Here is a 144,179-nt window from a genome sequence, read left to right as displayed (position 1 = left end):
CATGATCAGTGTAACTTAATTTCTGATACAGTAAATAAAATGTTTTTCTAATAAAATCTCCAGTCTCATGTGGTCCTTCCCAGAAACTATTACCTGTACTTACATTTTGTGCTTATTTTCCCAAACACTTCTGAGAGAAGTAGCATGTACCCCCTATTTTTTTTTTGTTGTTACACCCTTTGTGTCCATACACTTCTTAATGTTTGAAGTCAGCTAATATCAGTTCCACTGTGTATAAAATCAAGCACATAGCCATGCCGTCTGTCTTTACAAACCTTTGTGAATAATGTGTAGTTTTAAAGAGATGGCTGAGTGTTGTGCTGTAATAGGAACCACAACAAAAGCTGATTGAGGTGTAGTGAGAAAAAAAATCACCAACACTCTGCTGACTTTAGAACTGCACAGCTCCAGACCTGCTCTGGCACTGAGGATTGTACAAAAACCTCCCAACAGTATCATGATCAAGAGTTTTAGCTGAAACAAAAGAGAAACTCTTTACTAAAACTCCTCAGAATAGTGACAGAGTTAAGTGTCATTACTCCATAATGTTGTTCATGGATCTCTTCTCATGTAGAGAATAAGTCTGAGAACAAAAGGGGTGCCTCTGGGGAAAACACAGAGAACAACCAGTGAAATATAGGATTTTATTTCAAAATGTATGTATTTGAAATTAGCCCAGTGTTAAAAGTACAAGTGAAAATATAATTTCTATGTATTTATTATAATGTAATAAAAAATCACCCTCAACACTGAAGATGTGCATCCCCTGAGTCTGCAACCCTCAACCTCTGATATCATATTTATTTATATTTATTATTGGTAGGAGACATTAATATTGTTTGGGACTGTTTTTCTGATTTTTTTTTTTCAAATTTGGAAATATTCCAGGAAAACATTTAAAACAATTTCTAGTGAAAGACCCATTGTGTTGCTTTCCACCTGTGTCGTAGTCATATAGGCTTTCTAAAATAATCTTCACCATTGTGGAGGATAAAACGTCTAATGTGTACTTCCACCACTTCAACACCAGGGGGAGGCTTTTTTGCGCATTTGCCCTCTCACATACACATCTACAAACTCAGGCGCGCGCTTGCAGAAACACACGCGCTCACACGCGCGCGGAGCTGCCGCAAAGCCCCGTCCTTCAGGGCTTTTAAAGCACCGTGTTTGCTTCACGCTCCAACAATACCATCCAATTGAAGAGCCACAACGCTGAACCGGCGGTCACTGTGGGAAGACCGCCGACGAGCACGAACCGTGAGCAGGGGAGGACAGCAACTGTATTATTATTAAAAAAAATAGATAGTGGTTTGCTGGTCAGATAATTTAACCCCTAATCTGCCGTGACGCTTTTGCGGAGGGTGAAGGCAGTCGAAACGGGAGGACGTCTCGGTGAAATGTGAGCGGACCGGGTCGGTGACCGTTATTCCGTTCTTTTCAATGTGGATGGGACTACAAGCGACTCGCTCGTTGCAGCTAGCTCGGTCCGGCCGCGTTGATGCAGCAACAGCGCACGGCTGTCGTGCTCAAATCTACCGCCGGATTCGGGAAGACAATAGGTGAAGTATACGCCGGTCTGGACCTCCAAGACTATACCAAACGAGGGTCTGCATCCGCTTGGGCTTCACTAGGTAGGTCATAACACGGTTCCTACCCACCCCAGCACACGGACTTGGATGTCCACAGGCACGCAGACCTCAAAATGAATTCTTCCTTTTCTCCCTTCTCGTTGCCTTGACGACTCTGTGGTACTGCGGTAGATTTAATGGACAAAGCGGGATAGAGCTAGCTAATCTGGGTTTGCTAACATTTTATTGAGCGCTGCGATAGATAAATAAGGCTTGAATGCTGAATGTGTAAGGGTACCCGCGAAGGGGCTGACCTACATGTACCCATACAGTAAATTCAGTACAACGGCCATCCCCCCCTCCCGTTCAAGACACATTTATTTCACGAAGCCTGTGTTTTTGCAGTATGGGCGTAAATTGGGTGACGCTGTCATGGATGCTCTTGTCATGCCATAATTCATGTACAGGTTTAACGTTTGGGCGAAATGTACACTTACTGAATGTCTTGTCGGGCTTTAATTACATTTAATAGGTTATCGGTGATAATTGTTGTGCGGTTGTTATATAGTATAATATAGTTATTATAATGCATTGTGATACTGGCAATAAGCCAAACATACATCACTGTAAAGGAAGGCAACCTCCCAAATAGTAAAGTCATATGTCATATTGCAGTCTTTTTGCCTTTGTAACAAAACACACAGAAACCTGTAACCCCTGTGTTTTACAGCAGGGGTGTTTTATATTGGTCCAATGGGAAATTATCACGAAAGATTCAGCAGCTATACTCTTATTGAAATTAATAAATTGTGAAAATATATGCATAACTAATGAATAAAGAGGGTATCCATTATATTGGCATTTTTGACCCGCCCTGTTAGTGGGTATTGATTACTGTTAGGTCATCACATTAGCCTTATGATAACATGCGAATGCTGCGTCTTACTCTTCATCTAATGCGTTTGGTGACATTAAAAGTTGTTTCGTGTCCTCCTCAGATGCAGTGATTGGCTGTTTCTTTTACAGTGTCCCTGTGAGGAATCGGGCTAAAGAGTGAAGTGAGAGCCGGCAGGCAGCTGCATCAGGATGGCGGCCGTGGTGAATTATTCTCCGCCTTGGTGGGTGAATCTGCTCCACCGGTTGCCTCATTTCAACATCGAGTTTCAGACAGTGAGCAGCGACTTCAGGCCAGAGGACTCTGAGTACCAGAAGGTAAGACAAGTGCGGGAGAATAATTACCTCCCACTCAGAAATTCATCATCTCCTTCATCGTGCAGCATTGCCTCATCATCGTACCTCCTGCCACATGCCCACACTGTAATTTCACAGCAGAGTGGCCAAGTGGTGACTGAAGCCGTCCTGCAGCCAGAGTTGTGGGGTCTCTCCCTGCATCGATCAGTGCGCTGTGTGAATGTGTGTGTGTGTGTGAGAGAGAAAAAAAGAGAGAATAAAATCTGTGAGCCTATTCTTGTTCCACAGTCATAGACAGATGAATCTATATAAATAGATACTGCATATGAATAGCCTGACTCTGTAGAAAAGCGAGAAGGTAAAGGAATCTTTCTGTCTTCCATTTATTTTCTGCCAAATACGTTTGTAGTCCACGTAGAGAGTAAATAAGGGAATAGAAATGCAATCTCAAACCCACTCGTGCTTGTCTGACAGTGGTTTAGCCTCTATTAGCCTTTTTAAAGACGTATTTACATTTGTAAACAGTGACTGGTTCATTGAACTGAAGTCTTGCAACAGATATCCGGATATTTGAATTGCACTGTAAGTCCCAGACTGTGGAGAACCTGTAAATCAATGAATTTAGTAATCAGTTAAGACTTATTTTTTTGCAAATTAAATTTAGTTTGCTGTAGAACTCCTATTCTGACACATAAAATATCCAACATAACACAGCGTAGTACTAAGCACCGAAGGTACTTATAATTTCAAAAAATAAAATCAAACGAAGTAAGTAAACACTGTTTTACACTCTGAAACTATAAACCTTTGTTAACAGTGCTCCTGGTGTTTTTTTCACCTTGTAAAGCGCGTGGCATGATGCAGTGTTGGTAGGCTGGAGCAGCTACACAGAGCTGTGCAGGACCCCGTCTACGTGCTGAAACTGTACTGTCACCTGATGGCAGTGCCAAAAACACATGGAGCAGTCAGTAATGTGGGCTGTTTGTCCCATTGTTTGTGCTTTGACCCCTGTCATGATCAAACAGGAAAAAACAATGAAAAAAGCCATTGTCTGAGGTCTTGTGATTTTTATTTTTTTATATTTACATTTTTTTTGCCCTTCTTCTTGTTCATCGAGAACTCTGCTGTTGTTCCCCTCAATCTCCAAGCCAACTAGTCAGCCAATTAGCAGTCAACCTATGAATAGCATGATCGACGTTGGTTAAATTCCCATAATTCTTCACTCTGTTTAGCAAAAAAGGTACCAGTTGGACACCAGCACAGGCCATGAATCCATATTAAGTCTGTGTAATCATCTGTGGACAGATTGGGGTTTTTTTTTTACCTTTCAATGATAAAATGTGGTGGTTTGTGAAAGTATCATCACTCTTGATGAACTGCTTGCAGCTCATACATATATGCAATCTGTAATATGAGGTAGTGAGTAGGAATTGATTTCTTGGCTCTCTAGACACCATTAGAAGTGTAGGAACCAATGGCCATAAATAAATCACAGACAATTTTGAAAACCTATTAATATGTAAAGTCATTTATCACTGGCAGAAATCCCAATGTGATTGTCCTACTTGTATATCATTATCAGTGTAATATCTGCTGATTTGCGAGGGTTGGTTGGACAAAATATGCAGTCAGCACTTTGTGCTCTCCGATGGTCCGTTTTTCCACAAATTTTCAGCATTTTATTGGATTAAAATGAACCTGATACTTGGAAAAAACTAATGAGGAAAAATCCCAAATTAGATTTCTTTGAAAGCATAAAACTAATTGATATCATTCTTGGATTAAACACTGACTGAGTCAGGAACGGTGCATTGGAAAGCAGCTTCATCTTGAAAGGGGGGGGGGGATTAGCCCCAGTTTTGCTGCATTTCATTAGAATCCTCAAACAAGGTGACTCCCAGGTCTCTGCAGCAGTAAACCCAGCCTCGCTAGGCCATATAAAGCAAAGGCACATCACTCAGGATCTCACATTTCATGCACCGCAGTCATCCCTCAATGCATTTGCTGACACTACGGGGAGAGAAGGGAGGGCGTACAAGTTCATGCGCTGAGCGTGGGAAGGCACCCACAGCCACGAACAAGGGGAGGGAGATGAGAACCGTAGAGAGAAGAAGGGAGAGAGGAGGAGGAGGAGGAAGAGGAGTGAGAAACATAAAAAAGGGACTGATTGGAGCCGAGAGGAGAGAGAGAAGGCTCCATGAGCCATGGGAGGTGCTTCCAAATTGCCAAATAGCCACTTCCTGCGAGCTATTCAGTGTTTAACTAAGGGCCTTTGTAGATGTGTGTGCCAATGTGTTTGCCCACTGGAATTTTAAGGACCCCCCTTTTAGACTAATTACATCCTGACATATTTTAGCAAACGAGGCGGTTTCTATGTCAGTGAGGATTTTGTGCTACGACCATACGTTTGTTTGTACAGCTGTAGACGTTGCGTGCACTGTATATATATATATATATATATATATATATATATATATATATATATATATATATATACACACACACACACACACACATACATACATATATGTCACGTACAGTATGTTCGCTTTCTGTGTCAGCGCATTTAGAGCTTGCTCGTTGAGATGAGGTCACACAGCTCCCTTGGGGGGGTTTCGTGTGTGTTATTTCGCAAGTGTGCGTGTGAGTGAGTGAATGTAGGGGTTCCATTCAGGGTGAAATCGTTAATTCTGGCTAGACGCAGAGGAGGGAGAGATAGAGGTTGAGAAGGACAAGGAGAAGGAGGGTGAGTTGGACTGGGGGGAGGGTGAAGGGGAGGGCTGGAGTCTGTTGTGGAAGAATGCTCTCTTTCTTTCTTTCACTCTTTCACTGAAGCCCGTCTTTAGATTGGCTCAGTATATCTGTCTCAAAGGCTTTCATGCATCTACTCATCCAGCTGAGAAGCACATAAACACTCGGGCGCACACATAACAAACAAGGTCTTACACAGTGTCTTTCAGCACACGGTGTTCGTCACCGCACCACGACATTTCTCACACACACACACACACACACACACACACACACACACACACACACACACACACACACACACACACACACACACACACACACACACACACACACACACACACAATAGAGAGAGATTCTTCTGTGCAGTGTTTTTCTTTCTGATGTGATTTGGCTCGGGTTCATTTGCATTCAGCTTTTGAAGCTGGTCACAAAAAAAAAGAAAAAAGCTCTCCTCTCACACCATGTCTCACTCACTCACTGGTCTGTGATGACTTTGACTGTAGTGGGGATGCTGACTCTGTGGCTTTGTGAAGAAAACCGTTTGCGTTTTTTTTCCTGGATAGCTGAAATAGGAGCTCTTATCCTGAGGTTCTGCATTTGTGTTCATCTGTTTGCGTTATGGTGGAATCGCAAAGTCAGCTCGCAGCCACAGTTAAGCAGCTGCAGAACATTACAGAGGAATCATGTGACCTGTAATAACACACACTTTCATATTGCCAGCTGTGGAAAGTAAGTCAGTAATTGGTATTTTGGATGGTTTGCTACAGTTTGCACTGAAGAAGGCATTTCCTCGTAGCAGTTTAGAAAGATGATGCTAGCGTTGAATGTTTTTTGTGTGCGCTGTCCATGCCTTTATGCTTTGGTAGCTCTTTGACCCAGTGGCACAGGTGAATATTAACAGAATGAACTTGAGGTCAGTGAATGCCTCAGGAAAGAAGTTGAGAGGATAGTAGGCCAAATTACAGAGTAACACACAGGCAGGGAGAGTGCAAGGACAACTCAGTGAAGTGGAAGTGATTGATCCTGTCATCTCAAACACACACACACATGCATGCACACTTGTGGGAGTGCATGTACACACACTTAAATGGGCAGATTGAAAGTAGATCAGTGTGCCGGGGTGTTTAACGTTTAGCCCCTCCTCCAGCCTGCAAGCTGATCTCTAGTGTGGAGATGTGCACGCACGCACACACTAATGTACACCCAGGCTCACCATGCTTATTAGGGGCTAATTGATCCACGCCTAATCTGCACTGATGGTTTGTTAGCCTGACAGTTAATCTAACAGCCATCAAGCACACCAGGAGGAGTTCTATGAGTACTAGGTCAGTTGTTGTTGCTTTGTAAACATAACAGTCATGACTCGCTGATTTGCACTTTTCACTGGCAGGTGATCATTCAAATCATATTTCCTGCAAACTGTGAGATATCTTTCATTTCTAGCTGCTTAAACATAAACTGTCACTTCATTACGTCTCTTAACCACACTAAGCACTGAGTAATTTTGGGGTTTGATAATCTCCAAGACCCAATTTGTGATGGGTTAGGGTTTTCACTTTTTTCTACTGAGTACTGAGCCAGCCCTTATCTCTTTACAGTTTGCTTCCAAGGTGCCAGAATTTGTTGAAACTTTTTAGTGGTCTTTGACATACATAAAAAAGTAATGCACCAAAGAGATGATTCCCATATCTCAGCATTTCAGTGCAGTGTCTCCTTAAAAGATCTGAGTGAACTGGACAAGTGGAGGACACAAAACAGATGTATTAAGCAGATGAACAGTATCTGAAAGTCATGTCCTTAAGAAACAAAAAAATAAACAACGACACGACACAGGACCTGTAAAATGCATCTGGCCTTTTAGTTGATCCATCTATTGTTCTCCAAAGCTTTATCGGAAATGGTGTCGGTGGAAGGGTGACTGTGAAGAAGTAATTCTTTAGGAGGGGAAAGAGGGAGAGAAAGCTGAGGTATGCCAAATTACACAAGAACTGCACTGAAAATCAGTGGCAGTGGGACTTACGGGGTGACGAATCCAAATTTGAAAGCTTTTGTCCAAAGTGTTGTTAGTCTGCACAGAAGAGGTAGAACAGTGAGTGTCTACAGCCATCTGTAAAACAGGGTGGAGACTGTCATTGTTTTGGGAGAATTATGAACAGAGAAAAGTATCATCAGATTTTGATCCACCGTGCAATACCATCTGGAAAGCATCTCATTGGCAAATCCTTTATTTTTCAGCATGACAATGATCCCAAACAGTGCTACAAAGGCATACCTGGATAGAAAAACTATCGGGCATGAATACTATCAGTGATAGCATTGGCCTTAGAGGAGGATCATCTTTATGGAACAAAACGCAGCCAGCATCCAAAGAAGAGCTTTGAATGTCCTTCAAGAAGCCTGGAATAAGAAATTAGAAGAAAGTTTGCCTAAAACGGTTTCGTCTGTGCTGAAGAATAAAAGGGGTTTAATATTCCAAATATTGACTTTCAAGCTCACTAAAATTGTACAAACTCTGTTTATGCCTTATATGGCGTATCTTATTAATTTTCATTTACACGTGTTTAGGTAAATTTCAATGGTGTTTTAAGACTTTTGCATTGGATTGTATATGTAATTCTTTATATGAACAGACTTAATAGTCTGTAGTATAGTTTATCTATAGATAGCTTTATTGTATGTAGTTGATTTTAGTTGCATTTGTTTGAACTACTTGCTTTTTTGATGATCTGTTTACTAGTTGTTTTTCAGACGCCCAGGTTTTCTGTGAAAATTGCTTTTTTAAAATCAAAAATGCACACTCTGAAAATGTGAGTTTATTGATGAAAAAATGACATTTAATTCGTTTTTAAATACTGTTTTGACTAATGCCAATTTTTAAGCCCTGCAGTTTGATTGCATGGCCTAGCCTACGTTTTTCATGAGTTTAAGCTGTGTTTGGAGGCTTGGGTTTTCACCTTTCAGCCCATCATATGGGAACAGGAGATTTTCTCTGTGTTCACAGTGAGTTTCTTTCCAATGTTGTAGCAAAGCATGTCGCAGCCTTGCTGTCTCACTCATGCTCTGTGTTTAATTGGGTTAACCAAACAATTGTATTAACCCTGAAAGACATGCTATAAACAGTCCAAAAATATTTCCCTGCCTAGCAACAGTAAGGCTGTAAATAAGACTTGCAAACACAAAAACAAATCTGCAGAAAGAATTACCTAGTCCCCTGATATCTGATGATCTTCTCATTCATTCAGGCCAGTACAGTATTCTTTTTTTCTTTTCCATTTTGGCTTAGTCATTGCATGAAACTGTTTCAGTGCCGAAGGCTGTCTTCAGACTGCAGGCAGAAGTCTAGTTATTTTTTCTGGTTTCTGAACTGAAATTTACATTCACAATTCTATTATGTAGTTAAAATAGCCTGTGACAACCTGAAAATTGTCTCTGTGAAGCAATTCATGGTACAATGCCACCACTCATGGCTCCGACTCTGCACCCACACACGCCACAAGAAATGCCATAATTAAAAAGCTGGCTGTCGTCTTTGTGCTCTTTGTCATCTGCTCACAAATTTTCCCACACAAACTTATGAAGTAGAAAATGTAAACACTAACTCTGACCTCCATGTTTATTTCTGTATGACATGTGACGTCTTTGCCATTGTTCTTTTGGGCATGCGAGTCACCACAGCATCATGAGCAGTTTGCTCTGAAATCAGATCTCGGCCACTTGAAAAAAAACATAATCCAACCAAAATTGAACTCTTATGAAAGGGGAAACCGGGAATTCATGTAAAAATATTACTTTCTCTCCATGAATGTGTCCTACTAGTGACATGTATCATAATGTATATGTGCAGTTTCATTGCCAGTCTGTTACGGTTAATCTGTATCTCCATTTAGTTTAAATCCCTTTGTTGATTTTACATACACACATACCTATACATAATACCATAGACTAAGAATCAGGAAACTCATGTCATTTCCTCTCTCATCATCTTTAATCTGTTGGGAGGAGACAGTCAGGGATAGCTGGGTAATAACCAGATTTCTTCTCCTTGTCCTCCTCCTTCTTTCTGATGAGCAGGGCTCAACATTGCTAATAGCACATTTGCTGAGATGGACCCTCACTAATGAATATTTTTTCTTACAGTCAGAATTTGCACAATAAAATACTTAAATTTTTTAAAATAAAACTACTGGAGGGGATAATTTAAGACAGACCTGTTTGTTTTGTACAGCACAGCTATTTTAGGAATAAGCGTGTGGTAGTGTAATAAGACAACTTTTAAAACTACACAAATGGCAGACAATGGCCAAGGGACGTAGTGTGTAAACATCGCCAACACTGTGGACTCCATAACTGCAGAGCTCCAAACCTCCTCTGGCATTAACATCAGCAAAAAACTGCACCGGGAGCTTCGTTGGCTAGATTTTCAATGCTAAGCAGCTCCTGTAGGTATAAAGTATAGCTAGCTCAGTACTTTTGTCCATATACTATAGTTGTAACTTATCTTGTAATGAGGTACATCACATTTAAACATTGCACCAGGTCACAGCCATAACTGTAGGATCTCACACAGTAGACTGATGCGTTTAGTAAATAATGATGCCTGGCATGTTTCACTACACATATACTGTATGAAAAATTTTGCTGTAGTATTCTAATGAACCCATACCTGATTAGATTGGCTCTAGCCCCCTATGTGTTGGTATGGTGCTATAGTGCTGTTACATGTGCCTCAGCTCACACACCAAGAAGCACTGACATTATTAGGGTGCATAGTTTTTCTTAATGTGAAAAGAGATTTGTGCCTTCAAAGACAAGTTATCACTTATATGCTTTTGTGAGTAGCTAGCGTGAATTGTACTGCTTACTGAAAAAGTCCAATTTAAAGAGGCAGTGAAAGTAGAAATAGAAGTGAGAACATTGCAGTTTTAGCTGGCCCCTCATTCTAACATTTTAGACTAAGATGCTGAACACGCAAACGTGGCACAGTCTCTTACTAACAGGTTAGCACTGTTTTTTGTGCTCATGCTAGCATGCTAACATTGGCGTCTAGCTCAGTTGGATTTCCAGCTCAGAAAGTCCTTTACTTCAAAAGTAGTGCCATGCCTAGTGGTTTTGACATCGTATTGAATATAGGTGCTTAGCAACTCGTTTAGACCCATATTTACACATAGCTGGTTCAATCCTTAGGAGGATGTTCATGTTTCTCCATTATTTTTTCATTGGAACCATTCTAAGAGGCTCAAGGAAGAAGACCTTTAAAACTGCAGTGATTGTCTGTTTTTCTTCGTGTGTGTGTTCTTTTTTTTGCTCTTCTAATCCTTGCACGAATCCTGTTGGGTTAAGAGACACAGTCCCAGAGATTGCTTTTCCTGATATATTTTAATAAGCTTAAAGATGTAAGGGCATTGCCGTCTGGAAATCAGCAAAAATATGAGGTCAGTAGCAAAAAAGCAGCAGTTTAAAATCTTGGGAAGTCAGGAAGTGTTTGTGGAGGTGGAGTCCCATTGTGTTTATCATCAAGGGTCCCCAGAGTTGCACTGTTGCAGTTTGTCACCATGTAGCTCCGTGGCAGAATTCCTTTGTCTGCCTTAAGTAGTCTAGCAGGTGGAAATTTTTGGTTTTCCAGAAACGTGTAATTGTCCCTCATGGTCCTCCAGTACAATGACTTTTCCAGACAGTCCCAGAGGGGAAAGAAAAATCAACATTTCAGCGTGTGTGTAAGATAAAAAAAGATTTCATCAGTCCCAGCCAAACTGCTGTAACAGCTCTCGTGTCTGTCTTTACCGGCTTCTTCCTTTTTTAGAGTTCACTTCAGTCATTTTTCACATCTGCTTCCTTGTACGTCTCTCCAGCGTGTCTTTTTTTGTTTCAAATTTACTCCCCCTACTTCTCCTTCTGTCTACCCCCATCACCCCCACCCTCTTTTACACTTCAAAGCTTTTAGAGGGTATGTGATCTGTGTGGTGGGTCTCTGGCGCATACAGCTCCCCAGCAGCAGCGCTTCCTCTCACTTGTGAAGGTGTGTGTGTGCATGTGCTTGATGGTGTGCAAATACAGGAGAAGGTAAAAATTTTATGGTGTCTATCAAAAGCCCATTTAACAGTCACTATTTTGGGGGCCTCAAGTAGCAGGAGACAGGAACACAGTTTTGCAAATACATTCACATGTGTCTGGCAAATCATGTGGTCTGTTGGTGTGTCTGGTTTCTGTTCATATCAGCTAATTTGCTTCCTTAACCCACATCCTAAATGGCCCACTTCCTTGTGATAAAGGAAACCTCTCAAACACGATGCATCTGAATGAATCAAGACAAAGTTTAATGGAAAACGTGTAACACAAACTGTACAAAAATCACAAATGTCTTGTTTTTGCTAATTGGTTTTTTGTTTTTTCTCTCACTCTTTCCTCAGTCTGTGTTGCTCCTCGGTGCTGTGGCGTTGCTGTGTTTGGGCCTGGACCTTATTTTCCTCCTTTTCTACTCTTTCTGGCTTTGCTGCCGGCGGCGCAAGAGTGATGAGTCCTCACACTCCCATATGCACTCCCAGCAGCCTAGCGCTGACTGCTGCTGCACCGCTTGGTGCGTCATCATTGCCACACTCGTCTGCAGGTGAGACGTTATTCCTATGAGATCGACTCTTCTGTACAATGTGATGAAGCTGTTTGTGCTTGAGTGCGTTTAGCAACATCCACCTTTGCATCACAGTCTGTAAGATGAGTAAGGGAGGATTGTGTCTCATTGACTTTGAATGAAGTAATGTCGTGTGTTGCTGAACTGAATTGTGGATCTGCTGCTTCACTTTACTTATGCTGAAAAGTTGATGAAAGTTCAGAATGTCGAGCACCATATCAGCCACGTTTATTCAAATGGTCCAGCACTAGCTAGCTCTCGTTAATGTAAAGGTATCCACAGCAACTTGGTTGGCTTGCCTTAAGAGTGCCAGTGTTGCTAATACTTTATTTAAAGTTAGAAGTTGGAAATGTTGACTTCCAAGACTGAATTTATAACTGGAACGCCCCCTCAAGTTGGATTTCCAGCTCAGAAAGTCCTTTACTTCAAAATCCATGTTGGTGGAAGTGCACATAAAAACTGCAAAACCTCTCATCTGTACTACTACTGTTTTGTATTTGTGACTTACTAAATAAGTGACTTACTAAATAAGTCACACACAGAGACCCAACCAGGCTCCATCTTTGTGTTTAAGGGCAGAAAAACAGACATTATACTGTATTGCTAGATGGATGCTTCTACATTGCTAGGAGCAAAACAAATCCTCTTCTTTCCTTTCTTTTCCGGCTTGAACGCAGTCAAGTCGGGAGTGATGTCATTCCCTGCTTTGACATCTGACTTCGGAGGTAAATGAAGCGCAGCATTAGACCATCAATCCTGCAAAGAAACAAAACAAAACAAAAGTCAGGGATGCCTTTGTTTGGCAGTGCTTAAGTGTGAATGCTCCCATAGGGCTGAGCCAGCATAATTAGCTATTCACTTGGAAGAGTTGCCCTCTAGCCCTGGACTCAAATTTTCTCAGGGGGTTGCTAAGAAAAGCGTTATACAGCCAGTTAGTGTACAGCGTGCAGCTGAAAAGGGATAGCAGGCTTGTAGTGCTTGACTAACAGGCTGAGCAGTGATGACTTAAGGCAAACGTTTTAATTTTCTTCAATCAGAACAAGTTTCTCTCATCATTACTTTGGAGCAGTGAGTAGCATGAGCAGAATGACTTTGGATTTTTTATTTGTCTCTTACTTGTATTATATGTGTACAACAAACACATGCAGTCAACATGTAAATAATTTTTGAATTAGTTATCATTAATAACTAGTTTTGTCTTAGCACACATTGCATCCAAGGTATACAGGAGAGCATTTCTGAAGCATCCTTGAAGCAAAAGGTCTACAGCAGCGGAAAACCACACCAAGTGACACTACAGTCAGCAAAGAGCAGGAAACTGAGGCTACAATTCACTCAGGCTCGCTGGCCTCAAGCCCTGTATTAACAGTTCAGGCTGCTGCTGGTGTAATGGTGTGGGAGATTGTTTTCTTGGCACACTTTGGGCCCCTTAGTATCAACTGATCATCATTTAAATACTATGACCACAGTATACCCATCTTCTGATGCAGGATAATTAATCATCTCAAACTGGTTTCTTTACATATTACAGTGACTTGCCTATACTCAGGTGCAGCATTTTGTAGTTATTTAAGATCGTGATCGTTTCCCCTCTCTCCACTGCTCTGTTTCAACATGCGTGTGTGAGTGTGTTTATTTGCTTTGCCATGTGTATGTTAGTGTGTTTATCTATTTAACCATATGTGTGTATGTGGGGCTAGCCAAGTAGAACATATAAAGTAAAGATAACAAAAGTGTGCAGATCAATGATAACTCGTCATGACACTGTAAGCGCTATAAAATCTTTCCAGAAAGTGTTAATGCCTGAAATGGTACGCCTCATGGTGGGTAAGCTAGTCCTGATGAGAGAATTAGCAGGTCTATTACAGCTGCACGCCCTGACAGGACAATAGATAAATAAAAAGAGGCCGAGGGTAAGAAGCTGACAGTGAAATGCAGAATAGGTGGCAATGGTGGCAAGTCACCATTCCAGCTGCTGTATCACATGCATGAAGCCCATGTGGCATATTTGGGAGCCAGCCAGGTGGTGACACTTCAGTGTTTGTGTTTATCTGACTCTGAAGGCTTTGTACGCTCTGGGTTCTTTAACCCAAGTGACCCAGTGGTAGGATATTTTGACCACAGATAGTGGAGTGTGTGTGGGCTCTGCTCTTACACAAAGACACAGACGAGCACATTTCTGCCTGCTTAGAGACACACAGACTGTTCCTCTTTCAGTTACCCTCTCATCAATTTTATGCCTCTCCTCTGCTGACTTTTTCCTTCCTCTCTTTCCATTTCTACATCTCTAGTCCTCCTCCTTTATTTATTATTTCTCTCTGTTCGGCCTTCTTCCTGGCCTAGAAAGGTTGCCATGGAGACAGAAGCAGATTTGATGCAGAGACGAGAAATGAATTATACAGTCGGGGAAGCTGTCTTTGTGTATGTGTGTGTGTGCATGTACGCACATTAGCGTGATTCAGAGCTGAAGATCGTTGTTTTGGAGGTTTTCATATGTTATGATTAGCTGTAATATTTCTTATTGAATATGGATCCGAGTATATGTGAACGCATTTGCGTGTGATTTTGTGTGCGTGCGGTTCCATGCGTTTTGTTTTTTTGGGGTTTTTTTTTGGTTGGTCCACAATTTAATATGACATCATGTGTTATTTTTGGCTCAGTTCCAGCTACATGTGGGCTTCCTTCATTTGTGTGCAGCTGTAGTGTGTTTATACAGGAGACTCTGTAGCTTGCTTTAGGTTTTTTTTTGCTGTTGTTGTGAAAAGATCAGCCAAAAAACAAAAAGATCAACATATTTGATTATTAGTTATTTTCTCAAATAACAAACTGGCTGCCAAGAATGAACTGAACACTGTATCTGAGTAACTGATTGTAAAATGCATATTCAAAAACACATAGAGAACAGGTAAGGTAACATGAACTGCTGAACTGTGGATCAATGTAAATGGCTGGATTCCTGTGAAATTTGAATCTAGTAGAATGATCAAAACAATTACATAGAGAGATCATTGGATCAAAAAATATGCATAGCTCAAATGGCTGTTGCTGAAAAAAAAAAGTCAGCCATGTGTCTCATTTTCTCATATAATATTAGTGAGAATATCCAAAAGCAGAACACAGAGGGAGGCAGGGAAAGCAATAGAAAATGAGCATTTACTGTCAGATCAAACCCAGTCCAGAGTCCAGTCTGAAAAGGTAAACAAGAATCCATAAAGAAGCACCAAAAGAACAAGGAGCAAGGGAACAAACGGGAGAACAACAGGGAACAAACAGACGAGCCGACACACATTGATCGGTGTCTAGATGCAGGTGAAAACAGTGAACAGCGGACCGTCTCGAAGGAGGGAAACAAAAGCAGGAAGTAAAACCAAAACAAGGCACACGAGAAAACTAACCTTCAAAGTAAAAATGGTAGAGGCAAATAACTAATGACGAGACATGAAGACAGCAACGCTGAACAAGGTGACAGAATCTTTGGGACTCACACAGAGGGAGAAAACAGTAAAACTACGGTAATAAAAACCACGGGCACTATGACACTCACCCTGTATGTATCATACACTTTGTATCAATTTTGATTAATCAAAATGTTTTTGATGACATTATTGCGGATAATGTATGAAATTAGAGCCAGAAAGGAGGCCTGGCCAGCACGAATTGGATTGGTGAATCCCCCAGAATAGTCTTAATAGTCATCAGCTGCTTTGTTAGTAGCGGTTTTAATCATCAGAATGCTGTCTGCTAACTGAATGCATTTATTTTGGACTGCAGTGAATCTGTTTGCACTGGAAGTGATCATAACCCAGCGTTGTATTCAGCGTTTACTTTCTTATCTGCTGAGCTCCGTCTGACTGCACTTAAGTGTGCTCATTTAGGTAGAACAAAGCATTTTTAGCTCATGAAGTCAGTTCATTTCAGTTGAAAGTGGACTGAAGCAGAAACTAAACAGAGCGCAGTTTCTTTGAGGTGACCTCGTTAAGAACAGCTTGCTGTTCCTAAAAGGCAAAAAGATGTTCTAGTAACGTATTTGTATTCTCCCGTTTGGAGGTTGTTTGTGTTATCAGAACTAAGCTGGATAGTGTTTACTGTCTCTTATTTGATTTCTCAACTTTTGCCTTAAAGGAGGATCTCTGTCTGTTTCATATCCTAAGCTTATGCAATCTCCTGATAGGAGCAGCTGGTATTAAAACCAGGGAGATAAAACTCATGGAGAGAGGAAAGGAGGGATAAAAGGGAACTAAGGGACAGAATGGGTGTTGGGTGAGAAGAAGAGGATGTGTAAACAGGAGCTGAGGGAGGTGGTTGACTGTTTAAGCTGAGATCACATGGAGGATGGAGTGAGATGATGGGAGGCAGGGATGGGTGGGGAAATGATAACTGATGAAGTAGACAGTGGCTACATCAACGCACAAAGCACATTAAAGGGCTACTGTGCTTGTTTTTTATCACCACTCTGTTTTTCTTCTGTGTTTGCGGTTTTATGTCATGTATGTCATAAAGCTCTGAAACACACACGCAGACACACACACAGCGCAGACCCTGTTGTAAGAGGGGCTACTCAAAATCTAATGGGCTAGAATGAATTGCTGTAATAAGGGCCATAAATTTCTCTCTACAAATCTGTCTGGTGTTATTGTGCAGACAGCATCATCAATACAAAAGCATACAGTCGGGCACATGCATACAAGGGGAGGGCAGGAGCTTTTACAGGCTGAGTGAGGCTATAAAAGCATGGTGAGGAGGGGGGATGTCGGGGAAAAGGGGTCAGGAGTGACAAAACACAGAGTGGAGAAGATTTCTGTAACGGTGGTGGTGTTGGGCGGGCGACGGGTTAGTCGTAGCGTGAACATGGTTAAGGAGGACGTGGGCTTGAAATAAAGGAAAGTTGGGGGCCAGTAACCCCAGATATCGCAGCATATGTAATGTGTGAACGTGGGTGCAGAGCTGCAGAAGGATCATATTATTTGCGGTCTGGTGACCCAATTATTGTTTGGGCTCCGTGTGTGTGTGTGTGTGAGTGTGTGTGAATCATTTCTGGTAGTCCTGTGCTTGCCCGAGGCTTTAGGGTGACACCAAAGCCGAAAAGCCAAAGTGCTCAATGTCGCCTGTTGCTGGTTGAAAGAGCAACTGCACTCAGCAGTTCAACTGTCAGTGGGTAGTTCTGTATGATATGAATTTAAAGGTTAAATTATGTGCTGTGTTTACATGTGGGATGTCTTGTTTTCTGCCTCCTAGCGCTGGCATAGCCGTAGGATTCTATGGAAACGGAGAGTCGAGTGATGGAGCCGCGCGTTTAGCGTACTCCTTCCGTCATGCCAACCGCACCGTGTCTGGAGTGGAGAAACTGGTGAGTTGTCCACTGATTGCAAAAAATTTATTTATTTATTTATGGAAAACCTTCCTAATGACAGTTTTTTCTTTCTAGGTTTCAGACAGCGCCCTAGCCTTAAACCAGACTGTGGAGGAGAACTTGGTCCAGTTAGAGACAGCCTTCCAGGATCAGACAGATTATGTGTCCATCGTCCAGAAGCTCCAGGGACAGCTGGATGAGCTGGTGAGGCTGATGGTTGATGTTCCCTTCTGGTCCAATACTGAGATCTCCCTGGAGGACTTGGCCCGTAAAACGGAGGCCTTTGACTTTTACAGGTAACTACTGACCAGCATGGATTTTGTTTCTTACTCAGACTCAAGACTACTCTTACATTCTCTCATACACAAAGTGTTATACTGTAAGGTTAACTATTAAAACCACAGATGATGGACCATGTGTTCTGGTCATATCCTCAATCAAATCAAATAAGAATTTAAATATTTTAGGTGCACAACAGCAGAATTCAACAAATGTTAGCAAGAAAAGGCAAAATAACCAGTTCTAGTTCTAACCAGAATGAAGGCTACTCGCTTCCTCTGACAGACACATTGGATCAACAATGTCATGATGCACCTTTAAACGGAGAGGCTGAGATACATGCTAAAAGGAGCTCTTAAAAGCTATTCATGGATTATGTGGAGATTGTATCCTTTGCAGTAGTTTGTGAATGAATGGGTACTCTGATCTCATTCTTTAACTGTGAATGGCTTTCATCCCTCTTTTTCTGTTCATGTTAACCTGCTTTGTTGTTTTTGGGGCAATGACAGAAAAAGTGGTTGATAAAAAAAACAGATTGTGATGCTGTTACGTGTCGAGTCTTCTAGTAAAGCTTTAATTAGCTTTTCCTTTGCATTGCATATGTATCTGTTTGACTTGGTGTTGTATGTTTGTATGAAACACTGTGATAATTATTTTTATTTACAGGTGGTTGGGGTACCTTGGCCTGTTGCTCTTTGATGTTCTCATTTGTCTTCTGGTGCTGTTTGGACTGATACGCAACTCTAGAGGCACTCTTATTGGGTATGCTACCTTACATCACACACCAAAGCCTGCTCTTATTGGACAGATCAAATTGTGTCCTGCCTCTGTGTGTGCTGAGACTGCCTCCTGTATAACGTGTTGGTAAGCTGAATCTTGCTTTAAAAAGATATTTTTTTTGGGGGGGGGTTGTTCTTCAGAGTGTGTCTGCTGGGTGTTCTGACTTTGATCATCAGCTGGGGATCGCTGGGCCTGGAGCTGGCTGTCGCTGCTGTAAGTGTAACCATGGCAACACTGCTGAGCTCTCCGGCTCTGCAGTGATGTAATCTTTACCCACTGCTCGAGTGAGTTTGTTCAGCACGTTACTGTAGCCTGATGTGTCATGTGCACTCGCCCCCCACAGTCAGCCAGCGACTTCTGCGTCTCCCCCGATACCTACATCACCAGGGTGACCAAGGAAAACGATGTCATTAACCAAGGTATGGAGACGAGAAAATAAATCATTGGCCTTTTTTCAAAACCTTTTGTGCTTCTTTCACATAATCATAAAATGAATTTAACAAATTGTATTGCGGTGTTGTTGGCTTTGAAATGATGGCTTTTAAGATGGGGACCAGGTCTGTGACCACTTGCAGTCAGTTGCCCTCTGTAAAGCAACTTTGGTGGATGAAACAGCAAGAAGTGCTGTTAACCTATGTGCCATCAGGTTGCGACTGGATGGAATCAAGTTGGAAATGAGGTCAAATCTGATAACAGCAATTAACTGATATATATCGACGCTAATTGGATATCTGTTGTTGTCTACATGCACAGAAATTTACTTACAGTCAGAGTCCAGCCAGAACCTCATAGATGTGATGTAGTTTCTTCAGGACAGTGAATTAACTGAAAAATGACAGGTTGTCTGTAACTTTGCTTTTATATAGAAATACAACCAGTGCAGTCGAATCTTCTGTTGGACAGAGATAATCACACACGAGTTACACTCATTGGCGCAGACTGACTCAGACTGTGAGCGTGTCTGTGTTTATGAATTATATTAATTTCACAGCTTTGCCAATCTGTCTGAGAGGGATTGCAGTCAGTCCAAGTTGGGTCACAATTCTTTGGAGACACACGACCTGTCGAGACCCATTGTGGTTGAAAGTAGTGCTGAGACACTTAGGATGTCGCATGCTTGACCTGTGGCAGGAAAAAACTAAAGAAAAAAAAGTAAATTAAAAGCAATCATAAGGCAAGGAGGTTATTATCCTATTTCTGTTGTTGTGTGACTGATCCATAATCCACCTGTATTGACATTGGCTGTAGTGTGTCTAAACGGTGCTGGTAAGATAGGCATGAAGTGCTACAGGGCTAAAACAGCCTTTTCCAGTCTTGCAGACCACTGCCATCTATTTCAAAGTCTGTAAATCTGTGTGCAGTCCAAACCTTAAACCACAACTGTGGTCATAAGACGAGCTCATGAAGTGTTTCTGTGTTTTCATTTACTCGTTTTTATCTTCTAACGATTTACTTGTTGAAGCTGATTCTCATTTAACACTTTTAGTTGCAGTATGCGATAGCCACATCTCCATTATGGTTTTTACATCATTAATGAAGTCTAAGGGAAGTTAACAATTAAAATATGTCAGATTTCCCCCCCCCCCCCCCCCCCCCCAAAAAAAAAATTAAAATCTGGTGGCTTTGTGCAAATAGTGATATTTCTTTTTTCAAATTTATATTATTTATATATCACACATAATTATAGTTTATATTATAATTTTTCCCATTTGTTTATCATATGCAAATTTTTCCTGTCTGCTTGCAGTTTCTTCACAGCCCCACCAGGGGTCTGTGGCCTACCATTTGGGAATCTCTGGATAAAAGAATATTTACAGTTATTTATGCTGCTTGAAGACAAAAGCATCCCACATTTTGTTTTGGTTTTCACCAAATAAAATATCAGAATTTAAAGAAAGGGTGCGACACTTTTGGATCCAGAAGTCCTGGAGAAGGGATTGTCATGTTTAGAAATTCTCTGTTAATTATAAATCCTGAACATTTTATGGTAAAGGGATGTAGGGTACGACCCTTTATATGCAAATGCTGCATATTGACAAAAAGTGTGAGCTGAAATGTCTCAAACAGAGTCCATTTTCCTCACTGACAGTTGAATCTCACCCTGACATGTTGGTGCTATTTAAAGAAACAAGTGTGTGTGTTTGTGTGTGTGTGTATCCAGCAGGATTGTGTTTGATTGGCACTCTGGTATCTAAAAGCTCTCACTCTCTCTCTGTGCTCACTGCAATGCATCAGCAACCCTGTACTCCCTGCTCGCTCTGCCCTTGCTTGTCTCAGATTCAGAAAAAAACCCCAACCTGACTACATTTCGTTTTTCATTTAATTGCATTTGTTCTCTCTTTCCATCCTGTTATATCCCTCTTTACTTCTCAGTTGCTCCGTTTCTTTGTCTCCATTTCTCTCCCTCGCTCGCCTCCTTTCACTCATCTAATGACTTCTGTTTGTCTGTCAGTTGTTTCCGCTTTGTCTGTTTGCTGTAGCGCACAGATGTTGCCTCTTTAACACACACACACTGAATTATGCCTGAGTGGAATTGCAATCATGGCTCAATACAGTCATACTGGATATTATTTTACACGTGAGGTTTTTAAATGAAACTGTGCAGTCCAAACGTTCCCATCGTCATAGTGATCTGTATTTACTGGCATGTTCGCAGATATCCTGCAGTATTACCTGACCTGCAGCTCTGGACAGATTAACCCCTTTCAGCAGGTGAGGTCTTTGTCATTGCTATTGCATCGTTGGAACACAGTTTTCTGCAATTTCTTCCTTTCACGAGGCTGTTTTGCTTTGTTTTTTTGTTTTTTGCAGAGGCTGTCGGGGAGCCACAAAGCATTGGTGGAGATGCAGGATGATGTGGCAGAGTTACTGAGATCAGCAGCACGTGACTTTGCCAGCACCAAGGTGTGTCTGTGTGTCTAGATGTACATAAGAGCAGATATTTACAGTATATTTGAGCATACATGTGTAACCTTCGCTCTGCGTGTGCAGGGGAATCTCGAGCAAATCCAGTCTGTGCTGAATTCCACCGAGGTGGGCCTGCACCAGCTGACTGCTCTCGTCGACTGTCGCAGCCTGCACATGGTGAGTTACAGGGTGTGTTGTGGTAAAGATAACGTCCGTAATTGAAGCTTAAAGTAGACGTGTGCAGTGACTCTACGGCACGGCTGACACCGTTTTACGCTGTGCAGTTACATTTCTGTTGAGATGCACACCAGATCATGACGCAGGCTTTCAGAGGTTATGGTGAAGTAGAAATCCCCTGCGACTTCTCTCCTCTCCTCGTGTGGTGAAAACATGCACAGTAGCTTTATTTTTTTTTCCTTTGTGTGACTGTAAATAAGGAATTGATTCATTAAAGGACTACTTTAGGGCCAAAGCTCTCCTCTACTCACCTCTCCTCGTAGGACTACATCCAAGCACTGACTGGCTTGTGTTATGATGGCGTGGAGGGTCTCATCTACCTGGTTCTCTTCTCCTTTGTCACTGCTCTGATGTTCTCCTCTATTGTGTGCAGTGTGCCGCACACCTGGCCTGGCAAGAGGTAACACACACCCACCCTCACATTCTCTCATTCACACACACACACACACACACACACACACACACACACACACACACACACACACACACACACACACACACACACACACACACACACACAAGCCTTTACATCCTTAAATCCATCTCTTCAGTTAACTAATGACTGACACATCACTAGCTCGTTAACATCTTACTGTAACTGTCTAACTGATCTCAGCTGGTGGACTCGATAACAGTGGGAAGACCCATAAAGAATCGACTCGGTGCCCATGCATGTCATTCTTTTTTAAGTGTACCTGCCTCCCAGACTGTCGTATCACTCTGTACTCTGCACTATCTTCTTGCCATCTTTGCATCTATACAGTTTATTTTATCGTTTGCCGGTGGACAAACCGGCAAACCGTTTGGCTGAACATTGTTTGTATGTTTGTACATACTTCTCATTTTTCTTTTCTCCTCTTTGGACTTGGAGCACCAATGTCGTGTTAGACTTTATATCACCACAGTTTTTTGTTTTTTTTTGTTTGTTTCCGTGCCCCACTTCCTCCTTATGTTCTTTCCCTTCCTCCTCTCCCCTGTGTCCTGATTTGGAAATGCTTTGGGCTTCAACGAATGGTGATGCATATGACCCCCACGGTCAGATTAACCACCGCTACCATTCATACAAATATTCGAACGAGCAAATAATTCTGCGATAAAATCAGAGAAAGAGACAGGTAGACTTTGCTCGCAGTGACCGTGTCACTCCGGTGAAGGATTTGAATATTGAAACAGCTGTGCCATGATAGTTTTTTTCTTTTGCTTCCTTTTACACTTGCTGTTTGCGGGCATAAATCGGCATGAATCGCAGTGTATGACCCAACAGGTATGAAAAATAATCAATCTCTCAGAACAAGTGCTCACTGGGTCTCTTGCCTGTAAAGACTGACTGTGTCGCAAACTCCATTTTGGTTTAATGAGTAACACGTCTCCATCTGGTGGCCAGTTGGGGCAACAACACCTGTCGCTTATTGTCTCTGTTAACACGGGGCTTAGGCTAATTTATTCATCATACAGCTTCCTGCCTCTTTACCTTAATTGAAACTCTTTCAGTCTGATGATATATTCTTAGCATATGGACAGCTGATATAGAGTTGCAAAAAAAATCACTGGAAAAAAAGAACCTTATAAATAATAAAGCCTACACGTACACATGCATTACTGTGACTGACCTTACTTAACAGAATCCAGTGCTTTTCTGCAGCTGCATCCAACTTCCAAATCAGCACGTATCTTATCTGATGCCTCATTTTGTTACGTTGCTGGCTGTTTTACATTTTTGACCATTTTTTTTTGTTTTTTTGTCTGAAAATGGTTTGCCCAAACCAGCCATATTATCTTTTTTTTCCTGATGTTTTTGCTTTAATTTCATGGAGCACACAGAGATGCATGAATTATATAAAAGGACATTCTTGAAATCGGACACTGTTTGAACAATGCGACCTGTTAATAAAAGGAGCAAACTCTCTCAGCCAACAGTGGATGACTGCATGAAGAAAATGACATGCATGTTTCTACCAATGACATGGAATACAGAAGGGTTTGCTACTTTATTACAGTTGATGATTACTTAACAACACATAGCAATAAAGGGAAATAAAAGTGTCCACTCTGGACCTCACTGCACTTGTGGTGGGTCTGTTTAGTAGATGAATGCTGCCCAATGTTCCTTTTCTTCTTGTCCAGCTGCTTTGGGGCCGGAGGGCGTAGCCTTACCCAGATTTTAATATCGGGGAACTCCTGATAGTACAAGTACACCTTCCCCCTTCTCCTAACCTCCTCTTCAACCACTTGTTTACACTCTGTTGTCTCTCTCGGATCTCCCTCTCCCTGTACCTTTCCCTCCCTCCCCCCTTCTTATTCATCATGCCCTTTCGTGCCTGGCCCTTACCCCGACCAATTGAAGGATGGATGAGGAAGACGGAGAGGACGAGTCGGGCGCCTCACGTGGCGGGGTGCACGATAACCTGTACCGCGTTCACATGCCCAGTCTCTACAGCTGTGGCTCCAGCTACGGTAGCGAAGCTAGCCTGCCCGCTACAGCCCACACTGTCAGCAATGCCCCCGTCACTGAATACATGTGAGTTAGCACCCACCGCTAGCTAGAGGCTAGCAGGATCATACACTGCCTGCCAATAGGTAGCTGATGCTTGCCCTCCCCCACACCATGTGATCTAGGCTAGAAGTGCAGCAGTGCTTACTGCTTGTGGTAATGATAAGTTAGAAAAGCTGTTAAATAGTTTTTTAAAATATGTATGGCTTGCATGTCGACTGCAACACACTGTCAGCGATATTTGTTACTCAGTGAGTTAGTACTTATCATCTTTGAGATGCTAAAAGAAAAACAGCTGCTTGCTGTATAAAAAAAATTCAGCTTTGCACTCGCATAGTTTAAGTTAATAGTTGCATCATGCTTGCTGTTGCCACAGGACTGAATTGCTTGTTCATAATAGGAAGTAGAGAAGATAAGTAAGCATATATCTCTCCACAATTAATAAACACAATGCAGTGTTTGCTGCAAAGGGAAGAATGATGGTTTTCAAGCCACAAAGAAACCAGAAAGTAAGACATGTGCTAATTTGAGGTTTTTGGACCATCGAAGGACCACATTCACCAACCCTGTATGAGTCTATATTCCAAAGCATACCACAGGGTTTGGTTTGAGCTTTTCCTGAAAGTTAGATGGGAAGTCTCATCCAGTCATTACTTTCCTTTTTGCCATAGCTAAGCTGTCATTGCATAGGTACACAGTCTCATATGGTAGTTGAATCTGTTGAATATGACAAGCTCCAGATTGTCATCAATCCTGGAAAATAAGTTTCATAACATAGTTACAAGGTTTAGGAGCTGGTTTGGCAGTAATGCAAATCATATGTTTACAGTTAGATGAACAAAGCATGCAAATCCATCATTATTAAACCACAGTACACTAAAAAACCCTAAAAACTGAGTGTCGCATGAGCGCTGGCTGGCTTTGATTATATTGAGCTAAATAGAAAAAAAGTGCAGCTTATCCATGCCGGGGTTGTTGGTTTCTGTACCCACAGTGTCCGCTTGCAGTAATAGAATAAACAGCCTCCTCAGCATTTAGCTCCCTAATAAATTTTGCTTGCACAGGACATTTACAGACTGTTATTAAGTTAAAAAATATCTTGTTGAATCCTTTAATAGTTGAAATGTTGGCCTGAAAAAACGATTGCTGCAGAGTTCTTTTAAATGTGGGCCTGAGGCTAATCTCCGGTGGCTATCCATGATGATAACAGTCCTATTTCACTGAGTCCCATTGTGAGATTCAATATTTTGCCTTTGTTCTGAAAGTATGTTAATTATGTTAGACTGTGGCCGAGGTGTTTTAAGCCCCTGTAGTACCAAGCTTACGTCCTACGTTGGCAATAATTATTGAGGTAATTTTTCAGAGGCCATATGTCAGAGTCATTGTGTTTCAGCGATGAGCAGATCCGCACATCATGAGCTCAGCGGCAGGGTGACGACATGCAGTAACCTCTTATTCTATAATGCAGGAGCCAGAACGCAAACTTTCAGAACCCTCGGTGTGAGAACACCCCCCTGATTGGCAGGGAGTCCCCTCCACCCTCTGTAAGTGCACACTTTCTAGAACACATTCTCCCACAGCTATCTTCCAATAGCCACAGTGCTGCTGGGACACATTTCAAATCCCACACAGTTGGCATATTATTCATTTAAGCGTAACAAGCAAAGAACGGTGTAAATTATTCACTATTTCAGATGTTTCATAGTGCGCTATGTGTGGATATTGGAAGGTAGCGCCACCCACCCACCCCAAATCCCTAAAACACTGCAAGTGTCCTCCGTGCTCACGCTAGACCGTGATCACAGATCGCCTTCATGTAGGTCATTTTGGCAGCCTGGGAAAACTGGAAGCTTGAAAAAGAAGCCTGTCGTTATAGTAAGATCTGCACTTGCATCAAAAGAAGGAGGCAGACTGTTTCGATAAGCGCAACTGCCGGGTCATGTTTGGCTAAAGTTGTCTTCTATTTCTGATGTAAAACGTCTGGTTGGCGCTGGGTGATGTGCAGACCACATAGATTTTTTTTTTCACCTCAAAGACTTTTTTTTTCAACCTCGAACTTTGTTTTTTTGTAAGAAATGAAATGCTGACTGTTATGGCTTTTAAAAAAGTGCTGCTGGGCCTGTAGTTGTGGATTTCGTTCCATGCAGTATCACCTGTACACTTCTACATTACAATACTGTGGAGTGACAGCATTTATTGAACAAATCTGGTGTTATTACTTCAGGGCTCGGGTTGCATTCCTCGCTCGGTGCAACCTGACCCCGAACCCTTGCGGGTCAGAGCTCATATAGCTTATATTGCAATTCTAGCAAAACTTGAGCCCAAGCCTCTTAAAAGTTCCCGCTCCTCCTTCCCTCCCTTGTTCCCACACCGTGTCTATGTGTGCATCTTCTGGTCGAGGTGTATGTGTCCTGTGTTTCCCCCTCACCCTTCACCATTGCACAGCCACAGGAGCACTTATTCCCCCACCTCCACTGTTGAAACGTAGCAGCCAGCAAAACGGCCTGCCGCTCGCCACTCTTAAGACAGGGCCGATGGCTGGGCCGCCGTCCTGTGCACAGCTGCTCTTCTGTCTTCTGCAGCGATGTGGAAACCGCAGACCTCCGACTGTAACTACCTCGGTGCTCCCGAGAGACCACTAACTCATACCAGGCTAACCTACTACATCAGAAGTAGAGCAACTAACTACGAATGAACCACATCTGCTAATTTACAATAACATCATCCTGACCTAATCAGCTGTTACACAATGAATAACTGTTGTAATCAAACCCCGGCTGTCCAAATGACTGGTCACAGTATTTCAGCTGTACATGTGTGTTTGTGTTTGCCTTTCATATCGATCTATCTACAAGCATTAATCTTTGTTTGTCCGTCGTTTCCTTGTCTTCTTTTCATCCTCTTCTCCTTTCTCGTCATTTCCCACTCTCGTCCCTTTCTGCTTCTTCTTCTCTTCTTTTTTTGTATCCCCTGTCTCTTCAGTACACCTCCAGTATGAGAGCGAAATACCTGGCGACCAACCGACCAGACCAGAACCGACGCTCCGTTCCTAACGACCAACTGGATCCCGCTAGCCGGCCTCACCCCGCTGCTAGACCACAGTCCTCAGTCCACTAAGAAAGCACTTCAGCCACAACACTGCCTGAATCCAGTTCTCACAGCCAACAGCAAGATCCAACACGGCCCACAGCACCAGAGCTGGGTGCTTTTTTTCCCAGTTCTTTTTCCAGGTCCACTGAATTTAACCAACACTGACCGGTTCATCAGCAGAACTCATCAACCAGATACCACAGCACATGACTGCACTTTTAAAGCTCAACTTCTACTTCTTTCCTACATAAAACCAACATAACTGAAAAGGCAGAAGAGCACATCGTAGAAGATCAATGCTTCTGCTTCTCTTCTTTATGGACACACACATACATACACACGCCCAAGCTGCTTGATCCACCACTGCTGCGAAGCCATAGTTTCTTCCTCCCAACTTGCATCTGTCCACTGCTGTCCAGTGAAGGCATCCACGCTGCTCTCACTGCTCAACCGCCCCTGACACACTCACACACAGGCAAGCACACAAACACACACACACACACACACACACTGTACAGAGCTGTAAATAGTGACCATGTGCTTTATTCTGAGTTCATGAAAAGTAGACTGTTCAATCCTTTACTGGTAACGTGGTGTGCTGTGTGTTTATCATGGAAATGTTTGCTGTATCTCTCATACAAACACACACACACATGCACACACAAGTAGGAAGATAGTCTAACCAAACACTCATTTGTGTAAATAATAAGCCAGTGAATCAGAAAGCCATGCTTAGATGAACTGTACCACCAGATCCCCATTCTCTCTTTAGCTTAACATTGTCGTCTAAGACTTGAATTGTAAGCTCAAAAAAAGAAAGAAAAAAAAGTGTGCCCGCGTGTCTTTTCCATACTTGTTAACGTGCGCATACGTTTCAGTTACGAGCCAGTAACCCTGTTGTGAAATGACTGCTTTTGAACTTTGGGAAAACGGAGTCTGAGACAACGGACATACGGAGGCTCAAATCTGTGCCAAAAAACTGAATAATTCAATGAGGGATGCCTGATTCTGCCCTCATTTCCTACTGCCTCCAGATATCTCGAGAAAGGACGGGGAAAAAAGAAACCTCACACGGAATCTTTTCCCTCCGTCTGTCAACGATAAGGGAAAGAGGAGAGACATTTGGAAAAGGGAAGGAGTGGACCGATAGTTGCAACTACACATTTGCCAGGTGCTATGTAAAGCGGTCGAGGATCCGGACTGAGGAGGGACAGAAATGTTTTTGTTACTTTTAATGCTTTTTTTCCTTTTCTTTTTTTTTAAATTCAGGGATTTGTTAAAGAAAAGCAGAGCGGCTTTCCGTGATTACTAAATGTAAATTGTGTCCCGAAGCCAGAAAAACTCCATTCCTGACTGAAAAAGATGTTACATCAAAGTTTGTTTTTATCATAAGCTGACATTGATGCTGTGATACTGTGACCAACTGTAGTATTCTGTTTCTTCCTGTGCTTTTATTTTGGTGACCTCAGATTTAACCTTTTAGCGCAGATATTGAATCTTTTATTTTCTTTCTTTCTTTTTCTACCCACAAGCACAAATTCTCTTCAAGGTGACTTTGTGAGATGGAGAAGTAAAACTCACTGCCTGGGTCACTGCCAGTGGCTTTTTCCCCTCCCACTCTGTGTACAGTATATAAAAAAATCCAAACACAGTAGTCGTGAACCCGCGTGTGTGTGACATCACTGCGACGTGATTGGCCGTTGCTCTATGTCACTGTTACTCTGTGTGAGTAGTGATTAAGTGACTGGCAAAGCAAGCAAAGGCTGGCCTATCTAGCCCGAGTCATTCCTATACTGACGTTGCACACACGTTAACGGACACACACATACACACTTTGTGCTTTACTGACACACACCTTCCATACATACTGCAGTATTCTTTAAAGCCCATCTTTCCCTACTTTTATCCTGTTTACATTCATATCTAGAGCGATAGTAGCAGCACGTCCCCCTCCACCATGCTGATAACCCCGTGCATTATGGGTGATGTAGTAGGTAGTAACCGAATTAAAGAGAAACCCCCAATTCTGTAGTCGACCACCCTGAACTCCCGTACGCTGTTGCACCACCCAATCCTGTACAGCATTTTAATACTGTCTTATTAATCGATGACCACTTCTCGTATTAGCGAGACAATCTTACATGTGTGATTTTACTAGGAAGGAAACGTCCATGTTATGGTAACAATGCTACCTATGGTCTAGTACTTTTACAATGTTTTATTGCACCATGGATGCAAACAGTGTTAAGATCTGTGGGACTAGTCACTGATTAATGGCCTTTCATAATGTTTTTAAACTCTTACAGCACTCTTCATATCACGACATGTCTTCTTCTTCTTCTTTTTTCTTTTTTTAAGTGTTTCGCTGTCTTGTAAAAATCAGACTTTAAAGATAAAATAATAGCTAGCTGTTTTGTAGGATAATAAAGGCAAGAGCAGCGTTTTTCCTCTCTTATTAATGGTGAATGACTCTCTGTCTTGCAACTGTTTTAATAAGACTATTACAGTGTCGTCCGCGCACCTGACGCAGTGCTGCGTTTGAAGTTCTGTGCCAGTGCTGTCTGTGATTTGGCTGCTCTGGTACAGTATGTCGTGACGGGTGGGAAGAGCCCAGTAAGAGTCAGTAACGAGTGGGCGCTTCTCCGTGTGGTAATTACAGGACTTCAAATGCACGACTGTTCAGATGTGACAGACAAACAATGTTTTCTATGGCTGTTTTTATTTTCTGATGGTTTAACTAAGATATTAATGATATACATGTCAAAACTGTGGTAATGATATCATTCAGCCTGGAATAAATGTTTTAAAAAAAGAAATTAAAGCAACTTTAACGTACTGATGAAGACCGTTGCGTCTGTTTTTTTTTTTCTTATCACCCTGTTCCCTGAAGGTTTTACCAGGTTTAACACAGATTTAACAAGGTGCTGCAAACATTGACATGACAACATTACACAGTTGCTGCAAATTTCTCTGCTGCACATCCAGGATGGAAATCTGTTCCACCACATCGTAAAGCTGCTCTACTGGACTGAGACTGCTGACTGCAGAGGCCATTTGAGTGCAGTGAACTTGTCGTTATGTGCGAGAAACCATTTTGAGATCATGTGAGCTTTGTGACGTGGGTTGCTTTCATGTTTTTTTCACACTAAATGTCTCAACTTCCTGTTCTTATCTGACAGGAGTGGTGTGGTCTTCTGCCGATGCAGAGATGCTCTTCTGCATACCTGGTTATTTGCGTTACTGTTGCTATTATCAGCTCAAAGCTTTAGCCATTCTCCTCTGCCCTCTGGCATTAACAAGGCGTTTCCACCCAGAGAAATATCACTCACTGAATATTTTCTCTCTTTAGGACCATTCTTAATAAATCCTACAGATGGTGGTTTGGGAAAATTCAAGTCGATCATCAGTTTCTGAAATTCTCAAAGCAGTCCATCTGCTACATTCAAAGTCACTTAAATCACCTTTCTTCCCCATCCCAAGTTTGAACAATCTTAGTGCCTTAATGGATTGATTTGCTGTCATTTCCTTGACTGATTAGACGTTCGCACTGACGACCAGCTGAACAAGTTTATCTAATAAAGTGGCGGATGAGCGTCTTTACTGTAAGCTGATATTGCAAATGTTTTAAAAGTGCTGGAATCTCTTCAGTGACACTGAAATATTGGTTTTTACAGCCATTTAATTTGGCAGACTCCATCATTTCATTATTGATGTGATGCTATTTACCAGCATCTTCTCCTGCACCATCAAAATGAATACCAGTACAAATCACATCAAGAGGAAAATAAAAGCGACTGGACCGATGTCAATGAACAGAGAGAGCTACTTCCATTAATCTTGACAGTGTAGATATTACAATAATGAGTGCAGCTGATGTGAAGCTTGAATCTCTATAGAGCTACATTTGCATGGCGAATGATTTGTTTGGTCGCTCTATGACCTCTAGATTCTTACAGATTAAGAGCAGCAGTTTTTACTGATGATTAATGAAACCTAGGAGAATAGTATAAGATACATTTAGCCTAGTATATTAATAAACAGCAAGTTTACGCCTCAATAAGAGGACTGTCATGGCCACTTCTCCACCTAGTGGTTGATAGAGCGTTTTCAGACTTGTGCGCAGAAGTAGCAGCAAGCACGATTCATGCATTCATGAGACTCCAGACGATGCAGATTACTTTGAGCAGGAAGCAGAGACTAACAATATCATTGCTACATTTACAAGTTCAGTGTTTTGAGAGAAGTGGCACTGAGAATCTACCATCCATAATAAAATATGCCATGTACAGTTTAGACATACCAAACAGGCCGCACGTTTAATGCTTTAGACAAAATTCATGAGAGGACAAAACTTTCGGCTTACTTTTTATTTTGCAATAATGTCTGGATTCTGGATTCTGGATTAAATAAGGGGAATGATTACTTAATAATCAGCGCAATTTAATTTGTAATTGCGTTGTTTAAAATTTAATCTTGAGAAAGACAAATTTTGGATCTCACAGGCTTGATGGTGGAGCTAAAACCTACAGTGTTAGGCGGATAAAAAGACGTCTGACCTTGAAATGCAGCGCAGTTACACATACAGCCAGCAGGTGTCGCTGTCCACTCAGATGAGTGTGAAAGCCCAAAGTGATTTTTATTCACTGGCTAAGTTTTCCTCATGGTTAACACAGCCTGACACCGGTGGGTTCACAGCGGGAGAGAGCACACACACACACACACACACACACACACACACACAGCTAATCTTTGGGTTCTGCCTTTATCTCTTGCAGGCCCTTCTGCGTGGCTTGATCAGATAAGAGGACTGTTAGTGTGAATGTGTGAGGGAAATGTCAGAGGGTTATGAGTGCGGAGGAGAAGTCCCGCCAGACAGAAACCCATAGATTCATGAACAAGTAAAAAAAGGTGAAAGGTCAAAGTGCATTTTTCTTCATAGACTTCTTCAAACAAACGGCAGATTTCTTTTCATGTAAGAAGTGTGAGTGTATTTGCATGTGCAATTTTTATCACTCCAACTTGTTTGTGATTGGAGAATTCGCCAATAAGCAATTGAGTAAAGAGAACAAACAGCTGATTGATAAAACACTTTAATTATAACCATACAGTCCAGATACTGGAGAGAGCCTTTCTGCTTCAGGAGCAACAGTTATTATATATACACATTCACGTGGGGAGGGGCGGGGGTGGACTTTTAATTGCACAAACTTCCTTCAACACACAGAAAGACATCAAGACGACTCAACATGAGTCAATGCTCAAAAACAAAAACATTTTCGAAGCAGTGCAGTCATGTTCCTTCCATTTGCATCAATAACAACCTTTACAAAGAAGTTTTTGTAAAGGACAGTTTGACATTTTGGGGAATCTGATTGTTTTCTTGGAGAATTAAATGAGAAGACTGACATTACATCATATGACAGAGTAGCCAGGCACAAACAAGAGAAGAAAGTCATTTCCCCAAAATGTCAGACTGTTCCTTTTAGTCTTTTAATCAAATGACAAACTGCAAACAGCAAAAATAAGAGAAAAACGTGAAGTTCTAAAATATATACACCCAAGAATGGGGTTTATATTGAACACTGATGTTAAAAAAACAAAACAAAAAAAAAACCCCCACATTGTTTAACACTATGGACACGTGGTTTTTTTTTTTTTCCTTCATGATGGGGAAATGCAGTGATATACATTCTCTGCTGTAAAAAAAATCTCTTGAAAGAAGAGAGAGGATGCTCAAAGGAAAGCAGGACAGGCTACACTATGCAGCAGTTTAGATCCAAGTGGGGCCAATTCTATAAAAGTCCTAATGGAGCGGCGCTACTGGTACTGAGCATCTCTCTACTTTCAGACTGTGTCATATCTTGCACACAAACTCCAGATAACACTGGTGAAATCAGATCGACACATAGGGCAAATTTGCCCTTTCTCGTGTAGCACGCAGCAGGAGAAAATCCGCCTCAGAGCGTGCAGAAGGCATGACTCATCGTGACTTCAATAGACTAATACCTGCTCGGCATTCTTCCACAGGCGCAATCACACATCACGCAGACTCTCGTGTTCGTGAACCGGCATGCTAAGGATCAGCCGATCTGACTGCAGCTTCCCTGGGTTATGTCGGCAAAAGTTCAGGCCTTGAGGTGCGTGCCTGAATCGTCGCTCCAGGCCTGATAAACTTGAAACTAAAATAGCTGAGAGTTTGCTATGAGTAAGCTGGCGTTGGCATTCCCTGTTCTCAGAGGATGAATGCGATCTTATGATCATAAAATGTGTTATAAATCCATGTAGTCAGACCAACATACAGACTTTAAAAAGCCCTGCTTGAAGGAGAAAAGCATCTTTGACTTTGACATTTTGAAGGCCTTTTGCATTACTGCAGAGTCAGATAAATAAAATTCATACTGTCGGGGTCAGCATTGCGAGTATGAAGGCACAATAAGCCGTCAGTTAGCACAGCTTGGCAAAAAAAAAAAAAAAAGAAAAAAAAAAAGTCAATCTCCATCAGTTTTCCACGTAAAAGACACGTGACTTTTACACACTGGGTCAGAGTTCAAGTGTCCTAAAAAGCCTGTCTTCTAGTTGAGTTGTAGAGAGGCAAACACAAATCTCCCAACTGCCTCGAGACATTCTCCGGAGTCGGGAGCGGCGGGACTCGGCAGATATTTACGTTTTCTCCCCCATCGGTCCATCCCTTCCTCCCTCTTTTGTCTCTAGATGGGTGTTAAAGTCGCCAGGGGCCGGGGCACCAAGGAGTGTCTGGGTACAGCAGACAATGGACAGACCTAAATCTGAGAGAGAGGGGGGAAATGAGTGCGACAATGCCTGGAAGCTGCCAACTGGGGATTTCAAAATAAGGCCGTGGATACAATCAGTCACACACGCACGCACACAGACAGACAGAGGACAAAGCCAGGAAACTTGTAGTAAAACATGCACCACAAGTGCTTACATAAAGCTTACTACACATGTATGAAAACTATATTTGAAAGCAGACTGCCAAAGCAGCTGTGGGATTACGATGAATAGATTTAAAAAAATAAATGAAAAAAATAAAGAATAAAATAAACTATTGCAGGCTTTACTGATTTTCTATTCCCCTCCATTAGCCGCCAGTGGCTCACAGCGAGCTTATCTCATTACCTCCCACCATCTAGGCACACTGCCATCAGCACCTGCTAACAAAGTAGATAAATAAAGAGAATTACCTCAATTCAATACACAACAATATAATTACTGGCCAAAGAGCCAAGGGAGGGGGGAAAGAAGGGAAGGAATCCCCTTAATGTGAGGAAGCGTGTTCTCCAGCCTTTTGTTTTGCTTTGCTTGGATGTGCTACGGTCCTTGAACTGTAAATAATCACAGTGAAGGTGACCTTTTGATTTTTTACTGACTATTTTAGAGATCAAACAATTACACCGTTGTGTCCTGTGCTCAACATTACATAAGGAAACAAACTAAACTACCAACGCCGTTGTCAATCACTTCCAGGGCCAAGTGTAAAGTATGGTAGAGGGGGATTGGAGTTGGGCTTGGCCAAGCCTTTCCAGTGAAAGGAACTCTTAATGCTTCAACATACCAAGAGATTTTTGGATAATTTTGTGCTCCCAACTTTGTGGGAACCGTTTGGGGATGACCCCTAACATGACTGCGCACCAGTATACAAAACGAGATGTGGATGAGTGAGGTTGGTGTGGAAGGACTTGACTGGCCTGCACAGAGTTCTGACCTTAACCTGATAAAACACTTCTGGGATAAAATGGATGCGAGCCAGGCCTCATCCAACATCAGGATCTGACCTCACAAATGAGATTCTGGAAGAATGATCAAAGATTCCCATAAACGCACTCTTATGCTTTGCGGAAAGTTTTCCCAGAAGGGTTGACGCTGTTAATATGATGTGCTGACATAATAATCCCTCATGTACGTGTGTGAGAAGGCAGACAAGCGAATGTTTTTGACAACATACGGTCACACGTTGACACAGAAAATTTACCTGGTGGGATCTTCTTCTATAGTAAACGGGCCTTTCACGTTAACAGTGTTCCTGCTGTTGTCCACTGTGCCATAGCTGAGAGTGACCTGATGGGAGGGCGACATATATGAGGCTTGTTAGTTTGTCTGTGAGCAAAAGCCACCAAGGCAAAGTTTGTGAAACTGAGCAAAAGGGAGAGATCCTCAAATTCTGATGCAGATCTTAATCACGCTCTTTAAAACTGTGATTGGTCTTTGTGCAAGATGTCTCCTCATCTGCCCTTTTCGTTTCTTTGGCGTCACAATGAGTCTTTGTGTGGACGTGTGTACCTGGTTGTGTATGTCTGACACCAGTCCCAGATTCTCCAGGTGGGAGTGAAACAGCCCTGAGCGGATGAGGCTCACGCCGAGCAGCGCCTCCACGATGTAACCAACCGTGCAGTCATCAGGGAGGCGGATGTGCTCAGCTGTGGTCATGAAAGTGCCATCGCTAGAACAGAGAAGGAAAGAATCAGTAGATGAGACCTGAGGCTGAAACGGTGCCAAAAAAATTAATTAATTTAAAAAAAACAAAAAAACAAATTCATCTTAAGTGAGGGCATACCTTGCCCAAGGTTTCATCTTCAGGGAGAGGCCACGGCTCAGACAGAACCCTGCTCCTCCGGTGGCAAACCAGAAACGCACTTGCTTCTACACACACACACACAGCATGAATATAAATGGACTGTCCACTTCCTCTCTTATTAATTTATTCATTTTCCACTTTTGCAAATTTCTGAATGTCGATAAACAATCTTAGGACCATTGTGTGATAATTGTTTCAGCTTCATGTTTTTATTCTAGAGTAGCTTTGCGTGTCCCAGTGTCTGAAACAAGCTGTTGTCGCTGCCTTCCAACTAACTTTAAACCAGCTTTATTCTTATTGGTTGCCCCTCTCAAACAGCTAGTGGAAGGGGCTGCTGTACGGTGGCCCTGATCAGTCAAACACTTACAACAGCAGCAAATAGGCAAGATAAACGCTAACAAACCCCCACAGAACACAACTGAAGTGTTTTTGGGGAGACGATAACATGAGAACAGCTGGGGAAGTGACAAGCTAACAGTATCTGGCTAATTACAAACATATTGACACGATTATATGAATCATGCAATTAAAAAAAATAAAAAATAACCCCACACACAGTATCTTTTTCTCCCTGAAAACACTGATGTATCCTCCACCTTAAGCGTGTCTCAGTGTGACCCTTCCCATGTTTTGGTTTCTGTCACTTCCGCAGCTGTTCCATCACGTTACTGCGAGATCGTTTTTTTCTACTTCTTTTCATTCAGCTCCTGTTGTGTTTAGTGCGCTTTTGCAGCATTTTTTCTATTTGCTGGTGTTTTCTTATGTTACAGTCTGTTTGACCTCTCGGGGCCACCGTACTCCCGTCCGTCTGTGACGTCAAAGAGAGCCAGGAGTAGAAAGAAAGAAAACATGAGAGAGAAGAAGGAACAAAAAGGCGCAAGCCTGCATAGTTACAAACCTAAAACATTCAATATTTCAATTTTAAGGTAAAACTGTTCTACGAAATCATGCCAAATTACCATTTCGTCAGTGCCGGGCCTCTCCGTGGCCTCTATCGGTCGCTCCAGGCTGGGCCGCCCAATGTAAACGTCCTGTGTGTGGCTGTACTGAGACAAGAGTTTCAGCAGGGAGCCTGTGTTCAGGTAGTTATCATCATCAACGTGACAGAACCACCTGCGACATAACAATGCTGTGGGTTAGTAAACTGTGTATGTGGGTGTGTGGTGCAGTGTGGTGTGGGTTGCGCCTTACTTCTTCCCAGAGCTGATAAAAGCGTCATACTCCAGAGACATTTTACAGGACAGCGCCTGACGATTGTGTGCCTGCGAGCAGTTGGTGTTGATCAGGTGAGCTCCTGATGATCAATAAGAAGCAGAAATCAATGATCGAGGCAGCCTCGACTTAAGCAGTGGAGCTGTTTAAGTATTGGATTTCATTATATCCTGACTGCTTCAAAACACCCTTATAAAAACACCCCAATTACACATTTCTGCACTGTGCAATACAATGAGAAGAATAACTGATTGAAAGATGAACAATTCCATGAGTAAGAGGAGGAAAGGCCTGTTGATTAAACTGAAGTGACTTCCTGCACTTTGTGGAAACATTACTGCCCAGTCAGCAGCCTGGTCCCTGATTTCCTGCCTCGCACACTGTAGATAAGACTGCAGCTACTCAGCAAAACTGCTGTGTGTGTTTGTGTGCGTGTGCGCATATGTGTGTGTGTGTCTCACCTATTCTTTTCCTCAGCTTCTCATCCTCCCCATCAGTGAACACGTATGTCTGTGGAACAAAGAAAAAAACAAACAAAACACGACGGCGGTCATATTATTTCAGTAATCTTTCCCGAGTAGCACAGAAAGAAAAACAGCAACCACGCAGGTGATGACTGCATCAGCATTTCACAGATCACATTTGTGATTTCAGGTGAGACTCATCCCGTTTCCACGAAGCAGCAGTAAGCAGCACCGACGCTGTGCTGACTGAGCGCCAGGCCAAAGGTAAGCCTCCCGTCTATCAGCAGCGCAGCAGCTGGCTTCGACCCCCTCGCTGCGCGTCTGTGTGAGCGTTAATGTGGTGAGTGACAGGGTTGAGGGTCACTGTGCACTCAGGAAGCTGTGCAGACCTCGTAACCCTCCACCGGAAGTAAAAAAAAAAAAAAACAAACATACAAGTCTCTAAATAGTCTGTTGTTTTGGCTTTTTTTGTTCCAGGACAATGTGTTTGAAATGAAAAAAATCGCAGGTATAATGTGCCCACTGTTGGGAGTAATTCTGAACCCGTTTATAGGTCCTGGGGGGGGGGGGGGTAAAGAGTTGTCATATTTAGTCCCCGCAAATGTTCAGGGGTAGAAGTAATGATGTGATCCCATGCTGAATTTGTAAGTGAGCAAACTTACAAATTCAGCAGGGGATCACATCATTAGTTCCCCCATTGTAGGATGATGCAGCCGGCCGTTTACACAAGGTATCTGATGATTTTACATCCTGTCAGCTCAGTCCAGCATAAAAGCAGTTAAAGTGTTAAAGAGCCAACTGATGAAAAAAACTGAAACCCCCCAAAAAGAAAAAGGGCGTATAGAGCTAAACGCTAACACCTAGCTTGTTGTGCTAATATGTTAAAGCTAAATACAGACTGTGGGTCTGAAAAGGGACATTCTTTCTCATGGCCAGCAGGGGGCGACTCTATTGAATGGAAGTCCATGAAAATCACCCAATTTCTCAATATCAAATTTAGGGTAAACAAGTGTGGCAAGTGCAAGTATCTAATACATAAGGTCATCACTGTACTTGGCAGACAGTTTGTTTCAGGAATCTCCGATTGAGTGGATTTAATCTGTCTCTCCGTTTTCCTTTCATTGTTGTTCATAAAGAGAATTCTTCATGGTTCGTTTATGACTTTATTGTCTATGTTCGAGTGAGGCGTTAGAAACTTAACATCTGAAGTCCCCAAAACTCCTACATAGAACAAAAAGATTCTACTGCATTTCGATGGTAAGAGGACAAAGAGCTGCAGCGAAATCATTTAGCAGCTAAAGATCATTTAAATGCTGTTAGTGCTACAGCTTTCCTTGAAGTCTACAGAACTTCTCCACAAAAGTTGCCAAGAAGTTTCTTGCTCTGCCAGCGGACAGATGAATACTTGATGCGAGAGGATGCTGCGGTCCAGACCTGGCAGCAGGGCAGATGTCCAAAGTCTGCTGCAACCTCCAGCCACAAACTGAATGCAAAGGACTTCCTAGGACACTAAATAGCAAAACCCATCATAGCACTGCGTTGTGTACCCTCCACAAATACCGCGGTAAAGTGAGCCGTCATTTGTGAGCCGCGGTCAAGCCAGCCGCCTCCTATCCGCCGCATAAATTTCCTTGCGCTTTTACACCAGTCTTTACGGTAGCGCCTTTTCGCTTTATGTGCCGATTGAAAGACTATACCCGCGCGCGCACAAATTACAATGTAGCGGCCCGATACAGTCAATACAATTATGGAAATGTCAGAAATTCATTAAAAATCATCCTGAGTAGTTGATGTCCAACTTTCAACACATCCCCCCTCTGGGACACCTACTGTACCTGTGTGCCAAGTTTCATCCAGATTTACTGTAGATTTCCTCAGAAATTAATGGAAACATTTATTCAATCTAATACAGTCAGTACAATAGAATTATGTCATTTTTCAAAAATTCATTAAAAATCATCCTGAGTAGTTGAGGTCCAACTTTCAACACATCCCTCCTCCGGGAAACCTGCTGTACGTCTGGGCCAAGTTTCAGCCAGATTTACTGTAATATTCTTCAGAAATTGCAGGGAACTTATGTTCAGTGCAAGAAAGGCTGAAAGACGACCACCACTGAACAAGACACACAAGCTGAAACGTCAAGACTGGGCCAAGAAATATCTCAAGACTGATTTTTCTAAGGTTTTATGGACTGATGAAATGAGAGTGAGTCTTGATGGGCCAGATGGATGGGCCCGTGGCTGGATTGGTAAAGGGCAGATAGCTCCAGTCTGACTCAGACGCCAGCAAGGTGGAGGTGGAGTACTGGTTTGGGCTGGTATCATCAAAGATGAGCTTGTGGGGCCTTTTCGGGTTGAGGATGGAGTCAAGCTCAACTCCCAGTCCTACTGCCAGTTTCTGGAAGACACCTTCTTCAAGCAGTGGTACAGGAAGAAGTCTGCATCCTTCAAGAAAAACATGATTTTCATGCAGGACAATGCTCCATCACACGCGTCCAAGTACTCCACAGCGTGGCTGGCAAGAAAGGGTATAAAAGAAGAAAAACTAATGACATGGCCTCCTTGTTCACCTGATCTGAACCCCATTGAGAACCTGTGGTCCATCATCAAATGTGAGATTTACAAGGAGGGAAAACAGTACACCTCTCTGAACAGTGTCTGGGAGGCTGTGGTTGCTGCTGCACGCAATGTTGATGGTGAACAGATCAAAACACTGACAGAATCCATGGATGGCAGGCTTTTGAGTGTCCTTGCAAAGAAAGGTGGCTATATTGGTCGCTGATTTGTTGTTGTTTTGTTTTTGAATGTCGGCGAGGATTCCGCACGGCACTCCCCTCCATTCACCTCGCGAATCTCCGCTCTCTTCCAAACAAAGTCGACGAATTACTGCTCTTAAACCGGACTAACAAGGACTTTGCACGCTCTGCTGCCCTCTGCTTCACTGAAACCTGGCTCAGTGAGCGAGTCCCAGACGCTGTCTTAAATCTGCCGGGCTTCCAACTTCACCGGGCGGACCGCGAAACAGAGCTCTCAGGGAAAACAAAGGGTGGTGGAGTCTGCTTCTACATTAATGAAGGTTGGTGTACTGATGTCACAGTGTTACAGAAACACTGCAGCCCACACTTGGAAAGTTTTCTCATCAACTGTAAACCTTTTTATTCACCGCGGGAGTTTTCTTCCTTCATGCTGGTCGGAGTTTACATCCCTTCACAGGCCAACGCGAACAACGCACTGTGCGAGCTGGCTGACCAGATTACTACCCTGGAGAGGAAATTCCCGGATTCCTTTACAATTATTCTTGGGGATTTTAACAGAGCAAACCTAAACTACGAACTCCCTAAATACAGACAGCATATAGACTGCCCCACCAGGGACAACATCATACTGGATCACTGCTACACCACTCTAAAAGATGCCTATCGCTCTGTGCCCCTGGCAGCTTTGGGACATTCTGATCACTGCATGGTCCATCTTATTCCAGTTTATAGGCAAAAACTCAAACGTGCCAAGCCTGTAGTCAAAACTGTGAAGAAGTGGACTAACGCAGCAAAGCAGGAACTGCAGGACTGTTTTGACTCCACTGATTGGACTGTTTTTGAAGCTGCATCTGAGAACCTAGATGAGCTCACGGACACTGTGACATCATACATCAGTTTCTGTGAAGACGTGTGTGTGCCAACAAAGACCTTTTGCACATACAACAACAATAAACCATGGTTCACTCCTAAACTCCAACATCTTCGCAAGGCCAAGGAGGACGCCTACAGAAGTGGTGACAGGGTCCTGTACAAGCAAGCCAGGAACACACTGACCAAGGAGATCAAAGCAGCTAAAAGGATCTACTCCCAGAAGCTGGAAGTCAAGTCAAGTCAAGTTTATTTATAGAGCACATTTAAAAACAACCAAGGCTGACCAAAGTGCTGTACAGTAAATACAGATAAAAATACAATAGAACACAATTTCGTAATAACACCTCGCTGATAAAAATAAAATAAAAATATATAAAACAAATAAATTAAACCTTTCTAAAAGCCAATGAAAAGAGGTGAGTTTTAAGAGCGGTTTTAAAAGTTTCTAGGCTTTTGGAGAGTCTGACGTGAGGAGGTAAACTGTTCCACAGTCTGGGTGCAGCCACAGCAAACGCCCTCTCTCCCTTTGTCTTTAATTTATACCTGGGAACATCTAAAAGCATCAGGTCGGCTGACCTCAAAGATCTCCTGGGGCGATAAGTTCTAAGGAGTTCTGACAGGTAAGAAGGTGCAGTGCCATTTAAAACCTTAAAAGCCAGCAATAAGATTTTAAAATCAATCCTAAAGGCAACTGGGAGCCAGTGGAGAGAGCAGAGAACCGGAGTGATGTGGTCTCTTTTTTTTGAACCGGTCAACAGGCGAGCGGCAGCGTTCTGCACCAGTTGAAGGCGATGTAGACAGGAACGATCTAGGCCAGCATAGAGGGAATTGCAGTAGTCTAGCCGTGAAGTAATAAAAGCATGGACCACTCTTTCTAGATCGTTCCTGCAAAGGTAAGACTTGACTTTGGCTAAAATCCGCAAATGATAAAAAGATCCCTTAACTACAGAGCTGATTTGTTTATCAAGTTTAAAAGCATTGTCAAAAATAACACCAAGACTCTTAATGGAAGAAGTGCAATCGGAGGTTAGGGGTCCCAAAAAGTCAAGAGAGAAGTTGGGATCTTTAGGAAGCCCAAACACAATGACTTCAGTTTTGCTTTCATTAAGGTGTAAGAAGTTAAGAGTCATCCAAGTCTTAATGTCAGACAAGCAGGAGAGTAGCGGCTGCAAAGAAACATTGCAGTTCAACCTCAGAGGGAGGTAGATCTGAATATCATCGGCAAAGATGTGGAAGGACACATTATGTTTACGGAGCACATCGCCCAGAGGGAGCAAGTACAGAATAAACAACAGGGGGCCTAGTATGGACCCCTGAGGTACGCCACAGGTTAAAGGAGCTCTGGGAGATGACAGTTCACCAAGGTGAACAGAAAAACTCCTATTATTCAAATAGGACTGGAAAAACTTTAAGACAGTGCCCTTTAAACCGACACAATGTTGAAGGCGGGATAGCAGTATGTTGTGATCAACAGTGTCGAAGGCTGCTGTCAGGTCCAGGGTTACTAAGACAGCAGCACAACCAGAGTCAACAGTTAAAAGCAAATCATTAAAAACTCTCAGAAGGGCGGTTTCTGTGCTATGCCGAGCTCTAAAACCAGACTGGAACTTCTCATAGAGATTGTTATTGTCAAGAAATAGCTGGAGCTGCGTGAGGGCGGCTCGTTCCAGTACTTTAGACAGAAAAGGCTCTCAGCCAACGACCCTGCATCAGTGTGGAGGGGCCTGCAGGAAATCACCAGCTACAGACGCCCCCCACCCACTATTGAAGCAAACAAAGACCTGGCCAACGAGTTAAACACTTTCTACTGCAGGTTTGAGACGGACAGACTCCCACGCCTCACCCTCCCCTCCCCAGAGACATTGCTTCAGACATTGACCCCCAACACACCTTCCACCTTTCTCCCCTTCACCCTCCCCCTCCCCAATCCAGTCTCAACGACCACCCCCACCCTCCCCAATCCAGACCCAACGACCACCACCACCCTCCCCAATCAAGACTCAACGACCACCACCGCCCTCTCCAATCCAGACTCAACAACCTCCACCACACCTCTCACCCCCCTTTCCTCCTCCCTGAAACTCAGAATACACACTGAGGATGTGAGCCAACTATTTCAGAAACAGAAGCCCAGGAAAGCCCCCGGACCAGACGGTGTCTCACCCTCCTGCCTCACAACCTGTGCTGAACAGCTGGCTCCCATCTTTACTCGCATCTTCAACAGATTCTTGGAGCTGTGTGAAGTTCCCTCCTGCTTCAAACGCTCCACCATCATCCCTTTTCCCAAGAAACCCACCATCACAGGACTGAATGACTACAGACCTGTCGCCTTGACGTCTGTGGTCATGAAATCCTTCGAACTACTGGTGTTAGCCCATCTGAAAGACATTACAGGCCACCAGCTGGACCCTCTGCAGTTTGCCTACCGGGCAAACAGGTCAGTGGATGATGCAGTGAACATGGGGCTGCATTACATCCTGCAACACCTTGACCGCCTGGGAACTTATGCCAGGGTCCTGTTTGTGGACTTTAGTTCGGCTTTTAACACCATTGTGCCTGAACTTCTTTCCTCCAAACTCTCCCAGCTCAGCGTGTCACCAGCTACCTGTCAGTGGATCACCAGCTTCCTGACAGACAGAAAGCAACAAGTGAGGCTGGGGGAGATCACCTCTGAAACCCGGTCCCTCAGTATTGGTGCCCCTCAAGGATGTGTCCTCTCACCACTACTGTTCTCCCTCTACACTAACGACTGCACCTCCAATAACTCTGCTGTCAAACTCCTAAAGTTTGCAGATGACACCACTGTCATTGGCCTCATTCAAGATGGTGATGAGTCTGCATACCGGCAGGAAGTTGAGCGGCTGGTACTCTGGTGCAGTCAGCACAATCTGGAGCTGAACACTCTTAAGACTGTAGAGATGACAGTGGACTTCAGGAGACATCCCTCAACTCTGCTCCCCCTCACCATATCAGACAGCCCTGTGTCGACTGTGAAGATCTTCAAGTTCCTGGGTACAACCATCTCCCAGGACCTGAAGTGGGAGACCAACATCAACTCCATCCTCAAAAAGACCCAGCAGAGGATGTACTTCCTGAGACAACTGGGGAAGTACAGTCTTCCACAGGAGCTGCTGATCCAGTTCTACACTGGTCATTGAGTCTGTCCTGTGCTCCTCCATCACAGTCTGGTATGGAGCAGCCACTAAACAGGACAGGAGCAGACTGCAGCGGACTGTACGGGCAGCAGAAAGGATCATCAGCGCCCCCCTGCCCTCCATCCAGGATCTGTACCTCTCAAGAACCAGGAAACGGGCAGGGAAAATCATCGCAGACCCCTCACACCCTGCACACAGACTTTTTGATCTGCTGCCCTCTGGCAGACGGTACAGAAGCCTGCAGACCAGGACCACCCGACACAGGAACAGTTTCTTTCCCCTCGCCATCTCCCTTCTTAACAGTTGACCTGTCACACTGCTCCCACTGCCAGACTGCAACTGCACCTTATGTACATTTTGTAGTATTCATTCCACCTCATTCATTTCTGTATTTTATGTATATAAGTTTAGATTCGTTATTTATAGTTGGTTTACATAGCTTTGTGTATGTATGTGTAATGTGTATATATAGACACTTGTGTGTGTGTGTGATTTACATTGCTGTGCTTGAGAGCCACCATCTACCAGAACCAAATTCCCTGTATGTGTCTGCACATATACTTGGCCAATAAACACGATTCTGATTCTGATTCTGAGATGTATATTTGTGAATGTGGAGATGTTATATTGGTTTCACTGGTAAAAATAAATAATTGAAATGGGTATATATTTGTTTTTTGTTAAGTTGCCTAATAATTATGCACAGTAATAGTCACCTGCACACACAGATATCCCTCTAAAATAACTAAAACTAAAAACAAACTAAAAACTACTTCCAAAAACATTCAGCTTTGATATTAATGAGTTTTTTGGGTTCATTGAGAACATGGTTGTTGTTCAATAATAAAATGATTCCTCAAAAATACAACTTGCCTAATAATTCTGCACTCCCTGTAGGTCTGTTGACAGAGCTCTGTACAGGTCTGCTCGAGCTGACCTGAAAAGGGGTCCCACCTGTCCAGCAACAACACATGGCATGGAATAATAGACATCATAAACCACAGAGGCAGAACTGTGAAAACAGAAAACCTGAGTGTGCAGCTAGCAGAGGACATAAACAGCTTCTTTGCCCGCTTTGAAACACCACAACAGCAGCATTCATCTGCCTCAGCCCTGCTCCCATCCTCATCCTCACCTGGTTCCTGCACCGCTCCATTCACTGTAACGGAGCACGATGTCAGATGAGTGTTCCTAGCAGTGAACCCCAGGAAGGCGTCCAGACGGAATAAGTGGTAAAGTGCTAAGACCATGTGCCCACCAGCTCACCCTCATCTCCACCAGAATCTTCAACCTCTCACTGGATGAAGCAGCCATCCCATCCTGTCTAAAATCAGCCACAATCATCCCAGTACCAAAGAAGTCTCCCATCACCAGCCTGAACTATTATTGCCCTGTGGCCCTCACACCGGTAATCATGAAATGCTTTGAGAGACTAGTCCTTCAGCACACCAAGGATTACCTCCCCCCAGAATTCGACACCCACCAGTTTGCATACCGTGCAAACAGATTCACAGAAGATGCCATCACCCTCCACTCGGTGCTGAGTCACCTAGAACAGCGGCAGAGCTACGCCAGAATGCTCTTTGTGGACTACAGCTCACCCTTCCACCACTCGCCCATTGAGAGCCTACTAACTTACTGCATCACAGTATGGTACAGCAGCTGCACTAAGGCGGATAGAGCCACCCTCCCAGCATGTTTGCAATGAGTAGGAGATGCTCTGTATCTCACTGTACAACTGTATAGTGACAAAGGTATTGGGTTCTTTTCTAAAAATTGCTATAAACAGAGGAACCCAAACTGATGAAAAGTGGCGAATATTTTTTTTCAAATGACTATTTTTTTTTTTTCAGGTTTTTTTTTTTTTTTTTGGCCTGTCCCGTTTGGCTCTTTTGCCATCAGAATTGTTGTCTAAAGGCAAAGAAAGATGCCCAACGGATTTACTTTACCAAACTGACCATCCCAGCCTTGCCGTAATGGTCCATTTGATTCACCTTTTATTGTTTATTTTATTTTCACTTACTGAATACGGGACAGACTTGACTGGGGGAAAGAAGGGGAGAAAGAAAGAGGGAAAGAGAAACAGCTGAGAAGAGGGACGGGGGAGAAGGGCAAAAGACAAAAACCAACAGAACAGGCAGAGAAAAAAAAATGCATACCGTATTTTCACGACCATAAGGCGCACTTAAAAGTCTTAGATTTTCTTCAAAAAGTGCGGCGCGCCCTGTAGCGCAGTGCGCCCTATGTGTTGTAAGGAGGACGTAGTAGAGAACACCATGAGAACGTTAAAGGGTGAAGTGTGGGCGTTGATCGTATATACCGGGACAATCGCACATACCTGTATAAAAGAACAGGTATGTGCATTATGCAGGACATCGTTGTTTTAACAACCCTGAAAATGGCAAAGAGACACGCTTACGAAGCACAGTTTAAACTGAAGGCCATCAGCTACGCGGAGGAACATGGAAATCGAGCAGCGGCGAGAGAATTTAAGATAAACGAATCGATGGTTCGCAAATGGAGGAAGCTGGAAAACAAGCTCCGGCAGGTCAAGAAAACGCAGCTGAGTTTCCGCGGACATAAGGCGAGGTGGCCCGAGTTGGAGGAAAGACTCGAGCGGTGGATCATCGAGCAAAGAGCGAGCGGGAGAAGCGTTTCGACGGTCACCATTCGGCTAAAAGCAGTTTCACTAGCTGAAGAGATGAACATTGAACATTTCCAAGGAGGTCCGTCTTGGTGCTTTCGTTTTATGAAACGGTGCCATTTTTCCATCCGGACCAGGACTACGATAGCGCAGCAACTTCCAGCGGATTATAAGGAAAAGCTGGCCATCTTCCGCTCCTACTGCAGCAAACACATCGGCGACAAAAACATCCAGCCCAGCCACATCACAAACATGGACGAGGTCCCGCTCACTTTTGACATCCCGGTGAGTCACACTGTGGAGAAGAAGGGGACCAGCACGGTAGCGATACGCACAACGGGGTATGAAAAGTCTTCTTTTATTGTTGTGCTTGGCTGCCATGCTAATGGACAGAAACTGCCGCCTATGGTGATTTTTAAGCGAAAGACTTTGCCTAAAGAGAAGTTTCCAGCAGAAATCATCATTAAGGCAAATGAAAAGGGCTGGATGGATGAGGAAATGATGAAAGACTGGCTGAGGGAGGTGTATGTAAGGAGACCAGGTGGTTTTTTCCACGCATCACCATCGCTGTTGATCTGTGACTCTATGCGTGCCCATCTCACAGCCGATGTGAAAAAACTTGTGAAGCAAATGAACTGTGAGCTTGCTGTCATTCCGGGAGGCCTGACAAAGGAACTCCAACCGCTGGACATCGGTGTGAACCGCCCGTTCAAAGTAAGGCTGCGAGCGGCCTGGGAGCGATGGATGACCGGTGGAGACCACAGTTTTACTAAGAGTGGAAGGCAGCGCCGGGCGAGTTACGCCACAATTTGCCAATGGATTGTAGATGCTTGGGCTAACATGTCTGCTGGCACTGTTGTTCGAGCTTTCGCAAAAGCCGGCATCGTTTCCGAGGAGCCGCACGGCACGGAAAGTGACTCTGACGGTGAAGACAGTGAACCTGGCATGTTTGATGGAGATTTAGCGCAGCTGTTCAATTCAGACACAGAGGATGAGGACTTCGATGGGTTTAATTGATGATAAAAATGTGAGTACCAAACTTTGTTTTGCTCCTGCTTTATTTTTAAATACGCACACTTGTATGCTTGTGTGTTGTTGATGATGACGATTATTGGTAATAAAAATGTGAGTACCAAACTCAGTTTTGCTCCTGCTTTATTTTTAAATATGCACACTTGTATGCTTGTGTGTTGTTGATGATGACGATTACCGGCAATAGAAATGTGAGTAAGGTACCGAATTCACGTTTGCTCCCGCTTTATTTTTAAATACGCATACGGTACTTGTATGCGCCCTATGGTCCAGTGCGCCTTATGTGTGTGTTAAATACAGTAAGGGCACACATAACTGAGACTGCGCCTTTTAGCACAGTGCGCCTTATGGTCGTGAAAATACGGTATATCAATCACCTGGATCACCTGCTGAGAAAGAAAAAAGAAAGCAAGCAGAAGAGAACAAGAGTAATAGAATAAACAACATCACAATGATATATGGGAATATGACAGTAAATACTAAATGTTAAACATTATTGTGCAGCACATAAGATCAACAGAACACAGTGTGCTTTGAGGTAGGAGCCAAAAAGGGTGTAGTTTGTGGGTGTGATCACCCGTGTGTACACCTGTGAGCATGGACGCGCTTGTTTTTTGTTTTTTTAAAAGGTTCCTTCATGTAATAATCTGCTAGAGGGTGTGGGGGGGCCACAGCCCCGTCCTCCAGGGCATGAAGCAGGTGTGGAGGAGATCAAAACTCCAGACATCCAGAGGCCCCCAGAACACAAGAGACCAAGGAAGACCAACAGAGGGGCAGCTGCGCCACTGTCCTGGAAAGAGCTGAGGAGAGTCCCAGATGAGGGCTCACTCAGCAGCCGCGGAGCAGAAGCCAGGGGGAGTTGCAGTGACGCGCCCGTGAGCTCCGCCGGCAGCCAGCTGCGCCTGAGTGACCGAGCCCCAGGCCGAGAGGCCGGGGGCACCCCACCTCCGAAGTGGCCCGAGCGAGCCCCAGGCTCCAGGCCCCGATAAGCGGCCGCCAATGAGTGAGCCAGTGTGTACCTGGACGCCCATCCCCGGACACAAAGAACCACCAACGCACCGATGTCTGAGGGGATCCGCCACTGGCAGGGGAAGTGGTGGTAGGGGGAGATAGGCCTCCAAACCTTGGAGGGCCTGAGATGTCCCCAGAGAGGTGGCGCCTGACACCCAACCTGACATATAGACACAGACATACAGGCACACACAGATACAAACATCCATTCCCACCCTCATGCTCTCATATGCACTTACTCCACACTCAACCAACGTGGAGACAGACATAAAGAGACGTTGTACACACGATCACACTCCCCAAGCGTACTCTACAAACCGGGTCTAGGTGCCCCCGCCCCTGGAGGGGGGAACTGCACCCAGACCCAGGTGGTGTTTCCCTTTTCCCTGCGGTGGGGGGAGGCAGACCGCCCCGACTCCGCAGCAGCAGGAAGGCTCCACACTCCAGACCGCAGTCGGACGGCCAACTCCTCCTCCTAGTCCTAGCCCCCCTGCTCCAGCAGGTCGCAGAGAACGGGGGTGAGAGAAGACTCCGAACCTCCCTCCACCCGCTCATTGTAATGTTGATGCATGTGTGTTCTAAGGTGCATTTAAAACCCAGGAGGGCTTGGAGCTACCTGCCAGATGACTATTTTTAGTGGATTTTTGATATAGAAGCAGAATGACAGAATGTTAAAAGAAGTTACTTTTAGTCATTCTAAGCTGGGCATTGCGTTCTCTTGGCTGTTCAAAGCCATGGAACTTTAGACTTTCCAAGCAAATAATGATGGCCATACTGATGTTCTTTTCAGTACATTTTACTTTATGTTCATTTTCATTTTTATGATGTTTCTATTTTTACATAATTCCTCCCACATAGCAAAATTGGTATGGCCTGGATCTGTCCCACACAATGTGCTTACACATGGCCTGCGTACCGCAAAGAATGACGGCCCTATGGTGGCCCAGATCTGGTTTACCAGAGGTGGCCCACACATGAGCCAGCACAAGGCCAGTTGCAGACACACTGCTGGCCCTGTGCTGGCCCAGAACAGTTTCAGCTCTGGCCCCAGATGTCAGCCTAATGTGTACCTTAGCCATGTAAGCCATGTAATAACAACATGTGCTGGAACATAATAGTGCAAAAGTAACATGACGAAACTCTGTTCAGACAGTGAATGGACTGATTCTTATACAGCACTTTTTTACTCACCCATATTACTCAAAGTGCTCTATACAACATGTCACATTCACCCAATCAGGCCAAATGTGGCATGCCATCACATAAACAGTGCCATCTTACCATGCCAGAAGTCAGCCAGCAGTGCCGGCTTGACACCAGATCCAGGCAAGACCCGTCTGCTATGTGGGATGACTTGTTCTTTTGGCATTTTAGTTGTGGATTATGTTTGGACTGTGTCTCTTGCCCTTTCAGTATTGTTTCCTTGTGCTTCTAAGTGTCCCTTTGTTTCTTTTTAGGTTATGTAGTATGGGTTAGAGATATTTTGTATGTTGTTTTTGTTTAATAAATACGCCATTTGTATTATTCCCTGATGTGCCTGAGTTCTGTTATTTAGTGTCACTTAGAAAGGACACACATCCAGCATTGACATATAATTGTTCTTTCAATTTTTGATAAAGATTACAGTGAATTGAGATGTAACTTGGCCCAGAGGTACAGTAGGACGCCCAGAGTAAGAAAGTGTTGAAAGTTGGACCTCAACTATTATGGATGATTTTTAATGAATTTTTGAAATTTCCATAATTCTATTGTATTGACTGTATTGAATTGAATAAAGTACCCTTTAATTTCTGAGGAATTCTACAGTAAATCTGGCTGAAACTTGGCACACAGGTACAGTAGGTGTCCTAGAGGAGGGATGTGTTGAAAGTTGGACATCAACTACTCAGGATGATTTTTAAGGAATTTTTGAAAATTGACACAATTGTAGTGCATTGGCTGACTGCATTGGATACAAGTACCCTTTTATTTCTGAGGAATTCTACAGTAAATCTGGCTGAAACTTGGCACACAGGTACAGTAGGTGTCCCAGAGGGGGGATGTGTTGAAAGTTGGACCTCAACTATTCAGGATGACTTTTAATGAATTTTTGAAATAAACATAATTGTAGTGCATTGACTGTATTGCACTGAATATGAGTTTACTGTGATTTCTGAGTAATATTACAGTAAATCTGGCCCAGAGGTAAAGTAGGTGTCCGAGAAGAGGATTGTGTTGAAAGCTTGGCATCAACTTTTAAGAATGATTTTTAATGAATTTTTGAATATGCAACCAGACTGTCACGATGGCTGTATTGAGCTGTTCCATTGTAATTTGTGTGCGCGCGCGCGTGTGACTGTTCACGCGCGTGCGTGTGTGCGCGAGTCTAGGCTTTCAATCAGGATATAAAGCGAAAAGGCGCTACCGTAAAGACTGGTGTAAAAGCGCAAGGAAATTTATGCGGCAGATAGGAGGCGGCTGGCTTGACCGCGGCTCACAAATGACGGCTCACTTTACCGCAGTCCACAAATCTATCATGTACTGCACACTTTTTTCATTTGACAAAATAAATTCAAGTCTTTGCATCTTATAGGCTCTTTGTTTCCAGGCTCTTTCCTTGTTCTTGAGTCAGTTTATTCCCTCCTGACATGCAGCATGAATATATCAACAAATCTTTGCTTTAAGTACTACGTGATCAAGAGAGTAAATGTGACTGACCCCAAAAAAAACAACACTCCAGCCAGCTGTGAGATTCTGTCAGTCTTTTTTTCCCCACTCTGAGCCTCTTAAGCCCCCAGAGTCAGCTTCTGCATCAGAACGCCTGCGTAAGAGTGCGTTCTATGACAAACCAGTGCACGCCTGAGCCAGTCTAAGAAGGCAGCAGCGCGGGGGGAGGAGGAGAAAATGTAGACCTTTTTTGCTTTTTGGGAGGTGGGGGTAGGTTGCCAGGAGTTGGGCTGGCAACCCAGGGAGAAAAAAAAAAAAAAAAAAGCAGCAAAAGCCAGTCAGTGTGTGTGGTGGAGTGCGCGCGTGTTTATCCTCGTGATCAGACACGTTTGTAACTTCCCATGAGAAATCCTTCGAGTTCCCAGGGTATGTGTGCGTTTGTGAAGGTCTCTGACTGTGCGTGTTTCCATTACTCAGCAATGTTACAGTACAGAGGTGTGTCTGGGAAACAGGTAGGGTTACAAACACCTGACTGTGAGAGCTAATGCACGATTATGCCCCATACGCACACGCCAATTTCCACATAAACTGTATTTACATGTCAACAGTCTGGGTGTAGCACTGAACTCGAATGAGCTTCATCCCCTCAAACACTGAGGTTTAAATGGATGATCGCACGATCCGCAGTCACGTCTGCCTTTGATTACGAGCTTTGAAGCTGCTGGGTGCACTCAACCGCTGGCCCATGTGTTTTATAGCAAGGGATTCATCCTTGACTCACTCACCACCGCACCTCAGACCAAAAAGCTGTCTGCTCGTCCTGTTTGATCTTAAATATTTATCTGTGAGGCACTGAAACTCCTCCTGTACCAGCCTCTCCCTAAAACTCCAGCACTTCTAAATCCTCATCACAGGACTAACGTTTAGAAAGGAAACTGTAGTGATCGGCCAATTCATTAATGACTCATTTGGGAGAAAGTTGAAAAATATTTTGTAGTCGTTTTCATTTTTTTTTTTTTAAATAGACACAATTACAAAAAAAATCTGAAGACTTATTTTTTTCAGAACATGAAAATGATTAGTTGATGATTAGTCTTGTGCACACAGTCTGAGTGAAAACATTTATAGCACAAGAGACAAAAACATCTTGTTTGGGTAGCTTGAGGTTAAAATTCAGCTGCAAGCACAGTTTCATGTTGAATCCTGATGATAATTTGAAATAATTCATCTCAAAAGACTTAAAAAAAAAAAAAAAAAAAAATCTGCAAAGTAAGTTGTCTTCCTCCCCTTAAGCCCCGACCACCAAGGCAGAATGTGGAGGTTTCTTCCTGTTAAAAATGAGTTTTTCCTTCCCAAGGTCGCCAAAGTACTTGCTTATAGGGGATCATCTCACTGTTGGTGTTTGTTCTGTTTTCTCTCTATTACTGTAAGATAGTTACCTTACAAAGTAAGGCGAGGCAGCTGTTGTTGTGATTTGATGCTATATAAATAAAATCGATAAGATTAAATGCGCAGCTCTTTCATGTTAATGTTATCGCAGAGACAAAGAAAAAAATGATCTGAATTGGCTCATGTCATTAGGCCTGCCTGTAGCTGTATCGTGTCAGCACATCAGCAGCAGTGTGATCAGCCTGTTTGCCCTCTGATCTACATCTCATACATTACAGAAGGACCCATCTCCGTTTTACAGCTCCCTGCCTGGAGCATCAAAGAGCCGTGAGTGCGGTTCAGGGCAGGACTGATAATCTGGGTTACAGGGGCATTTTCCTAGTGGGCCGAATATAAAGGATTCATGTAAAACGAATGGCTACTTTGACCATGAGCAACTACTAATAACTAAAACTTGGCTTTTAATTGTCACGTGCTGTGTGGCCGCCTAGACCCACATTTCCAGGGCCATGTTATTTTGTCCCAGTCCAGCCTGTCCCGGACTCACACAAAGACTTGGGGATGTAAATGGCAATCGCAGCCTTCGGTGTATGAAACCTTTAGGACACGCCTTCCCCAATTGTGCCTTTAGTGAGTTGACCTGAAACTAAAGGGTGCTAGAAACACAAGTATACAGACTACCGAAGGGCTGAAACCGAAGTGCTTAAAACCAAATCCTGTCGTCATGATGTGAAGAGAAGCTGGCCCGTTTCTGAGTAACAGGTGGGCCATCAAACCTACCTGTGGCATGTTCCTGGATATCCAGGTGTCCAAAAGAAGCTCCAGTCTCTGCCGGTGATACCTGCCGGTGGTTTTTACCGCTATGAACAGATCAGCCGGGGAGAGACGCTCCACCGGACCGGTTGGATCGCTGCTCCGCGGGGGGCCGCTCACCGCTCTTCTCTCCCGGGTCAGTTTGCTGAAATATGCTGAGAAAACTTTTCCGCTCGTACCCGCGGCTGGAAGCTCCTCCGGGACTCTGCAGTTTGGGTGTCCGCCAGTCACTACCAGCATCCCGGTCACCAGCAGACAGGTGACCGCGGCGGCAGCAGCGCGAGGTCCCGCGGAGCCGAGGAGGCCTTTTGATACCCACACAGGTTTCCACATCGTAGACGCTTTTAGAGTGAGAAAGTTTCTGAGAGCGCTTGTCTCCGGATTACAGCATCTCCACTGTAGTACCCAAATCACAGCCGTCCCGCGTGTCTCCTTCAGTGGATGACCTCCCACTGAGTGGCTTGCAGCTGTGTTTAACACAGAAGTTATCCACCAGTGGGCGGGACTGTTTTAGGTCCGGTTTGCATCCAGTGGCAGATTTGAGCGTTTAGTGTGGGCGGAGATCCAGCAAAGAAGCAGGGAAAGTCCGCTGCTGAATACACTTTAAAGGGACAGCTCACCCCAGCGTCCAATAGACATAGTTTTCCATTGGCCTGTACGTATGTGTATACAGGGGTGAACTGTCTCTTTAAAAGACAAACTTTCTCAAGTTCCCTATAAATCTTTTGGGACTTTGTCTTGAATAAAGATGCAACCAGTGTGATCAGCTGCAGAAGAAAAACAACTCATGTAACCCCCCCCCAGTCATTTAGAGGAACAATATCCCTGCTCATTAAATTTATTTTTTAATTTTATTGGCCATTTGCTGTGTTCCATTTTAAATTTCATACTTGTCCTTTTACAGTCTATTTGGTATTTCTCCAATTTCTGAGCAGAGGGGCAGAGTATCACTTACTGTTCCTACACAAAGCAGTGTTTTTGTGTTGCTTATCTGCTTAGCCAATTTAATTTCAAACTTATATATAACTTCTTATTTCATAGTGTAATCTTCACATGCTTTATCAAAAGAACAGTCTGTTGATTCAGCCGCTAATTATTTTCACAGTATTTATGTCTTTAGGGAATCGCTAAGCTTAGCTTAGCTCATAGCTGACTCGCTAGCAACATGGCCTCTTCGAGAATCTTGGAGTCGTGTTTGACCAGGATATGTGCTTCAATGCGCATATTAAACAAATATGTAGGACTGCTTTCTTCCATTTGTGCAATATCTCCAAAATGAGAAACATCCTTCTCAGAGTGATGCTGAAAAACTAGTTCATGCATTTATTACTTCTATGCTGGACTACTGTAATTTGTTATTATCAACATGACCTAAAAACTCCCTGAAAGAGTGCTGACAGGGACTAGAAAGACAGAGCATATTTCTCCTATATTGGTTTCTCTTCATTGGGTCGCTGCCAAATCCAGAATCTAATATAAAATCCTACTCCTCACATACAAGGAATATCAGGCCCCATCTTATCTTGATTATAGTATTGTATCACTATTGTATCAGTCATTAGAGCTCTAGGTTCTCAGACTGCAGGCTTACTTATTGTTCCTAGAGTATTTAAAAGCAGAATGAGAGGCAGAGCCTTCGGCTTTCAGGCCCCTCTTTTGTGGAACCAGCTTCCAATTTGGATTCGAGAGACAGACAGTGTCTCTACTTATGCTGCAATAGTTCTAGGCTGCTGGGGGATTCCCATGATACACTGAGTGTTACTTCTTCAGTGATCCTTTTTGCTCACTATTTAACTATTTGTTATAATTAATCTCTGGCTCGCTTCCACAGCATGTCTTTGTCCTGTCTTCTTCCATTCACCTCCTGTAGGTCACGGCAGATGCCAGCATATGACCCCCTATAATCAAGCGCTTTGGCAGCAGTGGAAAGGAAAAACTCCCTTTTAACAGAAAGAAAGCTTCACCAGAACCAGGCTCAGGGACAACTAGCAAAAGCAAAGCCATCTGTGCTTCTAGAACCAACCAGTCCCAATTAACAGGTTTCTCCCTGTTAAATGGGAGTTTCTCACTGTCTCCAAGCGATTTTCTCGTAGGGGGTAATCCGATTGTTGGGGCTTTGTCTGTATTATTGTAGGGTCTGCCGTGAGGCGATTGTTGTTGTTGATTGTTGTTTATTTAACATTTAATAATTATTATTATTTAATAATTAATTATTAGAAACAGAGCTCTTTGGAGTTTCCTTTGATTTTTTTTAGGATGCATTTTCCAAATGAAATTCATAAGTCCTAATTTGGCGAAGAGTACTGTCTCAAAATATCCCATGAGTGTTAAAGCAAGGTTTGGAACCCAATGATCAAAAAGGACGGTGCCCGAATTACTTATTCACACATTCCTTGTGTTGCGTATGGATGATCCATAAAAGTTTATTCAGCCATTTCATTTTATTTTGCATCTGTCTCATCTGTTTCAGCGGTCTAGTTTTCATTAATCTGACCAATGTTAAATTAAAATCAGCACCTGAAAAAATGAGGTTCTCCAATGGGACACAATTAATGACCTCCCCTGTGATGCTTGGAAGGAAATATGGCAGGTGTTTCAAATGCAGCATAACACACATGATAAATCAGCACAGCCGTTTCAGTTGTTGGACATAAAAGTGGCAGTTCTCCTCTCTGGAGAGTGTATTGAATTCCTCTGTGTGGAAGCCTGGTGGGTCATTCTCCAAGAGGACAGATGTTGAAAGAGACCGTGACAGAGGAGCGTGTGTAGTGCTGCCAACTCTGTGCACTCTCACACACAGAACACAAGACGTGCCAAGCAGACAGGTTGCCAGATCCACCAACCATCTGAGGAATGTTTCCCCTCTAATAGTGTGCAGTTTGTTTGTGCTGGTCCCTCAAGCAAATTGGTGTAATGTTGCATTTTTCAAAACACAGAAGCCTGTCTCAGACACTGATAAAAGACCACTGCATGCTGTCATCCTGTCTTTAGGCACTGTAGATAATAATTATATTCAGCTGGCATCTCAGTTGTATGACATGAACTATTGATTTGATTGAATTTGTTCAGTTACAACGGAGATGGCCCAAAAAAGTTAGTAAAGGAAGATAACATTTAAGTTTTGAGTTTGGTGGTCACACTTCTGTTCACTTCTGTGGTCCAAGGAACTGATTAACTTATCTTTGAAGCTACTTTAACCCTTTACAGGAAACATTTAAAAATACATTGTTCAGTCACAAGCAGAAGCAGAAGTGGTAATAATATCCAATATGGCTAAAAACTGATACTTTTCTTCAAAGATTTAACTTAATTTAAGTTCATTCACTGACAACTGAGCGTGTGTATTCTGTGATATGGTGTTGGATGGGGTGCCTTCCATAAAAGAGCCAAGTGGACAGCTGCAAAAGAAAAGCAAGTACATTTTTGAGTCAATATCCAGCAGCCTGTGGAAGGAAAACAGTCAAAGGAAAGTGTAGATCTACTAAAAAGCAAAATAAATTGACATAAAAACTTTGAATACTTAACAGTAGGTTAAAAAAGGATTGTAACTACTAGTGGTACCTCCTCTTTCTTTTCTCATATATGATTCAGTCAAAACTAAACAAGTATTGATTTGCTAAATGAATTTTAGCAGTAACAGGAATGACAGTAAAAATAAACACTAATGTATGTAATTTTAATACAAAAAAACTTGCTTTAAGGTCGTAACACAAATAAAATCATATATTTCTCAGTTGAAACTGTCTATAAATTGGTTAAATTTCTCACTGGATCACCGTCTGCTTATATGCAAAGTTGTTGCAACATCCAACCCTATTGACTACTACTGTTCTGTTTATAATAAGGCATCTTTTAGAAATAAGTATGGCTCACTAGATGCACCTGGTGCATGCCTAAAAAGAGACTTCCCATCTCTTACATATGATGGTGCCACTATTTTTGTGCCACAGAGTTCTAGAATCCAACGCAAACAACACCGATCTCAAATTTTAGAACAGGCTTCAAATGTGTAATTCTTAACATTCGTCAGCTTACCACTGTTAGTTCTGATGTTATGACCTGATGTGTAGGAGCAGGTAGGGGCAACAAACTTCCTGATTTTACGAACAACACTGAAGTTTGAAATCCTCCAATATGTCACATGACCAGATCTTTCATGTGTGGCTGGTAGAAACCAATGGGCTTCTACAATCTCACAGTGAGTCATGCGAAGTCCAATTTGGATGTTTATATAAGTTAGAAAGGAAACAGAGCTAGAAGAGAATAAATATTAAGCTGACATATATGACATATGTGTGTATCTTGCTTCTATAGCTTGTTGTTGAAGTGCTTTAAAGCAAGTGATGGTAAGTCCATTTTAAGACAAGCACTAGTTCCATCTAGTGAGCCATACTTAAGTTATTTTTTTAAATGTGATAACACAAATGTTTATCAAACAGGTCAAAAATGCTCTTTCTCAGAAAGTTCCCTCTCTGTCACACACGATGCTAGTTTGTGACATGTCTCAGAATGATTTGCGTAGGTGCTATGATGTGTGATCAGTATCTTGCATCCTGTGGTTTAATACTATTATGATAAGCGTCATGTTAGCAGGAAATCCTTTAGCCGATTAAGTAGGAAAGTGACATTAAATTTGGGGAACCAAATGGAAATGTTTTGTGGGTGCCACCCCTCCCCACACACTGCTATCATTTTAGATAATAATCACTTTTTATATTTTTCACCTTGGTAACTTTATGCACAAGTCTGAAATAGGCCTCTGGGATCTGAATGAGGTAAATATTGTCACTACAGGGTACGTGTTAGACTTTATCAGCACAGTTACAGTCACATGACCACCGTGCTGAACGAATTGCGCCTGCAGTGGAAAACCAGACTCGATTCTAACTTTGAACAGAGGTTGTGTGAATGGTTGTGAATGTGCTTTTCCTTCTGATACATCAATATGTTGATATATTGCCTATGTCCATTCATAGCAGACCAAACTAATTAAGTAACAGATAAACGACTGAATGGAAATGTTCTGTGAATTAACAGACGTTTTCTTTTATAATTCAAGGACAATCTGGGCGATAAGCTGCCAGAACTGTGATTTTACTAATTTATGTATTACAGTTGAAGTCCAATTTTATCTGCGCTGACATGACTGCAGGAGTATTACTTTATCAAGTGGAAAAACTGCCGGCAGGACTTGAGATCAAAGTGGCCCGTGATGTAAAATGAGTTTGACATTCCTGCTCAAAGGACTTTCTGAATTTTGTTGTGGTCACTTTGGTTTGTCTGTGTTTTCTTTTGGGCTTGGTATCATTGCTTGTTAGCCACACTGTTTCAATTTTCTAAAAGTAACTTAAAGTGTGTTTGTCTGAGACTTGTGTGAAACAAAGTAAAAGTTTAGTATGCTCAACTTGTTGTATGCACTCAAGATACGAGTGCACCAGTGCGTCTGTTTTCAAGCATTTCTGCAACTTTGTGAAACCAGTGACCCCACATTCACACCCACTTCTCACTGTGATTGCTGTGTGAAGGTGTTAAAGGCTGGGTTTAAACTTCTCTGGCTCCTTTTATTTCACATACAGAACTTTAAATGAATGTAAACTTTTTCCGTGCCTCCTTCCACTGTGGTGGTTTGGATCATATATAAAGGCTTTTGCCTTTCGACACATCTGTTCGACATGTTGTACGAATCCCTTCTTTTGTTGTCTGAAACAGCCCGTGGGCATACTTTTACATTGGGGTTACATGCCCACAAAGACAGTTATGCTGACATGCTGATGTTTTGCAGGTTGTTCTGTATAAGCATCTTAAGCCCTTTTCAGAGATGGGAACCGTAATACCGCTGCCTTCACCAGTCTGTTGGAGTGATGATATTCTGTCTTTAAGACACGGATCTCTTTTCTGTTTCTTTATCTAAAGGCTTCATTCAGACATACCCATGACAGTGATGGAGAGGAAAATGGCACAAATGAAATTGGACAGTTCATCAAAGTGGCATCTAATGTGGTGGTATAGTGTTGGCTTGGAGCTGTGGGAGAAACAATACTGTGTTTTATTGGTCTGTAGAGATGCTGCTGTTGGTGGTGGAGGAGATCAGAATCAGGCTACTCTGACGAAGTAGTCTTCGTGTGCCCTCTGCTACTAGATCTGTATAGCCTCTCTCTTTCAGGTCTCTGCCTCTGTAATCCACCTGGACTTTAGACTTGTGCCAGACTTTATGCAAATGATGTCATGGTGTTTATTTGGACGTGAAGCTGGCAGGTTCAGGTGGGAAAAAACACGTGTCTGAAAGAGCCACCAGTTTAGAGTCGTGCAGTCCAACATTGGCTAATTAGCAGTCAACACAAAGCACAGCTGAGGCCTATTTGAATTTCATGAAGGCTATAAATGTCCGGTCTAAGAAGGAGACTCTTTTAAACCAGATTTTACTTTCAACACATTGTTGAAATATGTCATACAAATTCTAAATGTTGACTCTAGTTGCTGCATTAAAATAATAGAACAGGATTTATTGAAAGCCTTGATTACACCCTGTTCTGAACACAGAGAGTTGGAGACCCCCAGCTGAGTAGTCATTCCTGTGCGTGCATAGTTGGTGCATTGTAATGTAAATTCTCCACTGACGAGGCAACACATCAAGCAGTCATTCAGATGTCTGCACAGGCCCTTGTGCTCACCATCTGATGATGACCATAGTGAAACTTGTCAGACTTGTGGATGAACTTCAACTTTCAGACAGAGGAGTGAGAGGAGTTTTTACCCATGCAAAACGCATTCCTGTGCAGTCCTCCAAGATCCTGACTGGAAGCAGATGACGTATGCGTCTGCCGAATGTTGATTGGTTGATGAGTGGGCTGGAATAGAGCTGGAAATGATACCAGGAATGGGAGAACTGTTAAACAAAACTTCAAATATCAAAAACGAATGCTTGAAAAGCACAGACAGTAGTTTTCATTGATACTTTTCTTTGTTTTCAACATTCGGTTTCACTTCAGCTTTTTGCATGTCATAATTTCGCTCTCCTTCTCAGCTGGCTCATGAACTAATAATAACATAGGCAAGAGTGGCCCACAGACCGGTTGTAACACATACTTTGTACACTGCCTTCATCTGACAAGCTCACTGCAGGCAGACAGGCAGGCCCTGGAGTGAAGCGGACAGCCAACGACCACCCTCTGCTCACCCATAAATTCTGTTTTAATGCCACCGATCAGAAATAAAGTGTAGTTCAGTAATAGAAACACTGTAACTACAACAAGTAGTGAATCATGTCCACGCAAGTTTTCAAAGTAACAGCAGATACATTTTTAAGTTCATGAGATGGAGGCAAACTAAACATTTTTTTAATGTCTTACTTCTCAGCTGAAAGGTTTCTTTAGTTCTAACAGCTAATGAGCTCCAAGCCTACAACACCAAGTATCAGCCACCTATAATGCATCCCTGAGATCCCCTCCCAGTCGATTCAACCCACCGTTCACGACTTAAACCACGACACCTTAATACCTGCATGATGGCAGGGTGGGGCAACATCTCACAAAGACTTCACACCTTGGGCTCATGTGCCGCTAACAACTTGCATTGTGAACGTGTCTCAGGACCACCTCCAAGGTGACAACCCCACCTGGGGCTTCTCACCACCTTTTAGAAATGCAGAAGCCTTTTAGATGAGAGGAAAACACCTTCAAAAAATGATTCTTCACCCACAAAAGTTTTGAGAAAAATGAAAAAAAAAAAAAACCCCACCTGAAATGTTTAATGTGTAAAATCAAAGTTTTATTTATTCAAATAATTAATCGTTAAGGAGAATGTGCTTGATATAAACTGAATGCATACCAATCAAGTGCATTTCATTTGACCAGATTACAGTGCATTAAATGCAACATTTGAACTCATGTAACAAAATTATATAGAGAATCTGAGTACGTTTGCTCCAGGCGGCAGACTTCAAAGAAGTATAACAGGAAGCACGTGCCCACAACAGAATATAATCAAAACATGAGATCCTACACAGACAACAGCAGATAAAACAGTTTCACATTACTCCAAAAATGCTCTAGATTTACGTTTTTTTTTCTTCAATATAATGCGACGATAAACAAGAAACAGTTCAAATCTCTGACTTCTCTGAGTTGTGTTTGCGTGTTTTTCTTTTTGGTGATATGAGAAGCAGATTCTCTGCCGTGCATAACATACAGAACAAGCACAGCTGATGCTCTGAAGAGACACATATTGAGAGAATCAGTGAAGAAAAGAGAAAAAGCAGACCGCTCATTATTTTCCCCTCTCTGTGTCCCCTTCTGCCTGTCTTCATCATGAAATCCCTGTTTATTACTTCCCTTCAAAGATAAGGGCAGTTTACTGGGATCATTAAGAGCACAGCATCTGAAACACATATACACTGTTTGTGATAGCTTTAATTTCTTTTTCTCAAACTGTATCTGTGCAGCCACCATGTGAGCTGAAGCTGTGTTTGTGTGCACGAAGTCTCCAGAGCATGCTATGGTTGTTGAATGGACTCAAGAAGTCATATCTATAGTCCTGACAGAAGATGTTTTATCGGTGTGCTGCCAATGTCGAAGTAAAAATGAAGGTCTTCTGCAGCACCGTGTGCATTTTCTATGTTAAACACTTACAAAGACTGTAAAGCATCTTTTTGTTCCTCCCTGTCTGTCTCTCATCTTTCAAAACGTACATTTTTACTATTTTTATTATTTTTATTTTACTTCACCTATCTGAATGCTTTTTTCTTTCATTTCTTTTTCTCAAATCTCCCCCTTCTGCTTCCCTCTTTTTGTGCTTTTCCTTTCTGCCCCTTCTCTCCTCTCTTGTTTCAACTTGTCATCCACACGCTGCAGAATTCAGAGTCACAGGTCACAGTTTTCCAAGCCTCAACTTGGGACTTTTCCTCCGGTTTCCTCTCACTCTACAAACTCTATGCACACACATAAACAGAAAGAAGCCCACACATTCTCGAGCCTTCAAAGTCTATTTCATCTCCAAGTTTGAATTGATAAGTTCGACGACTTCCTAATTGTGCTTATTTATGAGAGGGGAGAAAAAAAAAAGAAACAGTGGGGATTGGGTGATTGGAAGCGGGAATAAGAATAAACAATGAGGATGTTTTCCTCGTTCCTTTTTTCCAGAGTGACGATTGCTCTCAGACCACATCTAATGGAGAGAAGTCTGGCGTGTGGTGGGCTGTGAGTGGGGGTGGGCGGTAGGGTTAGATGTATCCCAGGTGTCAGTTTGGGATGAAGAATTGGGGTTGCCATGGCGTCACTCGTGGTTTCCGGGGATTCTGATTCACAGTGTGATATTGATTAAAGGTTTGGGCTTCCCTGAAAAAAACAGGAAGTATTTCATTTGGTGTGTATTTGTGAGTCCGCAGAAGCTTCTTAAACTGCTTCAGCTGCTCCTCACTTCATCCTGACTGATAAAACCATCAGACAGACATACAGTAATCCTCAGAGAGCAAATATACGTGTTGTTGCTGTTGTGTAAACCAATGGTGTGCGACCTATTATGTTTATTTGGTATAAGTCAAGCCACCAAAGTGCATTGAACGTAAGAGTAATATAATCTGACCACTCTTACTTTAGAAGCACACCTCAGGACCAAAAGCAGTACAATCTCTATGTGTCAGATGCTTGTTGAGAATGGATTCACTTAAACTGTGTTACGAAATCGGCAAATATGTAATCAAGTACAGGGAGTGCAGAATTATTAGGCAAATGAGTATTTTGTCCACATCATCATCTTCATGCATGTTGTCTTACTCCAAGCTGTATAGGCTCGAAAGCCTACTACCAATTAAGCATATTAGGTGATGTGCATCTCTGTAATGAGAAGGGGTGTGGTCTAATGACATCAACACCCTATATCAGGTGTGCATAATTATTAGGCAACGTCCTTTCCTTTGGCAAAATGGGTCAAAAGAAGGACTTGACAGGCTCAGAAAAGTCAAAAATAGTGAGATATCTTGCAGAGGGATGCAGCAGTCTCAAAATTGCAAAGCTTCTGAAGCGTGATCGTCGAACAATCAAGCGTTTCATTCAAAATAGTCAACAGGGTCGCAAGAAGCGTGTGGAAAAACCAAGGAGCAAAATAACTGCCCATGAACTGAGAAAAGTCAAGCGTGCAGCTGCCAAGATGCCACTTGCCACCAGTTTGGCCATATTTCAGAGCTGCAACATCACTGGAGTGCCCAAAAGCACAAGGTGTGCAATACTCAGAGACATGGCCAAGGTAAGAAAGGCTGAAAGACGACCACCACTGAACAAGACACACAAGCTGAAACGTCAAGACTGGGCCAAGAAATATCTCAAGACTGGTTTTTCTAAGGTTTTATGGACTGATGACATGAGAGTGAGTCTTGATGGGCCAGATGGATGGGCCCGTGGCTGGATTGGTAAAGGGCAGAGAGCTCCAGTCCGACTCAGACGCCAGCAAGGTGGAGGTGGAGTACTGGTTTGGGCTGGTATCATCAAAGATGAGCTTGTGGGGCCTTTGCGGTTTGAGGATGGAGTCAAGCTCAACTCCCAGTCCTACTGCCAGTTTCTGGAAGACACCTTCTTCAAGCAGTGGTACAGGAAGAAGTCTGCATCCTTCAAGAAAAACATGATTTTCATGCAGGACAATGCTCCATCACACGCGTCCAAGTACTCCACAGCGTGGCTGGCAAGAAAGGCTATAAAAGAAGAAAAACTAATGACATGGCCACCTTGTTCACCTGATCTGAACCCCATTGAGAACCTGTGGTCCATCATCAAATGTGAGATTTACAAGGAGGGAAAACAGTACACCTCTCTGAACAGTGTGTGGGAGGCTGTGGTTGCTGCTGCACGCAATGTTGATGGTGAACAGATCAAAACTCTGACAGAATCCATGGATGGCAGGCTTTTGAGTGTCCTTGCAAAGAAAGGTGGCTATATTGGTCACTGATTTGTTTTTGTTTTGTTTTTGAATGTCAGAAATGTATATTTGTGAATGTGGAGATGTTATATTGGTTTCACTGGTAAAAATAAATAATTGAAATGGGTATATATTTATTTTTTGTTAAGTTGCCTAATAATTATGCACAGTAATAGTCACCTGCACACACAGATATCCCCTAAAACAGCTAAAACTAAAAACAAACTAAAAACTACTTCCAAAAACATTCAGCTTTGATATTAATGAGTTTTTTGGGTTCATTGAGAACATGGTTGTTGTTCAATAATAACATTATTCCTCAAAAATACAACTTGCCTAATAATTCTGCACTCCCTGTAATGTAGCTCAGTATTTAAAGGAATGCATTTTTTTATGATGCATATAAGTATGTAGACTGCATGAAAGACAGATTTCACCATTTGGCTTGTGGACCCCTTGTTGAAAGTTTGGCTTATTTTGGAAACCTAGGCAGTTAGCAGCTAAAGGTAGCACTTGTTAGCTAGTGTTAGATGGAGGGACTTTTCTGTAAGAAGGTTGCCTGATGGGTAATGTATTTTTGGCATAGGTCCGGTGTTGGAGGGGAAGCGAGGGATAGTTCATTAAGAGGGGCTTTTCACCCACCACAAATGTGCTACCATGCAGTACGAACTGCATGTTGCTTGATAGGGATGACCTATTTGTCTGTCGGTCGAATGCTGATTAGTTGACAAGTGAGCCAGTATAAGGAAGTTCACTAGAAATGTGAGAAATTCAAGAAAACCAGACAGGTTTTCCATGATTGCCCACCAGCTGCCTTGGCGATACCCAGTCAAGCATAAAACAGAAGTAAATTAGAAGTAGCCACAGCAGCCCCAAATATGTCTATGCGGCCCAGTTCTGAGTGAACTGTTAGTAGCCACTGGGGACCAAAGTCCTGTTGGTTTAACATCTCTGTGTATTTATCCACTTTACTGAGTTAACCCAGAGTTAACCCAGTTAGGTTCCAGGTTAGAGATTAACATGTGTGAAATCACTGCATACTGACCAATCCATTCTCTGGGAAGTAGTGGGATTATTCCTGGAAGATTCCTCAGACATCTGTGCATAGAGTTTAAAGTTCTGTAATACCAACCAAAATCTTTGGGTTTCCCTGAAAAACATCAGTATTGAGTATTGATTCTTGTATATGTAACTTTACGCCTTAATTTTTTCCTATTGGCTGCAAACATTTTAAAACAATTTTGTTGCTCTATAAGCGTTAATATATGAGAGCACTTACTTACATAGTTTATGCCATCAGTCAGTTATATCATTGTCTTCATTCTTTGCTCTTAGACTGATAAACATAAAAGCAGCTGAAAGAATAAAAAAACCTTCTAAATATTAATTTTACTTACTTAATCTAAAGCGATATCCATCTTTCATATACAGCTTATGATATAATTGAAAGCTCATGTCATGATGACATGTCGTGGCAGACCCTTACCCATTCAATTTCAACTTTTGAAATTTAAAGTTCACCAGTCTGTGAACTTTATACATAGTCTATACAAACATGCACATATGCTGCAACACTGTTATTTCCCAGTTTCTGGGTATTGGAGAGTAGATTGGCACTTTCTCACACTGGGCTCCAGAGCAGGTTACCCCGGCCATATTGAGAATGAGTGCCGATGCATCCAGTAACTCGGGAAGGCAATCAAATGAGTTAGGACTCGTGTATTTGGCTGTAACAGAAAACACAGAATGCCTGGAGAGCATCATATGTCTTGGATTATTATTCAGGATTGGATGGTTTGTTGGTTTTGCCTTTTTTAGAAAGAGAGAGTTTGTTTAATGTCGAGGAGAGAAGACAATGAGAAACAGATCTTTAAGAGTTTGCATGGAGCTTACAGGGCTTCAGCTGGCTCATCACAACATGTTGTTTTCTGTCTTTATTCTATTTTTATCTCCGGTTCCCACCCCCCGAAATGCTCACCCTTTTGTTCGCTGACTTCAGTACCTCAGTTTGTTTCTGCCACCATATGGTTAATTCTGTGCCATGGTAGGTACTTTCCACTGCAAATCACCACACAGAGGAGCGATACCGAGCACTGTGTACTGATGCCAAAACTTCCCTGGCCATTGCTTGTGTTTCATATCATCTGTCCGTTTTCATAGTGTAATGCAATTAAAATCACACTAACAGTGAAAAATATGTGTGTGTTTTTAGACTATCTGAGACCTTTTGTTTCTTTTCCTGAATGAATAAAACCACATTTCCTTCTGCATGTTATCCAGTTTCCAGAATGTGTGTGGGTGTCTCTGCATGCTCTCGCTGTGTGTATATATATGTGTGTATATACGTGTGTGTGTGTGTCCAGCTACAAAAAGAGGTCCTGTCATCTTAACCAGGATTGTAAAGTCATGTGCTTCTCATTAAAATACTTCCCTCAGTTATGGATAAAAGGACTGATAGTTTTCAACGTCAATGAAAAATCAATTTGCATACATGTTTATTATTATTTTATTTACAGGGAGTTTGTGTTTGTTTATGTGTGTTGTGGGGACATAAATATATTAAGTCAACAGTGTGAGGAACTATCTTTTTGGGGGACAAAAAAGTTTCACGATATTACAGCCAGGAGAAAGCTGGGTTAAATAAGTAGAGCTTTATGGTTTTGTTTTACTTGATTTGTTTTTGCTGAAGTTGGTGTTGATAGTTGGGATGATAACAAGGCTGCGAGCCATGAAAGAAAAACGCGAGTGATGATCATATGATTAATAAAAGCACGAATAAATCTTCACAGATGACTTGGCAGCTATTTGCCAAAAGCTGATTAAGACCATGTGAGTCCATTAAACAATATCACAACCGCACATAACACCCAGGGTGTGTGTGTAATTTTGTGCATGTGTGTGTGCTTATGGGTTAAAAGTGTCTCCTGTGGGTATTTGGAGACAGTGTGTGACCTGCAGGGATTTGAAAACCACAATCTTTGATCACAGGAATTCACAGAAGTCACCCTAACGAGTGCTCTGTGTACATTCTCTGTGCATTATTTGTCGATTACATTGTATTTGAGGTTGTCTCATGCACAAAGTAAAATGAGGACAAGCAGATGCTGTAAAAGAGAGACAGATGCGACTTTAACAAGCTTGCTGAAATGTGAGGACATACAATGAGATTGGATTATTATAGCTATTAGATGCAGTGGAGCACACTTGCTGCTTCAAGACTACAAGACTACTAAATCCTTGTTTTTACTTGTCTAACTTTAGATATAACCATTTCTGAGAAATCTCTAAACACAAGAAAACAGAGGGGATGGAAAATTAAAATCAAAGCAGAACTTGACTGCTACCATGTTATGTGCATGTAATCTATATTATTGCTAGGTGTCTCAGGTGAATTGAAGGTAACATAGTGATTACATTCTGTAAAAGATACTAATTCCCCTTTAAACCGAGCTGTGTGGTGAAGAGTTGGAGTTAGAGTTAAAGTTAACATTGGGATAGTGTCACGGTCTGTTTTTGATTATTAATATTCTTTGATTCAGTTAGTTGCTGGTTATACTTTCACGTCGAATCAGTTATGTTTTCTTGTCTGTTCTTTCCTGGTCTCTATGTCCCGTGTCTCCCCAGTCAGTCGTGTCTCCATGTCACAGTTTGCTACTCTTGTCTCTGTGCTCCATGTTCGCTCTGTCTTTGCTATCACCTTGGACAGTCTCGTGTCCTGCGTTCAGTGTTTTCGGTTTTGCTTACGCCCTGTTTCGATTTGTCAAATTAGTCCCAGCTGTGTCTCCCTCCTGTTTCCCGTTCCCTCGTTACTCCCCAGAGGTGGGACCAAGTCATTGTTTTGCAAGTCTCAAGTAAGTCTCAAGTCTTTACCCTCAAGTCACAAGTCAAGTCTCAAGTAATGTCAGGCAAGTCAGAGTCGAGTCTCAAGTCACTGGTGTAAAAGTCCAAGTAAAGTCACAAGTCTGAAACTTTGAATTTCAAGTCCTTTCGAGTCTTTAAAAAAAAAACAACGAAAAAAAAGAATGTTGCAGTTATATGCTAAATGTAAATATTAGACCATGTGATTTTTAAATCTCTGTTTTTCTCAACACATGACAAAATAGTGATCTTAGAAAATATACACAAATTGTGAAATTGCACCTCTTTAAAATGCAGCTCAATTACATTTAGCTCCAAGAATAATTTTCACCAACAATTCTGAGATAAGCTGCATGTTATTCTTGGATGCGCTTGTAGGACTGGCTTTAAAATAGCATGACAAAAATATATATATATATTCTCTACTTACATGTTTTGCATATTGCATTTCATCTTTTTGTTGACTACTTCATAGTTTATGTACTTGAAAAAAATAACTCCTTGCAGCATTTTTGAGCGTTTTTCTTTTTTTCTTAAAAAAAATCTGGTTAATTTGATTGGCTTGCTACAGCTCCCGCACACATACGGACGGAGTGTGGTTTGAATAAATGAATGAATGAATTGAATTAATGGTGCACACTTTCTATATAATATGCGTGTTAAATTTTAGATTTGGGGTGAAATATCAAGTCTTTTCAAGTAAACCGGTTCAAGTCCAATTCAAGTCCCAGGTCATTGGTGTAAAAGTCAAGTCACAAGTCTTAGAACATTTTTTCAAGTCAAATCTAAGTCAGACTCGAGTCCGAGTCATGTGACTCGAGTCCACACCTCTGTTAGTCCCCGGTGTATTGGAGCCCTGTGGTGTCCTCTGTCCATTGTCGCATCGTTACTGCATGTCGCTGTGTGTCTTTTGCCTTCTTGCTCCCATAGCTAAGTGTTTCCTCCTAGTTCCCAGTTTCAGTTTCTAGTTCTAGTTCCCAGTTTCAGTTTCTAGCTTTGGTTAAGTTTTCTTGTATCAGAAAAAGTTTTGCACAGCTATTAAAGCTGCTTCCTTCAGTTAAACCTTTTGTTTTGAGTCCTGCATTTGAGGCCTACCACAGCACAAGTCATGACAGGTTCTGGCTCGGATAAACATTTGATGGTTACTTCTTAACTTATTCCTCATTTCCACAACGACCCACAAGGTTTGACTCGACTCAACTCGGTTTCAGTTATTTTTCCATTATAGTACCACCTCAATGTGTGTGGGGTTGTTATAAGAACGCGGCTGAAGTCCTGTGACATCATTTATATATGACACAAACAACACAACAATGGAAGACGCTGAGATGATGGTAAGTGTATGCACTTTGTCATTGGACAATGGTGTTGGTCTTTTTGTAGCCATTTCCCTCGAACTTGCCTGCTCGTGTCCCCGACAATCCACTCGCCAAGTTTCGAGTTTGAATAGTTGTTGGGACTGTGTCCTACTTATGCCAGGTTAAGCTGTCAAACTATACTGAAATGGGCAATAAGGTTTTTGACCACTCGAGGGGAAAACATTACCATATTTTCTCTCGTCAAGCGATCCAGACATTTTAGTGAGTTGGTAATGTATAAGTGGTATGAAGAACTTTCCAGAACCACATTTCAATATCCTGTTACCTCAGAACAACTAGTGTTATAGGCCATTATGTCTGTGATCTTGTCAAAATAGACAAAGAGCTTTTTTGCAGTGATGTTAAATTAAGTGTTAAAAGCAGTGAAAGCTGCAGCCGTGGTTTGCTCTTCTCATCTTTGTGACGGGGGGAAGTGCATCTCTGAATGAGTGAATGGGAGTTTAGTAGAACCATCTGTGTGATATAATGAAAAAAACAAACCTTAATAGAGACTTGGGAATTATGGAAATGGGTGAATAGGAGGGTGAGAAAGTCAATAAAGAAGTTGGAAAAGACGCTAGGCGTGCGTGTCATCCAGCCTCATTCTCAGATGGTGAGTCACTCAGTGGTACAGTCACAGTGAGTGAGACTTACGACCTTGTCTGCAGACTACATGACACAAGATCGAGTCGTCACCTCTCCCACGATTGAGCTGCAAGCTGCACTCCACATTCTCACTTACATCAAAGAGAGCAGCACGATGATAAAATCCACAGTGTGCATGTGGATGTCACACTGAGGGCAAGAGACACAAATAAGATTGAAGAAGACAAACAATGTAGGAAAGACGGAGGGAAATGAACTGTTGTTTAATCTGACTCAGAGCCAAAACATGTCTAATCAGTCTGACCTGATACTGGCGCGCGCGCGCACACACACACACACACACACACACACACACACACACACACACACACACACACACACACACACACACACACACACACACACACACACACAAAGAGAAAATGAAAAGAAAACATGAATACGGAGGCGAGTGAGAGAGATGTTTGGTTACCAACAGCTTTCTCAGGACTCACATGTATTAACAGTAAGAGGCAAATGATCACGACATTAGAAGACTTACCACAACATTATGTTAAATATGAAGCCAAAGTACTGTAACAAAGGAAAACAGCTAGCATGGGTCTGAAATCAACCTCCCACTTTCCCTGAAGTTCACTTTTTATCAGTATGTCTTGTTTGTTTGAAATTGGAAAATGACAAATTATGATTTTTTGGATGGTTTTATCCTCTTCTGTTTCTCTGGAAATCCCCCCTGGCATGGCAGACCTGATGAAATAACTGAAACTGGAAGTCTTCTTTTCTTGTTTTGCTAAGCAAAGATAATTGTCACTGTGTGGGAGTGAGAAAATATTGCAAGATCTTTGCCAATATCAGTGACTCCTCATTGCACAAGTGATAAAAATCGACTCTGCAATGTACTCTTCGGGATATTAAAATGGCCTGTAGTGTGGTCTTCTGCTGTCATAGCACATCTGCTTCAAGGTTTGATGCACTGTGCGTTCAGACTGGTTACCTGTTGCATTCCTATCAGCTCTGGCCAATCTCCTCTAACCTTTGACATCAGCAATACAGTTTTACCCAGAGGACTGGATACTTCCTGTTTTTGGGCCATCCTATCTAAACCCATGAGATGGTTCTGTGGGAAACCCAAGTAGAACAGCAGTTTCTGAACTACTCAGACCATTTTGCACCTATGTCACCTTAAAAAGTCTCCTTACTCTCCTTACTTCATCATTGCTTGGTTTGAACTTCAGCAAGACTTCACAGTGTCTCTGTACAGTCAATTGAACAGAACCTAATAAAGTGTGAATTTAAACCCAGTATCAGCACTAATTTGTGTACATGGAAAGATTCTGGATGACTTGTGTATCCTAAATTCTGTGACAGTGAACAATCGCTGTTGGAGTGGCCCTCCAGTTAGGCAGGGCTTTTTAAGAGATTGATTCCCTTCACCTTCAACTCCAGCCTGTTACCTTTGCCTCAGTCACCTGCTGTCCTCAGTATGATCCCTTCATCCCCTGAAATCTAATGGCTGATTATGTTCCCCTGGTGATTCACTCTTAACCCAGCTCCTAAAATGTACACTGTCTGCCCAGACACACATTTTCTAAGCTCAACCCCTCCTCAGGCTGCGCACAAATTCAGGGGAGCCTCCGATCTCCCCGTCAGTCCTCGGCCTCGTCACGGTGTCACAGTCAAGAAACTCTAACTGAATCTGCAAAACTGACATGATCTTAAAACAGATAAAAGTAAAATATTAAAACAGCCAATGTCGTTGCTTTTCCTTCTTTGATCGGCACAGAGAAACAAACTAAATAGAGCAAATTGCAAAGCACTGCTTTACTGAGTTCGATTGGTTTTTTCGTACTGTTTGCATTTCAAGTTGCATCTTAATGCTGGACTGAGCAAAAAAAGAAAAAAAGATGATGATGACGGGAAAAGGGAAAATAAATCAACAGATCAGGTTCTGTTTGTCTCACACAGAGTGATAAATCTACAGCTGTTATTCAATCTTAAACATGTGTGTCTTGTTAAACTGTCTGCTGGCCCTGAGTGTGTGAGAACTGCATTTTACTTGCTAAAAGAGACTTTTCATTTTACAGCACATGACACTTATGGCAGCTGGTGGGTGACCTCCCTGTGAGAGAGCGAGTGTGTGTGTGTCTTTCAATGTGGAATCCATATACATGTCTAGTATTTCATGCTATAAAAATGTAATCCTTTAAAAACTTTCTCCAGAAATAACATCACCCAATATGTAAAACAGAGACATCACATAAAACTAAACTTTCTATCATAATTCTAGATTATGACAGGTCTGACATCTGTATGCTGCCAAGATACTTATACTCACGGGCCGCTTTGTTAGATACACCTTGCTAGTACCATGTTGGAACCACTTTTGCCTCCAGAACTGCCTTCATTCTTCATGTCACAGATTAAACAAGGTCCTGGACTCATTCCTCAGAGATTTTCGTCCAAATTTTAACATCAAACAGTTTCTGCAGATTTGTTGGCTGCACATGATTTGGATTTTCTTCCCTACCACATCCCAGAGGTGCTCTGCTGGACTGAGATCTGGTGACTGCGGAGGCCATTTAAGTACAGTGAACTCATTCCCATGATCAAGAATCATCCGACCTTTTTGACATGGAGCGTTATCCTGCTGGAAGACGTCATAAACGCCAAGGAAGGATGGATTCATGCTCTCTACCATCCAAGATTTGCAGTAGAATTAATTTCCAATCCAGCTTTGGTGAGCCTGTGTAAATTGCAGCCTCAGTTTACTGTTCTGGGCTGACAAAGAGGGCACTTTGATTTGAGATTTGAGATGTTCAGAGATTCTCTTCTGCATACGTTGGTTGTATTGGGTGGTTATTGGCTTCCTAATAGCTCAAGTCCCACCATTCTCCTCTAAACCCACCCAGAGTACTACCTCTCCCTTGATATTTTGTCAGACCACTGTCTGTAATCCCTGGAGATGGTTGTAGGTTGTAGATCAGCAGTTTCAGAAATACTCAAACCAGCCCATCTATGACTGACAACCATGCCAGATTCAAAGTCCCTTAAGTTACCTTTATTCTCAGGAAACTCGGCTCGAACTTTTCCATTACAATTGAGTACCACCTAATGTACGTGGGGTTGTTATAGCAATGACCCCAAGCACCCACCTTGTGACTTTGTTTGTATGCTACACGAATGCTATGCTATTGTTTCTGTGTAGTCCTTTTGCTTGTTGAGGGGTTTTGACGTTGGTGAAGGAGATGGTCTCACGACTCATCGACTGACATTACTGACTAGCCAGTCGGTCGCATGCAGTCTTTTGATGTCATATTTTCACCTTGGATCACCTTGGAACCCAGATCGAGGATGTACTAAAAAGCACCTGGTACAGGGTAAAATCACCTAAATTAAAACTCTAAAAACCGTGTCGAGCCATGTCAGGCCGACCTAAGTAGGTACTAATGGAAAAGGTCAATATATGCATTCTATTTCTTAACTTTTATCAAATCTTTAGCGTCAATCTGACCCTTTGCACAGACATGAAAAACAAATTCGTCAGATCATTTTTGAAATTTTGCATCTATTTTATAAAAGCCATATTAGCAAAATTGCTCCCAGATTATGAACCCTCCAGTGTTTAAATGTTAATCATTGTCAGCCGCTTTAGATTATATGGCCTGGTCACAACCTTTTGTGATTCAGTTTTCAAACCAGCTGGCATTAGTTCAGCCTCTGCCTTTAATTATTTGCTTGCTTGCAGCCCTATCCTGTTTAACTGGAATGCTCATAACATGGACCCCATTAATATCTTATTTCTCTGCTGTTACTGGGAAAAACAAATTTAAATGATGAATAGTGCTCTGCTTGTGCAGGTTTGGGCCAATGTGTGTTGCTGTGGGTACAAATCCATTACCATTTCCTGTATTCCCCTCGGTTGCGCACCTCTGTGTAATAGCCCTTATTATTGTCCTTGTCATTATTATTCTGTGGAGAGCTGTAGCCTGCTGGGTTAGAACTGAGGTGCTGATGGATTGGGAGAAATCAGAGGGTTGGAACAAAAGAATTCAATAAAGAGAAATTAAAGTTTTCACAGTTACGAACCTTTTAAAAATTTTTTTTTAAACAGCTGAATTTAGAAGCATTTAGTTTGGAGAATATTATCGTCATCCTCACTCGGTTATTTCCAGAAATGAATGTGTTTGTGCTTTACGGGTGCGAAGTGTGTGAGTGATAAAAACGCTTCCAATATGGCAGCGCATTAATCTGTCAGGAAGAAAGGAGCTGACACCTCTCTCTTTGTGTGAATGCGATAGCGACAGACACTGAGTCTTATCTTATCAGCGGGGTACAAAAAGAGCCTGCAGCAGAGGTGTGTCACATCAGTCTGACACCTGCAAATCTGCACTCGGACACTGCCAATTACATCACTGTCAGGAACGCATCCGTCAGACACACACTCAGACATCAGCGCACACACACACCCATTCTGCACTTCTGGTCATTGTACTGGTTTCTATAGCAGTCGAAAAGAATGTGTAGTTTACTCCACACAGGCAGGATGGATTTTAAAGTCATGCTACATGCTGCCATTAAGAGCAACAGGCTTGGGCTGCACTTTTTCTGTTGCCTGCCGCCACTATGCAGTGGTTATTTCAGGAACACAGAGTGTAATAAAGGCCTGAGACGGCAGTTTACGGGGCAAAAGAGCATCTGCAGAAAAGTCTAAAAGGAATACTTTTGTCTTGCACTGGCCTGGTAAATTTTTTGTTAGAACTTGGCCCGGCCATATAGGGTGTTTGTTTAATCTGCACAAAAATAAAAAGGTTTAATGGGGGATTGTCTTTGGCACTCTTTCTCGGCCGGATCAGAGGTTTTCAGTGGATTTTATGTCATCACTGTTATACTTCCAGGAAATATAACAGTGGTGACAGGTGCTTTTGTTGCCTTTGGAAGGCCATGGTTCCCTCTCTTTGTTTAGCTACGCTGCTGACTGTAGTTCATAGACTGCATGGATTTATGTATGTTATGTGTTGCATGTGTACAAACTAATCAATAGCATTGGTCTAACTTTCTGCAAGAAGGAAATTTGAATTTTCCTAAATTAATAAACTAGTATACCGACGCTTTATGAGTCATTATTAAGCATGTATTGATTCCTATGTAAGTGTCCCTCAACAACAACTGTTACTGCTTACTTAATGATGCTACGTAAGAAAGCCTTTGAGAAATTATAGGTGTTTAGCCCATTGTTTCTAACTGGGATTTATCAGTTTTGAAAAATAGACCAATATATTGATGACTTGTGTATCCTTAATTATGTGAAGGCCAAAGTATGAAAACACACACACACGTGCAAAAATGTCACAAGCACTATCGAGCAATGGAGGGCAATGTAACGCTAACTGTATAGAAATGTTGGCTTATCAGAAATCTAGTAATAATAATACAGACAAAAGATGGATGTAGCTTTGTTGTTTGAAAAAGGAAGCCAAGCCAAAATTTCAGAAAGGAGGATTTTCCAGGGTATGCTCATTGGCTGATGCCTTGTGATCGGCAAAGTGCATCGCTAATGAGTGTGGGGTTTCACAGCCACACCTACTCCCCTCTCGTCACATCTAGTTCTAAAATGTTAAGACGGCAACACTAAAAAACTTCACTGGTCCACCGGAAAACACAAAAGTGATCTTTAGGCTTCAAAAACGTGACTTACAAATCAACTGGTGACATCACGGTAACTACAGCCATCCTTGTTGTCTGTTCACAGTCTGACATTGTCACGGTCCCCGTGTCTCTCTGGTTGGCCCACGCTGGCTACAGGTTTTGTTGTTGTTAGTTTTAGTTTTTTTGTCTCTCCTCCTCCTCTCTGCCTGGGTGGAGCTCATTACGGGCTCTCACTCTTGGCCCACGCACCCCTGTGGATGGTGTCCACCTGCGGCTGATCTGGCTGATTTCCCCAGCTGCTATTTAAGGCAGTGGCACAGAGCAGCTCACCGCTGGAACGTCGAACCACCTGAGTTCGTGCTCGCGGCATATTCAAAGAAGAATCGCTTACACGTGTTTTATGTTGTGGAACTAACCTTTGACCTTCTGTCTGTAGATTCTGGACCGAATCACCGGACCTGTCCAAGTGGGGCAGTGTGTGGAGTGTTGGAGCGAGTGCGGCTGAAGAGGAGTGCGTGTGTGCGGAGGAGCGGTGGCGGTGACTGAGTGGAAGAGGAAGCGTGTGTGTGGATTCCCCCCCCCCTTCTCTCCCTGGAGCCCTGGACCCCCTCCCAACTCACTGTACATATATTTTGCACTAAGGTGATCCCTATTGTAAATAAATCCCCTTTTGTTTCCTTGAAAGAACTGTCTGCGCGTGGGTCCGTTCAGTAGCCATGACAGACATCAAAGACGGAGGTAAAGAAACGCACGTTTGACACAAGACAAAAATCTTCCCTATACACAAACAAATGCAGAAACTGAGTTTCTGGACATCCTTACTACAGAATCACCTTTTCAAAAGCTCAGTTACAGTATCCAGACATAAAACACAGCCAAAACGTATAGATAACATCACATTTACCAGAATACTCGTGTATGTGTGGACACCAGAAAAATGGTCAGTGACTACAGTCAAGGGCTCACCGTATAAGAACCACATAGAACAATGCATAATTAGATCATGATCTAATTATGCATTATTAATTGATATATTAATAAGTGCTTGATTATGACTTAATCAGCTAGTTAATGGTAACTGTGTTTCTTCTTATACATTGTTGTACTAATGAACAGTGTTTGTGTGGAAGGTGGAGTGGTAGCTTGCGACATTTTTATTGATTTATAATCCATGACTTCATGAATCCATTAAAGGCCTTTGGTCTTCATGACGGATCAAACTGCTATTTTATTTTTTTAATGGAACCCTTTCACACTGCAAAGAGTGCATCAGTAATGGACTATAAATGGAGAGTCTGACAGACGTAAATTCCACTTTGTCCCTTGTAAATCTGTTGCATTCAGAACCAAACACAGAAATGTCTGTATTTTAAATTGATTTGTGATTACATAAAACTCTTATTACAGGGAGTGCAGAATTATTAGGCAAGTTGTATTTTTGAGGAATAATTTTATTATTGAACAACAACCATGTTCTCAATGAACCCAAAAAACTCATTAATATCAAAGCTGAATGTTTTTGGAAGTAGTTTTTAGTTTGTTTTTAGTTTTAGCTATTTTAGGGGGATATCTGTGTGTGCAGGTGACTATTACTGTGCATAATTATTAGGCAACTGAACAAAAAACAAATATATACCCATTTCAATTATTTATTTTTACCAGTGAAACCAATATAACATCTCCACATTCACAAATATACATTTCTGACATTAAAAAACAAAAACAAAAACAAATCAGCACCAATATAGCCACCTTTCTTTGCAAGGACACTCAAAAGCCTGCCATCCATGGATTCTGTCAGTGTTTTGATCTGTTCACCATCAACATTGCGTGCAGCAGCAACCACAGCCTCCCACACACTGTTCAGAGAGGTGTACTGTTTTCCCTCCTTGTAAATCTCACATTTGATGATGGACCACAGGTTCTCAATGGGGTTCAGATCAGGTGAACAAGGTGGCCATGTCATTAGTTTTTCTTCTTTTATACCCTTTCTTGCCAGCCACGCTGTGGAGTACTTGGACGCGTGTGATGGAGCATTGTCCTGCATGAAAATCATGTTCTTCTTGAAGGATGCAGACTTCTTCCTGTACCACTGCTTGAAGAAGGTGTCTTCCAGAAACTGGCAGTAGGACTGGGAGTTGAGCTTGACTCCATCCTCAACCCGAAAAGGCCCCACAAGCTCATCTTTGATGATACCAGCCCAAACCAGTACTCCACCTCCACCTTGCTGGCGTCTGAGTCGGACTGGAGCTCTCTGCCCTTTACCAATCCAGCCACGGGCGCATCCATCTGGCCCATCAAGACTCACTCTCATGTCATCAGTCCATAAAACCTTAGAAAAACCAGTCTTGAGATATTTCTTGGCCCAGTCTTGACGTTTCAGCTTGTGTGTCTTGTTCAGTGGTGGTCGTCTTTCAGCCTTTCTTACCTTGGCCATGTCTCTGAGTATTGCACACCTTGTGCTTTTGGGCACTCCAGTGATGTTGCAGCTCTGAAATATGGCCAAACTGGTGGCAAGTGGCATCTTGGCAGCTGCACGCTTGACTTTTCTCAGTTCATGGGCAGTTATTTTGCGCCTTGGTTTTTCCACACGCTTCTTGCGACCCTGTTGACTATTTTGAATGAAACGCTTGATTGTTCAATGATCAAGCTTCAGAAGCTTTGCAATTTTGAGACTGCTGCATCCCTCTGCAAGATATCTCACTATTTTTGACTTTTCTGAGCCTGTCAAGTCCTTCTTTTGACCCATTTTGCCAAAGGAAAGGACGTTGCCTAATAATTATCCACACCTGATATAGGGTGTTGATGTCATTAGACCACACCCCTTCTCATTACAGAGATGCACATCACCTAATATGCTTAATTGGTAGTAGGCTTTCGAGCCTATACAGCTTGGAGTAAGACAACATGCATGAAGAGGATGATGTGGACAAAATACTCATTTGCCTAATAATTCTGCACTCCCTGTAGATATAATAAAAGGAAAGTCGTTTTTTCATGGGTACTGCAGTTACATTCAGTCATTTAGGCTGAATATAAGAGAAGGAGAAATGTCACGAGGAAATATGTATGTTTGTGTATCTCCTCTAGGAGAATCCAGGATAATTGATATTAAAAGACATCTCAGGGGTGGCTGTTGTCACCAGTGAGTCATCATAGCGTGAGAAGAAAAGCTCTTTCTCACACACAGAGGCATAAAATGCTGCCCTCGCAGTGCAACACTTTCCACTGACACTGATAAGCAAACAGCCCGGGGACGCACGCAGAAGAGTTCTTAGCACAGCTTTAACATTCTGTGTGTGTTTGATCTATTGCTTTGTGCGCACATTACATGCATACTCATCTGCACATCCGCCTTAAAATTCTTTGAAGCAAGTCCACCTAAAGCAACCCAATCGAAGCCCCCACCCCTCAATTGCCTTCCACATGTTGAATTCTCCTCATGACTCAAACACGACAAGAAGAATCAGCGGGAACCAATCAGAGGATAACTTTGAGCTTACACTCAGATCCACAAGCTGATTAACTGACACTCTGACCATATCTGGAGTTTGTGCCAGGCTCTTCACGGCCCTGTAGGCAAAGCTGCCTCAATCCCTTAAAACACTGTGAGCGCTTTGATTGGTGGTAACCTCAGAGATCAGCAGGTTTTTTTCAAGGTAACTCCTTCAAACTGGAGATAAGGATGAGCTCTGATTACTGATCCAGTGTAAATACGCAGTGTTAGGATTTCCACTGTATCATAAAATACGAAAAATCAGCCAACCTATTCTGGACTTCCTGCTTTTCTGTTCCATCAAAGGTCAGCAGTGCTGAGCCAGCTGGCAAGTGGTCAGCAATTAAAGTTGTGTGTAATGTGTTGTACAGCTCCACATGGATTTACTTTACCTTTACTTATGAAGTTATTCTGATTTATCTTATAGAACTGCATATCCCTACAACTTCCTAGATGCTAGGTCTGTCATGTAGTCCTGTTATGCGTTTACACAATTTGTCACTCCTCTAGTTGTCAGCAGGAGCCTGTCTGTATATTGCTTTTAGAAGTAATTAGATGACAATTTCCAGTTCATTTTAAGCAGGTTTTCACATTTGCATTACACACACGACTTAGCACTTTGAAACCCCCTGCCGCTTATAGAGTAATTCTATGCCTGCATGCCATTATTATAATCACAATTTCAGTAAGCAGTTGAGAAAGGTGTTCTTATTTTTACACTGGTCGCAGGATGGGACCACCAAACTGAACCCCTCCACAAAGCAGACCTTCAGTGTGTGGACACTTCTGGTGGTTAATTTAAAGGCTGCTTGTGCTGATAATGGTGACAGCATTAAACTGAACTGTTTGAACAACTGTTCAGTACAGTTCGACTGAAGTCAGTTTTATTTATATAGCGCCGAATCATAAGTCGCCTCAAGGCACTTTATGTTGTGAGGTTAAGACCCTACCGTATTAGAGAGAAAACGCCCACAATCAGATGACCCCCTGCAAGCAGACACTTGGTGACAGCAGGAATGAAAAACTTTCCTTTTAACAGGAAGAAACATTCAACAGAACCAGGCTCAGAGAGGGGCGGCAATCTGCCGCGACTGGTTGAGGGTGAAGGGAGGGAGACAGGACAAAAGACACACTGTGGTAGAGAACCAACGATGAATAATAACTTATGACTGAATGCAGAGTGGTGTACAAATACATGAAGTGACAGATACAGGTGAGTGAAGGAAAAACAGTCAGTGTATCATGGGAAACCAGGCCTGTCTCTTGAATCTAAACTGGGAGCTGGTTCCATAGCTGAAGTATCTGCCTCCAGTTTTACTTTTAATGAGCTAACTAACTAGTGTGAAGCCCAACAGTCAAAATGTTTTATGAGATACAACCGATTGTTTTTGTTGTCTAAATGCAACTTTGAGAAGAAATGGCAGCTGGGTGCCTTCTATGGTTTTGAGGCAGGTATTATGTGCCCAGTTTGCTCTATGCAAATGAAGAAATGGGTTGAGAATTTACCACAGATACTTAACCCTTCTCCCTGCCCCCTGCCTTTAGCCTTGACTATAACCACACGCATACAACAAATCACACTTGCTGTATGGACAGCCACAAGGGAGAACCTTTTTAAATATTTCCTTTCCACACTGGACGTGTCTGGGCAGCCCGCAAAAGAATAGTCCAAACCCTGGAGGTCTACAGGCAGACCCCTCCATGAGAAATGCATGGTTTCACTTCGCTGTCATTGTCCACAGTGCATAAACCCATTCATCTCTATCCACGTTTAGCCAAACTAGACTTAATCCACTGGTGTAACTTACAGTTCCCAAAGGACCATTCCAACGTGTCCATAAAAACATAACCGGGCACTATTCCAGCACACAAGGCAGCTTATTTTTTTTCCATTTTGTTATTATTTTTTTGAGCTGCTGCTCACATGTGAGGACAAATTCAAGCGTGGAAGAACGCCACAAGATGGTGCTGTAGCCTCTTTCTGCAGCGCACCACCCCTGAGTACTTGATATAAATGCATGTTTACCTTTTTCTAGCCTCCATGTTCAACACACACACACACACACACACACACACACACACACACACACAGACACACACACACACACACACACAGAGAGTTGTGTATGTGGGATTTCACAGACATTACATCGACTTACTTGCCTAAACTTACCCCCAAGCCTTAGTGTAACCTTAAATCTAATCTTACTACTACCTTAAAGCACGCCTTCCATACAGACATGCACACACAAACAAATGTATGAATGGGCACTTGTCCATTTATCATTATTAATCTGACCATCCACACAAACAGATCCACCTCCTCAGGCTCCTGCCACTTTTTGCCCAAAGCTTAGCATGTCACTGCGAAGGCCAGGGATTGATGGTTCACAGACGCTCGGAGGGAGCTGATGTGATCTGCTCATCATGCAACTCTTATCCCCATGAAATGGACCGAGACTCATTGACGTGTCAGCATGTACCAGAAAATCTAAAGTGAAAAATTAATCTTGTGGTGCCACAGGGTATTACGCTTGCACAGTTTGTCTGTTCTGCACCACCATTCTCAATCACCTCCCCTTCCATGCAGATGCATCTACCCACATATCACCCTTACTCTCCTCCATCTTTTTTCTTGTAACTACACCCCCCGGCTGTTTGTGTCAGCTTTTTTTTTTCTCCAGAAACTGCCTGGTGAAATGAGGGTGGAAAGACTAATAGCCTGTAGCCAACAGATAAAAGAGGCCTGTGTTCTTCCTATGACGCTGTTGGTATGTACCGGACAAGGACAAGGGATGGAGTTCACAGAAGGGTGAAAGAGCAAAAACACCAGGTTCTCTGCAGAGTGCATACAGGAGCATTCACAGCACTTCATTTGTTTGTTTTTTGTTTTTTGTCAAGTTGCAGCTTTATTTCAAAATGGAACCGCACAATACCCCGTAATGACAAAAGGAAAAAATTATAAACAAAAAACAAAACAAAAATCTTCCATGTACAAAAGTATTCACAGCCTTCAGTCAATATTTTGCTGAGGTGCCTTTGGTAACAATTAAAGACCCAGGTCTTCTTGAGTCTGATGCTACAAGCCTGCCACACCTATTTTTGGGATTTTTTTCCCACTCCTCTCTCCAGAACCTCTCGAGCTCTATCAGGTTGGATGGGGAGCACTGAGGCACAGACATTTTCAGACCTCTCCAGAGATGTTCAGTCAGGTTCAAGTCCGGACTCTAGCTGGGCCACTCACAAAGTGGTCCTGAAGCCACTTCTTTGCTATCTTGGCTGTGTGCTTAGGGTTGTTCTCCTATTAGAAACTGAACCTCTGACCCAGTCTGAGATCTAGCAAGATCTGGAGCAGGTTATCATCAAGGATGTCTCTGTCTATGTCCACCTCGACTTGTCTCCCAGTTCCTGCTGTCAAAAAGCACCCCCACAAAATGATGCTGCCCCCACCATGCTTCACTGTAGGGATGGTATTGGCCAGGTGATGAGCGGTGCCTGGTTTCCTCCAGACATGACACCTTGCATTCAGGCCAGAGTCACTCTTTGACCATCGAGTTCTTGATTACCCCCTAACTACAGTCCTTCTACCCCAATAGCTCAGACTGGCTGGGTGGCCAGCTCAAGGAAGAGTCATTTTTTCTGTTCTCAAACTGTTCTGCCATTAGGAGCTCAGTCTGAGTGGAGTTTATTTCTCCTCCTCTCACCTCATGTTATGTACAGTGGGGCAAAAAAGTATTTAGTCAGCCACCGATTATGGAAGTTCCCCCACTTAAAATGATGACAGAGGTCAGTAATTTGCACCAGAGGTACACTTCAACTGTGAGAGACAGAATGTGAAAAAAAAATCCATGAATCCACATGGTAGGATTTGTAAAGAATTTATTCGTAAATCAGGGTGGAAAATAAGTATTTGGTCACCTCAAACAAGGAAAATCTCTGGCTCTCACAGACCTGTAACGTCTTCTGTAAGAAGCTTTTCTGTCCCCCACTCGTTACCTGTATGAATGGCACCTGTTTGAACTCATCATCTGTATAAAAGACACCTGTCCACAGCCTCAAACAGTCAGACTCCAAACTCCGCCATGGCCAAGACCAAAGAGCTTTCGAAGGACACCAGGAAAAGTATTGTAGACCTGCACCAGACTGGGAAGAGTGAATCTACAATAGGCAAGCAGCTTGGTGTGAAAAAAATCAACTGTGGGAGCAATTATCAGAAAATGGAAGACATACAAGACCACTGATAATCTCCCTCGATCTAGGGCTCCACGCAAGATCTCATCCCGTGGGGTCAAAATGATCATGAGAACGGTGAGCAAAGATCCCAGAACCACACAGGGGGACCTGGTGAATGACCTGCAATGAGCTGGGACCAAAGTAACAAAGGTCACCATCAGTAACACACTACAACGGCAGGGAATCAAATCCCGCAGTGCCAGACGTGTTCCGCTGCTGAAGCCAGTGCATGTCCAGGCCCGTCTGAAGTTTGCCAGAGAGCACATGGATGATACAGCAGAGGATTGGGAGAATGTCATGTGGTCAGATGAAACCAAAGTAGAACTTTTTGGTATAAACTCAACTCGTCGTGTTTGGAGGAAGAAGAATACTGAGTTTCATCCCAAGAACACCATACCTACTGTGAAGCATGGGGGTGGAAACATCATGCTATGGGGCTGTTTTTCTGCCAAGGGGACAGGACGACTGATCCGTGTTAAGGACAGAATGAATGGGGCCATGTATCGTGAGATTTTGAGCCAAAACCTCCTTCCATCAGTGAGAACTTTGAAGATGAAACGAGGCTGGGTCTTCCAACATGACAATGATCCAAAACACACCGCCCGGGCAACAAAGGAGTGGCTCCGTAAGAAGCATTTGAAAGTCCTGGAGTGGCCTAGCCAGTCTCCAGACCTCAACCCCATAGAAAATCTGTGGCGGGAGTTGAAAGTCCGTGTTGCTCGGCGACAGCCCCAAAACATCACTGCTCTCGAGAAGATCTGCATGGAGGAATGGGCCAAAATACCAGCTACTGTGTGTGCAAACCTGGTAAAGACCTATAGTAAACGTTTGACCTCTGTTATTGCCAACAAAGGTTATGTTACAAAGTATTGAGTTGTATTTTTGTTATTGACCAAATACTTATTTTCCACCCTGATTTACGAATAAATTCTTTACAAATCCTACCATGTGGATTCATGGATTTTTTTTTCACATTCTGTCTCTCACAGTTGAAGTGTACCTCTGGTGCAAATTACTGACCTCTGTCATCATTTTAGGTGGGGGAACTTGCACAATCGGTGGCTGACTAAATACTTTTTTGCCCCACTGTATTTTCATTGTTTTTTCCTATCAGCAGTGTGCTGCCTGCTGTAACCCATAATTTCCTTCGGGATTAATAAAGTATTCTGATTGTGATTGTGGTGCCAAACTCTGTCTACGTCCACACTAGCCCGGATAGATTTGAAAACGGCTTTTTCGTCTGAAAACGCTCCGCGTCCACACTAGCGTTTTGAGTCGTTTTCACAGAGTTCTGCGTCCCCACTGAAACAGCCCAGAGCACTTACGTTTCAGTCCTGCGCATGCGCAAAAGCAAGTGAGAATTAAAGAATTTGAAGGAAAGCTATCAGGAGCATGTACAAACTGATAATAATATTTTGTTTAGGGCTTTCAAAATTGAGAGCAATAAAAACAACTGCTGTATAATGCCCTCCGCTATCTTTGTTTAATTGGTCACATGACTGCATCACATGACTAAAATGCGTCATCGTTTTAGAAAGTCTGCGTTTTCGAGTGTCCACACTGCGACTGGGCAGCTCCGTTTTCAAAACGCTGCGTTTTTCCTTGAGGAAGCGATGCGTTTTCAAATGAAAACTCATGAGTGTGGACGTAGCCTTTATCAACTGAGAGATGATGGAGCCCACTGTGCTCACTGGGACCTTCAGTCCCAGTCAATCCTGTCTCTGAGGTCTACAGTGGTTTGGTCTATGCTCTGAAATGATCAGTTAACTATGGGACCTTATATAGACAAGTGTGTGTCTTTCCAAATCAAGCCCAGTCAGTTGTATTTATCACAGGTAGACTCCAGTCACGTTATAGAAACATCTGACAGATAATCAGTGGAAACAGGAGGCACCTGAGCTCAGTTTTGGGTGTCATTGTAAAGGCTTTGAATGCATGTAAGTATGTAGATGTTATGTATTTTTTTTATTTGTAATATTTTCTCAAGCAAACCTTTTTCACTTTGTAATTGTGAGTTATTGCGCGTAGAATTTAACATACCAAATACATACCAAATGTATAAAAAAAGAAAAGTAAAGAAACATTAACCTCAAAACGTTTCACAGTATTTGGAAAGCTTGTAATAACAAAATGCTGAGAAACACAAAGACGGCAGCCAGTCAAGTCCGCTGGGATTTCCTGACATCTCAGATCTGGAAACAGATTTGTTTTCACACTCCATGCTGCCAAGATCTATAAACTCACAGGATGATTGATCACCAAAAACTTCAAACAAGCTGACTATAAGTTTGAGCACACTTTAAATCTAACTTCTTTATAAACACTGAATAGAACAAAGAAGGTGTAGATTCTTGGCCTTTTTATGACAGAGTAAATCCACTGAAAGCTGTGACTCCGTCCTGCAGCTACGGTCACTGACTGTTCTTCTTATCTTACATGGTAGCACACGAGCTAACACTCATGCAGCTCTCAAGGTCAAAACTCATTCCAGTCTATCCCACACACAAGCTAAAGTCAGCTTAACTCAAAAGCAAGGTGAAAGAGAGGAAAAAAGGATAAAAGCACGTACACTATGATTCATATTACAGTAATCAAGTTTTTGAAGTTTGTTTCATTCAGATTGAAAACAGCTCTGGTTTAAAGCAGCTAACGTCCTTTCTTTCTGTCTTTTTTCCTTTTTTCAGCTGGAAATGAAAATGAAACACAGTCCCGGACAAGCACAATTGTATTTTCAATGACGGTTATTTTTTTTTGTTTTGTTTTGTTGCACTAATTGCAAGGTAGCCTTCCACAATGTTCATGTTACAAAATAATTGAGCAGGGAAGCATGTATTTGACTGGCTGCTGCTGTGTCTTGCTGACTGGATTGGCCCCATTCAAGTAAATGAACAGACAGTGGTTTTTCACGCAGAGATAAGATTGTAATTTGTCATTTTGCCCTAAAATTAAATGTCTCTTGGTAGATAATCACATTCACAGCCACAGTGGTTTCCAGTTCATTTAACATGAATCTGCAGAAATCAGTCTTTGAACTGTGGGAGGACCCCGGAGGATCAGCAGGAAAGGCCGAGGCTGTGGTGGCCATGGTCAGAATTGTGTTTGCTTTCTCTTTCTGTGAACCAAAATAAGTGGGAACAATGAAGCATAATGAATGAATTCCATACACATTCAGAAACCATTCATTGAATGAATATGGTTTAATTTATTGGGACCGTACTGTAATCCTTGATCAGATGAACATGAGGGTTAGGCTTTTAAAAATCTGTAGTCCGTGGCCAATTTTAATACATTTTTTCAACCACGTCTAATATACAGGAGGTAAAGTTTCACACTCATGCTTTGTAGAAGGGAGCTTCCATGCCACTCAGTACCAAAGAATGAGGTGAACATTAAAAAAACTGATTTATTCCACACAAAACTGACAAAAAAACTAAAAAACTGTCTGGTTGCAGTCCTAATTATCTCTTCCTGTCAGTGTTATAATGTAAAAACATCTTTAAATTGTTGCTCCACGCCCTGCTTACATGATTAACTTCTAATCTGACCCTGCTAGCCCAACTACATGCAGCAGTTTCTGACAACTACCTACACTGTACCACTGCTGGATAGATTCACAACAGCAGGATGAATTAATGGAGCAAGGTATGTTAAATTACAAAATAAATCCAAATAACAAAGTTCAAAAATTACAAATTAAACATAGCAACATATTTAAAGGTGGGTGAATACATTCAAGCAAAAACATTGACCTGCTGTGTTGTTATGGCCCCGCAACAGGCTGCGGAAGTGTTCCCAGCCATTCACCCATGGCAGCTTGGAAAATCCCAGAATGTCAGCAGTTTCTCAGACTACCTTTCAACCATGCCACATTCAAAGTCATTTAGATCATATTTCACCCCCATTCTCACATTGTTTTGTCTCTGTCGACATGTCTAATTGGCTGCAGAGTCTCGGTTTATAGGTCTAAAAATTATGCAGCCAATGAGATCTTTTGTTTTCTCTGACAGTTTTTAGCGTTTCTGGTAATTCAAGTATTCCAAACTCTGTAACGGTCTCTTCGAAAAACAGCTCCATTGGTTAAATTTTGCTGATAGATTCCAGCAGTTTGCTTGAGCAAACTACTGGTTTTGCTCACACACAGTTAGGGCAGATAAATAAAAATAAAAATCCCCAATCACACCATCACCGGGCTCTGCTGAGTCTGAAGCTGCCTTGCTGTGCTTCACTCGATATTTCCTGAATACCTGCGTCAAAATCTTCAGACCCTATCCCGTGTTTGTGTTTTGAGCTAGGGGAGAGGGGAAAGCTAGCGGAAGGAGATTGGGAAATATAAATCACGGGGAGTGGAAGTTTTCTCGAGGAGAGGAGTTGTATAGCTGCAGATATATCTAGAGTGATTCTGGAGGGAAAATGGTAAAATGCTAAATTGAGGGATGGCTTGGTTGCCCAACAGAGCAAAGTGAGCATGCCCAGTGAGCATACAGAGCTGGACCCTGAGAGTACTTTATGTGCTTTTTGAATGCTATCTCATTTTTTGCAAATGCTTTCAGCTGAGTGCTCTTTTTTTTATCAGTTCTGAATGAAAAAAAAAAAGGATTTGAACGTGAATATTTTTTTTAAATTGAATCCAACTGGGACAATCCAGAGGTAGGCAGAGAGTACCGCTCTCTCTCAGGAAGCCCATACACGAGGAGAGGGGGCAAGAACAAAGGTGACTTAAGAATAATGAAAGATTTATGATGAAAAGCAGAGGGTTGGGAGTGAGGAGCTGCCCTGGGCTCTTTGCTGCACTTCATTTCAAAAGCATCCATTTCCTCTGTAACCCACATGGGTGTAAGGCACACGCTCTCTCACACACAGGTGGACTAACACATCTACCGATATACGATGTCGTCAATTTACATGATGTCTCCGCGGGAAATTGGCTTCATGATGAAGAGGAGGACGGGGGCATAAAATGAGGCTATGAATGTAAAATTATAGCACGATGTGACAATATAAAATGTTGGCACATCGAGGCACGGTGTAAATCTGGCGCTGACGTTATGCAACAAACGAGTGTTGGATTGATATACTCTTTACGACTGCCCAAACATTAGTTTGTTTCACCTCATTTAATAGTAACCGCTCAGTGCACAGACAGCAATGTAACAGCTATCTGTAGCATACTGAGAAAAATGTTCTCAGATGTCTAAAATGTTCCTGATCGTTTTCCCCCTGAGGGGTGGGGTTATCCTACGTGCAGAGAACGAGACACAATGGATGTCACGTCACGTGACAGGGACAGAAAGGAAAACAAAAAGGAACATTAAAAATAAAATAAGTCAGTAGATAAAATGCGAATAAAAAAGGCCTTTATCAGCGTTCCTGCTATAAATGCTTGCATTTTAATTTCACAGAGTGCCAGCAGCAACACAGACTGAGGTGCGTCTGTGTAAGATCCTATTAGAGGGCAGAAAAGATGATAACGGTGTCGTGATTAACAGGTGTCTGAGATATTAACCTAATGTACAGTGTTTCTATATGTTAGTTTTTGCTGATGTGAATGTAAAAGCTCAGATTAGAAACAGACTCCATGAACGGTGCCCTGCCGCTCTCTGCTCAATTCCAATAAAAGTTATTTGTTGTTTCTACCTCAAGATCTCTTGTTCCACCTTAGACAGATCATATCAAGATTTTATTTTTGCACCACAGTCTGAAGGTAATGTTGTGCGCTAGTTGTGCGCACAGTTTTGCAGAGCATCGTCTGCACGTTGTGGTTGTTTACTGTCACCAGAAGGCAGAACAACCAGCCTGTCGGCTCGTAAATGTGTGTGGTGTAGACAGTTCTTCTTCTTGTGCCACATTCCATTCATTTAGGATGTAAACTGATTCCCCTTATGTGTCTTTATACATATAAAACATATAATACTCCTGGAGTGTGAACACCTCCGAGCTGCTGAAAAAGGCCCAACAGAGACTGTACTTCCTGAAAATTCTCAGGAGGAATAACATCACACAGAGACTGCTGGTGTCCTTCTACAGAGCCACCATTGAGAGTGTTCTAACCTACTGCATATGCATTTGGTACACTAGCTGCACAGGGGCTCAGAGGAAAGCACTCCAAGGGATCATTAACACCGCCCAAAAGATCACTGGCTGCCCTCTCCCCACACTGGAAGTTCTACACAACGCCCACTGTTTTAAAAAGGCCCAAAACATCATAAAAGACACCTCACATCCTGGCCACTCCCTGTTTGAACTGTTGCCCCCAGGCAGACGGTACAGGGCAATCAGCGCAAGGATTAATAGACTCAAACACAGCTGTTATCCAATTGCAATAACACATCTGAATACTACAAAAAAATGTCCATCACGCCACTCTTGTGTTAATCTATGCACGGTCTGAAGCATGTATGTGGGAATGTATGTGAATGTTTACTGTTACATCTTATTAGTATTTTAAGTATTCTATCTATTTTATTTATTGAATTTTATTGTTTTATTTATATTTTGATATTGCTAGGGATGATGCAATGATCGGGGACCATTCTTAATTTCGTTGTACCTGTGACAATGACAGTTTCTGATTCTGATGATTCTGATAATACAGGTCTGTGGAGTTCAGTGTGTCTACCAATCAGAATGGTGGTGGATCATTTCCCAGGCTGCTCCGGTCTGCATGTTGAAGGATCGTTGGGAATGATACAGAACCCTGAGTTGACCCCGCAGCGTCCATTAGACGTGAGTGTTTGTAGTTTGAGCTCTTAGCTACAGTAGAAAATTGCTGTGTAACACTTTGTCTCTGCTCATTGTAAAAATTCTTACATTAACGTTAAATGAGGGGAACAAGGCAATGCTCATCCTGTGTCTTTGCTCTGCTAATGTGCTCATATTATCCTAATCATAGCCCTGTAGGTAGCACACGATTATATGGAAGCTAGGCCAACTCCAGGAAGCCTAGAAACACTGCTGTTGTTTAATTTTTAATTTTTAACCGAAGAAGAGTTCAGACCCAGAAATGGTGAATGACGTCAGACTTAAGAGGCGGATCACCAGATGTGAGTGCAATTATAAAAATAAAGTGCACTAAATAGGAAATTTGGCAAAAAGTTTTATAACAAAAAAAAAAAAATCTGCTTTTGTTTACAGATGATGTGCGAGATCAGTCGTCAGTTAGAGACAGATGTGAGCATCATGATGTCATCCACTGGTTTTGTGAAGTCCTGTTTTCAAAGCTTCAAACTGAGCATTTCTCCATCGTAGCTCTTTGAAAGCAAACATTATAGAAAAAAAAAGGAGGAAAAAAGGATGCTGCATGCTAATACTGTAGAGACATGACTCAGAAGGCAGACCTGGCCCTAAGCATACTCTGCTTTATCATCCTCCTGGACACTAATGAGGACCAAAGTGTACAGAAAACCTTCATGTTTCTTACAGAAGACATGAATGCAGTGACCGAGCCCATAAAGTCATCAGGCGTTTACTTTGGGATTCAGTCTTCAGGACCATAGCCTAGGTCCATCTTTGTGCCAAGTAATCACCATTAGCTTTGGGCTACAAGGTTTTTTTTTATTTGTCTTCTTTTTTAAACCGTCGTCTACTTCCTTTTTCTTCTCTTTCTTCACTTTTAGTTTCCCTATCGCTAATTTTCCTCTGTCAAACCATCCCTCCTTCACTACATCCCTGAACCGTCTCTCCTATTGATGCTGCTTCTGCTAAAAAAAAGAAAAAAGAAAAATGGGCCAGTCATTTTCTCCTTACGAAAGAATTACTGGCATTGTCACTGGTGGGATGACAGCATAATGACTAAACAATCGACCCTGAGACTCCAGCCGAACAACCGTTATTATTACTTATGATTTATGTACTGCATCCAGCCCACAATGTACTGTCATGACAACAGTAAATACTATTTAAGTGGTGAACTACATAAACCTAATCTTTAACATGGCAGAAAACTGCATCTTTTATTCCAGGTCATGTAGCTAAAAGCTCAGGTATTTACACAGATAATAATAAGAAATCTATTTTTTTATTAAAAAATGTACATTTTAATCACCCTGTAATGCGTGCTGAGGATGAAATGTGGCCTTCAAGTTGTTTGAGATCTTTAAATGTGTCTTTTGCTAACCTCATCATAACTTTGGCTCTGATTCACTTCATGCTCCACAGTGTAACTGTGTATTTCAGAGAAAGTGTTTATAATCGATTTTTTATTATCAAGCATCAACAGGCCAGCGCTCATTGTAAATTAGGTGTGTCATATAAAAACATGATTTTCCAGGCCTGTCCGTGAAAAGTTTTCCAATAAAGGACGGGCAGCAGTTCTGTCATATTTATTTGTGAAAGTCAAAGCTATTCCAAACTCGAATCCCTCCATCTGTTCTCTTCTGCCCATCCAATTCAGGTTCAGGGCTATTTGTGTCCAAGCAAAGAATGTGATGACACAGGTTTGAAACATGCTGCGACGCTGTCCTGTTTATCATCTTTTTCCATTTTCTTTGGCAGATATTGGCGTCAAACAATGAGAAAGGTCGTGAAAACATGGTCTTAAATTATTCCCATTAAACTCAGGAAGTGACGGGGGGGTGGAAGGAAACAGATCCGAGAAACGGTGCTGTGTGGATGTCAATTTTTCGTGAAATCACTTTTAAGCTAATTGTATGTTTGCAGTCATTAGTACAGGACAAGCATACGTGTCATGGATAAAGGAGAAGGATGCAGAGGCAAATGTCATTACGGGGGAGTCATTATTGGGGAATATGCTTCAAATTTTATGTGCAGGGATCGTTAGCGGTGCCTGAAGAGATTGATTGCCCTCAGGCGCTCACATAGATAGCCGAGATGGTTTGTTAAACACTCAGAGATTCAATTAATGTGTGTGTGAGTGCATGTGAGAAGGTGGAACATAATTCATGTGCCTTCAGCTGGGATCCCACTGTTACAGCAGAGAGAAGCCCTCGTGATTAATGACAATCTCTTCCTGTCCCCAGAGAAAGTACAGCATAGATAAATAGGTAGATACATGCATAGATACTCAGCTTGAGGCCAATCTTCAGGCTGGGACATACCGACCTGTCACAGATGCAAAGAACAGGAAGAAGGATGTTATCATAATCATGGCACACTTACTCTTAATCTCTGATAGATGTCACAAACTGAGATATGACATGTTGATTTGACATTTATTTTCACTCCCACAGATTTAGATACTCATGTCATCATCTTCTTCTTCATCTTTTGAGATGCTCACTGAAAAATATACAGACTTATTACAGGCTTTACAAGTTTTGGACATCAATCACTACAGGATGCATCCATTCATTTTTGTCTGCTTATCCTCATCCCAGTCACATCTTCCAGCTCATCTGTGGGATATCAAGTTGTTTCCAAGGCAGCCAAGGGATATAATCTCTCCAGGGAATCCTGGGTCCACTTCAAGGCAGCCCCCTGCCCCTCTCGTTCCCCGTGGGTGTTGGACTCATCACCTCTGTCCTTTGTTACTGACCGTGTTTGTAGTCTGGACAGAATATTTAGGCATAGCCAGGTAGAGGGTCTCCAATTTGTTGGAAGCAGGAGTTTATCTTTGCTTTTTGCAGATTATACACTTATGTTAGCATCATAAGGTGGTGATCTCAGTGCAGTTTGCTGCCAAGTGTGAAATGGATTGAGAAATTAACACCCTCAAGACTGAAACATTGTTTCCTAGCTGGAAAAGGACGGATGAGTTTAAGTATCTCAGTGTCTTGTTCATGAGTGAGGGGAGAGGGAGAGCAGAGTTGCTGCCGTGACAAATTGAAAGGAGCCAGCTGAGGTGGTTCAGGTCTCTGCCTAGGATGCAACCTGGACGAGACGAGGTGTTTGGGCATGTCCTACTGTAGTGGTCCCCAACCCCCGGGCCACGGACCGGTACCGGCCCGTGAGTCGTTTGGTACCGGGCCGCGAGAGTTGAGGCTCGGGTGTGAAATTTCAGGGTTTTTATCGTTAACTCTGTCTCCCTGGGTCTTTTCCCGTGTTGTAGTTGTGTGTCTTATTTTGAAAGAAATATTTATGCGTTACCATAGTGACCAGAGAGCATTAAGGGGCAGAGAGGTGGATGTTACTCTCAATGTTGTTGGCGCATTTCAGGAGGACGCTGCTAATAAAGTTACACAATTGCATCATTTTTTTTTTTGTTGTATTTGTCCGCGACACCTTAAAGACTGGTCTGTGAAAATATTGTCCAACATTAAACCAGTCCGCGGTGCAAAAAAGGTTGGGGACCACTACTGGACCTACTGGACCATCATGTTTGTTTTGTGTTTGTGATCATCAAAAAAAAAAAAAATCACAAACACAAAACAAACACTTGTAAATTCAATCCCCTCTTTTCTTTCTCACGACTTTGTCTCAAAGAGCAAGAACAGAAGAGAAGCGGAAGAAGAAGAAGAAAAACGTGGAAGTGCCACAGTGAGACATGCACACAAATCCTTTGTGTCTTTTGTGTTTTACTTAAGGAAATTGACCAACAGAGAGTTGTTTTGACAGTCGTGACCTTTTTGGGGACACAAAGACCAAAATGTGTTCAAAATGGACTCTTGCCCACACACACCGCTAAAGCAGCTGTACAGTTATGAGACAGGGGTAGGTGGTTCGAGTATTTCTCTTTGTTAAGCTGTTCCAACCTTTAATCCTGTTGTCATCCAAGCTAACAAGCTGGCTAAATGACAGCAAGGGCTGATTTCTTTTGTTCCACTAAAATTAATCTTAAGAGTTTTAACAGCTTACAGCAGCAGCCACCCGTGAGTGACAGCTTGTCGCACAGTAAGATCGGAAAGCCTGTGAATAATGGAGAGCAGTCGAGGGTTTGAACGTGTGTTTGCCATCAGACAGCGATTGCTGCGTGATATGAATTAATAAAAATATGCCAAATAAATTACAGTACCAGCATTTTAGTCATCAACTCATCATGTATTTATTTCAGTAACCCCACAGGGCATGTGAAAAAAAATCTATCTCTACCAGAAACCCACATTACTGTAAATTGCACACTGAAGCAGTTTTTTTCTTGAGACTCTATTTCTGTTATTGACTAAAGCAATCAAGTCAGCTTGTTTCAGCTGAGCAGAGAATGAGCACTGCTTTAGTCTCACTGATGGATGATGCCTTCAGATTGATGAGTTCTGTCAGCAGGATTTTTCCCTTTCATGGTGAGGACATTAATCCGAGTCACTATTACTGTTCAGAACTCACCTTTTCCCTGAAGGATCTCATTTTTTGGTGCAGCTGTTTCATCTGTTTTACTCACAGATCAATCAGTTACCATTAAATGGAGCTTTTTCTTTAGAAGGACTGTGCTTTTGTCATGGTGGTTCAGGTCTGTTACTCTCTTTAATGACCAATGCCCTTTCCAGTGAATTTTTACAATGAGTTTCATGTATAGCTAAGCAACTGAAACAAATGTCAATGAAGTGACCTTTTTTAAAAAACAAAAACCAACCAAAAACCAACCAAAAACCCAAATGCGTTTAGTTAGTCTTGGGTAGGCTCACCTGATTATCAGAGCTCTCACTGAATCCCAGCAGATGCTGTTGGCCTGAGAGTGATGGTCAGAAGCTGTTTTCTGAACTTGTGTTGGAAAAATCAAGTTGGAATATCGTCCACATTTGCAATTTCTCACATGTAGTGCACAGCAAGAAGCACCCACTCCGTTTTAGCTACTGGAAATGGTCTGTTTGGTTTAGGCGAAGGTGTTGCCGTACAAGGAGAAAAGAGGAAAGACACAGCTGGACATCACCTGGACTTTGCACTTAATTGGACATTATATCAGACATTTATATTCTCATGTGCTACTCTATAAAGCTAATTCCTACAAAAAGTTCAGGCCTAAACTGTGCATCGGTTATGAAGTCCGTATCAGAGATGCAATATGATTGGATCATCCATTCAAAACCCTTGTTAGTGCTTGGATGTGAGTACACTGCCTGGACTAATGCTAGTTTTCATTTGACAGTAAGATATAAGTTATAGCTATTGTGTGATGACTGCAAGAACTATGCAGTGTTCCATGTGCAGTTTGGGGTTTTCTCTTCAGGTTTGGGATGCTCGCAATTATTGAGAAACAAAGAATTCGGAGACTTACCAGGACCACTGAAGAAATATAGACATATCATGACTTGCAAATCAGATGGCTAGTCACACTTGCTGAGACCTCCCTTGATTTCCTCCGATCTTTCTTCCTTTGTTACCAAACCTTTATGAACCATGAACGCTGAACCTAATTGCTGTTGTCACCTTGATCTAAAAGTATTAAAAGAAGAGCTTGCGACAGTTCAGTGGTCACCACAGATTTATCCACAATGCACAAGTGCAAACAACAACAACAAAAAAATGCTGCTGGTCTCTTTTGTTGTCAAGCTAGCTTCTCCAATAGCACAAAGTGTCAGTGATTTAAAGGATGTATGCAAACACTGATCTTTATCGGTCACAACTCTGTTTATGATAAGAGCGATCTGTCATTTGTTTTATATCCAACTATACCCCACATACTTCATGGGTATGTTTAAACTGATGTCTGTTTACAGATTTCACTTACTTGCTGTAGTGGAATACCGCTGATCAGTAATAGCTCTTCTTCCTAAAAAAAACACTGGGTTTATTTCACCCTGCCATATCTTCCATTAATGAGGTTATCTGAGCGCTATGAGTATATGATAACTTTGGATTTTCCATCTGTACTGTAGAGATTCTGGGGAATAAGGAATTGGAGAAAACAGCATATCAGGGCAATTACTGAAAGCACATTCATGAGCCTTTAAGGCAGTTCATGTTGATGTAACTGAGATTGCAGAGAAACCAGCCAAAGCTGGAGTGTATTTATCTTTCAGTGGTAGCTGACAAAATCTACAAGGTGTACATCCTGGCACATTCCTGCAATGTAGAAATTGGCAGACACGAACCATTTCATTTTATTTGTTCCTGTCATATCTGTACAAACACATTCTAAATGTGTGCAGCTGTAACATGCAGCGTTAGAAGAGTGGAGCGACCCCCACCGCCCCACCCCGTGGTGGACATGTACTTGCCTCTGCAAAATGGACTTTTTCTTTTGAGACTTGCTCTCCTCTGATAGTAGAGATGACACTATGCAGGGGGATGATCCTGTTCCAAATCTATGCTGATTCATGCATGGCTTTTCAATAGTCCATCAAGCATAGCACTCTATTCCAGCATGAAAAGTAGCACCAGCTCAATGAAAGAGAAATTAAAGGATTCACTGCAGCAGATCCTCACAAAAACACCCAAGAAAGGTTACTCAGAGTCAATCACATGTCCGGTCAGTGCGGCCCCACACCGATGTGAAAAGATCAACCCTAACCTGACTGTCAGTCACTGCTTGACCCGCAAGTTAGAATTTGCTGTAAAACATACGACCGAGTGAAATCATTTTCAGATATTTATTCACTCTCTCTACTCGCTTTTCCTAAAAGTCCAAGGCCTTCTGTTTATCTCAGTAGATGGACCAGTGTTTGCCTGCTTTCCTGTTTGTACATTTTCAGTGCTGTGAGGAGTTGCAGGGCTGCTGCAGGGCATTCCTCCACACCAAAGCAACAAAGAAGCCAGAAGTCCTTCATCAAAGCAGACTTTTTCCTGAGTCTGACAAGGAGGAATATACTGTAGCTGCCTGTTTCTGTAGTCATTTATCTAGATGACAGCAACCAGTTATATGGTGTGCTTTGTCCATTCACTCAGATTGAGACACATCAAGGTCGATGGTCACTGTGTTCTGTGAGACCTGGTTGCTATCTTTCAGCGTTGGAGTAAGTGCTTCTCAAGAATCGTCAATGGCGAGTTCCTTATCTGCCAGTTGATGGCTTTGACCCTATTCTGGGGTCATGCCGCCAATCAGTGCAACAGAAGTCAAACCAGCTGTCAAGAAGATGAAATGTGGGCCAGACAGCATCCCAGCTGGGGTGTGAGAACTCCCTGGCTGCCATAATGCCTTAATTCTCACAAGCCAGTTCAACTGAATCATTAGTCATGACGAAGTGCTTCGGTTTGGATGACCAGCACTACAGTGCCCATTTAGAAGGGCAAAGGTGATGTCATGAAATGCACAAGTTATCAGCTGATTTGGAGAAAGCCTTCAACTGGATCCTGAAAGAGCTAATCTTTGCTCTTCAGGCACTCAACGTTCCAGAAGACCTTGTCCAGTCCAACTGCTTTACCTCACCATCAGTACAGTACCCAGGGGAGACCTCGCTGCCTTTTATCATCAGTGTTTGGGTCCACCAAGGATCATCCCTTTTGCCATTGTTTTTCATCCTCTGCATGGACAAATCAATGGTCAATCTCCTGTTGTGGATTGTAGATTATAGAGAAACTAAACCTAAAGACAGTGACATCATCACCACCGACTGTAATACCCTCCTGGATACACAGGCTTGGGTCATCAGCTCGCTAGGACCCCCTGTCCCGGGCAGATGCCTGTTTGCCTAAAGTCCAAGATTTACAAGATCATTGAATTCCCAGCTGCTCTTTATGTACCTAATTGCTGGTCAGCAACAACAACACACGTGGATTCTAGGCCTCACCCTGGCACGATGCCGCTAGTGAAGATATCAGAAAATGAAAATGAAAATGAAAATAAATGGCACTAATCACAGAAAAGATGAAACTTCAATGGTATGCACATGATGCCAGAAGTGATGAGGACTCTGTGTCAAAAAACTCATTGCCAGAGGGATGTTTAAAATCCGGTGGCTTTGCTGCCTCAGGGAAGACACGCAGCTTGAATGTCACGCTAGAAGACGCCTTTGATCGCTTCAGGTGGAGACAGATGTGGAACACAGTGGACCCCATGACTACGTGGGACAAACGCTAAGAAGATTTGACTGACAGCATGCTGTGCTTTTGCATTTTGAGGTGATTTCACATTATGCTAAGTTAAATGGCACAGCTGACCAAATGACGCTGTGTGAAAGGGGATTTAGTTGCGGCGAATCAAAATTGCTATGGTCCCCCGTCCTGCCACTGCTGCTTCAGGCTTCTCATCCTCTTGCCTTCTTTCTTTCTTTCTCTCTATGTCGTGCATCTATGAGTCTGCATGGGCTTTTTTGCAGGGGGCGTGGCATGCAGCGGATTCCCTCACTTCCTTCGCCGGCACGGCTGCTCATCCTTTCACTACTTTTGATGCAGTTTGAGGCTGTTTCAAACATTCTTGTTGAAATAACGACTGTTAACTCTTTCCGTGTGTCCTCCTTCACTCTGCAACAGGGTTAGGACCTTAACAAAAATGGCATTTAAAAATCGCATAAAACTCTCCCAAATCAAACATGCAGAGCTACCTGCTGTGGCGATCCCTTGTGAATAAGGGAGCAGGTGAAAGTAACTCACTCGTTTTTGCATTTAATTGCATTACTGGTGTGCAAAATAGGAGAAAACGGGATCGAGAATATTCTGCGAATTCATTCATTAATGTTCAATAAAATCAACAAAATCTGGTGAATTCAGTGATTGTACCTATTATTTTATCTTTAAACACGACTTTGTCAGCAGTGATAAATAACAGATTCGCTAACAGGCTTCGGAGTACTGCTTATAGGCCCACTGTGGTTCCTGGATTATGAAAAAGAAGTTTCAAAAACATTTCCAGAAAGTGAAAATAATATTAAAAATCCTCAAATAGTAAATGGAAAAACACTTTCTATATGACAGGGCGGTCCAGCTGTTCAGTGGTTCGGTGCAGAGTTTGAACGATCTCCCTGTGCTTACGTGGGTTTCCTCTGGGCACTCCAGTTTCTCCCACAGTCCAAACAAAACATGCAAGCTAGGTTATTTAGTGATACTGAATTGGCTGTGGATGAGAAGCAAACGAAGAGCTTAAAGTGCAACACCTGTATGAATGCATGGTAAATTGTGACTTCTAGTCTGAAGCATTTTGAGCGGTCGGTAAGACGAGAAAAGCCAGTGAATCTTCCTAAAACATTCAAATCTAACATTACTGACTAAACACCTCCGTTTGAGCACAGCTCATGCTGTGATTTGATTCAGACTGATTCAGATGTATATAGGTGTACAGGAAGAAGTGGGCGGCCACTGCTGCCCTTTTGTTTTCCCTGCCCTTTTCATGCTGAAAAACAGAAACAGTCCCCAAACAAGGTGCTGCAAACACCCATTCTCAGATTAGCCACAAACGGGCACTTCCTCTGCAGCATTCACTCTGTGCAGTGCACATTACCCACCTGGCAAACTCTGCGCCATGGATTTTATTTGTCAGCAATGAGCATTCAAGGTCACAGAAATTTTTTTATCTTAACAAAAAGCACACTCTCATTTCCTGCTCCTACATTTAATAAAAGGACTGCAGCTCATTTAAACATCACATACCTGCCAAACCTGCTCACAGATGCTGGACGCAGGTCAAGCCCATCAAATTCATCATTTTAATGCTATACGTCAGGGGTAGGCAACCTTTCTGATGGCGAGTGCCATTTAAAATTTCTCTGAATGCGGGAGGATTCCGTCTTTTTACGGGACGGTTGGCAACTCTACTAACTAACCTTGTGAATTAAATAAAGTTCAACATCAGTAACATCAGAGCACCCACCCAGCTGTATAGAAACTCTGTCATGCTGGCTAGAACGCAGTACGAGTTATTGTAACTGACTGTAAAAAGTCAGCACAACGAAAATAAATTCCACCTAAACTTGGTTTATATCTGACCCAGATAGACTGCAGCTCATAACTTCTTACCTGAAGTTCAGTTCACCTGACACTCGGACCGGCGGCCGCCTTGGGTCTCTCCTCGTCCTGCCTCCGATCTCCCTCATCCACGTGCTGGCCTCCACCACTTGTTAATTTTACTGAATCTGTGGAAGCTCCGCGATGCCACCACCAAACAACTGAGTTATTTTTACACACCGGCCAGCATCTTGCCAATCCAACACCTTTCATTGTTTATACCGTTACAAAAAAAAAATAAAAAAAATCATCGGGCCACCGAGCAAATGCCCGGTATGCCCGATGGCCAGTCCAGCTATGGCCTGCCATCAGTTAACCCTTCGCGTGTCAACTGTGGCACGCGTGCCTAGGGTTGCCAACCCCTGCTATACATCATTAGCTGTATTACTGCAGTACTTTTTTTGGTCTTAATAATACTAATGTCAGCATAATCATCAGCCAGAGGGCAAATTTGAGAGGAAAGAAAACAAATTGATTGGTAGTTTTCAGATTTTATGGATAAATGTGATGTCTTTTTGTTTTTTGAATCATGTATGAAAACTTTTTCGGAGGTTTACTCACAAGTTCTGTGAGCAAATCTCTGGTTTGGTCACAGACCTGCAAGCTTAGACTCACCGAGTGTGGGAGTTGCAGGGAACATAAATGATTTAGTCTTTAAAATGGAGTTAAATAATAAATATCAGGAGCTGACTCATTACTTCATCACCAACTTTTCATGCCAGCAGTCAATATCTCAGAGTCAGATTTTCTTTTCTCTTCTTTATCTGTGTTTGATGTGGAGGATTCTTTGCATTATTGTACGGAATGAATGAAAAATTCTTTTAATGTCACAGATCGAGACTTCTCTTCAATGCAAACTATACTCTTTTTATTTAATATTCATCTTTTAATCAGATATTTCATAGTGGACTGGGTAAATGCATCAGATGAGGTCAAAAGCCATCATCCTGGATTTAAAGTTAAATTTATCATCTTTGTTCTTCGCACACGCCAAAGAAAATGTGTTGCTTGGCCCACATTAAAAGTGTGAGAAGGGGCAATTTTGCCATCAGCCATGAACTCCATGTTTAAAAATGGACGGGAGATGCAACCTGTCGACCTGTTACCAAATAAATTAGTCCACTGTGGAGCGACTGACAGCAGTGTGTGCATGAATTTCAGCCTTTGATAAAAATGTTTTGTGACAGGCAATTATTAATTCACCGAATAGAAGAAGCCAAGTGCTCAAGGTCCATGGCATTTTAACATAACATTCCAATTTAATTAGATAGAAAAATGGACATTTATTCCTCATGCGAGCTCCTATTTAGCAGGACAGGCTATTCTTCCCAGGTCTTGTGCATTGCTGCAGTCACCTCAGAGATCTCTGAGCTCAGTGATTATCAGTGTTAACGGAGACAAGGTGCGATAGGGTCAGTAACACTAGCCTCTCCAATTATTCTGTCCTATTTGATTAATTTGCATAATTTTCCTTCAGCGGTTGTGACCAGCATGTAACTGGTCTGCATGTTATAAAATGCTCTGAGTATACAAAGGGACTGCATGATGAGCAACTGTATGGCCCTGTTTGCAGACAGTAAGCACAGCAAACAGTATAGAGCAGGAGTCGGCAACCTGCGGCTCCGGAGCCGCGTGCGGCTCTTTAGTCCTTATACTGCGGCTCTATGTGGTTTGGGAAAATAAATTACAAGTATTTAGCTGACGTGTATTTTTTTTTGTATTAGTTCTTTTTAAACTTGTAGTTCTAAATTGAAACATTATTGTGATATTGAAATATAAAAATAAAATTATATTTTATTATTTTTCGTCGCTCAAAATAAGCGTCACACTCGCAGAAGCCGGTGTACCCGCCGAAATGCCAGCATTTATCGAGACTTTCAACCCCAGGTAGGCCAATTACGGATCTTCGGATCCACATTATGTCAGCAGCTCCATCGCGAACTATGTTAAAAACAAACACGGCTCCCGCGTCACAGATGACAGCTTACAGTCCTGCGTAAAGATGAAAGTGACTTCACTGTGCGCAGAGGTTCAGGAGCAGAAGTCCCATTGTAAACATATCACGGCAGACCTGACGATGTTTCCATGAACACGCTTTTCGGCATCTCTTTATTGACCACTTTTCACACACGGTTGCTGTGCGCATACAGCCGGCTGTAGCTTTTCAGCTCACAGCCCGACAACACAACAGCAAAGAGAGCACAGACTTTAAGGCGGCGAGGCGTGATTGCGGGTGCAGCTCAGGTGCGTACGCCTCCCCTGCAGCGGCGCTGCAGACCAAGCCCCGCCACACACATTTACCATGTAAAATAAATATAAGTAAATAAATAAATATTTATGCAGAATTTTGCGAATATTTATTTTTCATTTTTTTAGCAGCATAGTGCTTTTTTCCAATTGATTTTTTTAAAAGTCAGGTCAAGGCTCCAAAAGTCCAAAGGCGATATAAGGCTGGCGGCTCTCAACGGTTTTTCTTTGCTACATGGATCATTTTAGTTCAGCTGGGTGTCTTTCCTTTTATTATATTTCTTTAAGAGTTCAAAATGTGTTCATTACATAAATAAAATGTAACTTTCTCTGTAGCACTTCATGGATTTCATGAGCAACACACTTTAGTTGTTCACACAAAGCATAAAGGTAGAAAAAACAATATATACAGTGTTATCTTCATTTTAGATGTCCCAGTGTTTTCTTTTTCGTGGAAACTGGGTCCAAATGGCTCTTTGGGTGTTAAAGGTTGCTGACCCCTGGTATAGGGCCTGAAATGCAGACGCACTTGGTGGCCAACAGAGGGCAAAACCTCTGGTTTCAAAAGAAAAGTAAGACAAGTCAGAAAGTTGCCCTGCTGCTGACGTGATTTATCACCTCAGTAAGCACTCTTCTGATGACTTTATGGTATCTTTCAAGTCTTATTTAATGCAGCACAACATTAAGTTTATAATTTATTGTCCCACTCAGAGAGAAACAAACAATAAAAAACACTATATGTTTGGGATTGGCTCCCTTATGTCTGACAAATCGCTGCTGTGCAAGCCAACGGGTGATGCAATGGCACAGCAGCATGTTTTTTATGCTGTCTATATTTGAAAAAAGCATGAAATTGTGGGCGACCGTGGCTCAGGGGGGTTGGGAAGTGCATTTGTAACCGGAAGGTCGCCGGTTCGATCCCTGGGCTCTCTGTCCTGGTCATTGTGTCCTTGGGCAAGACACTTCACCCTACCGCCTACTGGTGTTGGCCAGAGGGGCCGATGGCACGATATGGCAGCCTTGCTTCTGTCAGTCTGCCCCAGGGCAGCTGTGGCTACTGTAGCTTGCCTCCACCAGTGTGTGAATGTGAGAGTGAATGAATAGTAGAACTGTAAAGTGCTTTGGGCGCCTTGAAAAGCGCTATATAAATCCAATCCATTATTAATAATTAAATCTCAGCATATTTTTTATATTATAAAATTTCTTTCATAGTTATTGGAAAGGTTCCAGGTGATGGGCTCGTGAAGCTGGTTGAGAGAACGGAGTTCGAAAGCTGTCACCAAAGCCAAAGTAGGCTATGAACAAACTTGACGTTAAAATATACTGCTCAAAAAAATTCAAGGAACACTATTTTAATCAGAGCACTGCATCAAGTCAATTCCACCACTGGGTTGTTGATGTGTTGAGTTAAGTAGCAGAAGGGGTTTTAATCAGTTTCAGCTGCTTTGGTGTCAGTGTCACAACTGGTACCATGAGGCGATACCTGGGCCCTACAGAGGTTGCACAGATAGTCCAACTCCTCTGGGATGGCACATCAATACATGTTGTTACCAGAAGGTTTGTTGTGTCTCAAGCGCAGTCTTACGGAGGAGATTCCAGGAAGTTGGCAGTTACTCTAGGAGAGCTGGACAGGCTGTAGAAGGTCCTTAACCCATCAGCTGGACACATGGAACAGCTTGAGCACAGCCAGAGTTTCAAAAGGACCTCTAGCAGGTGTAACAGTTTCTGACCAAATATTAAGAAACAGACTTTATGAGTTCAGCATGACCAGCGCTACGTCAGTGATGGTCTGGGGAGGCATATCCATGGAGGGACGCACAGACCTCTACAGGCTAGGCCAGGGGTGGGCAATCTCAGTTCATGAGGGCCGGTGTCCCTGCAGGTTTCAGATGTGTCCTCGAACCAACACAGCTGATTTAAATGGCTAAATTAGCTCCTCAACATGTCCTGAAGTTCTCCAGAGGCCTGGTAACGAACTAATCATGTGATTCAGGTGTGTTGACCCAAGGTGAGATCTAAAACCTGCAGGGACACCGGCCCTCGTGGACTGAGATTGCCCACCCCTGGGCTAGGCAACAGCCTCATTTGGTGAAACTATCAGGCAGTTCCTGGAGGATGAAGGAATTGATACCATTGACTGGCCCCCATGCTCACCTCACCTAAATCCACCTCTGGGACATTATGTTCTTGTCTATCTGTTGCAATCTGTTTGTACCTTGGACTATCCAGGAGCTCCGGGAGTGATGTCCTGGCCCACATCTGGCAGGAGATCCCCCAGGACACCATGCACCTTGTCATTTGGAGTACGCCCCGATGTTGTCAAGCATGCATAAAACCACGCGGGGACCATACAAACTACTGAGTACTATTTTGAGTTGTTGCAATGAAATTTGGATTAAATAGACTAGTCAGCAGCGTGGTTTGAATTCAGCCCTCTGTAGGGTGATCATTTTCATTTCCATCAAACGATGTGGCGACTTACTGAGATCTGATGTGTTTTGAACATCTTCCTTTAATCTTTTAGCGGTGTCTTTGAGTTGCTCTTTTTTATGAATTCCATGTACAATAATTATTGGTTTTGGTTTCTTCAGTGATGCTCTGAAAGGTAGCTGGGTAATAATAAGGGAATAATAACGAAAAGACCGTAAACAAGTAGCTATATCCTGTGTTTTGGTTAGTACTCCATTTATGTTGATTGAACATAACCGTGAACTCCTTCAGTTTCAGGCGCTGTTCTTAAACAAAAACATTTGATGTTTCTTTGATCATACAATACGCTTCTAATTGAATCAGAAGTGACCAACACACAGGATAATTTTCAGTATCCATATAGCTACAAGCTCTGCCTGCTGCATGTATATTCTCAAACACGGGTGCTGGGGAACTGGGCTAACATCTGCTTTGCCAGTATTTGATTTTATCCCTGTAGCAGGCAATAAATCTGACCCTGCCATTTATCATTAACCCGTTTGTTTCCAGGGGAACGTGGTTACTATAGCTGGGCAGATTACGGATATATATAGGATCTAAACACTGAGCTTTTTCACTCATTCAGTCAAAATCCGTAGCTGCTGCCAGAGCGATGGCAGAACTGTAAGCTACAAGTCACTAAGCCATTTGGCTCCTGTAATCAATCAGAAGACAGAATTGAGTTTACCTCTGTTTGTGTGTGTCAAGAGAAGAGGCAAATGTCAATTTTATGGGTTGTAACTGAAACACAGAGTGCCCTCACTTTAGCACACAGGAGCCTGTGGAGTGAAGTGAGACACTTTTTGATTGATTATAGGGTTTCATAAGTGCCATAGGTGCAGTGTGATTGAGTACGAGGCGGTGTATGCGTGTGTATGTGTGTGTGTGTGTGTGTGTGTGTGTCGGGCAGCAGCTGCTCGCTCCCTGACTCTTTATCCCTTCCTCTCACATATTCAGTCCTGCAGTGGCGGATGGGCTCGGTGCTCCCGCCTGCAGGAGCGCAGACATCTGAGCTCGTTAGTGTTAAAGAAAAGCTGACGGAAACACAAAGAGCTCTCCAAACAACAAAGCACGCTGTCGCTTTGGGACTGAAAGAGGGATTTTACAGCGCACATACCAGTTGTCAGCGATCCAGGAGCAACTTTGCTACTGTCTTTTTTTTTTTTTTTGCGTGCGCGTGTGTGTGTTGCAGATCTTCAGTATCTGGCTGCCTCTTTAACATCCTCAGGCTTTCAGCATCAAGATGATCCGCATATGCACAGTCAGTAAAACTCTCTGGGTCAGCTCTTTGTATTTATATTGTCATTATTTTACAAACTGCTATCTCATTTTTCCACCTTTTAACTATTTATGGTTTTTGTATGTCTTTTAACAGAAGCGGTTGCTTTGATTTCTAGGTGACGTGGTTATGTGGACTCTGTCTTTGTTCATAGCCTAGATGATTTTTTTTTTCTAGGGGCACTTTAGGAAAGTAAAAAACTAACATTATTATTTTTTCTTATTCTTAATGAGGTTGTTGTAACTAAAAACAAATGACAGCAAATATTGACATACTTACTTAGGTCATTAAATGCGTGTCAGTGGTTTTCTGTCCAGGAATGTGTGATTTGCTGTTGCCAGTTCTGCGTAGCTGTTAATACAGCTACAGGTGAAAACAGCCTCTGATATCTGCCCGGTTTCTCTAAACAGATGGGACTGCATCACTATGACGGACTACAGGTGCGAGGAGGACGAGTGCGTGAGGCAGACGGGGGGTGGTTTGTATGAGTTTTCCCTTCCTTGAAGGTGAAAAAGACTGTTAATGTCTGGTGGTGGATTATCAGGTTCAGACAGCCACTCCCTCGAGGAACGAATGTACCACACGTTACATAAGAACTGCACTGGGACCAGTGTTGAACAGCGTCATGACTCCAGCTGACTCATAGGATGTGGCATAAGATGGGAAACCAAGGTTTTCATCTCTCTAAAGAGATTTTTGTCCACGCGCTTCAGAAGGACCTGCAGAACTCAAGGCAAGACTGTGGAACCTGATGTGACGTTTTTGATGAGGATTTCTCTCCTTTTTGGATTTTAATAATGTATGTTTTTGGCTTGTTCTTTTTCGTCTGTCAGAATGGATTTTAACATGGACCAAGGTAAACCCACCCAGTAAGCCATCCAGCTGAGAGATTTCCATATTTCTCTACTGCTTCCACTGGGAAACAGCATGGATCCTTCCCGTGACCAGCTGTCGGACTGGAGCTCAGTTGAGCCCACCTTCACCACACAGTTGCAGCACGACAGCGCTCAGCAAAAACTCAACCACAGCTACAGCTTCCACAGCGCTCTAAATCTGCCCGCCACCTTCATCCCCCCGACTGGCTCTCTTCATCAGCCTCTGCCCTCTAAGCTGCCCACCGCTGTTGTTCCGTACTCCTCCCTCATCGCCTTCCCTTTCTTGTCCACCACCTCCTCCTCAGCCATCAGGCAAACATCATATTCCTCTTTCGATTTATCCTTCACCAACTTTTCCTCGAATGATTTGGCAGACCTGGAGAGCATGCTGCTCTGGACCCTCCACGAGCCCAGCACCATTGCTTTGACTGTAATGTACAGCCTGTCATTCATTTTGGGATTCGTTGGCAATTTGATGTCCCTTCGAGTCCTCACCAGCCGGCGCAGTCGGCAGCTAGCTGGCGTGAGTGCTACACGCAGTCTCCTAGTAAACTTGGCGGTGTGCGACCTGGCTGTGGTGTGCGTGTGCATGCCCATCACCTTGGGAAGCCAGATCTACACCGCCTGGGTGTACGGTGACCTCTTGTGTCGAGCGGTGCCCTTCACGCAGGCTGTCTCGGTCTCGGCCAGCGTGTTAACGCTGACGGTGATCAGCGTCAACCGTTACTACAGCGTTCGATCGCCGCTCCGAGCTCGTACCATGTTCACCCGCCGCCGGATCTTGGCAACTGTTGCTGTGGTGTGGACGGTGTCCTCGATGATGTGCGCTCCCATCGCAGTGATGAACCGGCGTCGAGAGATCAGCTTTGAGACTTTCACCATCTTGGTCTGTCAGGAGGAGTGGCCTCAGCATCGTCTCAAACAGGGGTAAGTAATCAGCCTGCAGATCGTAGCAGAGTCCAATGACCTAGTTTGTATTACAAGATTAAGTTCAGTTCAGCCGTGAACGACACAAATGGAAATGCAGTCTGAGGTTCCTGACACAAACCCTCAGCCCTGAGTGCTGTTGGGCTACGCTTTTGTTGGATGTCCACCGCTTGTGGGGTTTTTTAACCCTCCAGCTCTGCTGCCAGGAATGAATGTTTAATTGAGCTCATCAGATTGGAGGAGGCATCACAGATGGCTCCTATTGGCTGTTCAGACTAGCTTTGTGAGTAATTTGTAATTTGAGGCAAAACAGTTTCTACACCCATGCTTGTTGTTAAAGGTTGCTATCCCTTGCCAGGAGTCCTATATTTATATGCAGGGAGCCACTTATCATGCAGAGGTGTCTGAAGAGTCAAATTGACAATTTCAACATGCTCGAAAGAGTCCAACTTCTTTTCTTCTTCTTCTTTGTTTTGTTTCCATTAATCATAGGTTGCTGAGTAGCTCAAAATGACTTCTGTTGTGTGCACTCTCCACTAGGGCTGTTCGATATAACGATATATATCGGATGACGATATAAAAACATCTAATGTTTCATTTTACGCTATTGTTTGTTTCGTGGTGTCAAAATAAACCGTTTACAGCAATATTTTTTCATCGTTTTGATGGTCACTGTAGTGGCTATATTAATTTCTTAAAGTTCTCTCTTTCTCTTATACTTAATATAACCACACTACGGACGGACAAGCGCCTGTTTTTATGCGTTGTCATTAGCAACAACGACGGTAAAACCATCGCGTGTCCGCTTGTTTATGTTCCACATAAACCTTTCACAATAAAGCTCAAGATCCTGTTGAGACTTTTCAAAATAAACTGAATCACGTGAAAGAGTATGCAGAGTATTTACGGATGAGAAGTTAAAAAAAAAGCCGCCAGGTGCTAAAAAATAAACCTTAGACTCAAATGTTAGAACAGGGTTTTCCCCGCAGCACGCCGTGTAATGAATACTCACAAAGAAAACTTATGTCTAAAAATGTATCGTTTCATGCATCGGTTAAAACACTCGACTCCAGCTACATGACCTGCAGCTGGAAACACTTCACGCAAGTCGAGCTGCCAGAATTTACAGAAAATGTTACATTTTTGTGATTTATATCGTTATCGGACGATAGAATTCTTATATCGGGATATGAGATTTTGGTCATATCGCACAGCCCTACTCTCCACTTTCATTTTAGCTTTGTAGCCATTGTGGCGACATTCATTGTCTGTGAATCCATTTAGCAGCGGTGATGATTATCTAACAATACCATTAACACTTTTCAGTTCTAAGACAATAATGCTGGTTTTAATCCTGCAATATTTATCCTTGTCCAACGTCTGTGAAAACAGGAATAAGTTGAACAGTTTTGAGAACAATCCTCTGTTTTCCTGACAGAGGATTGTGATCGTGGCTCAAGAGTTGGGCGTTTGTCTTGTAATCGGAAGGTTGCCGGTTCGAGCCCCGGCTCCGACAGTCTCGGTCGTTGTGTCCTTGGGCAAGACACTTCACCCATTGCCTACTGGTGGTGGTCAGAGGGCCCGGTGGCGCCAGTGTCCGGCAGCCTCGCCTCTGTCAGTGCGCCCCAGGGTGGCTGTGGCTCCAATGTGGCTTGCCATCACCAGTGTGTGAATGGGTGGATGACTGTGTATAGTGTAAAGCGCTTTGGGGTCCTTAGGACCAAGTAAAGCGCTATATAAATACAGGCCATTTACCATCTATACTTGCACTGCAATAGATATAACTTTGAAATGTTGCTGCAATAAAAATATATCTTTCTCAATAGCTCCATTTGGAGGGTGCCAATGCGATACAAAATGTGAATGTTAGAATTCCACCACATAAACTGCACATAAAACTGCTGCTATGTATTTTAGGGTTTCAGAAAAGATTGAAATTACCATCTCATTGTTAATGTTTTCACTTCTTCACTTCACTTCCTCTGCAGATACAACGTGCTGCTGTTTGTGATGCTCTACTGTTTGCCAGTGACCTTTAACCTCACCATAGGATTCCTCACGGGCAGGCGGCTATGGGGAGGAAAGAAATCCACTTTCGCTGATCTCGATCCCCGAAGCCAAGCTCTTCACACCTCACGCCTTAAGATGCGTCAGAAGATTGCCAAGATGGTCGTGTGTCTAGTGCTTCTATTTGCAGTGTCCTGGCTGCCGCTCTACTTGGCCGACCTTTGGATTGACTGCGAGCAAAGGCCATCGTCTTGGCTCCTGCAGACAAGACCGTTTGCCCAGTGGCTAGGCCTGACAAACTCCAGCCTTAATCCGATCTGCTACTGTTTCATCGGAGACCTGTACCGCTCAGCAAAGGTCATAAGGACACGATACTACCAAAAGGTTGCCGCTCTTTTCAACTCCTCATCATTCTCCAGCTCAGTTACAGTGGTGCCTCCTGCAGCAGGGATAACTGACAGCAAAGTGTCGTCTGCTGAGCGCCGCCCTATCGCTGCTGCAGTGGCGGCGTCTGCATCCATGGTTACAATACCGAGGCTCTTGAACTTGGCGAGAGTCCAGGGCCTGGGGCAGAAGGTCAGAGACAGTTCAGACAGCCGAGCGGGCTCCGACCACAGCATCTCAGACTGGTGTCGGTCCAGTCCCAGCGTGTGCGACAGCTCCTTGTTACCCTGCCAGCTCCACGGCCTCCAGCACACCATACAAAAAGCAGACTTCCTGCCAACACGGAGACACTCTCTAAATGAGAAAGCTGGACCGTTACCTTTAGGAATCAGTCCTGTGGAAATAGACGTGCTACCTCCGAGGAGGCATTCGGGGGATAGAGTGTATAGTATGTCAGCTGATAAGAGAGACATCATTACTTTGGGCAAAGCTGCTTTCTGTTATGCTGGGCAGCACAGGAGCAAAACACCACAAACCTACTCTCTGGTTGGGGACACGGAGGATGAAACAACGGATATGACCAGCCTATGAAAACTGCAGTTTATCTGATGTATCAGCCGGGAGGAATTGCTTCCTTTTCTCCTGCAGGCAGTATAAACACGCACACCGCTCCCAAGTTAAAGTTTGCAGTTAACATTGTATAATAATCCATGGCAAGAGTCAGTCGTTGCTTTTAGGATAAAGTGACCTGCTCTGTACTCTCTCCTTCTTTTCATGTGTAGAAGCCTCTCCGTGTCATCTGGAGCACATGGGACCCAAGAGTTGAATTTGCAACAATAAGTTCTTTTATTTTTTTAAAGCATGTGGAGGCAGGAGCAATGGACTGATCAACGTAAGGCAACAGCCAGAGATTTATTTAGCCCGGGGTGAGAAAACTGGTTATCATTAAGAAGGATAAATTATGGAGCGTGCCATTACATGCAAGTGATATCATAGTTACAACAGCTTCTATCATTTGCATAAGACAATAACGCAGCAGGAGGTAAAGTGTCATGTGTCTCTGCTTTTCTTTGTTTTTGCTAATGGCTTTGATTGTATTTTGTGCTCACGGGTCATGTGGGAACAAACTGTATTATACACAGACTGTCTGCGAGAGTTTCTGACAGGTCTTCACTGAATAATGTTGCCATTAATGTCTGTTTTGCAATGTTAAATCAAGTCGAGAAAGATTTCAGGAAGGAGGAGCCACATACATTAAAGCTCTTTTTATCTAATTCAGCGTGAATCTTGGGAAGTATTATTAAACATGAACTTTTGCAAAGGGCATTGCTCTGCACACGTTTTTGCTTCATGCATTTACATAACTAAGTTGGCTGTAACCAAAGAATGGCTTTTATGTGAATATAATATAAATGTAATATAACACTGAATAAAACAGCTCTTCATTTTCTGGAGCCTTAAAAGGATGGACTGACCGGAAAGTGCAAGAAAAAAATTATGCCCGTGAACCTCCATGTGTACTGAACAATAGAGCTGTTTTTAACCCTTTAAGACCTACCATAGAACCAAGTCCGCCAGAGCTTATATTATATTTTTACATGCTGTGGAGCCATTTTTGGGAGCATTTCAAGTTGCTATACATCAATACAACCATTATAGCCCAGATTTTAATAATATGTATTCATTAAGTGCATAGTAATTACATAAATTGCAAAAAAGTGCAATAAACTACAAAAAAATTGAAAATCGTTTTTGATTTTTTGACATATATTTCTAGTTAGAGAAATTTAAGAGTCTTATCCCTCAAAACTGTAAATACAAAAAAGTTGCACAAAATAGTTTCCCACCACAGGAAAATTATTTTGAGTGTCTTCATAGTTTTATTTTTGAAATACACCAATTTTTATACACTGCAGGAAAAACGAAAATAAATATTATACTGCAAATTTGCAAAAAAGCAGCATATGCATCAAAATAAACTATTTCCAGCAGTGCAATATGAGTCCTAAGCATCCCAGAAACGACACAGAAAGTCATAAAGTCAAAGATAACTTTTAAAAAGAGCAGTATAGGCCCTGAGGCCCTGATCGCAAAAAAGACTACATTTCCGCGAAAATGACGTCACTTTCGGTTTCGGGCAGGTAATGGCGGAAATGCAAAAGTTCGCGCTGACGTCTATTCCAACGTAGGAAGTGTTTTGAACAGCTGATCAGATCGGTAAAGCGTGTTTCTGGAATATTATGTTTTTGTTCCTGCAAGCGCTTTTTATGCAGTTTTTGCAAAGCTTTATGTGGAAGGAAACCGTGACCTAGGACAAGCTGATGGCATCAGATGTAAGTACAACTCCTCCGGTTTCATATGCAAAAAATTTTTTTGCGCTAGCTTACGTGGTTGCAGTGCTACTGGGATTTAAAAATAGTTACGCATAACAGAGCGTGCCCGCTCCGATCGGCTCTAAAGGGTTAAGGAATGTAGACTGAGAAGGTGAATCTGTATACAGTAAATTCCCACCGTTAAGGAAAGTAAGGAGGCAGTCCCTAGTAAAAATACAAAACAAAACAAAAAAACTACTTAATTTTATTTTCTTGTGAGCTGAACAATAAAGAAGTAAAAAAGTAGAGAATTACTAAGGTTGTGTAAAAGGAAGAATTCTCAGTAGCCCAGATTTGTAACAACAGCTAAATTATTCACGGCTTTTAAATAAATAACTTTGTTAAGCTTTTCAGTTGTGTAAAGGTAGCGTCAAAAATACGTTTAAGCTTTGAGCAAGATGAAGCTATGTGCTCTATTGGACGATTAATGTCATTTGCACAAAAGTGAATATTTGCCAGGACCGGGTTTACATTCGACGTCCACTTTGTTAGGTACACTGCTCTGGTACCATGTTGGTACTTTTACTATCAGAGCTGCCTAAATTCTTTGTGGCACATATTCAATAAGCTCCGGAAAACATTCCTCAGAGATTTTGGTCCATGATGGCATGATAGCGTCACACAGTTGCTGCATATTTGTCACATCCATGATGAGAACCTCCCATTCTATCACATCCCAGTGGGGTTCTATCGGATTGAAATCTGGTGACTGTGGAGGCTGTTTGAGTTCAGTGTGGTTGCTCTCATGTTCAGGAAGATGGGTACACTGCGGTCCTAAAGTGAAGGGATGGACATGGTAGTGACACAATACAAGCTATGGTGTTTAAACAGGCTCAGTTGGTACTAAAGGGCCCAACGTGGGCCACGAAAATCTCCTAAAGCCTTATAATAACAGCAGCCTGAACCATTGATACAGTTGTCGTCATTCACATTCATCACAGACATGAATGTCATGGTAATGTTCAGCTTTTAATACTTTCTTTGAATTTTTCTTTTTCCAAGGAGAAATACTCGTTCAGCATACACCTTTGATGACTTAAAAAAAAAAGAAAAATTGATGTCTATAGAGGAAGTTGGCATAAATTTAAGCTGATGACGCTGTTTAGGTTCATTCACCAAATTCTGCCTTGATCCCGTCTATGTTGGAAATCAGCTGTGATCCCTCATCTGCTTATTACTTTTTTAAATTCCTGAATCCATAAAGAGCAGTGAAGCTGAGAGCAGCACAGCCTGTACACAAAGAAAACACATCTACTGGAGCTAACAACACACATTATTAGCATCATTTATTTTTAAGTGATTCTTTCTCCCACATGCTTCCCTCTCACTTCTCACTTTTAGCCTCTGTGGGTAAAAAAAAGGTTCGATGAATAAAAATATTTCCAGGGGGAGCAGAACATCACTAACAAGTATTAGTGCTGCTGAAGTAAAATTGGATTGGTGCTGAGAATATTAAGGGTATGCAAAAAGCATTTTAATTGCTCAGACGTGGGAGTTTGTTGTTCATCAGGCCCCGCGTATTTATTTTTCAGTGAATTTCAAACGGTAGAATAAAAATGCCACCCTACGGCCAGAAGTGGCTACTGAGATTAGAACGGGTGTTTGAATTTTAAAAGGGGAATCAGAAGAAATAGTTGGAGTTTAGCATTATTCAACATTTAAAATGCCACCATCTAGTTTTGGGATCGCTCCATTCTTATCGATTGTGTAATTTTGTTAAAAGCAGCCAGTCTCCTGCTGCAACTGAGACACAGGTTTCTGCAGTTTTTCATGCATGAAGCTACGCTGAAGATTTCCAGGGAACATGAGATACGCTGTGCATAGAGCAGAAAATGAAAACCTCAAAACAGAGTGACAGATTTAAACCTCTTGTAACTCTTCAGGTTCATTTGATATTTCTGTGAAGGTTCTCAGTCATCCAGGTCATTGTAGTCTAAAGAGCTTGGAAAGAAAAGCGTCTGGATTTCTTTAAGTTTCTTTAAAGATGTTTCACCTCTCATCCGAGAAGATTCTTCAGCTTCTTCCCGAAACCTTGGCTCATTGTGACCCGCACGTGTTTTCACACTTTGTCTTGTGTGATTAGGTAGAGGATCAATAGAGGGTCCATGACCCTCTTGAGGTCACTCCCACAGGGCTTAAAATCTCGGAGTCTCCACCAATTGCTCTTAGAACTGAAGAAGCTTCTCAGACGAGAGGTGAAACGTCTTCAAGGAAACTTAAAGAAGTCCAGATGCTTTTCTTTTCAAGCTCCTTAGACTTCATCTGATATTCCAAAATTCCACAATGTTAAAGGGTAAGTTCATCTGATTCACAAAACTAATAATTTACTTTCTTTCTAAGCATGAGGATTATTGTGGGTTAATTCAGGAAGTCTGCACAGATAGCCCTGAGTAGATCAGTTTTGCTTTCGCACCGAACAGGCCTACAGTCAGCATTTTTACAGTTTTTTAAACGAGGTGGGAAAAAAACTCAATTAAAAAAATTGAGTCGTGGCAGGTATTTTAAAATGTAGATTAATTAAACCAAAACTAACTGCATATTTACAGATCACTTCTATTTCTCTCTTAAAAACAGACCAAAAAATGTGTTTGCAATTGTGGAGAGCTGTCACTTGAGAAAATGATTCTTGTTATTGTAACACGAATCATTAGTTTTATACCCTAACTTCGTGTTTAAGCAGTGGGTACCTTGTTGAATAAAGAAACGAACTCCAAAAAAGCTTTAAAAGTTCATGAAACAGAAACATGCGCACAGAAGCACACAGCAAAATCAAATCTACCCCAAGGCTGCTTCCAGTTGTGTGTAAGACAGAGGTGGTGAATAGCATGAACTCCTTTGACATCAAGCTGCTAATCACACTCTTGTCCTCACAGCGAAGGCGAAGTGGTAGAACACTCAAGGCATCAGACTGCATTGAAACCGTCCTATTTATGTCTTCGGCTTAGGTTGCGTGTACCTTAGAAAATCTTAATGCCATTATGCTGTGACAGCGTCTTTCATCTCCCCCTCTCTCTTTGCTTTCATCTACCTCTCTCACTCTCTCTCTCTGTTAATGGAGGGCATGTATAGTAAACTACGTGCGTTTAGTCTTTCATTTAAAAGAAAAAAAGGAAGCGAAAGAGTTTGTGCATGGTCACCTGTAAGACACATGGGTGCACATATTTCACAGAACTGCAGCACTTCTTCTCAGAACAACTTTAGTTTGAGGATTGTTTAAACTATCTTCAGCTAACAGGGACATGATAAGTGTGTGTGTGGTTAAGTGTGTGGGTGGGCGAGGGGGTTAAATACACAGATAAAAGTTCCAGGATCCCTCTTCAGTGTTCTCTCGTCCCCTCAGGCTTGATTAATTCTTAATGCATTTCAAACTATCAGAAGGACTTGTTCTTTTATCAAATGAATGACAAAGATGTTGATGGAAGGAGCCATTCAGGGACAGTCTCATCATAAATGTAAATGCACTCCGCTGCACAACTGATGACTGATAGCAGAACAAGATGAATACCCCTAATTTTACTTGTCAATCGCACCCAAAAAGTTCTTTATACAATTATTTTTACCCTTAAACCACTTTGGTGAATGTTTATGTTAAAGTAGCTTTGTTGCTGTCTGCTAACTCCATCTGTTAAGTTCCAACTTTAACTTCTGCAACTATAAACTGAAACACAAACAAGGTACGGTGACACTCAGCCACATTGCTCCATAATACTATGAGTGGTGAAAAACTCCAGTGCATCTTTAACAAGTTATACACCTCATGAGTTATTAACTGAGGTTTCTGTTGCACAAAAGGACCAAGAGCGTGATAGTAAAGTGTAAAATGCAGGACCAGGAAGACCAGACTGACTCTAAACACCACCCAGGAGCCAGAGCCTGATCTTCAGCAGCTAACTGAGGAGGAGCAGTCATTACCTGCACCTGTTTCTGCAGTAGAATCACTCTGAAGTCTCTTAAACACTAGAACAAAGACTCTCTGTGTCCTCATGGGATTTGTGGTCATGTGTGAGACTGTAGCCTTAGGTGTTTAACCTGTAATTATGTGACAGTGCATTTCAGGATATGTTGCTCGGTAATGTAAATCTAATGTAACAATTTCCTTATAGTACCATGTTATCCCAGTATAGAGCTTCATGAAGGTTTACTTGTGGTCCTTTTCCAAAAGTAGTACAAAAAACCGAATACCTCCCGTTCATTTTCGCTGAAGGACTCTCGCTGTTGTTGTTAGGTAGGTTTAAACAGAGTTTTGCACACCACTTGAAATAGAAATGAGTGACTGAGCCCATCATAGGAAGCTCAGGACCCTCCCTAAAACCAATGCAAACTTTGGATATTGCCACGACTGTAATTTAAAGTTTGTCAGCCTTTGGGGGCTCAAGCAGTTTCCTGTCTTGCCTGTTGGCAAGCAGCACATCTGATCAGGCCCCTCATCTGTGAAACCAGCTGCCAGTTTGGGTTCAGGAGACAGAAATCCTCTCTATATTTAAGATCAGGCTTCAAACTTTCCTTTTCCTTTTCCTTGAAGTTTATAATTATTTCTGGACCAAGTGACCTGGATCTGAGGGAGAACTTCCCATGATGCACTGGCTGTTCTTCTCTATTCTCCTGTTTTCACTCCTGAAACATTTACTGGCTGATATTTCATGCCATTTACATCTGTGCTCTAATTCTTTTCTCTTCTATCTCCTCCTCTCTGCTCATCCAGTCACATTAGAAGGCTATCCCTCCCTGAGCTGACTCCATTGGAAGTCTCTTCCTGTTTAAGTGTTTAAGGGGGGCTCGTCCTTCCCACTGTTGCCAAGTGATTGTTCATAAGGGATCATCTCATTCACTCTAATAATTTAGGGCCTTTAGCCTTACAATATAAAATGCATTGAGACAACTGTTGTGAAATGGTACTATGTAAATACATTTGGATTCAAACTGATGCAAGTCACAGGCCATGGCTTTTACGGGCATCAAATAATCAGAATCAGAATACTTTATTAATCCCTAAGGAAATTATGTAGACATGAAAGGGCATAGTGTGTCTATCGTCAAAACAGCAAATACAAGAATTTATTTTGGATTAATTCTCTTTTTTTCCTCAAACAGCTTTTCAGAGACCGGAAACATGTGAAAAATACATGGCCAGGAGCCCTGAAGCTGCTCCAGAAGTTTATAAAGTTTGAGAGCGATTTCCATAAATCAGGAAACATATTTTGCCATCACCAGTCCTAAAGTACTCTCTTAAATACCAATTACACACTAATTTTCAACCATTTGCTCCATCACACAATTTCAGTAAACATGCTGTGCACTTCCCTCCAAACTGTTATGGTGCTATATTTCTCATAGTGTCCGTAAAATAGGCGCATACTTAACAGCCAAAATACTTGTATGTAAAATCCCAGATAGAATTGCGGGGTCCTCAGTTTCATGGCAGGTCTCTCCCTTGCGAATCGTCATCTGATTCCTAAAGCTGACGAGGATGTGATGGGCACTTACGCACTCAGTTTGAATCGACATTTTCAGACATCCCGAGGACTCACAATGAGGCACTTCAGCTCATCATTGCTTCATTTTTATTTTTTTTCAGTTGTCTGCCCTGTTCGGTCCTCTCAGATCTCTTCTCCATCTCCGCTCGCTTGTTTATGTTTTCTCTTTGACTTTTTTCTGCCTCTTCCTACCTCTCTTCCTCACCTTCTGTTCTTGTTACTTCCTTTCTGCTTGCGTCATTGCTGTACCAGTGTTAGAAGTCATGCTAACAATAGCCCGCTTCTCTTTATTTTTCCTCCTTCATCACCATCCTCATATTCCCTTTTTTGGCAGTAAGAGAAGGGCCATTTAACACAACATAGCCGGAGGGATGTGCTGCACACGAAAGACACAGGAATAGTAAACTCCAACTGCTGTGAAATAATAAGCATAATGGCGAGGCTCTTGTTAAAAACAGCTTACAAATTGCATAGCCCCAAATTTCCCTCTTTTTTCATTGATGAGCTTGTTTACAAAGACTACATCCAACTGCTAAATTATCGATAAACCTTTACAGCCATTAGGGGAAAATTAAACTTTGCTAGAGCAATAAAACTGTTGCTTCAGTTAATTCTTAAAAAAACGTTTTATAAGGTTGCACGCATCTGTCCATCTGTCCGACTACAGGGTTGCAGGCTGAAGAATTTCCTGCACAGATGTGCTCTGCAATCCTTTTTATTTGGAGGAAGATTATTGTTTCCATCTGTTCTGGTATATACAAAGCAGGAATGGCAGCAGTAAGACCCCTGTACAGAACAGAGAAGGCCTCAGTGGCAGCAGACTTAGAGTTAGAGACAGGGGTGGGGAATGGGTTGCAAATTGGCTTGCACAGATGCAGTTTCAAGACTGTGATGAAAGAGCAATTCAGGACACAGTAGACTGAATTATTTTAATAAAAAGCAAGCTTTGCAAAGTCCAAGTGTGAAATTGTCATCATTCACAGGTTTCACCCAAAAAACAAACTCAAAATCTAAAGTCTGTGAACGAGCCAAACAAGCCGAAGAAGTTCAAGAGCACACAGAGGGAAAATAAGGAGAGGACACAACAAGATGAGTAAATGCACATTCAGAAGAAAACAATATTTCCTAACTTAAGCTTCACGTCACTACTGAGTATCTCTACAGCCTATCAAAGAAAGAGTGGATGAGCTGGTTCTTAAATATAAGGCAGGAGACTCAGCCAGGGGCTTTTTGAGAGAGCTGCCCTCGGGCAAACTCAGGGAAACATGGACTCGCCCACCCGGGAGCATCAAGAAAGTAGGAGGGAGAGCAAGGATACTGCTGGGACCGTGTAAGAAATAAAAGTAAAAATCCAGAAACTGGAGTAAAAGAAATACAAGGCATCCGACAACACATGAAGCATAAATATAAGGCAGATTGGAGGAAACAAAGAACTATATATACACAGAATGCAGATCTGACAACAGGACTGCACGTTTGTTAAATGTGTAAACCACTAGACTATTAAATCACCATAAAGAACTTTAAAGATATAACAGCAAAATGCTGTAGAAAACCAGAAAACTATTATTACTTCCTCATCAGAAGTGCACATAGCATGCCAAGAACTATAATAACTCAAGTTAATACAATATTACTCGCGCACTCGCGGTGCTGATGTGTATTCCTAACATTACAGCTGCACATTAGAGCTCTGAAACTCTAAATTGTATACACTTAAATTTTAAGGATTACTCAGTGTGTTCTTGTGTGACACTCAGCCTAATAAAGGAGGTGTAGAAGTCGCTTTAATTTGTCACCAGATCAAAGTGAAATTCATTTTGTTGACTACTAGGTCAGAATAGCTCCAGAACAGCCCGCATCACATGGCTGACGCAGAGTTCAGTGTTACAGCTACGCATGAGTCAAGCTGTTCAAAGTCAAGGATGGATTAAGCTGTCCTCTTGACCTGTTTGTTCCTTGTGACACATTAAGCTCACAAGAAATAAACAGAATGTTCTGGCAAGACTCAAAGGACGCTACTAGACGTTCAGCCGTAATAACACAGGTGTAACAACTCTGTGATGGGCCCCGGGGCTGGTACTTTTTTGGACCCCTACCCCCATGTTGTACCACAACAAACACAGGGCCTCGCTTTCTCTTTCTCTCACATCTTTTGATCTTTTGAGAAACATTTATTTAAACTTATTTTATGACCTCACATCGTCTTCCACTGAGGCAGATACAGATTTAGCCTTGCCAGAGTAACATGAAGATAAGTAGTGACAATGTTTCAGTGCTTAACAAAACCAGAAACTACTCTCTCTATCTTTCAGCCCTTGCAGCAAGCAAAGTTATTGACAGTACTGCTCAAATCCTAAGTCCAGGTGTTATCCGGTCGTTAAGTCTGACGTCAGTAGCCGTGTCTGGGCCTAAACTCCGCTGCAGGTCTATATATCAAACGATCACTATGGCATTACTGAGAGTTGAAAAGTCTTTCATCTTTAATAAAATGATCAGCGTTCTGCTCTACCAGGTGTAACAATTGAGTTTAACATCCAGGCATCCATGAAAACGGAATTTATGATATTTAAGCTTAATTTATAACAGTATTTATAACAGTATGTTTGCACTGAAGCACCGCAGCAATTTCCTAATGTTGTAAACCCGCTCAACATTTGGCAATAAAACCCTTTCTGATTCTGATTAACGGAGTTAGAAGTTAGCAGGAAGTTAGCTCGCTAGCTTCTATCTAAATACAATATAGCATGTCCTGACTGTGGGGTTTTGGAAACAAATTAAAACGTACAGCTCTGTTATCACTTCCAACATAAATGAAGACAGAAAACTAAACAGCAGTGACGTTTGTAGGGTTACTGAAGTTTGGCTAGCTGGTATATAATGATGTGCTACGTGACCGCTAGCGACACAGCTATGTTAACATAATATAAACAAGCTAACTTTTTTTCCACTCGATAAAAGTTAACGTGAGTGTTCTCGGTGGTCAGGAACAAATGTAATCGCATGGCAGGATGCTGTAAAAGGACCAAACTTCAGCCAGGAGAACAACTGAGATAATCCATCCACAATACGAGGTTAGTCATTCATATACTGCTGCATGGGCTGGGCTGTAGTTACATCCTAAGGTTTTAAAAACTGAGCTTAAATAAATGATTAGTGGTAATAAAAGCCGAGGGAGGTCAACAGTGATCACTGACTGTTTTAGTAGACTGTTTAAATAGAAGAAAATACAAAACATTAAACATGTTAACAACACAAAAGCCATATTAAACGCAGACTACTTTAGGCGCGGAAGTAGGATTCGTCACGTCATCACTTAACGACCGGATAGCTACTCTGCGCTCTTCACTCCTTCCTGTTTTGAGCACCACTTTTTTGCTCTGGTTTGCTGAACATAATTTAAAATGCCACTGAGACAACAAACTGCCCTTTAAGACACACTCCCAGAAAAAAAGGTGCCTAGTGGACATCAACATCTTCAGATATTCTGCAAAAATAAGAGCAGAGAGAGAGAAAGGTCGTGAAATATAAGTAATAAATTTCGAAGCATGCCCCTCTGCTATCAAAAACTGTTCAGAAAAGGTGCCCGTTTTAATCAGTGGAGTGTAAAATGACTGAATAAATGTTTGCACCAAAAATTAAATTCATAAGGAAAATGATTTCATAAAAAAAGAAGGCTTTGGTTCGCAAGATAGAACCATGACTTTAACAAATGATGAAACTTATTAAGTGTCCAGCTTTAGTTTAACCCTATAATGGCCATTTTATCATATTTGATACATGAGTTTCTGAGACCTCTATCTCATCAACATGGTCAATACTTGCCATAATTTCAAAATGTTATGGACAGAACTCTTTTTTTGTCTAAAAATAACATTGTTGTTAACAACAAGTTGTATCAAATGTATCAAATGCGATACAAAAATATATATATTAAACATATAATAAAAACATATCGAACACAACATGATATTTTTTTGATTTTGTTATTAGGGTTAATAAACATCTCATTACCAAAAAATCTGAATTTTCTGGCTATTTTTTGATGGGTTGGGTCTTACGGGGTTAAATTAAATACATATGTGTTGTATAATGTGGAGTGAAGGTCTAGTTTGATAGTGATGTTGGCTCAGTCTTTTCCCCCTTCTGGGACCTGGATCTGGGACCTGGAATTTAAGACATATTCAGACACTTTCATAGTTCATGTTTGAGGTATGTTTATTTAAGGTGCAATACAATAACTGAAAACATTGTTGGGGTATCTACAGTCTATAGGTAATCAGTAACAACTATGAAGACCAATAAAATTTGAAATTAACATTAAGAAATGCTGCAATTTGTCATGAGTCATGACTGAAACATTGGTTTCCCCACTACATGAGCTGCCTGCATATTCATTGCTCTGTCTATGTGCCAAGGAGCCGAGTCTCTCAGGGACTTCCTTCCCTCATCACTTTGTTTCTTTTGCTACTCATACTGAGGAGAAAAAAAGGCCTATTTTTCATCTTTTTTTAAAAAAACTGGTGGTGTTGCCACGGTGGATTCCATTCCTATACGCATCATTTTCATTTATAACCATAAAATACCTCAACATGTGTCTGCTCAGCACAGCTGTGTGTTGAATTTTCCCAATTCTTTGAATCTTTGGGCTGAAGGAAGGACAATACTCGGTGTATAAATGCTCAATCAACAATCATTTATTTCCATACAATTCAACAATAAGAGCATTACAACGTCCGGACGGGAGAGATGCTACCAGAGGGTCAGGCACATGTCTCAAAATGGTGACGGGTTGCTCAGCTTTTTATAGTCTCTAGTGGCCCCCAGCTAGTCGTAAAAGCCAAAACATCACATTTTTTCTCTGTTACAGCGCCTAAGTTATGACCTCGGCAGTTGTTTCTCTGCTTTCTGTAAGGTGGGGGTGTGGAATGTGGTCTATCTATCTCCCCTGTCTTTAGACACAGAGTCTCCTGCTTACAACCTTCTCTTCATGATTCAACAATTAAGCATGTCAAGAAAACAGTGTAACACATTCCCAGCAGATCAAGGATACAGAGTGATGCACATTTATCTAATGAACTAATATGTGAATATGTTCTGTTAACTCAAAAGTATAATGAGAACTACACTACATACAGCTCACACACTCTATATTAAAGGGTATAATGTGATCTACAGCAGTATTCTAATTCAACTACTTTGATTACATATATAAGGTAACATATAATAACAGAATAATCTAATAATTCCCCCTTTTGATCTCTGAAAGAGATCACTTGCGACCCTGGAGTGCATGTTGTAAGGTCCAGGTTTTCTTGATCCTGAGGCCCTCTGTCCCCCTTTAACGGGTGGACCATATGTGGGATGACCTCTGTGTTCACGCAGTTCAGATGCAAGCAAAGTTAGATTTACAACCATAACAGCAGTTACAGATGACTCTCCCATCACTCCCCAATTCTCCCACAGCTTTATTTTGGTGCTCCAGTTTTCCACTCCCATTTTAATGCCCCCTTATACCTTTCAAATGTACTTAGACTAGAACCTCTGTCTAAGGAGCTTTTAACCTTTATTTTTATTGCTGCAGCTACCAGTGTCTTCCAGTTGGGTGATTCTCAGCTTCTTTCTTCGACCTCCGGGGTTAGACCACCCTTTAGTCATTGCACAGTTCTGGGGATTATTCTGCCCCGATTTCAAACAAAGATCTGTGTATTTTGGGGTCACCGGCGTGTCCCCCTTTTTGCCAAGAGCCTCTTGAACCTCGTTGGTCTGGTATTCCTGGTTTTCGCCAACCCCTTCATGGTTATTGCTGTGTTTGTGGGATCCATCTTCTCCAGGAGCCCAAACGTCATGACACTTGACCCCAGTTGCTGTCTCGGCTGTCCCTACATCTGTCTCTGCTGTGAAGGGTCCTCACATCTCCGTGTCCCCGTCTGGTGTCTCTTCCTTTCTCTGCAAGAGACAGAAAACCAAAACACCTCTCTCCCTAGCCTTGATAATCTAATATTGTTATCCATTGTTGTTCTAATGATTCAAATTTGGTTTAAAATATTATGTTCAGGACCTATTCTAATCATAATCTATGTGTGTGTAAAAGAAATCAAAAATTAGTGAACCCTTTCTAAGTCTAACACATTATAAGCTTAAGTTTTACCATAGCTAATTTATTAAACACAAAAATAAACTCATAGAAATTTTCATATCACCATTGTTTGATGTTCAAACTCAACTCCCCCTTTTTGACACACTCCCATGTGTCAATTCATTGGAGCTAGACAATTAAAAGAGAAGGTTGGTGACATCATATCTCAGAAAGTATCAGAAATTCTTCTCTCGAGTACCGTTGCTCCAGCCTTGTCATCCCTGAGGATCTTCGATCCCGAAAATGTCCCTTCTCCTCATGTAATAAAGTCTGTCATCCTTCCATGCCCAGGTAACTGGTCCATCCAGAGCTGTAACATTTTGAAATGTACATACAACAAGCCAAACCACACCTTGGTCACACCAACCCTTTTCTGCCCCGAAGATGTCCAATGCCATCCTAGTATGGACTGTCAAAAGTGGCTTTAACGCTGACTATCCTGACCATCCATTTTATAACGTTTCCTGGTCAGATTTGCCAATCTCTGCACCAGGGTTTTAAACTTTTCGCCATTTCCATTAGTTGTTATTTTTATTTAGTTTCGACTCCAGATTTTCAATTTTTACCAGTTGTAATCAGTTTTTACCAATTGTTTGCTAGTTTAGTGTAGTTTTTATTTTCTGAAAATCCTTAGTTTCAATTTAGTTTTATTTGTGTTTTGCAAGAATTAAGTGTAACAAAATCCCAGTTCCATCATATCAGTCATGCTCTTCTGGTTATCCTTGGGTGTTGAGACTAATAACTATTAACTCTTGCCGCACCGTGTGGTCCTAATTTTGGTTGAAGTGAATTGATAAGCTTTTGAAGGCGATTGTTTCACACCTTTATTTAGATGTCCCAGTCCTGTTGTCTCGGGATACATCACGCTGCCTTATCTGGGGTTAGCTGTTTTCTGGGGATGCGGGTTGAGTGAGTGAGCTCTTCAAGGAGGGGGAGTGTGCTCCCCCTGATGAGGTCTTCTAGGTAAGCTAGATTAACCTTCTTGTGTGAGCTTTTCAAGTGCACTTTAAGGTTAGTGGGACTTTTAGTTTTATAAATGTCCCTCATGACCCCCTGATGACCCAGTATTTCATTTTTGCACACTGTAGTACACATTTTAGTTTTTGCTTGTAGCTCGCATACTCTACTTGCCACTCCTCTAAGTCCTGATGTTTCTTAGAGAGGGCAACAGTACCTTTAAAATTATATCACATGTGTGGGGGTGTGGCCTTGCCAATTGTTTTGCCCACCTTTTCAAAATGGCTGGCGTGCCCACAAGCACATTTCATGGAAAAAGAAAGGTAATCTTGATATTTACATTTAAAATGTTTTGTTAAACTCAGATTTTTATTTTATTCTTTTTGCAAGTACCCCTCCTCGGTGGCGAGAAACTGTTGGTGTGGTCAAGTGGGTGCTCTAGAAACAAACGCTCAGGACAGAACAGTTATCAGTCATGTACTTCCTACAAATTTTGCATATGTTTTATTTCATATTGATCCTCTGAGTGTAATGGTACATTTTAATTTGAATTTATCCAAACTAAACACAATATTTTCTTTATTTACTTTGCTCTTGTTCTTTTTCAGTACCACATCCTATCAAATGTCCCTGTCGATTATATTCTACATTTAATAACTTACTATTTCAAGTGAGAACCTAAATCACGTGGACCAATGTTTATTATTGCATATCTCTATTCTGAATATGGCCAGTCATTCATAGGTATTGTTCAATTTTGGCGATTTTCCTCTATAAAATTTAATTGACTTTTTACAGTGGCCTGCTGTGGTTAATAGTAACATATTCCAGTCATGAGTGATATCAAAAGTCTTCTCCACTGTAGCATTTGGCATTCCCAATAATATAACATGATACCTTAATCAAAACACAGTTAATATAGCACAGTTTTCTTAATGCAAACATCAGTAACTCAAAATCAGCAACCACAGTGTTAAGTCTGCAGTTCATACTTATGTGAAGCTAGAGTCTCCTCCTCCAGTCTCTCTTATCCTCCTGCTCCTGAAAAAACAAAACAAAACAAAGCGAAGCATCCACCCTTCTCTTGTCGGCTGGGTGAATTGTTTATGAATTGTTTATTGGCATTTACTAATCCTAAAGTTGGTGCAGTCATTGTCTCAGTATCAAGTCAGTCAAAACTTTTAGTCGTCAGTCCATCACAGTCCATTCGCATGCATACCTCCATACACATTCATACCAGATGTTGCTGATAATGGAGTCTCCCGCGCAACCTATTCGAGCCTCCATCACCAGCAAGATGACGTCATCATTTTAAAGGAAAACAATTCCTTGTTGTTTTTTGGGCCGGATTGACTCGGTGCAATCCTTTTAGATCAGTGTTCCCTATAAGTGAATTTCTCCCAAGCCAATTACAATCATGGAGAAGCACACTTTGCAACTGTTTACAGTAATAATATTTTATAGCGCTTTAAATTTCAATCTTTCAGGCCTTGTTTAAAGAGCTGATTGTTAAATCATGAACTCACAAAATATCAACATATCACCACCGGTGGATCACACCTCTCAGATGTTTTTTCTCCAGTGCACTGTAACAAAAACGAAAACAGACATAACCAACAAAATACTACTAAAATAACACAAACTAGGGCCCGTTGCAGACATGTCCAAGCATAAAACTATCCCTCTCTCGCTTACGAGAAAGAACACAAGCCAAAGCTCACTGATAAAATCAAGCTAGCGCTAAACAAAACCAAACAATCAACCAGAAATTCACAGGAACATTTTGCTTCCTGCCGGGACAATATTGTGTGGGAATGAGAACCTCAGGTGCCGTAACACCTTTTGTTCCTCCTTGAATTAAAACTCAATCACAGAAAATGCCGTACTCCGACCTAAAACTTACACTATTAATTCATCATTTTCACTCTGTGCCACTGTTCCTCATCAGGGCTGTGTGAAGCACAGCAAAGAATTCAGTCAAGGCCTTGAGCCATAAACAGACATCACGCACAGACATTGTTTTCATAACCAAACCGTTTTAGAGCTTATTCCTAAAATCTTCATAAATGCCTTCTAGGTGACATATAACACATTCTAAGTATTTAATGGTAATCAATGGCTCCTCATAAAAATTATGCATTGGGATGTTTGTGTGCAGCATTTTGCATATCCGCATAAGCAAAGCATTCTTCATTGCATCAGCGTGTATGTGTGTGTGAGTGTGGATCACTCTTCATTGCACAAGCGTGTGCATGTGTATGTGTGTGCATCACTTCTCAGTGAATCAACATTCCCGTGTGTGTGTGTGTGTGTGTGTGTGTGTGTGTGTGTGTGTGTGTGTGTGTCATTTCTCACTCACTCAACGAGTGCACGTGTTCATGTGTGTATTTCACTTCATTCTGAATCTGTGTGTTTGGAGACGTGTGTGTGTGTGTGTGTGTGTGTGTGTGTGTGTGTGTGTGTGTGTGTGTGTGTGTGTGTGTGTGTTCATCACTTTCCTGTTCTGGTGTTCTGGGTAAACCACGGCCTGAAGCGTGCCCTGGGGTCCTGCCCCCCCTCCTTTTCAGTTTGTTTGCGACCATTGCTGCTGCTGCTGCTCAAAATTCAGTCCGTCCTGGTTCTGACCCCAATTGGGGCAGTCCTTTCTCCAGTGTCGATGTTCACCGCAGGTGAAACCTGCATCTTCTTCTGTGTTTTTGTCCATTCTGAGGTGCCTTCTGACCTCAGTTACTCCTCTTGTCTCGGTCACGCCCTTTTTCGCCACCCGATCATCCGTGTTGGTCCATCACTGTCCTGCACAGTGTGAATGCAAAGTTATCAAGGTCAGCATTCTTTCGCTCGGCCTTACTTTTCATTCGGGCTTGGCGGGCGTCTCGTCACAGCTCTGTCAGCTGACGCAGTCTGGGAATTTTCCCCCGTGTAGTGAAACGGGCCTTAGGTTTAGTGCTCTCCGTCTCGGCTGCATGAGATCACATTCCTGCAGGTCTGTTGACATTCTCAGGTCGTTGTTGTGGGTCCAGCTGTTGCAGCATTTGGTCAGTGTCACGTATGGGGGAGAGCAGGAGTCCAGTCAGCCTCGGCTTTCAGGGCCGGCAAAGCAGCCTGTAATTAAATATGTATAGAAAAAACAAAAACAAAACAAAACAAAAAACAAAAACAAACGAACAGGAAAATGTTGTTGTGTTGGCTGTGTTATTCAGAGGGGAGACAACGGGGCCAGGCCCTGTGTCAGCCTTCTCTCCCCTTTTTTTTGTTTTTTGTCTCCCGATATAATCAACTCCTAACCCACCAAGTTGACAGGACAACACCGGTATATGTTAAAATTCTTAAGATCATGTTTAAAAGCCCAAAAAGGAACTTTCTTTCATTCAGTAATCACTTTTATTAATCAATCAACAGAAAACATGTCACAATTTGAATCTTTTAACCACTAAATTTGTTGTGTCTTGCCTGGTTGGTTAGACCAGTGTTCCTTTTTTTTTTTTTTTTTTAGTTAAATTGTTGTCCTGCAACCCAGAGGGTTTCTTTGTCAGTAATGTATAGACTTCATCATTTAAGTATGTTAATTTTTCTTTAACCTTGCTGGAAAATCTTCACGTGTTCATGAGTGTAAGCTGTTTCTTCATTGCGTGTATGTGCATTTGTATAAAAGCAGGTTAATTTTATCTTTTCTCAAACTAGGCGTTACCTTAAAAGGAGCCTTTCTCTCAGATTTCTCTGCTTGTGTGTTTTTGTTTCACCTTTTTGTTGTGATGCTCCGGACGCCTTCCCAACCTCCACAAGTCCGTTGGCCCCAATTTTATGTGTTAAAACTTCTCTTAATTTCTCCTCTAATTCTCTCCTCGCTGCTGTCTTTTTCACAGCTGCTGATTCGTGCTGGGTGTGGTTCCCATTACCTATAATTTTGCTTCGGCCGCTGTGCTTGTGGGGGCAGTTGGTCCAGGTCCGCAGCTTCCTGTATTAACACACTAAGAGATTTATTTAATTTCATTTTCATCACTGTTAAACAGATAAGCAGGCAACACGCCTACCTTGACAGCGTAAACTGTACGCCAGTCTCCCAACACATTCCTCTCTGTACTCCTCCATAATTCTCCACTGCACACCTCTTACTATCTCTCCTTTTTATTTTTATTACACCACAGAGTAATACACCCAATTATGCCCGTCTATCTCTATGTGGCTCCAAATTCCCTCTTTATTTTAATTTCACACTCGTCAGGGGACAGGCACACAACAATTTCAACCACTGAAACGAGGAATTCAACCTTTTTATTTCTTTACTAATCTAGACTCAACGTTTGTTCGCAAAATGTGTCTTGTTCTAGTCCGGAAATAAATGTGAACCCGTGATTACACGGCCGTTCCAGTGTTATATCCGTAGCTATGCGGGGGCCCTCACCTCCCCAAGTCACCACCTCGGCACCCGGACGCCGCCGGTCCTGGCCACGCGTCCACGGACAGGAGGGTCGCCACTCCTAGGGCAAATGTTCCACAGGTACACTAGGCATCAACCTTTGATCCTAAAATGTGTATTTGCTCTAATGTCCTCCTAATCAAACACATCAACCGTCACTGTCACTGTGTTCACGCTTCACACTCCACACAGAAAACACACTCAGAGCGCGCCTCACTCACACTCTCACTCAGTGCGCGCTTTACCCACAAGACAGCACCCAGAGCGCGCCTCGCAGCTTCACACACACTCTCTCACCCAGAGCGCGCTTTGACACTCACACACAACACTTTTCCTCAGCGGGAATTTTACACAGAAACCTCTGAGCTCAACTATTAGATTTTCTTAAAGCACACTGCACCATAGACCAAAATACCCCTTTCTCTGCGCTTATGACCGCCACCACGGGGCAAAGTCGCATCATAAAAGTGATGCTTGCATCCCCGAAGTTATACCCGACATCATAAACCAGGTTTTGCTCTATGTACTTCTTGGCAAGTAAAATTTTACTTTGTTTTATGACCGCAGCCCTTAAAAAAAAACTCGACTGACGCCACAAACCACCGTCAAACCTCTGTTCAATGTACTAAAATTAGCACCAACCACTACTGCACTTCACGGCCGCACCACCGGAACACGGCCATATCATAAACCAAACCTACGGACGTGTTTCGCTCTCGCGTTGCCAGCGTTCAACCGCACCGTGAAGCCAGCATCTGCTTTTCCTTAAATCAACTTCTATTTCATGGCCGGCAAGAGCCAGGACGTAACCGACACCATAAACAAACTTCAAACCTCGACTTCAATGTACTGAACTAATGGCCGCGTCTTCAGAAGAAATTCTAACGTATTATTGCTACAGAAGCCAGTATTAGACAAAATTAAATGTGGAAGGTAAAGTGGCTGCAACTAGCTCAACGTAGTATCTTATTAGTTTCTCGGTAGAAGCAGTTTACTGCAACTAGCTCAACGTAGTGTCTTATTAGTTTCTCGGTAGAAGCAGTTTATTTAACACACTGGAATTCAGCCTCAACTTATGTTGTTAGTATCTTGCGCCAAAAACCAGACACCGACAAATTTACTGTGAAAATACATGTGACTCAGTGAACAGATTAATTTGGAAAGCCCAATATGCACATTTGGTATTTATAATACAACAGGCTGTGCTTACCTTTTTATTTTTGGACCGGTCCTCTGTTCACCTCGCCTCACGATCTCACCAAAGGTCAAATCTGCACCTCCTCAGCACACCAAAGATCCGGGTCACACGGCACCAAGTTGTTGAATTTTCCCAATTCTTTGAATCTTTGGGCTGAAGGAAGGACAATACTCGGTGTATAAATGCTCAATCAACAATCATTTATTTCCATACAATTCAACAATAAGAGCATTACAACGTCCGGACGGGAGAGATGCTACCAGAGGGTCAGGCACATGTCTCAAAATGGTGACGGGTTGCTCAGCTTTTTATAGTCTCTAGTGGCCCCCAGCTAGTCGTAAAAGCCAAAACATCACATTTTTTCTCTGTTACAGCGCCTAAGTTATGACCTCGGCAGTTGTTTCTCTGCTTTCTGTAAGGTGGGGGTGTGGAATGTGGTCTATCTATCTCCCCTGTCTTTAGACACAGAGTCTCCTGCTTACAACCTTCTCTTCATGATTCAACAATTAAGCACGTCAAGAAAACAGTGTAACACATTCCCAGCAGATCAAGGATACAGAGTGATGCACATTTATCTAATGAACTAATATGTGAATATGTTCTGTTAACTCAAAAGTATAATGAGAACTAAACTACATACAGCTCACACACTCTATATTAAAGGGTATAATGTGATCTACAGCAGTATTCTAATTCAACTACTTTGATTACATATATAAGGTAACATATAATAACAGAATAATCTAATATGTGTCATGTGATCACAGGACAACAACACAGAGCAGGAAGAAGGCAACAGCTTGCATTTTTGTTAGAATTCAAACAAAGGTAGCAAGACACAACATTTCAATGAGCCATCATTAAATAGCTTTAATAATCATGACCAACAAACCAAGTATGAGAAAAATAGACCCCTCCAGTTTTCTTCAGTGCACTCAAGTGAAGTAAACAGGAAAGATTTCAGCAATATAGCATAAAAAAACAAAAACCATTTTATGAAGTTTCATGGTAATTCACCTCCTTTTCATTTTGTAGAACTGCAGCAGGTTCTTCTTCTTCTTTCAGCTGATCTTTTTAGAGCACCTCAGTGGATCATCTGCCTCCATCTCACCCTCTTCCTAGTCACCTACTCGTCCTCAGTCACACCAACCTGCCATATGACCTCCTTTGTTATAAACGTCCACCATGAACCTTCTCTGCGGTCTTCCTTGTCTCCTCCTGCCTGGCAGCTCCATCTTTAACATCCTTTATCCAACATATCCACTCTCCTTCGTCTGCATATGTCCAAACCATCTCAGCCTTGCCTCTCTGACTTCGTCTCCAAACCTCTCAGCCTGAGTTGTCCCTCTGATGTAATCATATCTAATCCTATCCATCTTCATCACTCCCTATTAGGGCTGCCACGATTAGTCGACCAGTCACGATTACGTCGACTATCAAAATCGTCGACGACTAATTTAATAGTCGACGCATCGTTTGAAGCTTTGTAAGATCACAAAAGACGCAGGAATAAGTAGTAGGATTTAAGAGTGTAATAACGGACTGAAACAGAAGATGGCAGCACTGCATGTACAAGGATGCCAGCTGCCGTTAAACCCCGAAGAAGAAGCTGTGTCCCATAATTCATAGCGCGGCCCAGAACAGTTGTCAACAATGGCGGCAGCTGGTTAGTTTTAACTGCTGCTGGTGGAATAGGCTGTACGTTTTACGTCCAGTGGATGCATGATCTGATTAGTCGACTAATCGCAAAAATAATCGGTGACTAGTCGACTATCGAAATAATCGTTTGTGGCAGCCCTACTCCCTATTAAGTCTTTAACGTCTTCAGCTCTGCCATCTTTTCTCACTTCCATGTCTCCAAACCACTTCCTGTTCACTCATGAAGTTCCGACCTTCTTTTTTTCATAACCCTGAAAATATATATTTTTCTAATTTTGTATTCTTTACTTTTCTGTGAATATGCATGCTCCGTCTGCCTGTCCCTTTGCTTCTGGAACACTTGAACTTCCCCAATGAGGACCAATAAAGGACATTTTTATTCTCTTCTTCTATTCTAAACACACACATTTCAGTGCTGGGCTTTGTTATTCAAGGCTCAGCAGCAGTGCACACTCAGTTGCCCAGGGTTAGTAGATATGGACTACTGTCAATCATACATTGGCTGTATTGCTTTCTTTTATTTAAGTTGTTTATGTGTGCTAAGAAAACAAAAAATCTCCACATTCACTCTCACACAAGGGCAAATGTTGTTGTGATATTGATTTGCTGCTCTGGAAAAAGCAACTCTGAAACAGAAGCACAGATACTGAGAGAGACGAGGCATCAGATTTAAAGGGAACTTCATCAAACCTCGAGTGACTCAGCTGGGCGATAATCCTGACAGGATGGTGCAGAGGTCTCAGGAGACAAGAACAAACTGGGAAACACAACTTAATACTTTGTCAACAAATAAATATAAAAAGTCACATAAAATCCAGTTCTGGCTTCCATCATCCAAATTATTGGCAAAACAAACAAACAAAAAAAAACAGTGTTAATTAGACACGACAAGAAATCGACATGCAGGTGGTCATTGTTCTGCCAAATGTAATTCAGCCAAACAAACAGACAGATTAGGCTGCTAAATGTAGGATGCTAATGTATGTCTGGCACAGCCTTGCGTGTGTCTATGCGTGTGTGTGGGGGGTTTTCTCTCTTAATGACACAGGCCTGTCATTTACAAAATGAGAGAATCTGTTGCAGCTTTGGATTGGCAGAGAGACTCTAAAATTAGATTGGATTGTAGTGTCAGACTCACTTAAGGTGTTGGGGTCTGAGTACGCTGCTGAACTGAACCATTCATTTATGAATCTCATGATTAAAAGCCTGAGATGCCTTAGGAGAAACAAAAACAATTTCAGTGTTACACATCAGCATGTCCACGTTCAGTCAGTCGACTGCTGTGATTAGTGAAATGCTACTAAAGTTAATCAAAGAAACCTGTCAACATCGCTCCACTTAACCACAAAAATAACACAAGTACATGCTCATATCATACCACAAACAAACAAATCCCTTTAAAATGTATATTCCTTGTTACTTAATGGAATATTAAATCTGTATTCACACAGGAAGTAATTCACTCATTAAGCAGCATTTTGAATCTTTGTTAGTGGGCATTCAGGCTCTGGTTTGGATTGATTTGCATGTCATTGATTGACACAAGTATTTGATGTTCAAGCCAAACCCTTGTTGGGTTTGCACACATCTCAAGAGGGATCCTAGCCTTCTCCTCTTTATGGAAACTTTCTAAATCCTGTAGGTTTCTTGAAGATTCAGCTCACTGCACAAACGTTTGAGGTCTGGACAGTAGCTAGCTATGAACATGATCCACCAGCTTTTTTACAACATTTTGCATGGAGCTCCAGACCGAGGGCCATTGATGGTCATTTTATATTTCTTCCATTTCAGAATTATCGTACCAGCAGTCGTCACCAATACTAACCTTCCTGCTGGTGACCTGGAGCCCATTCCCCCTTGTTCAGGTTTACATTCTTGTCCCTGATGTTCTTTGACAGCTCTGTGGTTTTGCCCATAGTGGAGGAGACACTGAAATTGAAGAAACTGATTCTGTGGATACATGTGCTTCACACATATAACTAGAAAAATTTGCATTTCCTGCGAAAATGCTGTGTGGATGCCTTAACGCTGAAGATGTCTGCTGAAAAAAGCTGAAAAAGTTGAAAAAAAAAACCAAAAAAAAACATTGCCCTGAGCAGGATTCGAACCTGGCCCTTCTGGTCTAAAGGCGGCAATTCACCTCACTGCACCAAACTCATTCACACAAAGAAGAGGTGGAGAGAGTGACAATTGTGGTGAAATTAGCAGAAGCTGCTTAGAATTGTGCTGATAAGAGGTGAAAAAGCTAAACATTTGGCAGAAAAGAGGTGAATCAGAAGAATTTCTGCTGAAAAGAGGCAAAGAAGCAAAAAGATGAGCTGAAAAGAGGTGTAGAAGCAGAAGTACTTGCTGAAGATGGCTGTATGTGTAATGACACACTGGAGAGCAGTGACACACAAGAAAGCAGAGCGCATGCAAGCAGGGAACATGTGTAGCAACTGTCACAGGTAGGATTCAAACCTCTGCCACCGGGTCTCACGGCAGATGCCCTACCCTCTGAGCCAAATGAGTTCTGGTCACAAGCAAAGATATGATGAGAGGGACAATGTGCACTGTGGAGCAGAAGCTCAAATTAGCAGAAAAGAGGTGAAGAGGAAGAACTTTGTTGTGAAATGAGGTAAAGAAACTGAAATTTGTGCTTAAAACAAGTGAAAAAGCTGAACTCTGAAATCCTGCTAAAACAGCAGAAGAGGCTGACATTTTTCAGCTACTCATTGAGCCAAACTGGTTCTCACGTAACTGAAAAAAGGTGGAAAAGCTTACAATTCTAATGAAAACAGCAGAAGAGGCTGAGATTTGTGCTGATAAGAGGTGAAAATGCTGAACCAATCAGAGGTACTGCTTCTGTCTGCTTCATCAGGCTGTGTACTTGTATGTATTTCTGCCATAGACTGTTAACAAGAATGTGAGGTCCATATTAGAAAAGCTGCTAAAATCATAAAACTTTGCAGAATTGTAATAAATTATCAATATGAATTACCGGTCTGTGATAGTGTATAAATTTGTACTCAAAAACTAGGTGGGATAGAAGCATAATTCTTGCACTGGGTGAATCAGCGGACTTTGGTGTACTTTGACTACGATTTACATAGCTCTTTGTATCTCCGTCGCGGAGACATGACGAGAGAAGAAATGGCTTAATTTTCGGAGTTTGAAAAATGAGAGGAGGACAGATTTCCACCCCTCAAACATGTTTTTGCAGAAACACTGTAATTTCGCTTAAATAGTATGAAATAGCAGTAATACTATGATTTGGCAGAAATACTACTTTTTAGCACAAATACTATTGTACAGAATGGTGTACGTCAGTTTAATGCTGGGTGGTGCTGCAATAGTAACTATCCTCGGTCAGAAGGAGAGGCTGACATCCAGGGATTAGATTACCACAGGTGGAGTTTATTGGCGGTCAGATGGATGGTACAGGGAGGCATGGCATACAGTAGGAGGATGTGGAGAGGTGATATGGTGTGGTTTCTATGATTAAGAACACTGGCAACAAATTCCTCCACTACAAATCAGTCTGATACCACTTCTTACAGGGTTCACGTTTACTAAGGCACTACACAAAAAGGCGCCACAAGAGGGCACTCCAACACAAGAGATGACCTATTTACACTGTAAACACCCCCTACTTAGCCACTACATACTACAGTGATATTACAGTATACAAATTCACACAAATACTATGATTTGGCAGAAATACTATGACTTAGTAGTAATACTATAACATAACAGTTCAATGTTCTTGCACAAATACCACAATATGGCAGAAATACTATGTTTTAGCATAAATACTGTGATTTGGTATAAATACTACGATTTGGCACACATACTATATTCCGCAGATACACTATAACATAACAGATATTCTACGACTTAGTAGTAATACTATAACATAACAGAATTATTAATTGGGCACAAATACCACAATTTGGCAAAAATACTATGATTGGGTACAAATACTATGATTTGGCAATAATACTGCATTTTAACACAACTACTGAGATTTGATTGAAATACTATGATTTTGAAGAAATACTATTACTCCATACAAATACGATGCTTTGGGACAAATACTATGTTTGGGTTCCAATACTATGATGTGCAACAAATACTATGATTTGGCACAAGTACTATGATTTAGTACAAATACTATGATTGGCAGAAATACTATGCCTTAGTAGTAATACTATAACATAAGAGATATACTATGGTTTTGCAGACAAACCAAGTTTTCTGCACAAATACCATGATTTGGAACAAATGCTATGATTTAGCAGAAATACTAAGATTGGGTACAAATACTATGATTTGGCAATAATACTGCGTTTTAACAACAACTACTGAGATTTGATTGAAATACTATGACTCCATACAAATACGATGCTTTGGCACAAATACTATGATTTGGCAGAAATACTATGACTTAGTAGTAATACTATAACATAACAGATTTCCTAAAAAAAACTATGAAATTGCAGTAATTCTATGACTTGGCAGAGATACTACGTTTTAGTACAAATACTATAACAACGCAGAAATACTATGACTTAGTAGTAATACTATAACATAACAGTTCAATGTTCTTGCACAAATGCCACAATATGGCAGAAATACTATGTTTTAGCACAAATACTGTGATTTGGTATAAATACTACGATTTGGCACAAATACTATATTCCGCAGATACACTATAACATAACAGATATTCTACAAGTTAGTAGTAATACTATAACATAACAGAATTATTAATTGGGCACAAATACCACAATTTGGCAAAAATACTATGATTTGGCACAAATACAATGACATGGCAAAAATACTATGATTGGGTACAAATACTATGATTTGGCAATAATACTGCATTTTAACACAACTACTGAGATTTGATTGAAATACTATGATTTTGAAGAAATACTATTACTCCATACAAATACGATGCTTTGGGACAAATACTATGTTTTGGTTCCAATACTATGATGTGCAACAAATACTATGATTTGGCACAAGTACTATGATTTAGTACAAATACTATGATTTGGCAGAAATACTATGCCTTAGTAGTAATACTATAACATAAGGGATATACTATGGTTTTGCAGACATACTATGTTTTTGCACAAATACCATGATTTGGCACAAATGCTATGATTTAGCAGAAATACTATGAATGGGTACAAATACTATGATTTTGCAATAATACTGCGTTTTAACAACAACTACTGAGATTTGATTGAAATACTATGATTTAGAAGAAATACTATGACTCCATACAAATACGATGCTTTGGCACAAATACTATGATTTGGCACAAGTACTATCATTTAGTACAAATAATGTGATTGGGCAGAAGTACTATGTTTCAGTACAAATACTATGATTTGGCAGGAATACTCTGATTTAGCAGAAATACTATGTTTTAACATAAATACTATCTTTTGGCAGAAATTCCTGCTAAAAAGGACTATTTCTGCTTTTTAGCAGAAATACTGTAATTTGGCATAAATACTATAATTTGGTATAAATACTGTGATTTGGCACATATAATATATTCAGCACATATACTATAACATAACAGAAATATTATGATTTGGCCCCAAAACCATGATTTTGCACAAATACCATGATTTGGCAAATATACTATGATTTTTCAAAAAATACTATGATTTAGCAGAAGTACTAAGATGTAGTAGAAGTACTTTGCTTTAGCAGAAATACTATGATTGAGGAGTAATACCTAAACATAGGAGAAATATTGATACACAGACAAACATACACAGACAGTAAAGGGAACAGGAGCTGTTGAGAGTCTGGGCTTGGTATATGTAGGTCAGTTAAATTAGCTGCACCTGCTGTAGTCAGCCCTTACACACGCAGACACAGAGAGAGGTGTGAGTTTTCTTCAGTGTATTTCTGACATTCAGGATTCCCCTCGAACAAATGGCCATAATTTCCTAACCGTAGAGGCTAGAACGGTCATTCAGACATTGTTTTGTTCAGAAGAGATGGGGGAATCTTCAGGTCTTCATAATTCAGAGATAAAATATAAATTATTAAAGATATATGACTTGTAATACACTGTAACTGAGTAGAGGCGAAGCAAAAACTGCCTTGACTTGCTCTCAAACAACCTTTGGTAACTCTAAATCTATATGGAGCATCAAAATCATTCTTTCACCGTAAGAAACAGCAGGCTTTGGTGAACAGTCATGGAAATTTTCAGGGCTCTGTGGAAATCCATCAAAAAGATATGATGAGAGAAAAAAGTGACTCATTTCCAGAATTTGAAATCTGATGAAATCTGAGCGAGGGACAAATTTCCTACCCTCAAACAAGTCTAACTCATCTCAGAACGGTAATAGGTGAGAAAATAATTCTTGAATTGTGAGCATCAGGAGTGTCTGAAGATATACCGGGACAAGCCTCATGTCTTAACTTCGCTTCGTTAAGGAGATATGACAATTTGAAAATGCCTCCATTGAGTTTATATGGAGAGTTTTCTGACTTTGTGTTACTCTGAGGAGATTTGCAAAATAACTATGAGTCCCACAACAATGATAGGGACATTTTCTGAAAGCCAGCAAAAATACCTACGTTTTGGTGTATAATCTGTGGGGCTTGAGTGGAAATTGAGCGAGTAGCAAGAAGTTGTTTGGACATGAAGAGAAAATTCACACAGTTTCACTGTCCCCTCTGAGTTAATTGCATAGCAACCATAGCAACGCATGTATTTTCTGAAAAATCACAATTTTGCAACTGAAGACTTAAAGAGAGATAAGATGAAAACAGTAGAAGATCTGAAAAAGCTGAATCATACAGGAATGGCCCAATCATTTGAGAACGTTTTAAAGTTTGAATGGAGTTTCTAGGTGAAAGTATGAGGCAGTAGTTAAGTTTCAAAGACAAGAAAGTTTTAGCAGAATTGTGGAAGTTTCCCATTCATTTCAATGGGACAAATTAAAGGAAAAAAGTGTAATATTTTAAAAAGTATAATAGTAATAAACACCAAAAGTCATAGCCGGCATAAGCAGAAAGAGCAGAACAGTTTAGAGTTTGAACGGTGAAAATAGCACAAAAATTGTGGAAGTAGATCCACGGCGAAAAGTGTACGGAAACACCCGGAATAATAAAGAATAAAGAGAAACAGGAACTCAATAGTGTGGATGCCTATTAAGGCATCCACACAATGAGTTGGTCACACAGTCAGTCTGTGGGAGGCAGAATTCTAGCCGGGTTGCTTGGGATCAAATACTTGAAATGTGAAGCAGTTTATAACTTTTGTGTAAAGTGTTTTTTTCTGGTGGACATTCTGTCCCTTTCCATTAAAATTAAGATACCATAAAAATAACAGTTCATTTCTTTCTAAGTGAGCAAACCACACAACAGGATAAAGATCAAATCATTATTTCCCCCACTGTACCAAGAGAAGAACAGAAAACAAACAGAGGCTGGTGGAGCGTTCCCCTCTCCCAGCAATAATAATTCATAACACACCACAATAATTTGTAATAATTGCCCTTGCCTTCTGCCTACCTACATCGTAGCACTGTAATCACATTCTGTCATTGACAGAAGTGCAGGGACATTTCTTCAACCATTCGAATTGGATTTCAGCCTTTTGTGTTTCCTCTAAAACCAAACGAGTCCTTGGTTGTTTCAGCTTCCCCGGAGGCTGACCTACTCCCACACTCACTGACAGTGCTATTACTTACATAATATGGCACTCTGAATGAAAGGTGTATTTTGTTTTTGTGCAGCTGATGAATGGAGACAGGACCTTTGCAGTGAGTGTAAACTGCTACTTTGATCTTTGAAGCCTCACAAATTGGAGTCACCGCAATCTAAAAATAAGTCGTCCTGACTGTGACATCTCTACAGTATGTTTACAACTGTAGTGACAGGTAAATCTGCACTGTAATTATCATCTCTGCTTCACGCATGCAAGCTTTGACATACTAACTGCTTTGTCACTGAAATACACACACACACACACACACACACACACACACACACACACACACACACACACACACACACACACACACACACACACGCACACATAGCACCTGAGGCTAAATATTCATGACTTCATTTTCACTTTGATTCCCTTCATCCAAAGCTGAGATGTGCTTCACACTGTAACAGAGGCCGCAGTCAACATTTACACTGTTTTTGCTGTCCCTTATTTATTGCCAGGACGAGCACACCTGAGCCCCGAGTGGGCTTTTCAAGTGTAAAATGACTACCGACAGTGTACTAAACAAACTTGTGTAAAGAGTGTGTCAGTAAGAGTAGTCAGCGAAGAAAACCTGACCGTCACGCACACATACATGCACAGATTCACCCGGTCAGAAATGAAGCTCAAAATTCACTTCTTGTTATTCTCAAGCTGTTTCTCATCTTCCCCAAATGCTACGAGTGTGCATTCGCATGTCTCTGCACGTTATGTTTATGCTTGTTTCTATTAAGGTCTAAGCTCTAATTTTCTCTCTTTTTAAAGTGTTTCCTTGTTGGACTTATTGTTGCATGAAGTGAAGAGAGGCCGTCCCCAGATGAGGCTCTGTCGGCACACTGGCGTGTGTCGCCTTCATCATCGATTTCCACTGCGCAGTATCCAAGTTAAGTAAAGCAGGAACCACAAGACTGTGCGCCTTGGCACCAAAATAAAGAAGACAACCTGGTAAGGCCTGCTCTGTAATGGTGATATGGTCAATTCCCATAATAAGTTAATGGAGAGTAATGAGCTCCAGAAATAGCTATTTCCTGTTTTTCAACTGCAAAGTGAGCAATGAATATTTTCCCACAGGGGTAATTTGGTGGCTTTGCTTTCCTTGTAAAAATCCTTCGAAATCAGATTTAAGAAAGAAAATGGTGCCTTAGATTAGCATATATTACCAAGAGGTATACTGCAGGGTGGTGTTTTCATTTGTGCTGTCTCGTTCAGTAAATGGAGCTCACTTGCACATTACGACAAGAAACAAAGGCCACGTTTTGAAGAGACGTTTGATGAATGAAGGGTGGATGTCAAAGGAAGGCACAACTATGCAATTTACGCATGCATTTTCCTGGTATGCACGACGGGATCAGCCTGATCATGAAAATTTCAAGCAGGCTCCCCATTACTTGTAAGAAAATATCCTTTGATGTTCATTGGCCAGAAACGAGCTCTGCGAAGCAATTTTTGTTTGCCTTTCAACTGAGAAGATGAAACGTTAAATGCAAACACTGCGGTGGTTTTAGTGCTAAGTGTGACTCATACATTGTTTATATTCAGGGAAAGTACTATGAGGTCGAACATGGTATAAGCTGCGTTTACCAGTGCACGGTCTGTTGTGTTGCTGTAGTCATATATTCAGTTCAGTGAGAAGTTAAACCACTTTATAGTATATTAAAGTGATGTGAATTATCTCTAGTTACCATGTTTCTACACATTAAAGTGATTGACAACCTTTCCACTCTGTGAAAAAGGTTTTGTGTTATATTGAGATTGGCTAAAACAGTATTAGAAATCACATCTAAATTATAGTCTAATGTTATATATAACATATATATTATGTTGTGTGCAAACTTACAAATATATAATTCATAGTTACTGCTGTGAGAAAAACAACCAGAAACATCCTTGTATGACATGTACCTGAAACTGCAGGTAGAAATCACATCTAAAATATGATGTTATGTTAAATAATACATGTTGTGTGCAATCTTACAAATATATATTTAATTCATAGTTACTGCTATAAAACACAAGGTGGAAAGGGGAATTATGAATATGTGTTGTTTTGCAGTTTGTTCAATGATAATAAGGTACAAAAAATGGGGAAATAATAGAAGTCTGATCCCCTATGTGTCATATGCTGTGGGAGTGTCTGGTCGGGCGTGGTCCAGGTTCCTCTCATTCGTCCCTGGGGGTGGAGTTGGCCAGCTCATCACCTGTTGTCAATCTCCGGGGCTCCACCTAGAGGGTTTTTAAGCCGGCACGGCCTGCCACTCCTCGCCAGTTCGTCCTGCTACCATCTGTGGTAAACTCGCCCTCCTCTGAGCTCTGACTCTGTATATCTGGACCATGGGTTAATGTGTTTTTGTTTCCTGTATTCTTCAGATTCACCACCCGTCGCACTCATCAGTAGTGCTGGTTTGGTCTCCATTCTGTTCTTCCGTCTGCTCTGAACCCGAGGATTATATACTCCACTTCTCCTCAGCCTGCCCTTCAGTCCGTATTCTCCACCTCCTTGGAATCTGGACCGGACTCTCCACACTCTTGACCCTCTCTGGAATACTCCCACGGCAGCCCTTTCCCCGCCTAATAACTAGGGTCTCCAAGTAAGCCCAAGACTATCCACTGGCACTCCGTACCTCTGTCCCTTACTCGTTTTTTTCCATTCAGGAACATCTCTCTCCTGTGTTTACAGAAGTTCCCGTTAGAGTTCTCCCCGTGCTCTACGCCGGTCTCTCCGCCCACGGATTTCCCTTAGTTTCTGCGTATGGTTTCTGTTAAACCCAGTTCTGTTCACGTTTTGTTCTTTTCAATAAATTATACACAGTTCGAAGCAAATTGAGTCTGCTCTTGAGTCCACCGCATTCTCGCCCGTGACACTATGATGCTCTTTACTTAATGGGCTGATTTACTGTAAGCAATTATGTTACATGCTATCTCTCCAGAGGTTTTGCTATGATTCAGTGGTACTGTGCAAATTTACGCTCAGCGCCTGCTCAACTGTTTGTTAATTCAAATATCTAATCAGCCAATCAGACGGCAGCAACTCACTGCATTTAGGCATATAGACATGATCGTGATAAAGCTCAAACTGAGCATAAAAAGGCGCAACAAAGGTGATTTAAGGGACTTTGAACATGGAATGGGTGTTGGTGCTAGATGGGATGGTCTGACTATTTCAGAAACTGCTGAACTACTGGGATTTACTCACACAAGCATCTGTAGAAAGGTGCAAAAAAGGAGAAAATATCCAGTGAGTGGAAGTTCTCTGGGTGAAAGTACCTTGATGATGTCAGCGGTATTAGGAGAATGGACAGACCGCTTCAAGCTTCAGGCTGATAGAAAGGAAACAGTAACTCACATAATCAAACGTTACAACATCATTTCGAACCA

General features: G+C 42.0%; 4 protein-coding genes and 2 long non-coding RNA genes across 9 annotated transcripts in view; 4 read left to right on the top strand and 2 right to left on the bottom strand.

Moving 5' to 3' along the window:
• The window catches only part of iqce (IQ motif containing E), a 12,036-nt gene extending 11,991 nt beyond the window's left edge, over window positions 1-45 (top strand). For all 3 annotated transcript variants that reach the window (XM_085409377.1, XM_085409376.1, XM_085409379.1), the window contains one exon: window positions 1-45. This exon is cut by the window's left edge and continues 824 nt beyond it. The gene's annotated coding sequence lies outside the window, so the exon portion shown is untranslated.
• A 1,062-nt stretch (window positions 46-1,107) lies between these two features.
• LOC146667709 (protein tweety homolog 3-like) lies at window positions 1,108-28,619 on the top strand. The gene is made up of 15 exons (XM_085409375.1): window positions 1,108-1,631; window positions 2,595-2,780; window positions 11,921-12,117; window positions 17,374-17,485; window positions 17,564-17,784; window positions 18,434-18,529; window positions 18,688-18,760; window positions 18,891-18,966; window positions 21,204-21,259; window positions 21,359-21,451; window positions 21,539-21,631; window positions 21,955-22,091; window positions 24,036-24,209; window positions 25,651-25,726; window positions 27,165-28,619. Exons 2-15 carry the CDS (start codon window positions 2,655-2,657, stop codon window positions 27,297-27,299), a joined length of 1,665 nt encoding a protein of 554 aa, XP_085265501.1. The 5' UTR covers window positions 1,108-1,631; window positions 2,595-2,654; the 3' UTR covers window positions 27,300-28,619.
• Window positions 28,620-32,399: 3,780 nt separating this feature from the next.
• LOC146667708 (beta-1,3-N-acetylglucosaminyltransferase lunatic fringe-like) lies at window positions 32,400-54,344 on the bottom strand. The gene is made up of 8 exons (XM_085409374.1): window positions 53,827-54,344; window positions 37,539-37,587; window positions 37,057-37,159; window positions 36,825-36,978; window positions 35,845-35,930; window positions 35,571-35,730; window positions 35,263-35,348; window positions 32,400-34,057 (listed from the first exon to the last, which is right to left on the bottom strand). The coding sequence occupies exons 1-8, from the start codon at window positions 54,190-54,192 to the stop codon at window positions 33,991-33,993; spliced, it is 1,071 nt and encodes a 356-aa protein (XP_085265500.1). The 5' UTR covers window positions 54,193-54,344; the 3' UTR covers window positions 32,400-33,990.
• A 48,162-nt stretch (window positions 54,345-102,506) lies between these two features.
• LOC146667707 (uncharacterized) lies at window positions 102,507-112,529 on the top strand. The gene is made up of 3 exons (XM_085408509.1): window positions 102,507-102,552; window positions 107,071-108,462; window positions 110,451-112,529. The coding sequence occupies exons 2-3, from the start codon at window positions 107,588-107,590 to the stop codon at window positions 111,442-111,444; spliced, it is 1,869 nt and encodes a 622-aa protein (XP_085264635.1). The 5' UTR covers window positions 102,507-102,552; window positions 107,071-107,587; the 3' UTR covers window positions 111,445-112,529.
• A 2,879-nt stretch (window positions 112,530-115,408) lies between these two features.
• LOC146667705 (uncharacterized) lies at window positions 115,409-143,619 on the top strand. 2 transcript variants are annotated; one of them, XR_014911963.1, is made up of 5 exons: window positions 115,409-115,518; window positions 140,827-140,970; window positions 141,570-143,091; window positions 143,172-143,392; window positions 143,482-143,619. It is a non-coding gene; the product is annotated as an uncharacterized LOC146667705 (long non-coding RNA). The 2 variants fall into 2 exon arrangements; XR_014911962.1 differs by having other exon boundaries at window positions 143,172-143,534.
• LOC146667706 (uncharacterized) lies at window positions 128,199-132,139 on the bottom strand. The gene is made up of 2 exons (XR_014912090.1): window positions 131,423-132,139; window positions 128,199-128,897 (listed from the first exon to the last, which is right to left on the bottom strand). It is a non-coding gene; the product is annotated as an uncharacterized LOC146667706 (long non-coding RNA).
• Window positions 143,620-144,179: the final 560 nt, after the last annotated feature.

This window comes from Rhamphochromis longiceps, linkage group LG6 (genome assembly GCF_057381845.1).
Source record: "Rhamphochromis longiceps isolate RC_006_pf linkage group LG6, R_longiceps_female_GT1.1, whole genome shotgun sequence".
Lineage (NCBI taxonomy): Eukaryota > Metazoa > Chordata > Actinopteri > Cichliformes > Cichlidae > Rhamphochromis > Rhamphochromis longiceps.
The sequence above is the reverse complement of the archived record's forward strand: the minus strand, read 5'-3'. Positions and strand labels throughout refer to the sequence as shown.

What these genes read in the sequence shown, in the direction of transcription:
- LOC146667708 (XM_085409374.1), bottom strand. Translation starts at nt 54,192, where the DNA reads ATGTGGAAACCTGTGTGGGTATCAAAAGGCCTCCTCGGCTCCGCGGGA. An exon ending in GAAGCTGAGGAAAAGAATAG is followed by an intron (nt 37,160 to 37,538) that starts GTGAGACACACA and finishes ATTGATCATCAG; the next exon opens with GAGCTCACCTGATCAACACC. An exon ending in TGTCAGACATACACAACCAG is followed by an intron (nt 35,349 to 35,570) that starts GTACACACGTCC and finishes CCCTCCCATCAG; the next exon opens with GTCACTCTCAGCTATGGCAC.
- LOC146667709 (XM_085409375.1), top strand. Translation starts at nt 2,655, where the DNA reads ATGGCGGCCGTGGTGAATTATTCTCCGCCTTGGTGGGTGAATCTGCTC. An exon ending in TCTAGAGGCACTCTTATTGG is followed by an intron (nt 18,530 to 18,687) that starts GTATGCTACCTT and finishes GTTGTTCTTCAG; the next exon opens with AGTGTGTCTGCTGGGTGTTC. An exon ending in GGGAGTCCCCTCCACCCTCT is followed by an intron (nt 25,727 to 27,164) that starts GTAAGTGCACAC and finishes CTGTCTCTTCAG; the next exon opens with TACACCTCCAGTATGAGAGC.
- LOC146667707 (XM_085408509.1), top strand. Translation starts at nt 107,588, where the DNA reads ATGGATCCTTCCCGTGACCAGCTGTCGGACTGGAGCTCAGTTGAGCCC. An exon ending in CAGCATCGTCTCAAACAGGG is followed by an intron (nt 108,463 to 110,450) that starts GTAAGTAATCAG and finishes CTTCCTCTGCAG; the next exon opens with ATACAACGTGCTGCTGTTTG.